This window comes from Chelmon rostratus, chromosome 20 (assembly GCF_017976325.1).
Source record: "Chelmon rostratus isolate fCheRos1 chromosome 20, fCheRos1.pri, whole genome shotgun sequence".
NCBI classification, from domain to species: domain Eukaryota; kingdom Metazoa; phylum Chordata; class Actinopteri; order Chaetodontiformes; family Chaetodontidae; genus Chelmon; species Chelmon rostratus.
Genome location: NC_055677.1, coordinates 4,234,509 through 4,378,687, shown reverse-complemented (window position 1 = coordinate 4,378,687; position 144,179 = coordinate 4,234,509). Strand labels below are relative to the sequence as shown.

Genomic DNA, 144,179 nt, shown 5'->3' with positions numbered 1-144,179 from the left:
AGTGAGGGGAAGAGCTACCTTACTGTAGTCACGGATAAATCTGCGGTAGAAGTTAGCGAAGCCGAGAAACCTCTGCAACTCCTTCCGGGTGGTGGGAACGGGCCAATCCGTGACAGCTTGGATCTTGGCAGGATCGGGTCTTAGCTGACCCTTGGCGATGATATAGCCGAGGAAACCCACTGAGTCAGAGTGAAACTCGCACTTCTCCGCTTTAACAAACAATTTATTCTCAAGAAGTCTCTGAAGCACTAGTCTTACATGCTGTCTATGTTCCTCTAGATCTCGAGAGAAAATCAATATGTCATCTAAATAAACGAAAACAAACCGGTTTAACATGTCTCTGAGGACATCGTTAATGAGAGCCTGGAAGACAGCGGGGGCGTTGGTGAGGCCAAAAGGCATGACTAAATATTCGAAATGACCTAACGGTGTGTTGAAAGCTGTCTTCCACTCATCACCCTCCTTTATCCGGACGAGGTGATAAGCGTTACGCAGATCAAGCTTGGAGAAGATGGTGGCGGAGCAGAGTGGTTCGAAGGAGGGGTCGATGAGAGGGAGAGCGTACCTGTTCTTAACGGTGATGTCGTTAAGTCCACGGAAGTCGATGCAGGGGCGAAGGGAGGCGTCCTTCTTCTTAACAAAAAAGAAGCCAGCCCCTAACGGAGAGGATGAGGGGCGGATGAGTCCAGAGGCTAGAGAATCCTGGATGTATGTCTCCATGGCTTCCCTCTCGGGGCGTGACAGGTTATACAGCCGACTAGAAGGGAGAGGAGCACCAGGGAGGAGGTCTATGGAGCAATCGTAGGGGCGATGAGGAGGCAGGGACAGGGCTAACTCTTTACTGAACACAGGGGCTAGGTCATGGTACTCGGGAGGCACGGAGGTAAGGACAGGGGGCGTGGGAGGTGGTGGAGAAACACGGGAAGAAAAGGGGTTGGCCGAACGAAGACAGTGGGCATGACAGAATGGGCTCCAGGTGGAGATACTAGCTGTAGTCCAGTCTATCTGGGGGTTATGTTTAAGCAACCAGGGGAGGCCCAACACCAGGGGAATCTGAGGGGAAGGAATGACGAAGAATTGGATGTCTTCTCTATGATTCCCAGAGATTATGAGCGTGACCGGGACCGTACGTTGAGTGACCTGAGCTATACGTCGGCCGTCTAAGGCGGTTACATTTCTGGGCACCGGGAGGGATTCAAGGGGGAGCTTAAGCTGGGTGGCTAGTTCGGTGTGGATGAAGCTCTCGTCTGCCCCTGAGTCAATCAGAACCCTCATGGGAAGCGACTCACGACCCCAAAGCAGACAGGAGGGCACGGTAATACGGGAGGGAGAGCTGGGATTAGGGGATGTCTGACTCACCAGTGCGCTCTCCGTCACGGGTGAGCCTGCCCTTTTGGCGTCTGAGGGCAGTTAGCGAGAAAATGACCTCCCTGGCCACAGTAGATACAGAGCCGCTGGCTGAAACGTCGCTGCCGCTCGCTGGGGTGGAGACGGGTCCGACCCAACTGCATGGGCTCCGAAGGGTGAGAGGAGGACGTGGAGGGAGCAGCGGAGTGGCCGGAGGATCCGCCACTGGCTGAAGGGGGAGCGAGGGAAGCTGGCTCGTGAACATGAGAGAGGCGAGTCTGGGCTTTCTCTCTCTGTCTTTCTCTCAAGCGGTTATCTATGCGTATGGCGAGGGAGATTAATGACTCTAAGGAATCGGGTTCATCTCTGGAAGCTAATTCGTCCTTTAACTCACTAGAAAGACTCCGTAAGAAAACACCTCGTAGCTCTAACTCCCCCCACCCGCTCTCTGAAGCTGCGATACGGAAGTCAATAGAGTAATCTGCCACTGATCTCGCTCCCTGCGCCAAGGAGAATAGGCGTTTAGCAGTTTCCTGCCCCTGTCGTGAATGATCAAAAATACGACTAAGTTCCCTCGAGAAACTGTCGAAAGACGAGAGAATGGGGGAGTGCTGTTCCCATAACGCTGTAGCCCACTGCGCTGCCCTGCCCCGTAACAAATTAACTGTATAAGCTATCTTAGCTCTATCAGAAGGATAACTAAGGGGTTGTTGATCAAATACTAGTGAACAGCGCAAGATAAACCCCCCAGCATTACCAACTTCACCTGAAAAGGGTTCGGGGGCCGGCACATACGGTTCACGCTGAGAGACAGACAGAGAGGTAGATTGGGCTGCAGCGGTTGCCGGTGGGGGTGGCGCTGGTGTGGGACTTGGGGAGGAAGGAGAGCCACGGGTGTCCGTGCGGCCGAGGTAAGCGGTGAGGTCACGGACTTGGACGCTGAGACCTTGTACTGCCTCCATTACTCCCCGCAGCATGTCCTCGTGCTGGCCGAGACGTAGTCCTTGATGGGCGAGCGCCGCTCGAAAGGGGTCCGAATCCGCTGGGTCCATGTTTGGCCAGAGTATTCTGTGACGGCGGGTGCAGAGAGAGACCCAGGAGCGGAAACGGAGAAGGTTAACAAAAGTTTATTTTGCAACAACAGGCAATAACTGAAACAATCGCTGGCAGCGTGAGGTCCAAACAAAACACGAACTCAGAGAGGTCCAGAGAGTGCTGGGCTGTGTGGGCAAGGGAGGCACTGGAACAAAAAGAGAAGAGACAAACAATTAATCCAAAAAGTTCAGCAAGCTATCAAAACGTACTATACCACAGGAGACTGAGACCAACTGATACCACGGTACGTGGAAGTATACTCTGGCGTCGAGGAGTCACTCCGCAGAGGTTAAATAGGCGTCCTAATCTCCGGAAGTGAACTCAGGTGTGCCCAAACACTCCTCGACGCATCGGGGGGGAAGGGAGCCTCAGGAAAACAAAACGTAAAGTTACAGCCCACAAAACAGAACACAGGAAATGGACCTTCAAAATAACAGCACAGACAATACCAACCGCCACACTCTCCCTCCTTTTATTCCTCTCTGGGGAATCCATGCCATCTGGTATTGTCGGTGGCAATGAAATGGCGGGATGGGGTGGGGTTTGGGGGTGAGGGGATCAAAGCGGACTGTCCTGCAGTTGATCAAGGGAGAAATCCTGCAGGTGGCTGGCTGCCTGTCTCAGGAGGAGCATGGCCAGCGGCAAGGGATCCACACAAGACGGGTGAGACGATTTCTGGGTGGAGCCTTGTACAATATGTGGATTTTTTTCTGCCTCTGTATGAATAATGTTATTATTGATGTACTGAGAGTGAGAAGAAAAGAGAGAGAGAGACTTTTGTATTGGTTTTTGTAGATGTGGGGATATTTCCCCTGTGTAGACTTTCATATCCATTACCTGAAGTGCCTGGCAGTCAGTGCCGCAAATGGAGATCCCAGTCGCTCTTTATCATAACTCTGACATTCAATATTAAAAATACATTCAAGCATGATTGAATGTTTGATGGTGTTATTCTATGACTGATCTAAGTGTCTGGCCGCTGCATATCAGTTGGGGAGTGGTGCATTTGTAGACTCAAACAGAAAACGTTACCCCTGCTGCAGTTGCGACTCTGGAGGATTTTTTTCGCTTTTTCTCGCCATTATTGCTGCGTCCTTACAAACAAGGCAATTTGACTTCTGTGTCATATTACTGTTGGCAAAGAAAAGGCGTGAGACAGTGTACTGTGACTCGCACGTCTTTCCTAACAGTCTCACATTAATCTCAGTTGTTCCCGTCCATTATCTCTGCATCTAGCTATCTAATCATGGGCTCCAGGGGCAGAACCTGTCATGAACGCTGACCCTGCATAACCTCATATCAAACAAGAAAACTGCACACCAGAATATCAGAAAATAAAGTGCTGATGGCTGCTGACAAAGAATCAGATAGGAGGCATCACTCATCCAGCATTTAGTCCCAGTTGTGATCTACTGTATAAATTAACCATGCTGGAAAATGGCTGCAGCCTTTCAGAAACGTACGCTGCCAGGGAGATGGAGTTTTCTGAGGGGACAGGCAGCAATCTCTCTGGGGATTTAGCTCTGCTTCCAGTGTCCAGATCAAATGAAAAATGAATCATTCTGCAGAGGGAAGAATATGACGCATGACTAAAGGGGATGAGGAAGCTGGTGGTAGGGGGAGGTACTGTGGCGTAAGCTGCAACTGTTGGAGGATGGAGATGAATCTGATGTACTGTATGGTGAAGAAAACAGAATGTACTATAGAAGCCTGAATCACCAAGACCCTTCAGATATCGATAACAATCTCCGGGTCCATCTAACAGTCCACTAATCTATTAAAAAACCCAAGGCTGCACAGACGAAACAGCGGGGAAGACGGTGATCCTCGACCATTACTGTTAACGTTACAACAATTTATTACGTGCTGGGATGTGCTCAGTGGCTTTACCGATATCTGGACACTACATACAGCAGGCCTTCATCATGGTAAATGTCCATGTCGACTCTGTTCAAACATGCTGGGGCCATTTATGGACAGAGCTGCCATGATGGAGCAATAAAGGGCATCCATCGCCCCTTTTTCTTCCTCAGCACAGTGGAAGAAGAGGCTGCCACAGTGATGAAGTATTAAAGGTATTATACTCATACGGACTTAATACTCTGCTTCTAGTTCTCTACTCATCTCCGGCAACCCTGTAGCCTGCAAACACATCTCACGGTCTTCATTAGTGCATTAAGGCCAATGATGCAGATGAAGACCATGAGATGCAGCCAAAAGCTCCAGAAAGCTGGCTTGAGTTAGTCATTTTTTGTCAAACTGCGCTTTTTAAGGATTTAACTTTCAAGCTAATTTCCAACAGGGTCGCATTATGTTTTTTGTTTTCAAATGAGTAATACAGTATTCTGTAGTAATGAAGCGAATGGAGGTTTAAAATTTAGGGTGCCTTGACAACGAAACAAACGACTGCCAGAGTGACTGTTCCCTGACATTTCCATTAACTCACTGAAATGCATGTCTTAATGGTTCTAAACACACCACACCCTACTTAAACACTCAAGGGGGACGCACGCTCTGATATTATAATGTTACATCAATATTTAAAGCTGGATTACTTTATGGGATTCGGGCATTTATCCGAGGAAATTCCTGGATGACACATTTATTCGAGGGGCTTTTACTGCAAAGGTCTCTTGATCTCTTGAGTCTCTGTCCTTTGATTTTACTCAGTCGCAGCTTCAATCTTCAATCTCTTTCTAAAATTTTAGAGGAAGGATGTGGTGTGGGATGTAAAATGGCACAAGGCGACAATGTCTGACGAGAAAATGACCTGTTGTTACAGCTCAGGTTTACTGTAGATCCTGAACTGTGGAGAAGCGGGGGATGTAAAGCTTATATAAAAAACAAACCAAAAGACCCTCTACTCCACTGTCTGAATTATGAATGCATAGAGAGAGCATAGTATCAGGTTTTTGATGAATATCTTAGCCACACATGAGTGCATCATTCATGACTCTGGAGTGGCTGTCTTCCTGATAGGGTCAGGAGATGTTTTTTTTCTGTGCTCGACTCCAGGTACGCAGCCATTATAATGGCCGCACTCAAACATGGCTTTTGTTGTTGCCTCTTCCTCTGGCAGCAGCTGGAGTAATGAGCTACTGATGAGTCACACCATGACAGCAGTGCAACTCAATTACCCAGCAACAACAAACACAGACGTGAAGAAGTGCAGTTTGATGATCCCGAGGAGAAACAAACGTCTTGTTCCGCCGTGTGGTAGCTTAAAGCTGTGTTTGATCGCCCTTTCCTCATCAACTCCGCTGGTTCGCTACTGTAGCAGCAGAGAGCTGCCTGCTCCGTTCATTTTGTATTCATGCAAATTTGGAGGGTTAAATAACTCACTTGTGTCAGGTTTTCACCTCCCTGTCACAACATGAGCGAAGAACAAAGAGGGTGCGTTTAGCGGGCACATTTTATATACCAGACGTCGGCAATCACCTAAGGATTCTGACTTCCAGTCATTCACACAGAAAACACACAAAATACAAAGCTGTTTGCGCATGAATACAGATCTTTGAAGAAAATCTGCACTGTAGCGTTTAGTGACCTAAAACGGCATTTGTGTTTGACGGAGAGACCCAAATCCAAATGATGATCTTTAGTAAAATTTCTGTGTGTTACGCCACACCTGTAGGCAGCTCTATGAGGCAAACAGCACTCCACCACTGACCCAACCCAACCATCAAAAAACAAATAAAAAAGCACCTTTAAAACTACAGAATCCATGGGTTTTATTAACATAAAGACAGACAGACAACCAAGACAACAAGTCAAAGCTTAAGGTCAAAACACGACACAAAATCCAAGAGTGGGAGTGAGGCAGACCAGCAGTCCACAAACCAGAAGCCTCCACTCTGATGCTTTCAGTCCCAGCTCAGGTGCACCTCATTCAGCAATCAGATGTAGCATACCTGGCCAGAATTACAGAGGACAGGAGGGGAAAGGGGACAAACAGCACAGGGAGCTCTCACTGCCGGAAGCACTAGTATAATGCGTAATAATATTACTGACTGTCTATCTGCCACAGGAAGGTTTGTGTGGTCATCACATACGACATACTTTTCAACTATTGTGTTTTAGGTCAAAACCATGAGTTTGATTGCACTATTAAAGAAAAACGCTTCTTTTCCAATGGACATGGAGTCTGTAAAGCTCATTAAAACCCTTTTGTCGTACAACATGAACAGCCCCATTTTACTTGCTAAATCTTCAGTCCAGTGGTAGAATAATGAGTCTAAATGTCTCCTATGGCTGCGTGTGGGCGTGTCTCTGTTCTGCTTTATTACGTTATTTCTATGGCTAATTTGAAGGACAAAAGATTTTTAGTATGAAAAGTACATGGACACTCTTGCCAAACATTTCACCCATATTTGATTGTTAAATCTCATATGAAACCCACAGGAATGATTAACCTGCTGCTATAACAGCCCCCACTCCTCTTTTCCACAAGATTTTGGTGCATGGCTGCAGGGATTAGCTCCTGTTCAGTTACAAAGTGAGGTCCACTACTGATGATGTTGGACAACAAGGCCTGGCTCGCATTTGATGCTACAAGTCATCTAAATGCTGTTGGATGGGGTTCAGGTCAGGAATCTGTGCAGGATTGTCAAGTCCTTCCTCACAAAACGTGGAAAACTTTTGTTCATGGTGGAATTGTTATGTTCCGTTTCTCTCCACCACTGTGCAGTTTTTAACTCTTACCTAACGTGACAAACTCCATCCCTCTAATCTTGGCCCTAAATTGAAGTCGTAAACTGAAAATAAGTTCGTACTTGGAACAATAATTTCATTTTGCGTAAACATCCTCGCCCTGAAAGTCGAAAACATTGGCATAATTATTGCAAAACAAGCCCGTACACAAACCCTCACACTCCCAGTGAAGAGGGTGAGGGTGGCTCTCATATGCACAGAAAGTACAGTGGGTGTTGATTAATACAGGGCATCAAATTCAAGTTGGCAGCGCCAGAAAAATAAACAGTCCACACTTTAATTAACTCCGCAGAAGAAAGAGTATGACTAAGTCAATATTTATCACGTCTGGCGATGGAGGCCCACGCTGGCTTCCCCCACCAGGCCCAGTGCTAATTACCTTGAGGCCAACAGGAGCGCTGCTCAGAAATGATGAGATGTACGGCGGATTGTTTCTTAAGCTTCGCCCAACTGCCAGGGGTAACATGAAGCAGTCACATCAGGGAACACAAAAACAGACCCACACACCTTTTTTTTTGGGTAATTGGCTCTAAAATATGGAGAGATGAAGAGATGCATGATTAAAGAGAAAAACAGTTTGTGTTGCAACAAAGAGAGGCGGAGTGGAATCACATGACAGCTTGCTGCCTGCGCATCCACGCGAGGGGCTTTCACAGGGACCAACACCTCCAACTGTCAAAAACACAAGTTCGGGGGCAATCCTGAAGGTTGTTTCTTGTAGTTTGACTCACTTCCACATGCAGGCTCTCTAATGCCGATGATGCAGCGTCCAATGAACATGCACAAGTGGAAAGGTTGCACTGCACACTTAGACAACAAAAAAAAACAAACCTGCAGGTGGATGAAAGAAAAGTCTTTGAATGATGCATTCATTTGCCAAGTTTCACGTTTGCAGGTTCAGAGCGAGCCTGCTGTGAGGGCAATAAACCAAAAAGATATCATATTCCCTTTTCACAGCGTGAGGACTCGCCTTATCCTCTACTGGAGGGGAAATAATACATCTTTGAGGGAGCAATTTTAATTAACTCCCCATTTAGATGCTTTGTGTTTGGTATCTTTTGCCCACCCCCCCTCACCCCTTTCTCTTCTTTCTTGCTTTCCCTTTCCTTCTGATATGAAATGGTTTCAGGCACAACTTGCTTGGTGTAATTGTCTCAAATGGTGCTATGAAGGTCGAAGCCGGGTAGGGGTCATTTGAATAATTTGATTACGGCACGTTTTTTAACCTGCAAAGCTCTTAATCCTGTGGCGGCCAGGGAATGTTAATGAGTCACCTGCCTTGTTGTGCTGCAGATAAGAGGGGAGGGGGGGAAACATTTTGGTTTTCATTTTGTTTGGAGGGGGAAAAAAACACCTCCAACACAGCTGACAGACAACCATATGCACACAGCTCTAATGCAATGCTGAGCTCTTTAGGGTATTATTTCCAACCAAATCGTAATGGCCCCCAGCTGTTTCACATATGTACTGCGATAGCTCATAAGCAATTAATGAGACAATGTGACCCCAGCAGATAGAGTGGGGCTTCACTCTCTCATCACTTATCTGCTTCCTAGCGCTGCTGAAAGAGCCAAAATGGAGCTTATATCACACACTGGGTTATCCAATTTATACTCTTGAACATTTCAGGGCCTCAAATGCAGGAACTACCTACAAAAAGGGGAAATTTTGCTTTTCAGTTGGAAATTGGGTTTTTGGTAAAGGCAGTAAGTGCACTCCTTCGAGATGTAAAATTGGGGCAAGACCATTTTTAAGAAGGGGAAGATAGGCCCATTGAACATGGCAGTGGCAGTCTGTTAGCCAATCTGAGACTATGAGCACTGCCTGTTGGAGTGAGACATATATTTGTCAGCCTCCAATTCTCCTGCAGAACTCACTAACAGTAACTGAAGTCTTTTCTTGCAAGAGGCTTCATCCCAAAGAAAACACTGTACTGTAAATCCCCAAAGGAGTTTTTTTTTTCTTTTTTTGTCAGAGTCCCTGAACTCCTCATCCACTGTACAGTGATTAACAACCAAAGGTACAGGTCTGCTCACAGAACAGATGGACAGCGCACGCTCCTTTAAAAGTTGTAATTGCATAAATTTAGTAGGCAGCAGGATTTCACACTTTGTTAATTTGTATTCATTGTGAAGCCAAGAGACAGGCCAGCACTGGAATTTCTTCCTGAAATATTCATCAGAATCCCGCAGGGCTTGTACCATTGAGGAGCTGGCATAACAGAGAAAGCAAATAACATCCAAGCTAAATTCATTCAGGGTAAACATTTTGCCCTTCCAAACAAGTCACAATTACAGTGACTTAAGAGCTGCTTTCTCCCGGTGTCGATTTTCCACCAGCAAAGAGGGAGAGAGGGGAACAGAGAGAGACATCTTTTCTTTCTTTTCAATTAGAAACGGTTTTCATGATAGTCTGGGACGGTGAAATGCACGCCAATGCCTGCTGCTAATGCAAGTGCATACTAGTAGTCACAGCCCACTTTAAAATACTCAAAATTGTATACTTTATCTTCATCTCATCAAACTTGCGAGGAAAACACAGAGTTCGCTCAAGGTGAAAAGAAAGTTATTCAACGAGGAGAACCACAGAAACAGAAAAAGGGTCAAACTCTAGGCGCGTAGAATTCATTGCCTTTTGCTTTTAAATGTATTGTACAACAACAATATCGCACACATTTCTTAGGCAATCAGTCATAGCATTCACTAACCCCATGGTCACATTAAAGGAAGGCATAGTGGGGCAGTTCATCATTTGCCCTCATGCGTTTCATGGTTCATCAAGGTTTATCCTGGTCGTCAAGTGCCTCTGTACCTCTTTGACATGTGCTGCCTCTGCCTTCCTTTCTCTCCAAAAGAAGTCTCCATGAATGCTGTCAGAGTTTGCATGAGCAGGGCAGCTGGTCATGGGTTTATTGAAGTTTCTTGGTGTCGCCTTTAGGTCAAGGGATGCTCCGGTCCAAGAGCCGGGACCAGAGCTCGCCAATCATAATCTATGATTGCCAGTCATTTTCTTCATTTTTTAAGGATACTGAGACACAGCCTGTTTAATAGCATATAATTTTTCAAAGAAACTTGATCACAACAACATTTAAGATGCAGAACAAACTTATAGTTTATGCATTTCTGAGGGAATGGAGAGAAAAGATGATCGAGGACTCCAAGCTGTGGTCACTTGTCACATCAACACCATGCGATGCAGATGACGCCACGGTCATTGTGCTTAAACAGGCAAATATGATGCAGTTTTACAGAATTGTACAGTTACAATTACAAACCATTGACAAGAACTGACAAACTGCTGACCTGCTGCAGCACAGCTTGAACTCAAACCGTCCTCCACATCTACAGACATAATCACTTTATCAAATGCGTTCAGGGAGAGCGCGGAGGTGATAGTCATGAGGTTTTGCATCTTTGCCTTGCACAGACGATTTCTCATGGGCATTTTAATTCTGTTCTGAAGGCTGAACTCACACTCTGCTGCCACACTGGACACTGGAATTATCAGCACCACTTCAGCCACACGTGTGAAGTCGGGGAGCATTTTTCCAAAGGATGTGTCAGAAGTCAGGAAGACTCTGAACATAGGATATCCTAATTCTGCAAGCACTCACTTCACTATGAGGATATCCTGCAGCATGCACTCCCTGTGCACCACGTCTGCATGCCTCTGTGACCTGTAGTGGTCACAGATGTGCTGCAAGCTTTCTAAAGAAACTTTGGACACTCAGCTGCTGCAACATTTTGTGATAGCTACGCTATGTAGCGATATAGCCTACCAATGTGATGGCTTAAGCCAGCAAAACAACGATGTCATGCATGTGAAATCAAAGAAAAGACTAGAGCTATTGTACACTGGCCTCCAACTAGACAGGGGGGGTCTACTACAGGTGGTCTACATGTGGTTATTGACAGTGTGTTGTGTGAATTACTCAGCGTTATGGTACATCGGTCTCATTGTTCTAATCTGTGGCTGGCCTTTAGCTTTTTCCCGTCACCGCTGACAAAGTTTCAGTCAATATTTGGTTAACGTGACCCCTGGCCAGGACCCTCCATCGCTGGACGACAGGCAGTTTCCACGTGGCCTCGCTGGCTTCTGCGTGCACCAAAATGGATGAAAGCCGAATGCATATATGAATATAGATGTGTTTACTCTGTATTTCGTCTTCATGCAGAGTGTGACAGTGTAAACAAATGTATCTATGGCTGCGTTCACGTTGCAATTGAAAGAGTCCCAGCTCTGATGTGAAACGTCACCTGCGGCACAGATCTGATGTACAAGAAAAGAATAAAGATGCATGGAGACATATTTGTTTGCAGCACTGATCTGCACATGTGTTGCCAAATTGGATCCTGAGGCATTCAAATCTGCCAGCATCTCCATGACAGTACATAAATCTTACATAATTAACCTGAGAGACATGTCATTTTTTTGCACCCTTGGCAGCTCGGCTGTTAGAGTGTTAGCATGGACGCCGAGAAAACAAACAATGGAAAGAAACCAAAAAAGTTGAAATAATTGGTATTTGGGGAGATGTCTTGCTTCAGCCTGAACTCCAAAGCACAGACATTACATTTTTTTTCATAACAAGCAACAAAAATGAAACAACATGAAATGTACTGTACACACTCAAACATATGCCATTTTTTTGTCTTTTATGTTTGCACGTTACATATTTATGTGTTCTGCTGTTTATTTCTGGAACTGACAAATGCAAGTGACGACATGTTAACAAAGAAGTCAGCCTTTAAAATGATGTTGATATTTTCCAGTTAAACCACTCTTACGCAATAACTTCTTGGCCAAACTTAAACCAGCTGAAGCCAAGCAACAGCACAGTTACAAGGTCTTCTTCATCTGCAAGACTCAGTGACATAAAGAGTGATAAACATCTTGCTTCAGGGACTTTTCATGCGGTATAATGACATGCTTATAATGAATGCTTAGCTGTAATCAATGACCAGCCCTAATGTGTGGGTGGCAGAGCCCTGTGGGTCCCGCGGTGTTGAAAAATGATCCCAGACATGACAGCGCATCTCCATTTGTTTACTGCTCTAATAATGGGGTAACCTGAGTTGTGGCCACATTGAGATAAGCTCTTAGTAAATGAATGCATAATTTGTCGAGGTGAATGCAGCTTCGGTATTGAGCTCAGTAGATTGCTCAGCAGGTTGCTGGAAATGTGTGAGGAAGGAGTGTGAAGCAGCACTGCTGCCTGACATTAGCTCTCGCTGGCAAGCTCTCCTGCATTCATGCTGTGAAATCTCGTCTGTACTTGGCGGGCAGAATGTATAAATTACAGCGTCTTGCATTTTTGTAGAGCATCAAATTCCTTCCAGTAAAGCAACCAAGTTGGCAGATATACTACCAAGTTTTGCCCTATTTATGTTTTCAGGTGTCAAACCATGTCTTCCTTCACCAACTATGTATAGATGAGATGTGGCTGATAGTGAATAATGTAGATGTTTTTCTGTAATGAAACCTCACCAGCATAAAGACAGTACTAATTATCTCTTAGAGTTGTAGCATCATTACTGTCGTCTCAGTGAATTGCAGTTATTCTAGCACCCAGATCCTCTGGAGGAAAAAGCTGGGTGGATGGTTCGGCTGACCCATGGTTCATAGGGGTGTGCAGTCATAGATGGGAGGAACTGCTGGCCATAATGGATGCAGTCTTCTTTAAACCACCTTCTCAACAAATACGCAGACGCTTCTATGATGGAGCGAGCCCTTTAAGTCTTTTTTAGCGTCTTAATGTCACCCTTCAGACCATCATTACCCCAGCAGACAGATGTAAACAACATACTGTAAGCACCACTGGGTTAAAGGTAAACTTCATCGGAGAAGGATTAAAAGTGAGTATATCTGTTTCCATTATGGAAATGTGTTTAATCCTGGTTTACATAGGATTTTATGGCATTCCTGTGACTGCTTCAGATAATACTAGGATAAACGATAAGGAAACAACGTGTCTCAGCTCCTCACTCAAAATATTCAAACTCCTATATTTTTTTGTTATGATGTAGATCAAATTAGAACATGTTTTCCATTTTAAAATCTGAGTGATTACCCCTGCCTGAGCTAAATTATCTTACTGGTAAATATTTCCTCAACGTGGCATTCAAATTATTTCTCATAATTAAATCACTAAATTGCAGTTAAGCCTTGAAATCATCACAGATGGCTGTTCTGGTGGTCTTTGCCGACACCCAGTCAGTCAACCCAGACAGAGACAAAGAGATGTCTCGGCCAAACTGTGGTTTTTCACACTGTAAAATCGAAGGTTGTGAGGAAACTTGGGGTTGTAATTGCTGGTTTGTGTGGTTCATGGTATGGATTGGGATCATCTGAGGCTTATTCTCTCTTCCTGAATCTAGCGTCAGTGTCATCCTCTTTTAATTGGCTTGACAAAAGACATGACGCCTTTCAGCTGTTTTTTAATCCTTGATGTGCTCTGAGGATTTTCCGTCTTCAGCAACACCTAAATTCTCTTTTTTTTGTTTTTTTTTTTACCTCTGAGCTGCTCAGGAATGCTGCAGTCGAACGTTGGCATCAGAAATGTTCCACTGGGGCACATTTTGGGTTAAGTTTCATATCCAATTTTTCCAGGTTTCACCAAATCTTCACTCACTTTTTCATTTCTGTAGCTATGAGCTGCTGTCACCTGCAATACCTTAGATTCAGCATATCAGACTCAGCACCTGGGGATGAGAAACTTCATATCAAAGGAGAGACTGAGCTCGGAGGGTCTACTTGTTCAATGTGTGCACTAAAGATTTTGGTTTTGTCGTCGTCCGCAGCCGCTTGAAAGCTTGCAGTTTTGTCCTTCCCTGGTGAAAACCAGGCCAGCAACATCGCCATTTCATGACTGCTTTTGCTGAGCCATTACAAACGTGTAATGTGCATGTTCTTGCTTGTACCTTGGCAGCGGCAGCGATGTTAGCCCTATTAGCACGGGACGGCTATTATTTAGAAATCTCATTTGATTAATGAATTACTCGCCAGCCGCTGTGTTTTGTGAAACACTGGTCGATAATGTAATCCGGTGCAATTCCTCAAGTTCCTCCATTTATAAAGACTGAGGAAATGTACAAATTAGGTGTCCATAAGAGGAAGAGAAACTGCGACCCAAATCTGGAGTTCAGGTATTCTCAGGAGACATTTATCTTTGCCGGTATATAGTAGGTAACTAGGGCTGGGATTACAGGTACATCTGATTTTTGCTGGATTAAAGCCTCCAACAATCTCAGCAGTCATTAGAAATTGGGACATGATCCCAGGTAGTTCCTAATTGGCCCAGTGCGATTGGAGCTTAAGTCAAATAAGCCTACAGTAGCTGAAGTCTCCAGATATCTCCGCTGCCAGCTCCTGGATTCAGTCACACGCTCCCTCGGCGTGGCCAAACATCCACTGAGGTGCGCCATTGTCCCCGGCCTGCAATGTCAACCAGTCCTTTTCCAGGATAAGTGAGAGGATCCCTCACAGCAGGCAGCTGAAGGGACTGAAATAGAAATGACTTCACCAGTACATCATTTCTGACTCATGTATGCTGCCAGAAATCTTTACCTGAACAAGTGATATAACAGCTTTTATCTTTTTTCAGGTTTAAATGTCTGTTTTTCATATTTCTCCCTGAAAAGAATAAATACATATCATGCACAATAAAGTGCAGTACAATAAAATCTAATTATATCGTGGCAAATTGTGTGGAAAAAGAGCTCCAGTGCACTACCACAATCTAATAAAAAGCCTCAACGGTGCGGCCATTTCCTGAACTTAATAATGGCAAACAGAACAGAATAGAGGCTTTTAACAGATTCCTCAAGAGCCTTGGATCTTCCTCTTATCCGCAGGAATCTCAATGACTTGTTAAGACGAACATTTCTGTCCGCGCAGAAGCGGGCTTATCCGGTCTTCCATTTGAATAACCAATTGGCAGATCTCTGTGCGCTCAGCGGAGTTTAGAGGATGGCCTGCCAGTGTAAAGCAGATCTCAGAACTTCTAACATTGACTCAGTCTTCGGTGAAACATGTCACAGAGCCTACCCACAGCCATGTCCAACCTGAAGCTAATAAGGACGGCCAACTTGTCTGGCTTGTTAACCGGAGCCTTGGATGGTAGGATCATATAGAGAGACAGTGACTGGCGGTATTGAAGCCTGAGATAAGGATGGATGGGATACCTTGCTCCCTGTGCTCTTAATATTTCATGTATTCAGGTCTTTCACAGAAATATCAGAAAGGGGGATTTGGCTTTGGCAAGATTTCAAAATTACAAACGAAGGACTTCAGTCTGCAGCCGTAATGCACAGCTGTAACATCTTTTTTTTACATGATCAGTGCCTTATTTTATTTTAAAAATCACACAAGGATGAGAAGCTAAATTCAGGTCGTCTTGTTAGAAAGAGCGTCTGTGTGTGTAGAACTTGAATTATCAGACAAAAATCATGGTTCGGCTTAGAATAACTACTTCCTTGACACAATCAACATTTATTATTGGTTTCACGCAGCAATTAAGCCTGTAAAGTCGCATGTGTGGTTCACCTCTCTACCACCTCCACCGAGACAGACTTTGCTGGCCTTTACAGCACATTTTCCCTTTGTTATCTCCATCATCGCCCCCTAATGGTACTGCACCATCACTGGTGGATTAGCAGGTCTGTTGCACACTTTGCCGTGAGACTGGGCCCCTGGTTACAATGGCTTCATGTCAGTTGCAGATCTTCACGTTACATGCTTGCTGCGTATCACCTCGTGGGTTTTTAATGTACTTTGTTGTTAGCATGCTCACTGTATCCAGATCGGGAAACAGTCCCAACATTTTAGTGTCTTTTTTTATTGTTTTGGGTTTGCAGCTCAAAGCTTTACTGTTTTCCTCCCTCTCACCACTCTTATCAGCATCATTTCGAAAACCAGCCGGCAGCTGTTTTCAGCAAAAAAGCTCTAGAAACCCACTGTGTGCTACCTCTCTAAGCACCAAACTGCAAACTCACAAAGCAACTAGTGAGTAAATGTAGTGTCAAGTCAAGTCAAAGTCAAGTCCGTTTCTTTATGGCCATGTTCTTGTATGGCTAGAGGGCATGATTACCCCTGGAAAAGACATTAAGCCGAAGAAGTATTGAAGTCCTTTTAAAAATTAATAAATAAAAAGTTGGAAAACCTAAGGTTGGAGGTAATGGATGCCTCATTTGACAAACAAACTCACACAGTCCTGACGGTTCAGCTGCTCAGCTGGTTCATATTTCCTTCTCCCGAGCCAGCAGTCAGCACATTCAACTTGGAGGGACATGAAAAACAACACAAGCAGACAGACAGCAGCATGTTGCCTCAGCAGGACTCCATCTAGGAAACGAACTGTTGAAAGCACTGTTGCCCTCATTCTGTTATAAGTGGTGAGAGATGCATGCTGTTGGCATTTGAATGTTAATTCAAATCCAAGGAGCACGGATCTCTCTCCCATGGCGGTGACGAGCCACACTTTGATGCTAATGCATTTGCATTTTTTTCAACTGTGTCACGAGCTCCAATTGCCTGTGCTGAGAAACATCTGCGTGGTAGATGAACTCTAGATGCAGATTGCCCCAATGACGGGTTAAATGTCACAGTCGGCTCTCCGATGGCTGTAGCACACCAAACCCGGTGCAGCCAGGGCCTCGTGCTGCAGCCGTCATACGTGGCACGTCAGACAAACGACACCATTTATGAAATGACAGGAGAGATGGAAGGATCCAGAGGCATTTAAAGGGTACTCTATCAGCGAGTTACCAATCTGAAGTGATCGTAATGTTCCTTTCTTTTCCTACTTTCCGCGTCGAGGTGACAATAAGATCATGTTAATTAATTCCTCTGACTGTATGTACTGCTATAATGTGGTGTCATCTGTTCAGTGATATTGCCTTTCTGACAGCGGGGCTATCAGGCCGTGGACAAATCTCTCTGACATACCGCAAGGAACTAATGATGTTCCTCTTTCGAACCAGCTGTCATATCCCATTCTCTTGCTCACCACATGACTGATTTTATCCTTTTTTGCTGGTTCAATTGAGTATTTAAAGGTCGAATTGTATTTTCTGAAGAATAGAAATAGAAGAAATCATTGGTAAATGTCAAAGTCAGGCCATCAGATCTTCTAATCAGCCAATTCTGATCTTGATAGTGTAGCCCATTATCGGGGCCTAATAAAATATTTTTGGTCAAATCCTGTTTAATATACATGCTGTGTGATATCCTCCTGTATTATAGATATCAGCCACATCTATATTTCATTAAAAGTAATGAAATGAAAACAGTGAACTACTTCGTTAAGTCGTCAGTGCAATCACTGACTATTCACTTGTAACATGTTGGAGCTGAAGCTGCCAGAGAAATTGCATCATTCATAACCAAGCGTGTGTTTTACTCTCTGCTCTGATAACACGCTGTGGCTCTGTTTGGAGCAGAATGAATGATGGCACCGACAGTTAGCTTTACTAGCTGAGGCAGGGGATTAAGGAAAGCTTGGTCATCCCCAATAGGATGAACATACCTGCTCAGTTTACAGCCTGGCCTCACCAGAGAAACTGTCATACAGGTCAGTGCAGGCAGGTTATGAGGAAACATATTTTGTATATTGTTTGGCTGCGACTTCTAGTGGCCGTAGTAATCATGACAGGAGCAAAGTATGAAGTCACGTGATGTACTCTGAGGAGCAAGAAAATCTGTATATGGACAAAGAGGGTTCAATGGATGAGGCAAACGGACAAAGGACTTTCCCTGCTTGTGTCCTATGTGAAACCGTGAGTCAGCATTAATTTATTCAAACTTACGTAACGTACGTCTGTAAGTTGCGTACCCAAATCATGCCTAAATGATTCATCTAGCTGCCTAAACCTAAAGAAACTGTCACTGTTTCCCAACTTTAACCACGAGAAAACTCTTCAGTTGCCTTGACTGTCTGTTTAGCATCAGTCCATCTAAGCACGTGTCCTTGCTGAAGACCAGTCAGTTTGAAGGCAAAAAGCCCAAAAAAACTAGCACAACGTTGTACTGACTGCAGCTCAGGCCTGGCAGAGCTTCATCGGGAAAGACACGAAGTGTCAGCAGATGTCTATGTCTATAAGAATTTACACCCAAAAACTGAAAATTGAATTCTTATTTTTTACCTTTTGTTTCCCTAAAACACAGGAGCTATGTATTAAAAGAGATCAAATTTCCCACATTATTATGAAGCCCCTAAGAACTTCAATTCAGCCCTTTAAGTTGATTATTATTCATTCATTTTCAATACAATACAGCAGCACACAGAGCCCAAACAACACGAAATCTATCTCTGTCCAAATACTTATGGACTGCGCTGTATGATGTGATTAAGGCAGAACATCAGGCAGCTCAAGGGCTGCTATGTTATGCATATGTACTTATATTGAATTTTTATGGCAAACACTCTCATTACACATTCCTTCCAGCACAAAGAGCATCAGAATTTTACCTATAAAACTTTTTAGTACTCCAGCTAACGGCGTATTACATCTCAAATCACAGATTAAGATGCCACACACGGTTCTGAGTCATGAAGTTGGGATTTAATTTCATTTAAAGATGTAAAGAATAAAAGGGAGAGAGCGAGAGCTGCGGCCTCATAAATGCAGATGGCAGATAGACAGTGGAAAAGCGTTGCTGTTAGCCTGTGGAAAACCCTGAGAACAAAAGCTTGAGCATCCATCAGGCTGCCGTTGAATAGAGCTCCCTCTGGGGAGCCAGGGCAAACAGGCCTCTCTTCTCTCTGTCTCTGCTGCAGCACTCGCTCCATAATAAGGATAAGCCCTCCTAGCTATCTGACTGTGCACGCAGAGTAAACAATTATGTCTCTTTTTCATGCTGGGGAAAGAGCTGGAAAGCTTCAGTTGGTATTCAGCTCCCACCTGGTATTGCTGTGCTAAAAGAGAGTACTGGAACGTCACCCTGACCTTGCTGGCAGAGATCTCTGGAGCTCTTTCATGTCTCACGATGGCTGCAGTAACTATATCCACTGCACAAAGTCATAGGCTAATTGTAGATTTGAATCTTGAGCCTGACCAAATGACACTTGGAGCCACGAATACCAATCAAGCGAGCAGCGAGGACTGCAAGGGGATTTGGAGCAGGAAGTGTTTGAGCAGGATTTGTAGCAGCTGTTTGGACTCGTGTTTGTTTATGCAATGAATAAGTCATGAATGTCGAATTATCCGGCTGGTTACAGTGTGAAAACAATGTGGAGGTGCTTGGTGCTGAGGGGGTCCCAGAGACTTCACGCCACAAAAAAATGAACGATCCGGTGAATCAACTTACGAGTTTGACAAGCTGAGGAGGTTCAGCTGGATCGCATGAGTGATGGGAATGATATGAAAGGCTGAATTAAGTGGTTTATCTGTTAGCCCGACGTTTTTATTCTTCACTCTGCGGGGTGCCTCAGCGTTCACAGACCTTCTCATAAGCTTCAGGTTGCAGGATCAGTCGCTGTGGGAACCCAGAAGACCCATCATCAGTCAGTCATCAAGAGAGTGCTTCAGCAAGACGTTGAGCTCCTTCCTGCTGTCTCTAATTGTAAATCGCTCCGGATAAGAACACCATCGAAGTGCTTAAAAGGAAAATCCACCCCTAAATACCCTTACACTGTTATAGCAGGCTTAGTGGAAGTTCAATCAGGAAGACGACTTCATTGACGAATTATCCCCCTCCTGCTTTAATTTGCAACAAGGAGGCAGAACTCCTTTAGTAGTTTGCATCATCCAATCTGCTAAGCTTAAGCATATCCACTCCTTCTCCCACACCCACTGGGGAATTAATCACAAATCAATGTGCTCTTTATTACTTTAAACGGACTTGTTCGATATGTTGCTGTCATTCTGGGTGTTGTTTGTGAACTTACTATGTCACCACCTGCGAGGAGGTTGTATTTGGACTCCCACTATGGAGTTGTTGTTTTTGCCGCATTATTGGAGTTTTCAACAAAGCAGCGGCTTCCATTTGAGTTAGGGGCGACATTTTGAATGCAGAGAAGGTTCTTGAAATTATAAATCTAGTGCTACCTGATTGAATTAACTGTCAGTAGTGTTTACTGCATAAACGCTTGAGCCAAACAGCTCAGGGCAGCGACCTTTACTGTTGAAAGGTGTTTTGTTTCCATAACGAAATGCAACATATCATGGCTGCATTGTGCTGTGGCCACTTGAGGCTACTTCTGTCAAGAAATTAATATCCCCTCCTCATTAGCCACAGTAGATATTACCCTGCATTTGCAAGGTAGGAAAGAGTCACACAGAATGTGACATCTACAGTTGATGGTTTAGACAGATGAAACGTTGTTTTTTGCTGTAGTGGAAATGTCTGTGTTTGATATAGACATGTTATTTAAATTTGGGCAGCTACCAAGAGAATTTAGTAAAATACATCCAACAATAAACTAAGGAGGATACCTGACCAATAGCTGTTGCTGTAGTTCTTCAGGGTGAATCTGACCCCACAATAATAGCAGATAGCAGTCTGTGTCATCTTTGATTCCTCATAAGATTAAAAAAAACTGGCACCTTCTGTACAGTTGCCCCCAAGATTTTATTGCGAGGTAAGTGGCAAATAGTTGTACGAATGTCTCCTTTCTGTTCGATGGCCTTGGAGCTCAGCTCAAAAGATAAAAGGGAAGACATGTGCATTCTCACTAAAGGCTGACTGAGACTGCATTGTCTCCCGGCTTCAGCAGGACTCCCATGGGTTTCCCATTATCTTCCCTGAGATGACAATTTCAAACTCAGTCCCTTCTCCAGCTCCAACTAGGCGACTGAAAGAGAGACAAGAAACCGCGGTGCAAGAGGAGATGGGGGGTGGAATGTGACACCTTCAAGAGTTTCCCTTCATGTGGATTTGAACACAGTGTCCACTTTGACCTTGATGGAGACTTTTATTATTTGAAAAAGTCTGTCCATGAGTCTTGAGTGCTGTGGGAATTTAATGTCCTTTAGAAATGTTATTTTACAGGTGTGACGCTGAGCAAGACGGAGAATCATCTGCTCCTTTTGTTTGCCATGTATACGGAAAGGAATGACTGATTTCTGGCTTTGAAAGTCATCTTGCACACTCACACCGGCTAGGTTGATTTCACTCTTGCAATAACAAGGCCTCAGGCCCCAGGCTGCATGTTTCAATGTTAAAAAAATAGCAAAGTCTGTGTTGGAGCTGCCTTTACCCGGACCTCGACATCAGAGTGTTGTTACCGCACACTGAGAGACTGGCCATATTTCTCCTTTGGCACCTGCAGCAATGAGGGAAGCTGCCATCAGGAAAATGATCTCCTAGTATTACCTGAGATCAGCCCACATGTCTGAGGTTCATCCCAGCGGAATGGGAATCTGGAAATCCGCGTCTCTGTGCACCCTGGATCATTATTATTCATTCAGGCGGGGAATGCTATGAATGCAAACAGGTAGTCAAGTTGATACAGCGTCAAACAGGGTGGCATTAAGTCAGCTGAATTAATCAGGATAATTAGTGAATAATTGAAGGATCCCAGGAATGTGCAGTGACCTTTACTGTTGAAAGGTGTTTTATTTTCTGGAGCACTGTGGCTGGGAGTCTTTTCATAAAAAAAAAATACTTGAACCATAGCCAATGCCACATCATAGTGATTACTTTGAATATTGTTTTATGCCAAGCATCCCTGAATAATGTGAATGTGCAAATAATTGTTGTCTCTTGGAAGCAAATGCATTTACATTTCTCTTAGCTCTTCAGGAGCTCTTCCTTGGTTTGGTCAACAAAGCTTTTGAGACTGCCGCTCATATTCTGTCTCCCACCAACCACATTGTTGGTTTCTTTCCAGTGTGACAAAGACCTTTAGCCAAGTCGTTTTAGTTGTGTTAACTCAACCAAACCTCAGCGACCATGGTAGATGAAAAAACGCTTACATTTTGTTATTGGAAGGCACTGACAAGCAACATCATCCTGGGGACAGGGTCAGAAGACTAGAAAATGCTTCTATGGGTCGTTTTAAAATGCAGTGACAAACATTTGACATTTAGATAGACTTGTTGCACTACCCAAATGGTTTCCAGTCATCATTATCACACTGTGATTTACACCTAATCAGCCGTTCCTCATCATATTCCTGCCTCGACCATGTCACAGTCACAACACTTGACAAAGTTTAGACAGCCTGCAGTCAAACCTGCCTCTCCAATCAAAGTTAGAGCATGTCTTTTGCCTCCTGAATCAGGGTCCAACCCCCTTCATCAACAGTCTTACCTGTTCTTCAACTGTAGGTAGATTAACATGCAAAACGAGAATAGTCCACCTCCAAAGGTATTACTGACTAAAATCTTTTAAAAAGGGGCTGCAGCAGAGTACACAGTCCTCACAAACTGACACAGTAGATGCCCAAGCTATAGCACAACATCAGGTATTTTACTAATCTTGCAATAAATGGCAAATCAAAACTTAAAGAAAGAATAAAAATATGTTTCTGATGCATCCTTTCAAGTCGATATCTCTGCCCCCATAACATTTCTCAGCCGCAAATAAAGCAAAGGTCAAGGTCTTATCTATAAAATCCTCTTGGCACAGCATTGCCTTGGTGTGGGAAGTTTCTGAACAGGAGCAAGAATGGTGTTAGGCCAGAGAGCTCACTTGAGCCAACCTTTATCTTTGCAACGTAATCAATTCTAAGTCTGCAGAGTTTGTCTACCTAGATCTCTAATTCACGCTAATGTCTCTGCCCTAAGAGGAGTCCAATTTGTCTTCGCAAATAGAGCAAAACCCAATGTCGTATGGTGTTGTTATATTACATGAAACTAAATGTATGTGCAATTTGGTCAGCTCTGACCTTTTGGCCATTTAAAGCCAAAATATGACCTGACTGCTCACTTAGGCCATTATAAATGTCAAGCATATGTGACATTATACACCATTACCCACCCATAGACTGTCTAAAAGAGGCGTCTAACCGCCACTGTGACGTCATCCATTATTTTGTGGACTACCGTTTTGAAGACTTGAGTTTGGCAGTTTGGCCATCGCCAGCAAGCTAGCCAGTGTGGTTCCCAAAGTGTATCTGTAATTCACATTAACCGTGATATTAATCAGGATGCTACTTTTGGCAAGCGAAAAACTGGCGTAAAACAAAATGTGCATACCGTAAAAAATGAGCAGCCAACTGCTTCGAGTGTCTTTTGACACAACCGAACACTGAACAAGACACTTATAGGCGATCAAAGTGTTGCAGTGAACTTTCCAGAACTGAAAACATTCTGTGAGAGGATCAGAGTTCTTCGACAAAAACATGGACATCACTGTCCTGAATGACAGGTTGCTGTGGTAGCAACTTAGCAACCTAACCCTAACCCAAGGTAGACACACAATAAAGCAGGTCATTCCCTACTTCATCATCTATTTTATTATAAATGGGACCATAATTTACAAAGTGAACATCATGCTTAATGAATAAGACTTGAAACTTGTTATTAAGTCAGTTCACTCATTGGGAAACTGTTAACTCAGGTAATAAATCAAGTGAGAAGTGGGTCATTTTCCCATAGACCGCCTTACTCCCTTTGCAACCAGTGCAGGACATTAGCAAGAACGCAGGTTTCAGGAACTTTTGTTGCTGGTTTCACTTTTGAGAGCCAGGCTGTTCGCCTACCTTTATCTATACAGTCCATGGACCCACCCTGCCTGGCAACAATCACACGATTCGTCTGTCGCTCATGTTTACAGTATCAGTGTTTCTTTTCTTAGCTCCCAACAACTATCACTGACAAACAATGTGATGCCCAACCATTCAGGAGCTTTAGTAGACTTTCTGTTAGTCTTTGCCTGAGCCCCTTATGTTGTTAGTGAAGCCTTCTGTATCTTGAGCTAAAGGTTCATCTCATCATAAGCACTCAGCTGAGACTCGGGGAATGGTCTCCTACAGAGAGGAAAACATTATCCATATTTTATGTTTACAGAATCGTGGAGTAGATGAATTGATACACACACACGCAATACACTTAGAAGTCAAACTAACACCTTCTGCCTGAAGATAACCAGCTACTGCATAGATATGAGATCCAGAGAATACAATTAGCTCTTGTACAGTTCTATAGATCAGACTTGTCGTGCCAATCGGTCAATCTCTGCACAATGTCATCAATCTGAAAACAACACGAGGAATTTGCATCGTCACAGGTATCAGACATGTCAGCGTGTTGGTGTGTCTGCCTTCAGGTTAGAATGTGTTCAAAATTTAATTGCAGTCAAAGATAAGTTCCACATCAGACATTTCCAAGGGGCTCTGTTTGCATAATTGCTTTACATAATTTTGTTTACATTATTATATAATAAAGACAATGGAGGAGAGAAAGAGGGGGGGGGTGTGAGTGCCTGTTCCACAATAACGAGGCAACAAACTGGGAAACAAATGAATTAGATTACAATAAACACAGTATTTCAAAGTAGAAGTAAGTGCAGAAGTTAGGAGTTACATTTGAAATGCAAGAAGTAAATATCTGAAGGCAGGGTTAGGCTTTCACGGGCAGTTTGGCATCGGGCCTGAGAGAAAACGTCACTGGGAAGCAGGTTGGGTTAGGGTTAGGCAGCATATTTTTGATGATATAAGCATGTTAATAGCAGCACTGACCTCGTGTATATATATATATATATAAAAATGAACAGCTGCGTTTTTAACTTTTATTTAGATTTAAGTGTCTTGGACAGTGCGGAGCATGAGAATGGAGGGCTTATGCGGGTGCGTGGGTGTCTGATAAATGGCATGTAAGTAATGTAGAATGACACAGGGTATAGAGCGTTTTGGATGAACTGGGGTAATAAACACTTCATATGCGATTTGCTTTCTCATAAAGTTCCCATACTTCTGGAATTCACAGGTCATAGTCCTGTGAAAAGTATTTTCAAAACTCATAAAAATAGCAGCGTTTTCTGCTTTTCTTGATCATTCGAACAGCAAATTAATTATCTTGACTTATTAATCTTTCAGTTTGACTCAATCTCCTCCAAACTGTGCTTGGTTTTCATTTGACAGCACCGCCTAATTGTGACACACTTGATGTCGGTTGCTTGTAAAATTACTCACAAATACATTTTCACACTTCCCTCAGTGTCTCCTGGATATTACACTCAATAGGTCAATGTCACCCAGTGGGGGAAGTCATGATAAAACACTTATTGAGGGGCGCTGACATTAACACTGGCTTAAAGTTATGAAGTTGTCGCAACCGTCTCTTATTTAGCAATGGATATAATCTCAGCAAACCAAAACAGAAGACATATCGGACAAAAAATAAAGAGTCCTTGGAAAATAAGCACTTGAATGAGCCATAGAGAGAAGAAAAGATTACTGGAGTATAAAACCGAGATAGACTTCAGAAAATTCAAAAATATCCCTTAATCTCAGGAGGAGGGTTAAGGTCAGGGTTTGGGTTATACTGCAGAGATAGAGCAAGTGACACTTTAACACCTCCTATCTTTTTCTTTATTGTTGAGTTTCAACATTGGATTTTATAAATACAGTGCTTCTAGCCATATTGATATTGTGATGGGGGTGCACGTCTTTGCGTAACCCCATCAATACGATATCAAATCAGTTCAGAAAAACATTAACAGGGAGCAGCAACCTCTTTAAAACGGGTTCATGTACATGTCCCAGTCGAAGCCGGGCAAGAATACACATATTATCAGTTCTTGCTGCAGTGATTGTGAACACAATTTTGACCTTAAAATGAAAAACAAATAAGGGGTAGCAAAAGTAACCAGACATCAAATGCATGTTTTCCTCCATTCAGTGCGAAACTGTTTTACTTTCAGTACCATTTTTTCAACTCTCACACCACAGTCTCTGATGCCGGACAAATCAAACACTACACAGCTCGTGCATGGGCTGAGGTGTGTAAGCCAGTGGGAAATACATGCTCAAAACAAAGCAATTTCAGGGAGATCACATACCTGTAGCCGATTCCCCCCCGCACTAAATCCATTCAAGATGAATAGTTTGTGCTTGCCCAATTGGAAACGTCGTGTGAGCCGATATAGTTTCTCTAAGAGCAGGAAACTCACCAAACAACCTTCCAGTGATTGCCCATACTATACCAATCCGCTGGAGATGTTTTCTCATGAATTTGGCTGCTCTGTTGAGTTGTTTTGGCCCGTTTTTTAGCTGGTCTGTGGTTTCACATTACCACAGCTTTGATTGTGTTGTGTTTGCTCTGAGGGTTAGGGTTAGTCTCATTTTGTTGATAAAACTTGTGTATTTTTACTTAAATAGGAATTTTAATGCAATATCTTTACCTTTACACTTTTGCACTCTAAAGGATCTGAACACTTCTTTGAACACTTGGTTGAAAACAAACCACAGAATATAATTGCAAACCTTCTACCCACCTATGTTGGGGCTTATTAGAATATACCACTTACATTAATGCACTACCATCTCTGCTGCATTAAAACGCTGACCTGTTCTCATCATCATAATTACTCCGCTGTAGATAATATATGTGTCCTTTGCCCTTTTACTTTAGAGGAAGACGATATCATGCTTGATGCTCTGACTTTATTGGATCATGAATTTTGAGCTCTAATTGTGCATGCCATTTTTTAATTAGCAAGTTATTATAGAAGGTGGCATCGCAGGTGTGCGTAGCACTCCTACCCCAGCGACAGAGCTAATATGTTTTAGCACAGGCAATGACACCTCAGCCCCCAACCCCCCGCGAGTTTGAATGCCTATTTTTGTGGACTGGCAATGACGACACACCCTGTGCACAACCACTTTGGCAGGTCTGCTAATGTTCTGGCTGTTAGCGATCGGGCTTTTGTTGAGCAGATGAGAGACCATTGGGCTGCTGTGGCTCAGTAACCCGCTAACTCACATAAACAAGTTGGAGAGAGGTCGCCGCAGAGCTCAGTGACACTTTAACTCTCACTTTTTTTTACATCGGCTCTGCATAAAAATAATCTGGGCAGTGATTTCTCTTACCGCTTTCATTACTGTTTATCCCTGAAACCTAATTTCACAAGCAGCTCGGTCTCAAAAACATATAATAAATTGAGCACAGACTCAGAGAGAGCTTATGTGTGGGCGAAATTAGAATATGATGAGCCTCTACCAGCAAAGGAGTTTTGTGAAAATTATAGAAATGATACACAAGGTGAAGTTTGGTAAACTTAAATGTTGCTGCTGATTACATGTGCAGACGTGCGCAGTTTGTCCTTGCATTCTTTTACCTTCCTTAAAACCACCATCCACTCAGAATGGTGGAAATCTTCATTCCACCCAAGAGCAATCAACAGGAATGTGAACTGTCTCAGTATACACAGTTCATGTAGACCCAACATTTATATTTGACGACAGTTGTAGAAAGTTTTAATGAATTCTGTAGCCTCTCAAAAGTTTTAGTAGAGTAAGAGTAAGGGTAGAGTTTACTCTGCTCTTTTTGTACAGTTTCTTGTTGGTTTGTTCTGTAGTATAATGTCTATGGAGAGTCAGTCTGTCTTGAGAAATGAGTAAAACCAGTGTCTCTCCACCCACAGCATAAAAAATATAAAGTTCAATTTATACATTTCAACAAATAACAACAGTTTGTAGGTGTGGTATATGCGTGGAATGGAGGCAAAAAGACTGAGTTTTTAAGTCCACAACTGTTTTCTGCAATATCTACACATGGCACTTACACTGTGGTTAATTGGGGAAGATTAACTATGGTAAAGGTTAGGCAGTAATCATGTCTCCATTAGCATATAATCACCTGAAAATAAGAACTGTTAACTTAGAATGAGTCATTTATACAGAGGGAGCAGATCCTCTTTCACAGAGTCCACCATGTTGCACCGCCATGTTTCTACAGTAGCCCAGAATGGAAAAAAACAAACGCTGGCTCAAGAGAGGGCTTTTCACATTTTTTGGTGGTGACGGGTGATGGGGGCAAGGGGGGTTTAGGTGAGGGGTATTCAGTTTGTTGCAATCTGCAACCTCAACACTAGATGTCGCTAGGTCCTACACACTGGACATTTAATAAAAATGTCTGTGATGGGTTGTAAACTCCTGCATGAAAGTCTGACACGCTCCACGCCCACTCACCTTGCCAGTCTCTACACTTGGACTTTCCTCACTACATAGCGGCACTTAACTTAAATTATTAGGTGTGCAATCATCCAATATGGTCATTCTCGGGGATACTGTGCTGCAGTGCTGATATGTGCCCTGACATGGTTGGCTTGTATTTCTGTGGCAGCCTGTCCTACTGTGTCTAAACTTAATGATATGCAATCTCATATTCTTATAGACAGGTGCTCAAAGCAGTCCAACTTTAAAGTAAGTGTATGTGTGGCAGATGGATATGATAAGCACGTGTTTCTGCCTATCTTAATGTGCAAAAGCAGTAGGTAAGCAATAGTTAGAAGTGTTTGGAGTGCCAAATGGCTCATAGCTGCCCCCCTACAAAAACACTTAGTAATCAGTTTCTGTCATCTTGATGGATCAGTCCTGTCAGTTTTGGTTTGAAACACAAATGGTTCATCCCTCTGTGGGCATCAGTATCCAACCAAAAGAGTCCACAGTCTAAGTCCTTGCAGCCTGGTGGGCAAATGGAGCACAAATACTTGTTTCTCAGCAGCTCTGTCTTTATAATCTGGCTAGCAGTGCTGCTGCTGTTCAGTTCATTCTTGTTCTTGTTTCTAGTTGGACCACAATCATTTTGTGGTGAGATTTTTTTTTTTTTTTTTGCATGAGTAGGGTTATTTGCACATTAAGACAGGGTAGATACAACAGAGGCATAATTAGTGATACAAGTTAGAATTATCAGGAACATTTTCTCAGTTTTTTAATCTCAATATCTGCTGCTGCTCATAGGCCTTACTTTGCTTTCCTTTTAGCCACAGGTGTTCCAGTAGTAGTGATGTTAACACCAGCGATGGTGCTGTGCAGACAGAGGTACATAAAAAACAAACGCTCCATGACTCGTCAGTATAAATGCTGCAGTGGCGTTTTGTCAGCTGAAAACCTGCGGAGAAGACGCTTGTCACACTGGATTTTTGGATACTTGCTGTCACAGGAAACAAGGGACACACTGTCACGTTTGACAGGTGGCAAAAGCTGTTATTGCATTTTTCATCCTGAAAGAAAGAAATAAAACAGCTAATTAGATGGAGGTCATATGGAATGAAAAGACGATTTGACAGAAAGAACAGACTTATTATACTTGTTTTTTCAATTAAAACTTTTTAATTCTAAAGTGATTTTTGCTACTCACCAGTCAACATGTTAAGTAAATTAAATAGATAATAGATTTTAAGTGTGTGTGTGTGTGTGTTACTCATGTCATGGGGACTTAAATCTCTTTACACGATCACATTGTGGGGACAAAACTTAAGTCCCCATAAAGTATTCATTACATTTTATATTTTTGAATGTAAGTCTAAGTAATGTCCTCTGAAGTGATGGAAACCTGACTCTCTCTGTGTGTGTGTGTGTGTGTGTGTGTGTGTGAGTGTGTGTGCACACGTGTGTAGCTTTTTCATAACAAGGTGATAGCTTCGCTCTGGGCTGTCCACCCTCAATTATCACATTGTTAAGAGCTGGAAATTGAATCGTGTCACCCTTTCACATGTACTACATTAACGCCTGTTACACCATTTGTGATTTGAAAAGGGCAGAGGCAAAACCAGTTGCTAATTAAATTATTAAATTATTATTGCATATTTCTAGTTATTGTTCAAAAATCATCAAATCAATAGATTTTTCTACTTTTCTGTTCAAAATATTGTTCAAGGGCATGCCTGTTTCAACACATCCTCATACCTAAACGACTGAATAGATCGATGATGATTAAAACAACATACATGACCGATGGTGAGTACAAGTATACAGCGTAAGAAAAGTTTCCCCTGGAACATGAACAGCAGCCACCTGAGTGAAATCCATCCATCCACCACACCTTCGCCTTGCTGACTTTCTTGCTCTTTATACTACGTCACCTGACTTCGTACTTTGCTCCCATCATAATTACTACGGCCACTAAAGGTTGCTGTAATATCCTTTTTTGCGCAGACGACCTACACAGCTGTTTTTCTGTGACGAACAGGCTTGTTTGTGTGAATATGAGTGAGGGAACACTATTTTTGTCACTTAGCAAAATTTGGAGACCCACCACTTTTACACAAATCCATCCCAACCAATTGTTTTAGTGGTCTGAACTACATGACCCTGTTCAGATCAGCTCATTGTACCTTTTCGTTGCTTTATAAAGTCTGTCAAATGTGCAGCGGGGACACTGATCCCTCCATTGAATCAATTAATCCTGACTTCTAACATGAAAATGGCTCAATGTGGTCAGTTTACTGGCTTTCTAAAGGAGTGTGCACATGGCACATGGAAGCCTATAGTTTGTTAATTCATGTGAAGGAATTAACCAAAGCTTAGAAAAACACAGCACATTAATTATTGTGACATGCTTAATTGGTTAATTATGATGGCAGGGATCCCTATCTTACTAAATAACCTTTTATATAGCGCTCAAGTGTGTTATAATGAAAGTATTTAGCAAACTGCTCCTTATAAATCAACATCACCACTTTGCTATTTACATTCGTTATTGTGAAATATTCCAATCAGCCTGACTTCCATGTTTAAGTTGTTTGAATGAAACACCTGTTTCTCCTTGAATTAGCGTCTGTGGTTGCATCTGTCTGCATGTTCAATATTGGCATGCAGTTTCAACACCACAATGCTGAAGGCATCCTGATTATATATTATACTCCAGCTTGGGCTTTAACCAGGCTGCACTCAAAGCAATGAGCGGTCTGGAATTTAACATTATCAGAGCATCTCTATCATTTAGCATTACACTATATCCAATGCAACAATCCCATGTATTATTAAACTGGTCGTATGCTCGTGCGGGGACATGTTTCTTGCCATTAGCTGTCGTGATATGCAGCTGTGCAGTCAAAATTAATGATAAAGCCAGTTCTTGTTAAGATCCCTCAGGCTACTTTCACACCTAAGCTGTTTGGTGCAGAAAGCTGTAATTCAAACTCTCCTGTACACCAAGAGAGAACACTGAAACCAGTGCTGGCCTGCTTCCAAGCAAACTCTGGCATGCTCAATTTGTGATGTGAATTCAAAGCAATACTGCATGTTTTCTTCTTGATCCTTCGCTTGGATGTTTGGGCTTCACTGTGCAGAATGATGCTTGCGCAGACACTACAAGGCTGTTTTCACACTGACGCGTGCTCACTGTAAATCTGATATTACAACATATACGTGCAAACAGGATTTTGTGGCATGACAACTAGTTTTGTCCAATACTGGACTCGTCAATGAGGGAGGAGTGGATGTTATATGAAGCTAATTAAACACTTTTTTTGAAATAAAAACCTCAGACAAGTTATTTTCAAAGCAGAGTGTTTTTATATCTTTAACATGTCTGGAAGAGAACGCTGCATGATAAGCAGGTTGTGTGAATGTAAACTGTCAAGGAAGCTGTCAATCTCCCATATTATTATGCAGCTTATTTTGCTAACCATGGAAACAGGGTGCATGTCAGCACCTAAAGGGATAAGTGATAAACAGAAGTGTATTTTAGCAGCTCCTCATTAAAAAAATAAGTAAAAATGTACCATTTGCCAACAGTTTTCCTACTGTATTACAGTAGAAGATGCTCCGTTTTCCTGCTGCTTCTAGCTCTCTGTCATTATATGTGATGTTTGAAGTCTGCACAGTTATCAACTTTATTAGCTCTGTTGATCACAACTAAAATGTTTGTCTGTTTTTGTTCCAGACTAAGTGAACTTGAGCTTCAGATGTAGACGTAACCTGAAAAAACAAATGAGGGAAAAGGACATAAAAACAATGGATATCATGAGTGTACTATATTATAGAATCATCGTTTTATCTCACTTTATATCACTACAGTTCAAATGTGATGAGCATCAGCTGCTGTATCATTGTGTATCAATATGGATGATTTATGATGATAGTGTTGATTTTGTCCCCCCACCTCTGAATGTCTAAGTAGTAGGAGCTTATATGTCTAGTAGACAGTTGTTACAACAAAGGTTTTGACTGAAAAGACAACAAAAAAGGTTCCGCAGTAAATTCAGCCCCCACCACTTCCTGCCCCCCAATCAGAGGGCAGACTAAATTGAACAGGCCACTGATTTTCTGGATTGGACAGACTTACAGTTAGCCTCTCTGCCTCTCGACTCAATCTCTGCCACAGCTTCATTACCCACCGACTACAAAGGATTTCTACTCTCTGGTGACTCATGGTATGATCAGCAGTCAATGTTTGTGTATGTGTGTCTGTGTGTGTACGAGTCATGGCCTTATTGTCCTCATAGCTCATTAGAGCGCTCCTCTGAGGGATAAAATGGCAATAAACACAGCAGCAGCAGCAGGCAAAAGGCTGCCTTCCCTCCGCCGACCACCGTGACGGCAGGATCGATGGTCTCCGTGGCTGGGGTGGTGACCATAGGGTCGCTCATCACATCAGGCAGCTGATAATGTGGAAGGATGCAATTGTAGCCACCTGAATGGGTTTTTAATTCAAGCTTTTTATTGGAAAGAACGCTGTGGTGTTGCCCTCCAGCAGCCACCACTCAGCCTGTTTTAGATTGACCTTGGTGCACGCAGGTTGAAGTTTCTTTGTCAAATCTTTTCCTGTTCCTACGGAGAAGGTCGGGATGTACAGTAATTGTTTGCCTCCAGCACTGTGAAACACATTCACCGAATTTTAAATGTTAGCTGCCAGATCCGCAGGGACAGCGAGCCGGTGTGAGAGTGAGTGAACTCGTAAACACATGCATAAAAACACTCGATAGATAAAGCTCTTCAGAATTCTAGACAAACATGACCACAAGCCTGCAGCCGGCCAACTGGCTTTGTTAGGCTGCACTGAGGCACGGTACCGTTTTTCAACATACTTTAACAGTTATCATTTTTACCATGTTCACTTTTTTACAAATCAAAAGGTGTAAAACATGAACAAAAACTGAATGTAATCATTTGCAAACAACCTGTGTTTACTGACAACAGCTTTACGAAGCCCATGCAGTAATATTCTTTATCCAATCATGTGTTCACAAAGAGATTAACCTTGCTCCATTCTTGCTTGTGTACGACTGAGCTTTTTGAGGATGCCCCTTTCATTTTTTTACTTAACCTTTATTTTACCAGGCAAGACATTAAGAACAGTTTTTTGTTTACAATGACAGCACAGAAAGTGAACACAAGAACAAAGACGAGTGACTAATTGATCAAATCAGTCAGAAGTAAAACACTTGCAAGTATCATCAGTAAGTTGGCCCTTAAAAGTAGTGACTGAGTTAAATTTAATCAATTTTTGTGTTTTTTTTCCATAACAAATTCCAATTATTAGCAGCAGCAGACTGGAATGACAACAGAACCAAGGATGTGTTGGATTCAAGGGTGCTTATTGTACTCAGCTACCAATAATGGCTGCAATAACTGACTTCAATAGGGTGAATGAGCATCCTAGAAGAGTTTGATAAATATGTGGAAACGATTGTTATGATGAGTATTCGCAGAGGGCCATTTGACTGGAGAATACAGATGTCAGTGGTGTGTTTTAAAGGGAGAATTTGTAGCAAACAGGGCTCACATTTGTTTTCAGCACAATGTCACTCCGTTTGTAAATTGTAAATGGAATACTTGGTGGCAATGTGTAGCAATTACATTATATTAGAATGCTGCATGATGTGAATAAACACTTTAAGGTTAATGTCTATTGGTTGGGGAATGTATAATTGAAGTGCATCCTCTAATGTGAAAAGTAGGTCAACAAAGCACACTGTCACTATGCACAGTGGTTCAAATGTATAGATCCATCACCAGACTGCTGCACAACACCGCTCAAACCTCAGAAATGATTTTTTTTTTTACCAGTAAAAATAGCGCAAAAGTGAACTCTGTTGAGACAGCCAAGTTTAGAAACACAGTCAGCTGTTCACTGTCACTGCTGCCCACGAGCTGAGGACGTCCTGTGGGCCAAGAGGACATTATGAACTTGAGGGCATATGTGTTATGTCACCTGGAAGCCCAGCTTAAGATGATTATGCACAAAAAACGGCAGGGTAATCATCTCTATAGAAAGAACTGCATATTTCTTTGATGCAGACTGGCCCTCATACGGACTGAGCCAGTGACTAATTAATTAGTGGTTTGTTTTTCCAGCCACCAGCAAGGAACTGGCACACTCAAACCTACTTATTTTAATTTTTAACTTTACCTTCCCCCTTGTTCGACATTGTTTGGGAACAGTCGTGAACTTTTCACCAATTACTGTTGACTGTGTGATATTTTAGCAGAATTTTAGCTTTCCTATGCAGACATAACCGACAAAACCAATTCAACAGCCAGCAGGCCAAGCATTGAGAGCTGCTGCCAACTCCATTAGTGACAAGTTGAAATGTATGCACAATGTAAATGCCAAATGGAAATTACTGAATGATAATCAGTAATTATCCTCTGATATCTACAGTCCCTTGCATGCACTTTCCAGGCATATGTACTGTACTCCGAATGCACTATAGTGGAAAAGAGCATTTGTCTTGAAATTGATAGTATTTCTGCTTAAATGTTCTTAAAGCAACTACAAGCTTTCATTTTGCATTGATTTTGGCGCCCCCTGTGGACAAAAGCGGTTGTGTTTCCCACTGGCAGCACTGCATTGTGCTGCAAAGTACTGTGTGCAGAACATTGATACAGAAGGAAAAAGTTTAATAATCCCCTGAATTTTAAATCAAAGTGTGAAGGATACTTATCATGAGTATCTATTACTAATCCATTATGAAAGCATCCATAGGTAAAGCAACTATTACCATTTTCCAAGAATTCATATGTCTACTGTCTCACCTGCAACCGGTGGAATGTGTGTCTGTACATTAAAATACCATGATGTTAATTATCCAAGGTGATTACGCACTGTGAAAGGCTTTCCAAACGCAGTCATTATGGCACATTCAAATTCAATCAACCAGCAGGCAAAGGCTATTACAGCCAGCATGGATTTTGACTACTGATTATATGCTTTGATGACTTCAAACCCCTTGCCTGCACATTACTTCACACAACTGGAAAGAAAAAATCCACCTTTTACAGCCATAAATTCATTGTTACTGCTGCCTCTTCGCCTGCTGGAGCAAATATGTCCCGTCGACCTTAAACTTTCTCATAATGGACTGCAGGGGGTTCTGCGGGTTTTGCTTACGGATGAGGTGATCTGTATCCTGCCCAGCGGAGCTTTCCTAATGTGGGAGGTATTCTATCATTGCATCTCTAGTCCTGAGGAATACAAGGAGAGCCAGGAGGGACTGGACATTATCTGCCAGCCCGAGCGCTTGACTGTGAAATAGAAAAAGAGTGACAGAAAACACAGGAGGATGGCATGCAGTCTCGTGCCAGACTCATCAGGACTGACCACCGCTATTCACAAATAATGACAACTGACCTTGTTACGTGTATTTCAGATATTGGTGTGAAGTAAACACTGGCACGCCATGGAAAGTCATGGTCAGCCACAGTCAGAGCATGCACGGTGATAATCATAAGATAGGTGGTTTTCATGGTCCAGCAGTGTGCGATTTAGATAACTCAACAGAAGTAATTTTATCAAAATGCCTCATCTGAGGCGAGGCTGATTTCCACCTCACAATTTTTAGCAGATGTGATGAACCCGGCATGTAGTATATTATTCCCATATTAAAAGATCAGACTTTTACAGTTGGAAACTGCATCAATTACATTCTGATCTAATCAAGAAAGAAGTTAGAGGCTATCTTTGATAACCTTCTTGGAAGGATACACAAAGACAAAGATACACAAAGCCTTATCTGTCACATCTGCGACACGCTTTCCCTGTAACTCAGAAGCCCCGGTTTTCTTTGATGTGCAACAAGAAGTAGGTTTGTAATAAAGGAATTTCATGCTAATTTAGAATTAGTCTTCCTCGTCTGCAGTATATGAAGGTTATGTAGAGCTGGATGTGGTAGCAAGAAGAAAAAAGAAGGACAATGTCACTGTGCTTTTTCTGGGTTAACAACACACCCAGGCTCCAACTGTGATAGTGCAGCCTAAGCACAAAAGTGTCCTACCATTATTGTCATTTTCTCCTGTCAGGACACACAGTTGCTGAATAACACTCATGCAAGATGCAAAGTGCAGTCACAAAAAGCTTGAGGAATCTATTGAAAAAGTAGTGGGTGGTAATTATTTGCAAAAAATGCGTGTCCTAATCTTATGTAATCTACGCTGCAGTGCTACACAGCAGCTCTCTTTATCCCTGGCTTTAGCTGGCCCATACTGTGTTGTCAGAATCACATGGAAACAGGGAATGGAGTGCACTGCGCTAATCCCATTTTTGCATTTAATTACCCACTACTTCAGAATGCTCACTGCACCCTGGCTGCAGAGCTGTTTGCAAAAACGAGGAAGTCTAATACCACTCTGCAGCACACTCTCCCCAAGGGAGAAGGGCTTGGCTGAGCAATTGTTCACACTCCTCACATACATGTCACATTAGCATATCTGGCTGCCTGCACAGACATTAAATGCAGGTGAAGCACAACCAGGGTATTATCACTTTGTTTGTAACACAAAGGCAGTGTGTGCACGCTCTTCCCCTCACTTCATTTCCCACAGACAACATCAGGCAGCATGCTTTGCATACTCATGTTTTTAATTGCCTGCTAGGATTCTGGAGTCTGACCCATAATCTCTGTTCTCAGCTGCTTGTAAGCCATTTTTCTTTTGTGCTGTCTTTTACGTCGTCGTGTTGTTATTGCTCGTGCTGGTCAAGGTGTTTGCAGAACACCGTCTGCAGAATCAGCACAGATGTTTATATGCCAGGGTACCCTGTCAATTTCAGTGCTGAGGCAATGAAACTAAATGAGTGATGACTGAATGCTATGCTACTTCTTACACAGTCTTTCATCATGAGCCCAAAGCCACTAATAATCACGACTTTATTCCAAAGCAGCATTTGTATCCTGGGAAAGTAAGTGAAACACCTCCACGACAAGTCATTCCTGGGGATTTTGCTTTCATTGTAAGAATTTGCATGACTGTGCTGAAATCACCAAAGCTGTGAAATTACACCTGAAAAGGGGAGAAGATACAGAAATGTTCCGTATACTGACTCAAAAAGGCAAATGGTTAATTTGACAGTTGGAAAATTACCTCTGCGAACAAGAAAGAGACTGGGGACGGGGATTGTGTAACACATCAGAGGTGTGGAGAAGTGATAGGTGCCTTGCGGATCACACTATCATCATATCATGCAACACTCCGATTACATAGCCAAGAAAGAACAGCACTCAGCTTGAGGAAATTATGAATTCAGGACAACATGTAAAGGGAAAAAGTTCTCGCGCTCCACACTTCAAGTGTAAACACCAACTAATACCATCTGCCAAAAAAGAAAAAGAGAAAAAGATTCATCTGCTGGCTTCTTAAGACCAACACACATTCACAAAGTTAACTGTGTGATTAGGCTATTTACAATTCACAGCGCCGGCAGACAGAATATACCAACAATTGATGCCGGGAACATCTAATTAGTGGTGACACCTCTAAACACAGGGGCCGTGTGATAGCATGCTGATTACCACACCATCGACACGGCGCAGTCAGGCTTCTCCCTGCCTGCTGCGTTCCCTCACTTTGACACATACCTGATAATGCGATGAGTCATTCATTCATTCATAGTGCCTGCTAACGCATGTAAACAGCGAGCCCTTGCCGCGTGCTTCTTCCTCCTCCTCACTTAGTCAGGTTTCACCAAGGTTAATCCACCAAGGCTTTTTGTCATGAAGCTACAGGCTTGTAATAGGATCTAGGGGAGCATCTGGATGCTCAGTAACACTGTGAGCTTTTAACTTCTATGAAACAGGGCGTACCTCAGCAAATCGTCTTAATGGATAATGCTGGATAAAGAAAGGGATAACATTTTCTCGTGATGCATTTGCTGAAAGTAAAATTAAATTGGACGAGTTGTGGTATTTGATATGATGTAAAAAGGAATTACAGCATTGGATCAAACATCAAGCTGTGATGCTGCATGAAATCCAGGAGTAAACTGTGTTTTCTGATACTTCACAAATCCCGGAGAACAAGGTGTATACCGTATGAGCATCTTTATTCTAGGAGACACACAGCAAAAAATATGATGTGCCATTCCTGGTTGTTTAAATTTTAAACATGGGAGTGGATATTGCATTTCATACATAACAACGAAAAGATTCAAGCGATGGCCCCAGTGCATTCTGGACCTCTTTGCTGGACAGGCCCCTCTATTCTCCTCGTCCTCCTACTCCTCCTATTCATCGGCGTTCCCCTCCCTCTTCAGCGGGATAAAGACTCACAGAATAAGAGCCGATTTTAAAGTACATGCAATGTTTTTTATCTCACAGTCCAAGTGAATGATTCTGTCAAAGTTGTTGTTGACTTGTCTGCAAAATACGTTGGCGTTCAAAAGTCAGCAAAAAGGGAATGGTACTAAAATTATGTATAATCCCCAGCGTGTCTGAACACACGCAGAGTGTTCTCTTCTCCTGACTAAAAGAAAAAAGAAAAGCTGCAGTTCAGGGGAGGGGTTCCATCACACGCCTACAGTTTTCCACTTTGTGTATATGATCTCATCCTGTGTGTATTCAGAATGCTGTGTTGCTATGGATCCTTGCTTGGTAATATGTGAAGGCCAGTTAACACACACACACACACACACACACGCGGATGACCTATCTCTATCACCATGCACATCAAGGCCAAGCACACAGATGTTACAATCATGTTAATAAGGACCACTGCCCCATTTTAAGTGCATATATATGCATGTATGTGTGCTATACTGGTGTATGCGTATGCATGAGCCTTGCCCACAGTGAAGCCTAATTTCTTGTAGATTTATGATGTAAAAACAGCAAAAACCAAGTCTGCCTTTGTGAGTGCTGTATGAATAATTATTTACTTCACAATAAAAGCATTACGTTCCAAACAGGCAAAACGGCAAACACATCTGCAGTTGACAGAACATAAGGACAATGTTTCAGCATAGTAAAGAATTATTTTTTAGAAACTATACGTGCATATAATATTCACTCTAGCACATGCAACATTATTACAACCCACAATGACTGCATCACGCAGAGAAACTTGAACTGGTCCTGTTTGTATCTCACATGTAAGGGGAAAAAATAAAATAATGAGATAACTATTTCATGCACATAATTCAAACCATACTAACATATCTTTGTCAGCTTGGAAAGTTGCATTGCTGGGACATACTGTATATCTACAGAAACCAGTATTGCCATGCCAGCAGTCTTGCACACATGTGCCACACATTTCTGTGCCTCCCCGTCTTAACTGAATAACCTTATTGATCACTGGTGCCTGTCAATATCCAGGCGTAGAGTTCTCACCCAGCTTTCAGCACAGCAACGCCTCCGTCAGCCAGCCTGTGTTCATTATTAGGTATGCTAAGTTTATCATTTAGGGTCAGGCGGATGTCTAGATGGGGTCAGTAAGGCTCTGCAACACACTGACATTAACAATGTACTGTAATTATGCCTCAGATGCATAATGACTTATTTACAAAACCCAGTCATTGGTGGGGACACGTTCATTCCAGATAAAGCAATTTGCTTTGATAGACCCTCAGAAGCTGCTTGCGCATGCAAATGGCAGCATTCATTAATATGTGACTGCTCTCTGTGTGGCAGAGAGAGGCTATTACCACCAGACACCGGGTGCCATTACCAGACAGAAGAAAGTGAGATGGATAGACCTTTCTCTTCACACTATCCATGGTTGATTTTTATTAATTTGGGTCCTTGCCTGTGGGAGTGGCGTGCTTTTCTAACAACCCCCTCCAAGTTGGTAATTGGCTGAGACATCGAATGCAGACGTGTTCTTCCGCCAGTCTGTGATGTTTGGACTGTGCAGACAGTGTTGATGAGGTAAGGGTGAGCGGTGTGTTATGAAGTGCTAGGAGTGTAAGCACACACAGTCAGTGTCGTTGACACGGGCTGAGATGGCCTCCCAGACTCAATGACTCATTAATCATGGAGTGTGCTGAAAGTGGGCTGTCAGGCAACTTAGAGTGTGCACATGCAGAATCAACAGTGGACTCCACACAGGGAAACCGCGCCCGTATGCGCTCGTGTTGCTCACGTAGCAGCTGAAGTGCAAACAAGCTCATTTACTTGATAACATCGGTCTCAGGACACGCTCGCTGATTATGTGACTGTGTTCATGTAACCTGGATCTTAGTGTGACACTTTACAGAGAGTGGAGGTGTGGGACAAGCGTGGAGTCAGATGCAGAGGAGACTGTAAACTCAGGTGAGGGTTAACTGAATTGGTAGAATATGCACATTTCAGCCAACAAGGACTTAATGACATGGAGTCGAGCTATTGCAGCGATAACGGTTATTTACACAATCAGCTTGTGACAGGAGATGTACACAAGACCAAGCAATCAGGAGAGGCAAGGTATATATAAGCGTGTAAGTGATTAGACATGATCGTCTTTACCTACAGTAAAGGAGGGAGTACCATGAACAGCTCTGTTGTCGCTGACAGCTGCAGGACCAGGACCTTGGTAATGGCAGCAGTGTGTGGTCCTGACAGACACTCGCTCTTCCAAACAAGCAAAAATGTGTCCTTGCTTTTGCACAAACATTTTTTCTCTTGATCCGTTCTGCCTTCTGGCGTTTCATCATTTTGCCGGTTTATGGCTCTTTAATATTTGAATGATGGCAAGAAGGTGTTGTGTGCTCAAAAGGTTGAGATTATATACAGTTTGTTACACTTTGTTTTATCTCACTTGTCTTTACAAAGCCTTGCTCCGGCTGACGTTAGAAAGCTTCAAAAAATGACTTCACTTATTCCAACAAGACCACTGAGCTGCCACAGCTGAGGCCCACGTGCAGATGTTCGGCTAAGAAAAACACAGGGTTGTCTTGCTTAGATGAATTCACACACAATGCAACAGATTGCAATATCCATCCATGGTCCCATTAAATACATGCAGGTGAATCAGTTTTGCAAAGTTAAAACTGCTGATAAAGCATGAAGTGCCCTCTACAGTGGCCCAGTGCGCAAGAACTACCTATTCAGTCATTTAGGTATGAGGGCGTGGTTGACCTGGTGTCTACTGTAATATACAGTAGCTCACATTAGCAATGCAGCAGGAAACTCTGGATAAGAAGACAGATGAAACTCAGTGGCTTATATGTTTGTATGTTTACTTGAGGAAACAAGTGTCTCATTCCACTTTTAAATGAACGGCGTGAGCTCTAATTTTTCCAGGAATATCTCACCACATTCTCGTAGCTTCAGGTGATCTGTCATGCAGTGATGAGTCTGACAAAAGGGACTCAAATGATATATGCGCCTCCCTTATCATAACGCCGCCATTAAGATGCTACATGTCACAAAGTGTGACCATAGGCCTTTTTCTGTCTAAGTGCCTGGCCAAGAGTCGCTGCTGGTATTTTCAATCTTGCTGCAATGAGGGCCCATGGGTATTTGAACACATTAGTGCTTTAGAGGGTAGCTCTAAGCCGTTACCACTGTGTTTGAACTCAGCAGAAGTAAGGTATTTCTTTCTGTAGTCATTATTGGAGCCATTTTCTTTATAGATATGGTAATATTTCTGAACTGCACTGAGCTGTGATGACTTCAAAGATGTATGGTGGAGTGTGAGGGTCAGATATAATACACTAAAGAGTTCAGACGTTTGTCATCAGCAATGGCATCTGTGCCGTCTTGTTGTAGTCATGGAAAAAAAGGTTGTTGATGAACGTATTATGTCATATCTTTTGTTATGATAAAATTAACACTAGCATAAATAGCAAAACTAGCAATATATTTGCTTGCACTACCGTCATCTGTTGTCTATACAGCAGCCTGTCATACCTACAGTTTCATCCACACAGCAGTAGAAACCGGCTCTTGTATGTTTTTTGCACACCTAAAAAAGGCTGACAAACTTAGCAAACAAACACCTCATGATTCATAAATTGAGTCTTGCTAATCTGTCATCCTGCCAGGTTGCAGGTTTTGTCGGTGGGGGTGCGTCACAACAAATGTGAATGTAGCGTGATCGACTGTTTGCATCCTTGCTGCAACGTACTATGCCAATTAATGTCTTTCCCATCATGAGCAACATGATACCAGATGTTAGCATCGATCTGATGACATAAAATTCTTGAGAAATACTGTTTGGAAGAGGACGGAATCGGATATTTTGAAGTATTTTCACTTGATTTGATCACCACTTGTCAAAAATGAAGGATATATGCAGTTCAACTTGAAGACTTTGCTAAAATATGGGATTAGTTCGTTCACTATAAGCTGCACAACAGATAACACTGTTGCTAACCCTTCCTACTCTTGTAAAAAAGCTCCCCATGCTGCATTCTATGGCAGAATATACAGTACTGTAAGTCAGCGTTCTCCCAGGACTGTGCAGGTGGGGAGCCAGACAGCTTTAGCTTCGCAGGTGGGGTGGTAGAGGATACAGGGGAGGAGGGGGTGTGTGTGATCGTGTGTGAGAAACGGAGGAAATACTCAAGAGAAGACGAAAGATTCACTCATATAGGAGGGGGCAGAAGAGACGGGTACATCTAGAAAAGGAAGGCCAAGAATGGACTGGGGTAGAAAAACAGAGAGGTCAAAGAAAGAGTTTGCAACGCCAGAGGGGATACACAATGGTGGTCAGGGGGAAAAAACAATAATGTGGAAAAATGTTGAGTAATTTCAGGTAAGGTAGGTGAAGCACTGGTTATATATAGCCCATCGATGGGTGGTGAGAGAGAGGGAAAAAAAGGCGAGGAAAAAAGAGAGCGCAGAGAGAGTTCAAGAAGGCAGGTGAGACAGAAAAAAAATATACCTGTTTTCAGGGAGATCACAGTGCCAGACCTTGTCACAGGCAGCCAGTGTGCAGATGTTACAAAAGGTCCCAGTCGCCCCTGATCTCAACAGCTTGTCTATGGCTGCCAGGACTCTCCATGGAGTGGTCAGGCAGGCGAGAGATAGATATAATAAGATGGGCTATTGTGTTTGGATGGGACTGCGGCGAGCCAGGGCACTAAAGGTCTAATGAGGCATCGTGTTCCTGCAATCACACATAAACACAATACAGTGTGGCCACCTGACGGCTGCACTTGCACGTCCTGCAGAAATTGAACAACCTGTCGGAAATAATGGAGTGTGAAAACCTCTTGCCTTACGACATAAAGAACAATAGTATAAAAATTATCTAAAAGCACTGACAGGTGCAAATAGGCGGAAGGGGGTCCTTGTGTGTGCTGGCCTCAGTGGGTTTTGCATGCATGTGCAAGTGTATGTTTTGAGCATAAGCACAGTGAATTCCCATCCTGCAGTATTGAAATGTCTGCAAACCAAGCTGATATTAGAGCATTATGGGATTTTGGATTCACATGACTCAACCCATCTGTGTTGTCAGTTTGTTACCATTTCTGTGCAATATGGCCAGCGCTGCCAAGTGTGTGGTTGGTCATTGTTTTGCAATCTAGCACAAAGCTATTGCTCGTTTTTTCTGTTTGTTTGTTTGTTTGATTGTTGGCAAGACAATTGAGTTTCTGTCAAGCATACTTTCAGCAGCTTACATTCAATTTGGAGCGTGTCTGCTCATGATTTCATAGGGCAACACAGGGGTTTGCGTGAATATGGTTAATATTTGTGCCCAAATCTGTTATACTCAGTAACATAGACCAATGGTCAACAAGTTCAATCTGATGCATTCTGTCAAGAATCTTTTATGCTCTGCTCTGCCAAGTAAGCATTTAGTTGGACATTAGCAGAAGACTAAAGTTGACCTGCAAATGGTCAAATGGTCTAATAGCCTACTGGTCGCCTGTTGCAGGAGGTTAGTCCAACCCGAATTTACCTTTATTGTTCAGTTCCTCTAGTGGCTGTAGTAATTATGACTGGAGCAAAGGAGATAATTAGATGATGTAGTATAACCAGCAAAAAAGTCTGCATATGGAGGAAGTGGAGTGAATCGTGTACAGGACATTCACCCAGGAGAACATTGTTCGTGTCCTACATTTCAGCGCAAACCATGATCTTACCCGAAACTTAAACTGAAGCCAACTGCGACCATTTAAACTTGACCTTAACCACAGAACAATGACGGTCCATGTACAACAAAGGTCCAGTACACCTGTCACTGGTACTCTCCTATATGTGTGATTTGGGTCATATGAAGTAGCTTATATGTGTGGTGGTTACATGCCAAAAACTGTGGATGAGAAGACCTTTGCTAAACAATTCAGCTTTTGCAAAATTCAAATAAAATAAGCTTTGCAGATGAAACTCAGTGGCTTATGTGTGTGTGTGTTTATTTGAGGCAACAAGTCGCTCATTCCACTTTCAAATGAACGGCGTGAGCTCTAATTTTTCCAGGAATATCTCACCACATGCCATGCCGTGCTTCTCATGGCTTCAGGTGATTTGTCATGCAGTGATGAGTCTGACAAAAGGGACTCAAATGATATATGCGCCTCCCTTACCTCTCATCATAACACCGCCATTAAGATGCTACATGTCACAAAGTGTGACCATAGGCCTTTTTCTGTCTAAGTGCCTGGCCGACAGTCACTGCTGGTATTTTCAATCTTGCTGCAATGAGGGCCCATGGGTATTTGAACACATTAGTGCTTTAGAGGGTAGCTCTAAGCCGTTACCACTGTGTTTGAACTCAGCAGAAGTAAGGTATTTCTTTCTGTAGTCATTATTGGAGCCATTTTCTTTATAGATATGGTAATATTTCTGAACTGCACCGAGCTGTGATGACTTCAAAGATATATGGTGGAGCGTGAGGGTCAGATATAATACACTCACAGGTAAAGAGTTTGGTGTCAGGATATAAAACACTATTTTGCAGAGACGTCTTTTAAAGGCCAACATTAATGCATTGCAGTTCTCTCCTTCAATGGACCAGCCATTAGTGTTAAAGACAGGGATTTCCTAATTTATCTGATGTTCTTATCCAGAGTGACTTACCATAAGTGAATAGTTAGTGTCTCTGCTTTTGTGCTTCCAAAGGAAACTGCTGCAAGACTAAACAAGGTTCTCCCCACAAGAAGCCTCATCTAAAAGGTACAAAATGTTAGCATGGTAGAGTTTTTTTGTTTGTTTGTTTTTCATGTACACTTAAATATGACTAAACTTTTGATGTAGTTTTGAAAGAGAAAACCAAGGCAGAATGGACAAGTAGATGAGGCAGAGCTGCTCTGCTCTGTTGGGAGATTATAATCATTTAAAGTGAGTGGAACCTAAATGGAATGAGACAAAGAGCTAATGTTTTTCTGGTCTTTATCTAGTAACATTACACTGGAGCCAAGTATCTTCTGTGGCATCGAGCTCAGGAAATTCAAACACAGACATTCAGAAGCAGAGAGCAAGAATTTGGCTCCACAATGCACAGGTGAGCACCTCTTTAAAGGGGTATTTCATTGCTTGAAAGGTATGTCGTGTAGTCTGATCCCCATATTAGTAAATACAGAACTTTACAATCAGACATCTCACACACACAAAGGCAACATACAAGTAAAACATCCTCTTTGCTTCAAAAAATGTCATGTGTTACTTAACATTGAAGCTGACGTGAAATCACTATCATTACAATGTTTGGCCTTCTAAAGGATAACTCAGGATGTTTCTGGTCTAATAATGGCGATATGATTGTTACGCAGGCTACAGGCTGTCAAAACTGATGAACTGGACGGTGAAAGTTAATCTGTCATAAACACATCTCCTCAGAAATCATGACTAGCTTCCACTTTTTCATTTTGCACGCAGCTGTGACTTGTGACAAGGGGGAAAAAGGAAGTTTTTTTTGGTTTCAGTTTTCTTGTTTGTGTGATTACCACCTGCAGTATGAAAAACATGTTTTTTCCTTATTGATGGCCACGAAATAACAAAATCCTGACCTGTTTTTTTGGTCAGATTTTACAGAGAATAGGTGACACATGGGCAGAAAACATGCCATACTTTGGGGGGGAATCAAGCCAGAACTCCTGAAACACAAGAGGTAAAAGTGTGCACCAGTTTGTACTGATATCACAGGAAACACAGTAGCTTATGCAGTGCAGAAGCTGAGTTCAGTGTTGCAGATCCAGCTTCACTGCCCCATATAAAGCTCCTCTGAAATGCTTCGCCTCTGTTGCTGGATGAAGCGCAGTTTTTGTGCTTTCTTGGTTTGTTTGTTTCTCTGATGTGTTCACTCAACCATACGTGCACTATAACTGTCACCACCGAACACCGGCTGGGAAATGTGGATGCTAGTCATATAGCACAGATGGCAAGGCAAAGAACACCACCGGTCTTATTTAATGAATGCTGGCAGTAATAAATGAGTCAATTCTTCATATTTTCAGCCAAGTGGAAGTATGTCAATATTCCAACGGAACGACATGCGTCGACAAAATGAGAAAAATAGAGATGTATACTTGTTTAGTGCATGTCAAAACTGTGATCAGTCATGTTCAAATCATATCATAAAAAACAACCCAGTTGAGCGTCACTATAGAGCAAACAACCACCAGTGTGGAAGCAGCCTGCTGTGTATTCACATGAAGACCAGGCTTCAGTTTATTGTCGTGTTACACACACAGCGGGGGTGTTTCATTTGCCCTTTGTGACTCCGCTGCCAGCATGATTATTCTCTAATAGCTTGTAATGCATTTGAAAGCATTTTAACAGGCATTTAAATGCTTTTTATGAATTTTGGAGGGTTTTAAACATATTGCAAGATGGTTTTACCAGAAATTCAGGTGACAACATGGCCAAAAGTATGTGGACAAGCAAACATTAAGCCCATTTAATTATTGGTTGTTGCACAGGCATTAACCTGCTGTCGTTAACAGCTTCCACTCTTCTAGGACGGCTTTTCATGAGATTTTGGAACCTGGCTGCAGAGACTTGCTCCTGTTCAGCCACAAGAGCTCCAGTTCATCCCGAAGGGGGTTGAGGGGCTCTGTGGAGGCCAGTGAAGCTCTTCCACACCAAACTGGGACAGCTGCACAAGCACTCCATTAGAGAAATCACACAATCACAATGGTCTAGTGTCAAGATCTCCCTTCAGTGGAAGAAACATATAATATATTACAGACATTTGTAGTGTTTTGTACAAGCTAAATGTGGCTTGATAGAGCTGAACATAAGCAAGGTATGCAGCATAAATAAGAACAGAATGCAGCCACCTGTTACCAATCAACCTGTTTACCTGTGGAATATTCCAAACAGGTGTTTTTGGAGCGTTCCACAACTTTCCCAGGCTTTTGAGCTCCCATCCCAACTTGTTTGTTATTGCATCAAATTCAGAATAAGCAGATATTTACAAAAATCTTTGAAGCTGAGGAACATTAAATATATTGTCTTAATACTGTTTTCAATTGAATGTATGTAAAAAAAGCAAGTTATCTCATTCTGTTTTATTCATGTTTTACACAACCTCCCATCTTTTCTCTAATCGGGACTGTGGGGATCGGGACTCATTAAAGCCGTCTCAGTAACGTTTACTGAAGAATGAAGAATTTTTATTTGTCTCACACACAAACATTTTGTTTGTATATGGCAAAGCTTTTTTTAATCTTCATGTCGCACACATCGGCTTGATTCTGCTGTCTGTGATGAACACAACACATTTCTATTGCACAGATTTATTTCAGGTTTAGAAGGTGGATAACTCCTCCACAAACTGGGGTTAAGTGGGTTTATGAGGCGCCATTTCCCCAGTGGTGATGTTGAACATCCTTTTTTCTCCACTGAATGATACTGATGAAGGCTGCACAGCCAAAACAGGTTCAGACCAAGTGCTACAGAGACGTAGCCCAATCATATTTTCAGACGTTGAGCTGCTAGTCGTTGCACATATTCAATTCACCTTTCTTCGGGCTGTGAATAGAGCTGAATGCACGGTCTTGATGCATGTTTTTTGACGGCACTCGATGAGAGATTAGTTTTTCAGACATGCAGAATTGTGAAAGCTCCTGAGTGGGAGGTTTTCATCCTGCAGTAGAGGTATCATGCAGCAGAGGAAATAGCTTAGCTTCCTAATGAAGTAATCAGACCAGGGAAGATGTTTATCACACCAGCAATCACGCAGTTGGAAATCCACTGAAAGACAGCCAGATGAAGTGCATGAAACAGTCAAGCATATCAACAGCCTTCACGTTTTCTTTTTCTGGCAGCCTTTTATCAGTGCAGGATGTGTCACGTGTTCATGATATGCTTTACTATGCAGATTGCTCCCAACTCAGCTATGTGGGGTCAAGATTCGACAGCTTGTTATTTTGTGATGTTGCAAAGCGGATCTTGAATGTTACTAAGTAAGAAGTTATGCACAGTTTTTAGAGTTTAGAGAATTAGAGTTAACGTATCATATGGACATTTCAATTTGTTTCCATCAAATTTGCATGAAACTTGATTTTAATTACACCCAATCACTTACAAATCATGGCATGTCCAAGTTTTCCACTTCCTGTGAGTGGCAGAACTATTCAGATTCTGTAACTCGAAAAGCTCAACAGCTCCACTTCAAGCTTTTCAAGCTTTCTGCCACTTCTCACAATCTTTGCTTAGGGAACGGTAGCTGGATCACTCCTTTACTATGGAACTTCGGTCGTGGGGTAAGAGGCGGTCATAACCCCTGTCTGTGTTTAAAGATTGCCTCCTTGATCTTTCTCCGCCGTCCACTGAGCCCAGTCGATGACTTTGACCGATTTTGGTTTAGAGTTCACAGACAGCTGACGTTGTCTGTTCAAGGTCTTCATTCAGTATTTTATCCAGGGTCCTCCTGGGGGAGACCTGAAAACTCTGCAGATGTTCCGACAGCCCGGTCACATAAGGGAGTCCCGCTGGTATGTCCCTGGTGGTCTCCCTTGAGCCATCAGTGTCCTTCCTGGTCTCCTGGGGCCCCCTGGACAGGCTGCACCCTCCTGTTTATTGATGTTGGAAGTGGTGGTAAAGAGTCAAAACAGATATTGATTTGTGGGTGTTCACTGCACACTCTTATTGCTCCCACCTTAAAGGAACTGTGGTTGAGCGTGTCGTCCACATATCGATAGATAGACTTCATCTGGGGTCCAAATGTACAAAGCAAGCAACTGCTCGGGGGCTGCAGACCCTCAGGGGCCTGAAGAGTTTAGGCTCACTGTATGGGGGGGATTTGTGCTTAAAGAGAGATTTGTGCTTAAGCAATTTTCATCAAGTACTTTCTAACTCTTCATCTGGCCCTAATTGTGGTTGAAAGCTCCTATATAATGTCCCCAAGGGTTCAAAATAAAGTTTCATCCATTTTGCATCAAACTGTTTTTAATAAAAATAAATCCAACCATCCAAACTGTCAGCACTCGCATAAGATTTTCTTCAAAGACTCTAAAGCTAAATGGTCACATTGAAACAGTTTTACTCGGTGAAATGTTTTTTGGAGAGAATATCAAAGACAATCTGGAGGCTCTGGATACTCTCATCATCAGTTGGCTACTTGTTTCTTTTGTCCCTTTTTTGTTGTTCTTGTTTTGGAGCACACACTGCCGTCACTGAGGGAATACAATGCGATGGGAATGATAAAGTGTTGTGTAGCAGGGTTTCATTTATTTGTTTATTCCTTCTCAAGCATCATATTAAATAAACTTCCCTTGGAGATTTGCCCAGTCAGCTGGGATATGACTGTGCTATGAGGCATCCGCCGTGCAGGCTCCACATATTAGCTTTTGAGTAACTGGGACAAGATTCGGCACTGCCGTGTGATTTCAATATGTCATGCACACATGTGGGTCACAAACATTTCCCCAGAGCTTTGGAATTGCACTGTAGAGAACCAATTCTGTTCCTCACACATAACACACGATAATGAAAATGATCTTACCCAGTTCTCCACAGGGAAATCTCCCAGTTCTAGAAAACTACTCATTCTTTGTCCACATCTGTTTGGTTTTGTTTTGTATTTTTTCCCCTTCCATGTAAAGTTTTTCCAAAAAAAATCCAAGAAATGAACAGTTGAAGTTGATGTGAAAGCATTGTTCATCTGATGTTCCCATGACAGATGCCTCAGGCAAACGAAGAAAAAGCCTTCTGAAAGATTCCTCAAATCAGTTTTGTAAACAATTTCTCAAAGCTGAACCACAAATACCATTCCCATTTCTACCTGTTTCATGTTCCCTCTTAATCACTGTATACGTTCCGCTTTTCATCTCGTGAGGTTCTCGCTCATTTTGGAAGCAGCCAGCGAAGACAGAGTGTGTGAGTGCTGTCGGGTGCAACACGCACATGCCACAGCAGCAGCAAAAGCACATCCCTCGAGGGTTTTTCCCTTTTTATCTCAAGATCAAGAATAAAACGGGATAATCACGAGACCCCCACATGATTATACATAATCATTAGCTTGCAAACAGTGAAGAACACGGGTCCTTTGCATTCCCTTCGGCATTTCTCGCGGCAGGTTTGCACAGATCACTCTGTATGTCCCCACTACACTTTTCAACTCAACTACAAATAACATCACCCGTGTGCTAACATTGCTTAGGGGGGACCTGTCACCCAAAGGAATTCTTCCACACCTTTTATTTCAACTGTGGATGTTGTCCTTTTATTAAATACTGTATTGTTGGCCAACCAGTGGTTTTGCATTGAGGTTTGTAAATAGAAAACACTTAACAGAGACATGAGTGGTGCATCAATCCCATACTATTATACAGTCAAAGTGCACTGGTTTGATAGTTACTGTACAAGAACATAATGTACCGAATCACTTTGTGCTGACAAGAAATAAAACAATGCATGCCCTTACTTTGAAAAACTTTGACGACACCATCAAGTAAAGACCTCAAAGAGATTTATTTTAATTTCTTGCAGCCATAAGGAGCGCTATCTGTGTCTCTGTGCAACATTTAATTGCTGCACAATAGGCCTTTTTCACAGCAGACATTTTTGACATGCAAGAAAAGCTCAGGTGTAATTAATACCATTAATGGTGGTTGCATACTGTTTTAAGTATTGCAGTTCCAGTGCCCCACTGTTGTGGCTCCCTGCTCGCTGACATGGCATACTGGGAAAGATGGAGCGGAGAAATAATTCATTTTATCAGCTCCACCTGGGATTTTCCTGCCATGACAAGTCAAAATGTCTGCATGGAGATGATCCTATATTGTACATCAACAGCCCTCGAATTTTTTTTGATTCCTAACTAGCATAACAGTGTATAGATGTGTCGGGTCATCCTGTCTTTAAAAAGACGCTAACCACACAGATGGGGAAAACCCAGTTATTTCAGTGGAGACTGTTGGTAATTAGTGGTTCTTACGCTGTGTTTATGTCATATGGGGGTTACTTTAAAAAACAATTTACAATTTAAATTGGGTTCACATGGACATTCAAGTCACATGTGGCAGACATCTGTTTTTTTTGTGGAAACTCTGATGTATCAGACTTGGTGCTTAACACTGCAGACTTTTCTCACAGCAAGCATTTTGACTTGTCCCATTAATTATCAGATTTATCGGGCTTGTTTTGTGTGAAGCGTGAAGGGATTACGCTGCATTTTCTTGTATAACCCTGTATGGTAGAATGATGAATAAATGAACCTTGAATCTCAAATGAACCTTCACCTGTTAGACTGATTTTCTGCAAAACAAGTACTCTTACTCTATTTGACAACATGCTTTTACTTCAGCTGGATTTTAAATTCAGGACTTTTACTTGTAATTGAGTACATCTGACAACTGCGTGAATGCAACATTAGGATAGACATACACCTAACACACTGAGCCCAGCAGAAACAGCCACGACCTCCCACACTGACAGAATAATGGGCAGAAATAAAATGTTGCTGCAATAATATGTTGTGTGGTTTATGATTATTTTCAATTTAACTGATCTCAGTGACCTTGCTGACGCTCCCTGCACCTTTTAGGTCTTATTTATTTATTTATTCATGTATTTATTTTGTGGCCTCACCACAGCCAGATGTTCCATTATAGCCTTTCCAAGGAATTTACCACTCCTCATAGAAAATAAATGGTAGCTTGTGACACCATCCAGCAAAGTATTTGGAACTTTTCCACCCTTAATGACAGTCTGCAGGGCTCAGCAGCCTGCTGGTTTATATTGGAGCTATCTTATCAGTGACTGATTTGCACCAGGTGAGGGCCATTAACTGTTAACTAGCTGGTAGGATAGAAAAGCAGCACCAGCAGCACTACTGAAAAACCTCTCACGGCTGTCTGACAGACTTTTACACCTCCCAACTATAAACCTTTGAAGTGAGAAATCTCACATTTCAATAAAGAAGGATTTTATTGCATTCGGTGAAAAGAATCTTAATTTAAGATAAGGAGTTAGGTAATGAAATGCGTTCTTTTACCAACCCATGTTTCAGCCAGGATACTGTGTGACTTAACCGTTATTTTCTTTTCCCGTTTGTAATTGCTGTCAGAAGTAAAACGCTGCAGTGCCCTCCTTTAACAAGCATCAGTTTGAGAAAACTCAACGGTTTCGTTTCTCATGAAGGCAAATCAAAGTGGTTTATATATTCTGTCCCTCATTCAGTTGAACGCCAGAAAACACTCATCGGCGTCTCCCCAAAGACCTCATTATCCTCTTAATTTCCAATTATTTCAAAGACAAATGAGTACACCTGGCATCCAAGCAAACCTGTCAATGACGAACACGGGAGACTGTGCCATCCTCACTGCTCTCACTGGGCTGATGATGAAACCCTTTTTTTTTTTCTTTTTTTTCTCATATTCCAACTAGGCCAGAATTCAGGAAGGACTTCCTTCTCATAGCAGCAGTTTTCCTTTTATTCACATCCGCGAGGAGGATTCGATACTATCTGTCCTGACATGCTGTTCATTTGTGCAGCTCGTTTGTGGGTGACATTGCGACAGTATCTTCCCAGTGTTTCCTAACATGTGTACAGGCGTCCCTGTGGCTCAGCTGCTTGCAGCTATTGTACTGTTTTCACCTTTGATTTGGGGGAGCATCTATTTGTTACACCCTCTAAATTATATAATAACCACAGAATTCGGCATTAAGTTAAACCAATACAAGTCTGCTGTAGACTTATTCACAGGTAGGTTTTGGATAAAGGTGGAAATAATTAAAAAAAAGGCTGCAGTTTAAATCTGAGAGATTGATTCTTTCACTTTTCTCTGCTGAGACAAGTTCTCCCACACTGCTTCTGATGCGAAACGCAAGCATCAAAGAGCATCAAAGTTGTACATCAAATGGGTTCGCAGGTCAATACGACAGTCAGAGGATAGCTGTTTGAAACCAGACATTTTGCCAAAAAAGTAGCTGAATTTGCAGCCACGTTGCTGTTGTGCTATTAATTGTGGTAAACTCCCAAAGCTAGCCAAAAAGTTGAAAATGCATGTGTAGCATTGGCTTTATTTGAATTTGCTCTGAATTTAACTATTTATCCATCAAAAAAGTGAGGTGATTGATAAAATTGGTTACCATTTTTTTAATTTTTAACCATTTACGTTAAAAAATGTGTTCATAAAAAAATATTGGTGGAATTTGAGTCAAATTCTTAGCGAGTTCGGAGAGGGGCTGCCGCAGCGTAAATATCCTTGAACCTCATAACATGTCTTAAGTAAACTACGCTCAACACGCAATGCTGTGAGATCCAGTGTCTATGAGTCTAATTTGACTTGCTCGGTTGGAATATTATTCATATTTAATTACGTTATGAATGTTACCGCCTGTGGGGCAAAGGAGTATAGAGCCCAGCAGGCATTGTGGGTAACATTTTTGATCATGCCTGCACACAAATTAGTAATTCATTCCTTCAAATGAATAATTCCTGGCCGAACCCCAGGCTTCAAAACGTCTTTCAGAAACCTGGGAGTGATGTCACAGATTACCTACTGCGTGAATTATTTGCATGACTTACAGCATACGTTATTTATTCAGGGTTTCACATTAAACTTTTAAGGAATTTTCCGGAGTGGAATGGCGATACTTATGGGTATCAAGTGGGAACCTCCCATCACAGACATTAAACTGAATGAAGCCTGTGGTCACTGGTCAGGTGTGGACACACTCATACTGTGCTGACACTGCACCAGCTGACATTAAGCCCACAGGAGGTCCAAGATATCAAGTTAAAAACGCATCTCATTTGAAATCAGCGCACTAAAGCGTGATTCTACCTACTGAGCACTGGGAATAAAGTTCTAATACATTAGTGGCTCAATGTTTGCAGTAGATGGGTCTTATTTCACACTGAATCATTTCAATGGTTGTGACTTCCAGCTGTCACAACAGTGGGAGGAGTACCAGAGCACCTAGATGAATTATTAGTGTTTGCAATGCGTCCGCTGTAATCATTTGTTTAGTTCACGGGGATGTTGACGATAGGGAAGGTATCACCAAACTCTTATTAGTGAAGAGCTTTGAAAACTGCCTGCAGCTGCCATCGCTCATGAACTCGGAGTATTCACATCTAAGATGAGTAACTCAAGAGCCGTATTTATACCCTCACCATGGGTTCCCACTATAGAGCAGGTGATCTAATTATATTTGGAGCCCCTCTGTGCCTTAATTCACATATTAATCGGGGGAAATTTGATCATTAGTAGACTGAATCTTTAATGCTTCCATTTACTGCGTTATGAGAAGACAAACACAGCAGGGACCAAATCTGAGTCTACAACAGCAAATGCATCCAAAAACAAGCAAATAGAACATAAAACATCACAGTCGTGGTAGTAAAAAGACAAAACAATCAGCGAACTGCATCCTCAACAGGGGAGCAGATTCCAAACTGCTTGTTCAGTGACAACACACGTCAAAACATCACAGCTGAGAACTGACAGAAGGTGAACTGAAATGTGAACTTTACAGTTTTAGTTGAGTGAAGAGACCATCACATCAGGGACTTATTAATGCCTTAAACGCTAATGTTGGTGTAAAAGTTCATGTATGGGAATGTTTTGTCTGTAGTTACACAGAATCAGTCCTGAGTCCAAAGAGAATTGCCCCATCACGCTGTGGTGGACCATCATCCCCTGAGCTGTGAGGCTGTGTGAAGGAAGATTCACTCTCCTTCAGGACGGTGAGCGTAAACTTGTACTGAAGCCATGCCAGATGTTCTCTGGGAAAGGGTACAATTGGCATTCTTTCCCTGGTATTTATCAGGTTCAGCTCCAATCGGCAGCAATGGAAACGTGACACCCATGTGGACGTGCTAGTTTTCGTGCCATTTCCAGCTTGATGATGACATGCGTTGAAGTTCCAGATGTTGGCATGGAAATCTTGCCTGACTTCAGACAGAACTGTCAACTTGTTCCACTCTGTTTCCATCTCACCATAGTCATCTCATAAAACATACAAGATAATTACCACAACAATATTTTGACTGGCCTCCGTGCAGCTTTCTGCTGTTCCCTGGTTTCCAGCACATCTGTGACGTCATACGTGACACTTCAGAAAAAAAGGCAAACTCCTCTACGGGCAATGAGGAATGAGTCAGTCACCTATTTTTAGCCGGTTACCTGCATTTAAAAAACCCACAGGATCATGCAAATGTTGCTGTATAAGTGGTTTAAGGAAGATTATTGACTCAGCATAGCTTTCTTGTTGGACATGTGGGAACCTTCAAAAAGGGACCATGCCCTGCCAACATGTAATATTAACAGTCCTCAGGTGGAGAGTAAAACCTCCACCACCACAGTGACTTGGGTTCAATCCCCAGCTATAGTTCTTTGATCGTATTGCTCCATTGAAACAGACTGGCAGCATTTGAGGGGTGAGGATCCTGGTTGGAGCCTCAGAAAATCTCCCTGGTTTAACAGAAACATGACTCTTTGAACATGTTCTACCCTCCTGGTGAAAGGTCCACATCCTCAGGTTACAACACTTACTGGAGGGGGCTCATGGTTTACAGCCATCTCTGAGCAAAAAAGGCTTCTGTGCTATGCTACAGACGATCCAGTTTTTAATCAGTGAGTATATTTCTTGCCAAACCCGCCTTTCTTCAGAGTTGTTAGCTGATGAAAGACGCATTCAGACTGAACATTGAGTCAACTCAGAAGCAATGAAAATGCATGTGGAGTCAATGCAAAGACACTGGTGGTTGAAAGATGGAGTCTCTGTGGAGTCTTAGTAGCACTGTAAAGCAATGTTTTTATGAGTGCGTCCTCATTTTTTGCATCTTGTGCAAGAGCAACTTGTTTCATGCTCTTCCCCAATTGATTGTTGATGAAAGTAATGCACCAAGTAAGAGTAAAGATTTTTATATTTCAGAAACACTCACAAATGAATGTAAACATAAGGTTTTGTTTTACAAAGCTCTGGATTTCTGGTAAGATTAAGGTTTAAGGCAAGAAGAGAGACGCAGGGTCTGGAGGATATAAACAGCAAAAAAGTTCTGGTGGGTTTTGAGGTCAAAATCAGTTCATGGGTCAAATCTGCATTGAGACCACGAGAAATTTCTGTCCAGCTCAAGTGGCGACCTCCGGGGCTGAAAAATGAAGCCAACGCAGAAGAGCCAAATGCTGCAGTTCCTCAAATGGCCACTTGAGGCTGGCTCCCAGTTTGAGTCCATCCCCATAGACCCCCATATTAAAATGCCCAACTTTACAGCAGAAATAAACATGCACATACTTTTGGACCCCACTTTTAATATCACTGCCACAACTGGTTATTTTTAGCATGGCTTGGTGATTATGGTGGGAAATAAACCAGGCCAAATGGCAATAAAAACAAAACTGGTGAGAAAGGAATCCCACCATTCATTAAACTTTGAGGATGTGAAAGGGAAAAATGAAACGCCACTGTACAATTCTGGAAGCAAGTGCAATTATCTAAGTCTAGCTAACACACTGACTGAATTACGCTCTAAGACAGCGAGTTCGCAGTTCATTCCATGTGCATTAAGCAGCACATGAATTCGTCTAATATTCATGAAGAGGTTTCAATTTCATGATGTAGCTTTATATTAGTCACACGCCGGTGAAGAAAGTCTGCAGCAGCCTGTCCCCACTCCTCCTCTGCATAACTTTTCAAGGCTATGTAGGTCAGCTGTCTCACTGACGGTGCTGTTTTGAACCACGATCTTTAAACTCTTCATTGTTTATGCTCTCATGTCATTGGAAATTACGTGTTACGGCAGAGATGAAGTGTTAAGGGAACAAATGCTAATTAACGAATTGACAACCTTATTTCCCCCTTTCCCTGAAAGCAGGATGCTTATAAAAGCAGCAACAATCAGAATTATGTAATTGTACTTTGTAAATAGGCTCATTTTGAAGTCCACAGTTTCCCCATTATGGCCTCTGAACCGCCGAACATCGGTGGAAGAAGATGTGACACTGATAAGTCATTTTGCATCTTAAAGTCTAAATTTCAACTTTTTAAAAGTACTTTTTTTTAAACAGCAAACAAACCTCTGCAGCCTCCTAAACTTTGGGGTAAAACAACTTTAATGATCGCGAGCTTGAATTTGAAAGGATTTTAGTCTCTTTGATCTTTTATTTCCAATTCACCTTCACATACTCCAGAGTCATGAACATTTATAATATGCAAAGCCCTCCTCCATTAAATCATACTCTATGTGAAAGCTTCAAACCTTCTTAGAAGCCTCTGACCTCAAACGGTATGAAAAGTAGCACCGGCTGGCTCTGCTGGCCCTGAGGTCTTAGCTTACACAACCCACTGAAAAATAAAAAAAATACATTTTTACCCCCCTCCGCATCTTCCTCTCAGGCAGTCAGACACACAAATGCACATCCGCCCTTGACCTGATATGCAAAGTGCAATTAAAGCTGTTTTGGCATGCAAAAAAAGTATGTAAACAAAGTCTACTGTATGATGCATGGCTGCTCTTCCAGAAGATATGAGGGTGTTTCGGGTGAGGGAGGCGGTGTAACATCATGAGAACCATCACCGCTTGCTGTAGGACTATTTTCTTAGATCATCCATCCTGCTTCTTTTGACAAAAGATAAAAGCTCAGGAGCCATTTCCCCAACACATATCCTCATACGACTTGTGAGATAGCACCCTTGCCTTATCTTGGAAACATACGGGCAGAGCTTTGATAGATTGTGACTCCATGAGGAAGAAATCTTTATTCAGGGAGTGACAGTTTAATCCATGTAAACCTCTCTCAGTCTCCAACACTTATCTTACCACTCATTTTCTGTACAAAAGCGCAATTAGGCACTTCACTGGAAACTTTACGCCACTTTTTAATTAATTAAAATTTGAGTTCATTTCTCAGCTAAAACTTATTCTGTAAGTGTCATGTGTGCTTAATTACCTAACAAGTAACTAATTGCCCCGAGATTAGTTTTTCTAGTCATGGATGAAAAATCCCCCCCCATCTTGAAAAGCTTTATTCTCCACAAGATTTATCATCTGCACAAATTGCATGCCTATGGATGTGATAAGAACATGCTATGTACAATAGAACGGCTGTGCAGCTGAGGAAATTATGTTGATTTCATGTCATTAGTCTGGCATGGGGATGCTCCAGTGCAGTGCACAGACTCTGTTATCCATTACGGGTCAAGTCAGCGCCTTCAAATCGGATATTAGCTCACAAGTAGCAAATTTAGCAACTACATCATCAAGACGAAGCAAATGATTTCCTGCTCCAGAGCCGCTGACGGCTGAACATCATCAACTGTACAAAAGTCAGTTTTGGTACAATTACTGCTGGATGCTTATTGATAGATTGGTGAAAAATAGGGCAAAAAACTCATGTTTTTGTTTAACCCTCAAATATAACTCAAATAAATAATAATAATAACAATAATGTTAATTTCAATTATTTGTTGATGGTCTTTTCTCAATAAAATAGCAGAAAAGAGGAAGAAATGCTTATAATAATAGTGTGAGAAGTTTAGGCCAGAGTTCCAAGTTCCAAGTGATTAATGATAATTAATTAATATAATCATAATGATAATGATCAAAACCGTCACTTACATCTCAACTAGTCAGAGACTTCCTGTGTTTTAGGCACAGTTTGAGGTTAAAATGTCCAAATTTGTTGAATCCTATAATTTCAATATTATTTTTGTTTTATTTTATTTATTATCTTTTTGACCCTGCCTGGTAAATGTAGATATTTTTTAAACTCCAAACTCCACTCCTCTTGTTTAAAAAGCAGACTTTCAGTTGCAATATCTGTTCTGTTACAAAACCCAAGCCCAGGCTCAGATATGCTGATATCATCTGGGTTATTTTCTCTGCTTTGACAAACCTCCTCCAGAGCCACAGAAGAATTTATAGGTCTGTTTTTCATTTGCTGAACAGAGCAAAAAATCAGTGGATGGTCCCTTTTTTAATGCTTATTTTGTAATTGGAACCAGCATATAAACGAGCTTTTAGGCAACTGGAATGCTCCCCCAGAAATCCCTTAACAAACACATGACTGCGATTCAGTATTCTCCTGCTGTATGGAGGCAGCTATCCCTCCAGAGCAAGGCTCCTTTTTTCCACAACTACCTTAAACATTTCCAGCTTTCACCTGTTTACAAACTCAGCCCTCCAGGGCAGGTGCTCGTATATTTGTTGCCTGAGGAAAGAAATTTTGACACTTTAGGAGCCTGGGAGTCATCAGAAAGTTGCAGTTTTGTGGGCTGTGTTTCCCTCGGCAAGTGCGCTCGGAGAGAGTGATTTTTGTGAAAGGATGGGAAAGAATGATGCATGAAAGGGAAGGCGATGATACATGGAGTTTGACTGGCTGCTGCTGCATTCATCTAAAATCAAACACAGCTCAGGCACATTAAAAAATGCAAATGCACAACGCCGCAACGAGAAACATAAGCAGTGGAATAGCCGAGTGAAAGTTTTAGGATCTTCTTTGCTTGCCTTTGGCCACCTTATATGACCTTTGCCAGGGGCCAGCCCTCGGGCTACTCGCAAATCTTGGAAGAATTTCTCTGCTTGTCTCCTTGTTTCAATCCAATTGTGAAAAAGACAAAAACACAGTCGTCCTGCGAGCAGAGAAAAATAATGAGCAAGAAAACGAGGACGAAGAATGAGACAGAGGATTGTTATGTGGAGAAGAGAGGCGTGATGTCAGGAGGTATGAGTGGAGGGTCTAAAATATTCATTATCCCTCCCTTTGTCTTTCGTTGGGCCATCGTCAGCGTTTCTGAAGCAGCCCACGCTAACGAGAGCATGACAGGACAGAGGAGTCAGGGCTGGGTGAGGACAACTAATCAGCATGTATAAAAACGCACAACTTTACAGTGCAGTGCTGATGTTAGCGTCCAAGTACTTCTTTGTTTCCTGTCATTATTACAGAGAACAGGGGAGTTTTGTTGCAAAATGAGACATCTGTGACAGCGATTGAACTTTCCAGATATGACCCCGTTTTGAAGAAAAATAATAATAATAAAATGAAAGCCAATCATACTTTCTGGAGGTGAGCCGGCTTCTTTAACTCCCCGCTGGGAAAATGACACCACTTTGAAGTATAGTTTTCTTGTCTCTTCGACGTAATAAATGTCAGATGATGCTTTGTTCCCTAATGCGTGTAAGGGATGACGAAGTTCCTTCCCTTTAATGTCATATAAAGCATCATAAAAATGTCACCTTGTGGCACTTTGAGCGAGACATCTCACACTAGGTTTTGTATGGAAAAGCCAAAACGTCACTGTTACACTAACAAGAAATCACGTAAATGTGACAATGAATGTTCTTCCACTTAAGACCCTTCTGCAACAAATCATTCAGCAATTTCAAACATGAACACGTGCATGTGAAAATGGTCACTCGTAGTGTTGAAACTGCAGAAAATCACCTGACTCTGCAGTCCTCCATAGAGCTTTATAACGTCTTTCAGCTTTTTGACGTCCCACTATTTATTTTTGCTTCGCTTCCTTTGTTCTCAACAGGCAGCTCTGAAAACCTAACTGCATACTACCTTCCCAGCACCAAATGGCAGACGGACAAAGTGTGTGAACATAGTGAACGATTGAAACTCTGAAAAGCCTGATATGTTCCTCAGGAGACCGAACCTGAGCTAAAAGGGCAGTGAATATTAGACTTGCAGTTGCCAGGTGGCCAGAGACACGACCCCACATGAATGCTAATGCTGACCTGTATCTCCTGGAGGTGTAAATGACTGTTTGCTGGAGCTAATGTTTGCCATATCGAGCGGTGATAATATGACGGCGTGTTCACAGCTTGTTTCCACTGCCATGGAAATAAAGCAAAATATCAATTCATGCAGGTTTAACATGAATGACAGAAACGCTTTAAGAGGCACTAACTTAAACTTTGCACTGAGACAATAACAGTGCACTACCAAGAAATGATGCAAGATGTTAACTAAATGACATCAATCGAACCCCTGATGATCAGCACACTGAAAAGCAAAGCAAGTTCAGTATGCATGCTGAGTATACACACTCTGTGTAAGCATACTTACAAGACTAAGTAAGAGTACTTCTCCAGTGTCAGTGTTTCATACTGAAAAGCCTAATATGTAGCATTAAATTTGGGACGCAGCATTGAAGAGTGCATATCCATATCACCCCAAGTGATCCCATTGCAGAAAGCGTCAAGCACGATCAAATTAGTGAACGGCTGGCTCCCGTAGAGGGGCTCGCAGACACATAACAAATTGGAACGTTGACCATGAGGAGGCCCTGGGGAAACGGCGGGATACCAAGGTTGCATTTTTTGGGTTCTGTACTTCCAAAAAATAAGTCTTGTGGGGAAGCAAAATGTCAATCACATTCATTGTTTGTTTTCGGATAATGTTCATTACATATACCTTAACTGTTGAGAATGATGCTGGAAATATTAAATGTGCTGGCTGTGAGAACATTATCCACTTAAGGTTATTCTCATCCTGCCTCTCTTTAATTCATATCAAAGAGGCTGGGAAAAGCAATTTATGTCTGATTTCAGTGAAGCTTTCATAGATAATGGCAACATGGAATAAATGATGCAAAACATACTGAACGCTCATCTGATTGGAGGTGTCACTGTTGTGCATACAGCTGGTATATACCTCCCAGCATATTAATCTTAACTGCTGGACCATATGTCCATGCTTGGAGGAAGAAGACACGTACAATTCGTTCACATATCCACTCATATGGATTTCAGGACTTTATTGAGCAATAAAAAATATACACCAAGGAAAATATCATTTTCCTTTTTCCCCCATATTGTTGTTCTTCCACCTCAAAATCTGATTTAATACTTCCAGACGAACGACCCATGATCCAAAGCGACAAAATGAAAAAAAAAAAGAAGAAAATTAAAAAAAAGAGCAGTCTTTTTAGTTCAACAGTAGAAGTTGAAAACCACCGGAACAGTTTGAAAGCATCTCTGTTTGTTTATGCTGTTCATTGAAAATTTGAAAAACAGATTTGGTTTGAACAGGAGTGAAATCACAGACTAGGTCGTCACATCTGAATCTGCCTCTCCGTAGAGTTCTGCCAGTTTCTGGAACTCGGGCCCCCAGTCGTCCAGGTAGTTATAATCCTGCTCTGATTGCGTTCCAGGAGAGTCCAAAGGGCTGATGGATCCTGTGGGTGAGCCCTGGCCCTCGTAAGCGTAGGTTTGGAGCGAGTCGTACGGCGGCACGCTGGTGTCCATGTCGGCCTCCACCAGTCTCTGCTTGATGAACTCGTGCACATCCACCTCGTCCAGCTCCACCGACGGGCTCCGGCGGCCGCGGGGCGGGCCGCAGTGATGCCTCGCCTCGGGGCGAACGTCCCGCCGGAACTTGAGCTCTTCGGCGGCAGCTGGGTTGCGGAGGGCGATGATGTCGAAGGCCTCTGTGTCCTCCTCGCCTCCGCCCTCGTCGTCGTAGGTGACCACGTTCTCTCGGATGTCCTCCTCGGAGATGATGAGGGGCTCTTTCTTGCTCCGCCTCAGTGTGATGAAAAGAACCACGATGGCTGCGAGACAGAAGAAGAAAAATGTTCCCATCAATGCTTACATTTTTAAAAGTGCTAACGATTACACCCCTCAGAAAAAAGAACAACACAATGACAATAAATATACATGTACAATTCTGGAAAACGACTTCATGCAATAAACTGACATATTTAACAGCTGTAGACAAAAGTCAGACAGAAAGAAAATTGCTTTTCTCAACAATTAAATTGACAAACCGCTTAGCAGAACATCACATAATGGAGCAGCTAAATGTGGTTACAACGCTCAGCCATGTTTTTTATGCTAATACCAGTCCCTGTATGTGCCTGTGTTGTCGGGTAACTCGTAGCTCATGACAGACAAACACGCTGCGGTTCGTAAACAGCCGACCAAACGAACACAAGCAAATTTTATGTGCAAATATATCTGATTTTCCACCAGGACACTAAAGCTGGCCAAGCGGTGAAGAGTAAATCAAGAATACGCTATCATTAATATGCTGACAATAGCAGTGGCTGTGATGATACTCTGAATGCAGCGCTGCTGAGACGATGACAATAAACACATAATCATCGTCTTTGGAGTAAATTCAACCTCACATCCAGCCTAAATGCAATACGTCAAGAAAATAGAAGGTAAAGATGTGTAAGCACATGGAGGTAAGGCTCATGTGACCAGTAATATAAAAGAGCAAGTTGCGCCACATTAAAGAAAATGTAGGAAGAAGCTGTTAAGCATCTCTGCAGATAAGTAGCTTATAGTGTGACGTATCTTTTCCAACTGTTAATGAAGTCATGAAGCCAAGTAATATTTGATGACATGCTACATCTTGGAACTTGCTCCTACAACTAATGAGAGTTATACTTCTTTGGGTTAATGATGACCTCTCTGCAAGATGTTAACACTAATATCTATTTAATAAAATGGCATCAGGCAGGGAGGTACATTTTTACAGCAGCGCAATATCTAAGAGTTCATTATAGTACATTTCCAGAGACGAGCGAGATAGATCAGTGTTCTTACGGAAGCATCTTTGCCTCACAATTAAATTGCATTGAATGTTAGCAGAAGGAAAAGCATAAAGGTTCGCAGGAAAGAAACTGGAGCCTAAACTGATGAAATGCCCGTTTTCATAAGGTAGGTATGAATGTTTTCTGCATCTGAGCAGTCCACATCAAGCTTTTATATGTTATATTTATCTAAACAGCAACACACTGTGTTAGATCAGCCTCTCGGGATTAGAGCGAGAAAGGTGGTGGTTGTGGATTAAGCGGAGGTAAAGGTTTCAGCTTTCATAATGTCAAGGATGCGGTGATGCATTTGGCTAATCTACTATATTTACTCAAGCAATACATTTTTGTACACGTATTGTGGTGCTCGTGACATGCTGTAGACGGACGACAAAGGAATTTCAAGGAGAAGATTTAAGCCTCAGAATCGACTGACTAAAGGCGCACTGACACCAAGCTGTGAGCTGTTTGGTCAAACACTGGAGCCTTTACTCCTTCACTTCACTCGGGCAGGTGAGAATAATTCAAGCATTCAGGCTTCGGTGGTGCTGAATAACTGGACCAAAACAGAGCTCGCCCATGTTCTGTCACAGCTGAGAAACTGAACCAACCACAGGACATAAAATTCCCTTTTTAAGGTTGTAATCATGGACAGATGAACGCACCAGGGAACCCCCCGTGGACAAAACTTAGACGTATTAACAAACTTGAACGTTTGTGGTCACGTCTATTTGAACGGGGCCACCGCGCTGACACAGGGGGGGTGACAACGCCGAGATAAACGCATGATCTCCGCCAAAAAATGTAGGCTCGGCTCAGCTTTTCAGGTGTTTGATTTCCAGGTTTTACTCTTGAAACTGGCTTTCCAGGATCGGATTGGATCATATCACCAGCACTGAAACAACACAACGCAGACCCCTGCTTTCTTTAACTCGGGGCCATTCTGGATCTGAATGCTAGGAAAGGCAGTCTCTTGAGATTTTTGACAGGTAGACAGAAAAAAGAGCACAATTAATCAAGCTACCGCAAGCCATCAGGGTCTGAGAACCCCACTGCATTTGCCCACTTAATCCAACCCCAGGTATGAGCAGGTTTTTAAAGCCCACTAGAGGCATCTAGCAGCCAGCAGGTATGCTTGGAGCATAAAATAATTAAATTAATTAACATAATCTGGATTCATACTCGTACAACTGTGTCTATATGTATTTTTCTCGCTGCTGTAACTGCAGGGCCTAGAATCAAACTTTTCAGCCTGGCAGAATAATGGACAAAAAATATGCTTGACTGTATGCTCGTGACCAAGGTAATAATGTCTATCTCCTAATTTGTCTATCTGCATACTGTATTTCATTGTGCGCTTCCTCGCCTGTGTTTTTTAATGAAATGTCGCCCAACCTGCATATGATTAATCTATAGGAAAAAAAAATCACTTCACTCCACCTGCGGTGGCATCCCAAGTGGGGTTACAGAGGGTGAAAAATGCAATTTGTGTGGGACAGTGCTTATCGCTGAACTTGTTTAAAGCAACCAATTACGCAATGCAAGGATGTGAGAGTGTGTGGGGTGAGCTGGGTCATGGTAAGCAGAACTAGGATTTTTTTGTATTTTATTTGCATCTCTATGCATATGTTCGTTTTGACCACTTCCTGCTCCCACCATCTACAGTTTAAAACCTCAGTGTGGTGTAGAGGTGAACAGCCTGAATGTAATGAAAAATATAACTGTTACCCAGGCACTCAGTTGATGCACCTTTTATTATTTATGCACCGGATTGCACTTCCCACACTTCATGATCTACTTAAATTTGTAGTATATTCCTATCTGCGGTACTGTACACACCACATTGCAATACACTCCCTGCATTAATGCTCCCTCAATGGTCCATTCAGGTCATTTCATACGCCTGGCCAAGGCCAGTTGAGGTACACCACTTATGGCATCAGAGAGCATTACTCCAGTCTACAGATTCAGCCATTTGCGAGAGCAGAAGCCATTGCAGGAGCCTCATTTAGGCTGCATTTACCCTGTTTATGGAAGATTACACTGGGAGGCTTGAGGGCTGTATTGCATTGTGAAATAATGTGTCTAATCCAAATAAGAGCCCTCTTCATGTAACTTCTCAAGGCAAGAGAGCAAAACTTATCCAACAGAAGTAAAGACACTTAAAAGTCACAATTGCATTGAATTATTGTGAGTTGCTTTCTCATGTTTTTGTGCAGGGCACTTCTTCACTATGATCAAAACTTAAGCCACTATATTCATGTCTGGACAATGAGTTTTAAAACATCTTTATAAATGCTGCTTATATGTGAGAAATAAAGTAATCTTGACCCAATCAGACTAAAGTTGGCAGTTTGTTTACACGTCTTTTAACTTGTTACTGGAATGAGGGAACTACTGAGGATTATTATTTAATATTAATTATTATAGCAAATAAGATCCTCAAATTAACAGAAACATTCGACTTTACTAATGTCATGGCATTATAATTTCCATTAGCATTTACTATTTGTCCTGCGTCGAATTCATTTCACATTAAGCAGGTTACGGTTGTATTTTCAATCCAATTCCTCTTTTCACCCAATTAGTACTGTAATACCCCACCATTTCATTTGAATTGAAATTAGCCCAACCCAAACAATGATCTGCTTATGAATATTTTATGTTATTTAAGTCACGTGTGAAGGCCATTATCAACTGAGTCAGCTCAGACATCGTTTGTATCCCGTTTCTGGCTTGCTGCAGGCTTAATTAGGGTGGCTTATTAGAGGGCACAGAGATAAAACATGGACATTAATCGGACAGATGGAAAACAATCAGACACAAACAAAGCACACTGACAAGCCAGATTTGAAAGGGGGAGCCATGTCTATGTAAATGACATGCAGTAGACACTGATGAAGCTTGGCACTACATCAGTACACCCTGTGTCACTCCCGTTTCCTTACGTGTCTCTAAAGGAGTGCTCATGCAAAGCATATTCAATACAGTTTGTTTTCAGCCTTGAGCAGTTTGCTCATTATGGTCAACAACGCCATTTAACGACAAACTGTCCTGAGGCGGGGGTCGGTGCCTTCGGGGCAGCGCTACTTCTTCATCCTCTCATGTTAGACTGGACGCTACAGTGACTCACTATAGGCTAGTGAGGGCTCTAATGGGACTGGACAGGCCGAGGCTAGCTGGTTAGCATGCTAACTTCAGTAGAAATCTCTGCATTACGTCTTAAACATAATTTCAAATTGTTCTTTCTTCACATTCTGTTTATCATTTTAGTCATTTTTTGATGTTTTAAACTAAAGCGTTTTTATTGTACCTCATGTGAGATTTGAGAAAAATGGTGCAGGTAGTCAAATGACTGACTGTTAATGGAGTGATATCTGATTTATTTTGACAAAATCTCAAATCTTGTGGGGTGAAGAGTCACCTCTGTCCAGTAGCTGAGTGGTGTGTGAGACACCTCAGCTGTAACTGGGAAGTGTGAAACCCAAAATGCAACAGATTAAAAAAAAAAAAAAAAAAAAGGTGTTATGAAATCCCGTCTCTCTCTCTCCATCCTAACTACTTCTTCCTTCCCTTCCCTGTCCGGATGATTTGCGATTCAGCGTGCGTCTCCCGCTCGAGCTTTGGCTCCAACAGTGGTGATGGCCTTTTGTTCGCCTCAGCCAGAGGGTTTGGCATAGAGGCGGAAGACAGCTAGCATGAATATGTATAACCTTCACACACTAATGTCCACAGACAATCACAGAAGAGAGGAGGGCAGAGCGGCAGCGGTGAAGCCGTGTTATTAGACAGTTTTGTCTAATCATGTCCTTCTGCAGTTTGGTTTGCAGAGGAAAAAATTGGTCTGCGACAAGTTTTGTTGACTTTGGTATCGAATGAGTTCAATTTGTTCTTTGACTTGGACTGCGCGCCATCTTGCAGACATTTTGCACCTCTAACATTATGTTCTAATTTTATTTTCTTACCCTGACCTGTAAAGCTGACAATCCTCACTGCAATTTCAAAGTGCCAACATCATATAGTTTCATCATTTGCTGTCACTGCAAAGACCGGTTGCTATAGTAACAAGGCACGCATACTCACTGACTGAGACATGTTTTCTGGGTGCTGCGATGAGCTGCTAACGTGGATGCAGCCCTGTTTATTTTCACTGTATTTCTGATTGAGTTTTGCATTAGCGGTGCGGAGCACATCCGTCACACGTGAAATCAGCGAGAGAGGCGTCTGCGTTGGCTGTCACCGCCACTCCTTCATGCTTCTCCTTTGCTCTTCTAGTCACAACATGCTGCGTCAAACATGTGCCGGGCAGGGAGAGAGAGAGGTGGGGAGGCAGATTCAGAGAGAAGATTTGAATTGAATTTCAAATCATCGGCAAATGTGATTTAGGTCTAATCTGATTTTCTGATTCGAGCTGCCTGTCTGAACATGAACACGGCGTTTTCTCAGACTTCTTTCAGTTGTACACGCCTCCTCCGAATCACTCTGACCCTGCAATCTCGATTCGCCTCTTCTTTGCTGTCTGTGTCCTCACCATCTCCTTTCAAGTCACCTCTCCTCCAGCTTCCTCTCTCTGTGTACTCCTCTCTCTTCTGTCCTTCGTATCCTTTTCTTTTCTTCCACCCGTGCCCTCTCTAACTCTTTCTAACCTCATTCTGAATTCTACCTGAGTCCTCGCTTGTCTATTCATCCCTCTCTCCTCCTCTGCCCTTGTCAAACCCTTTCAAACCCTTCCACCCTTCCCTGCTCCTCTATGGTTCATCTCCCCCATCCATGCCCTCAGGATGTTTGCCCCCGGGCAGCTCTCCCCTGCTGCAGTCCCCACAGTGGCTGTCCCAACTTACCCAGCAGGATGACGATGCACAGCAGGATGGCAATCAGAGCCCCCGTGCTGAGACCCGCCGAGGAGAGGAACGCCTCGCCTTGGCACATCCGGATCCTGCCGTGGCGTTGGCACGGGCACACCCGCAGAGTCAAGGTGCTGGTGCCGCTCAGCGACGGCTCCCCACCATCCCACACCACTATAGGCAGCTCGTACAGCTCCTGGGTCAGGTGGTTGAAACGCCGCCGCCTGGCAATGATGCTGGCTGTGCTGTCTGCAAGATATATATATAAAAAAGATTGTTAAAGAAAATTGGACCTCTTGGCTAAAAAGACTAATTGATGGTTTCCTCTTTCTTCTCAATTGCTTTGCTCTTTCAGCAAAGCCTGCAATTACCTATTTATGCAGACAGACATTTAGATTAAGGGTGAGAATCATCAGCAAAACAGAAAAAATCCTATCCCCAACGTTTGCCTTTGTGAATTGCATTTGGTGCTTTTGAAGTACCTCAAGCTGGTGGATTTCTTACTGTGTCTTAAAGCTGCTTCCCCACGTTCCAAGACTAATTAATTTCAAAGGTGTTCCTTCACTATTTTAATGTGCCGCAAAAGAGCAGCTCACCTTGGCCTCTGCAGAAACACTGTTAATGGAACATGTCATGAAGATAAACAGGAATTAAAAAAAGCTGAATTTGTCGAGAAGAAAAGGCAAATAAAAGAAAACTCGAGAGGACGGTTTTGTGGCAAGATCCAGCGAAGAGGAGGAAGCAAATAAACACACAGATGCAGCGCTTGTATACGTGTGGGGGAAAAAAAAGCTGGACTGAAAAGGTGTACTTCGGCACGCTCTCTCAGGTTGCATACATGATCTGAGACAGGTGACAACAAAACAACTCAAACTGGCTTGAGCTCACATAACAGCTCAATTCCACACAAATATTCTTCATGAAAGATGTTCTGAATTCTTCGAAATGAATGTAATTTATCTACCAAGGGCATCTTTATTTCGACGTGTTACAAAGATGGAATATTTAAGGTGGAACAGGCTACATGCCAGTGTCCTCTATATTGCTGCAGCCAACTGAAGCAGCCTTGTTTGCTTCAGCCAAGTTTATTTTTACATCAGTGGATTGTAGAACCACAAGAAGATTTTATAAATTAGGAGCAACGAACATTTACATACATGTCTATGCTAAAAAAAAAAAAACAACAGATACAAAAGCACATACAGCTCCTGCACAGAAAGAGGGGCAACATCGCCGACAGGGCTGCCATTAGCCATCTGCTGGCATTTATGGTACAGCTCCCCAATAAATCCAAACCGAGTCACTGTGCTGCATTGACTTTCACCATAGACTGTTTTATCCATGCTGTTTTGGCAACAACAGCACAAAGGCAGTGCCAGCCGAGTGCTTCCTTCCAGGATAAGCCAAAGAAGCTACCAATGCCAGCAGGAACAGGAGAACAGCTGACTACTGATTAAGTGCATCTGTAACTTAAATCCAACAGCTATATATACCGTAAGATGAAATGTGTTTCTCAGAACTTGACATGAGGACATTTCAATTGAAGAGAATGTTTGATAATCTTCATATTTCACGTTACTGAGTAAAAGACGGTGAGTTCACGATTTATTTTCGTGTTTTGAGTTGAGGAGCTACTTCACACACTAGCCTTAAGTGAGTGCTTATCATAGTGAAATGAAACGGCTTTATGGTGTCATTTGCTGTGGTTAGATGGCTTGTTAGCAAAACTCAAGGTCATAATTTCACCTGCGGCCTTCTATCTGCACAAAAAAACAGTCCGATCTGTTCTTTCCTTCTGCAACAGTACAGGTAGAACTCATTTCACATTTGTTGAGAGGGGTTATCTCAGCAGGAGATCACCAGTTTACCTACTTGGATGCCCTTCATATTACAAATGTAGTCTCATGGATTACAAAGAGCACTAACACTGCACAAGATGAACACCTGTGAAATTTAAGCCAAAATACCCGTTTAAGTAGTTGTATTATGACATGAGGAATCACATAATGAGATAAAATCAACAGCTACAGCACATGATCAGCCATCCCTGTTCATTCAAAGTGACTGGGTGAGTCACATACCTGGATGACTAACTTGGGCCTCATATGACTGACTAATGAGAACCTTGCAGGCATATATATATACATATGTGCGTGTGTGTGTAGTCACACATTATTTTAAGTTACGAAAATGCTGAATCGTGTACAGGGCAACCTTTCCCTTTCCACCCAGCGAAAAACACCTCCGCCGTGCTGTACTATCATGCTGCTGCTCTGAGACCTCGCCTCCCACTCCAATCTCAGCTCCATCTATGAATAATTATAATGATCGACAGTTGGAATGACAACACGTACTTCAAGCTTTATTAAGTCAGACTCGCAGTATCACCGTATCAGCAAGCAGATGGGTGGGGGGTTTGAGAGAGTGGAGTGTGAGAGATGCAAATAACAAGGAAGAGAGATGGGGAGTTGGAAGATGAGAGGAGAGGAGAGGAGAGGAGGGGGAGGCGAGAGGAGGGTGGAGGAGGTGTGTGTGGATGTGTGTATGTGTGAGCCAAAGCGAGAGCAGCGAGGACGAAGGCAGAGGCTGAGGCCGAGAGAGACAAACAAGCTGTGCGTACGTGGTGTTCGCCGTCACAGCCTTTACACTCAGAAGCACAGAACCACAGCAGCACGGGTCCTTGTACAGACCGCAGCGAGGAAGTGCACATCAATTATGTCATGCTAATTTCAGATTAAGCCGCCTCTCGTCGCAGGTGGGTGGAGGAGAGCTGGGCGCTTGTTGATTAACGCCGCAGCGAGATGGGCCATGTGCAGCCACGTGGCAGCAGCATAAGAGGAGGGACGGCGTGAGTTAGAACGGTCACAGCTTAACTGTGTTGTGACAACGCGCGCTACGTGACATTACCCGCAGAGCAAGGCAGGTGACCACCCAGGGAATGAGGGAAAAATGCTTTTAAGAGCATTTCACACCCCACTGAAAGTGATCCTGAACAGTCTGATCTGTGCTATTTTGCAGATCACTAACAATCAATTTCCCGTTTTTTCTGGTCTCTGGTTTTCTATAAAAACGCACGCAGCCATTAATATGCATGTGTGCGAGGCTCTACTCAACCCTGTTGAGTCGTCATTAGGCCGCAGCGGAAGCCACTAACTGGCAAATGGCCTCATTTTTTGACTTTCCCAAAAACATTAGCATGCTAGGTGAAGAATCGCTTACATAACTTTGGTATCACTCATGCATTACTGTCTCTCCATGTCAAGACATAAAGTTAAATGAGATTTCGCAGCAGCAAAAACTTGGACGTGCCAAAATTAGGCAATTTCATGGGAATATTTGCCCAGTCAGACTCTACTATGACCTCTGTGGTCACTCTGAACTTTTTCTCTGTTTGTTTTCTTGATGGAGCTCGATCATTGTACGTGAAAATGGAAAACACATGGAAAGCTGCTTATACCAACAATAGCCGCTCGCGACACAGCCACATCTCTACAGACTTCACACTTGCCTACACATGCACTTAGCTGGATTCCTTGTGAACTTTGGTGGGTGTGTGTAGGTGCCGGTGATGGAATTCAGCACGAACCTTCTCTCCAGTTGCCACTTGGAGTGCAACATGAAGTGTGGTGGCACTATTTTGGTGAAGAATATATTCTGGGTCACATTGTAAAGGTGGGTACTTAATGTTGGGGATGGCTCAAGCTTATACAGGTTGCAAATGTTAAGAAAATGTATGTATGTATTTAAAATGTCCACAGCATTGTTCTTCCTGCTTATAGAATTAGCAATGTACGTTTGTTACAAGCTTCAAGAGTTTGTTTGAATAATTTGTACCATTTGCAACAAATGCATTCATTTGGGATTATTTTATTCAGCTACAAGGTTCTGGACTGACTAAGTCATTATTATTGCATTCTGTTCTTATTTATGTTTCACACAGGGTCTCAGGTTTTTGTGGAATCAGGTTTATATGTGAGGTCCTAAGATCAAGGTTTTTACTAGATCGAGAACCAATTAAAGAATGATCCCTGGTCAGAAATGAAACAGCTATCTTTATTGTGGGCTTTCATTGAAGGATATCAGTTTTTTGGCTGTTGTAGGGGTCAAACCTGTGGCTAGATCTACTGTGTCCCCTCAGGATTGTTCAACCACTGCTGATATAGTTGATCTAGCTGATACATAAATTTTATTCTCACGTCAGACAATGAAAATTAAATGTCACTCTGGAGGTTAAAGATATTGGCTTGTGTTAGTAGAATAAAAAAGTAATATCCGCTCATGCTGTATGTAAAGTTCTGTTTGACGACTGCACATACTCGCAACGACAAGCACTCGTCTACATCCCATCTATCCTGCAGCAGACATATTACGGTGATGTTGCTGTACACCATGTTTTGTCTGATGACACTATTTTCCAAGGCGTAAGGTCACTTGAAGCGGGTTGAGCAATGTCGACACAGCTTCCTTCATATACAGTCTAGAGTAGAATGTACTGGGGAACCTTACTCTGAAAGAGGGCTTCATACTCAGATTAATGCACAAGCTCTGGTCTATCATTTGCATTTACTGTACCGATGAGGCTAACTATAAACCCAAGGCAATTGTATAAGTATCTGCTGGATCAAGGCTCAAGGACCAAGGCACTTTTCAAATGACGTAAGTTTCACAAGTGCCAAGATGTAGACTGTAATTAGTCTGTATAAGACTGATAACACTGTAATTATTTGGTACAAAACCTTTTGTTTGGTAAGTGACTTTTTTGGTTAAGTAAGCTCCTGTCAACCAAACGGAACAGAGCAAATACAGACACCATTACACATCGAGGTATTATTAGATTATTAATATATATTATAGTGCAGCTTTGAACATATTAATATCAATACTACTAATATCAATTTATATAGAAATAATAGGATTTTCATGCAGTATAACAAACAGCACATCATGGGACAAACGTAGCAATCTCCTTTAAAAGAAGCCCCTGCATTCAATAAGGATTAGTCTGAATCGGTGAGGCTTAGTTAACAACACATGCCCAGCAGTGACAACAGATAGCAGTTAGTGATCCGGCTGCTTCTAAAAAACCATTATGTTCGTCCACTGTGTTGGTCTCAGCGTACCAGCGTATCACAGCATGGTATGTTTGTTCCATAAGGTTGTACTTTGTGTATTTGAGTTAATTATGGGCTGGTCTGTATGCTTCTGCAGTAACAGTCGAAAGGGACTGCAGAATACTATTATTATGAATAAATTGGTTCACAGCTCCGATGTAGCACCAGCGGCTGCTGAGGCCCCGCTGCACACATAACAGGCTTTTGCAAAACAACATGGGTTTACTGAATTTAAACAATGTTATTCTTTTTTTTTCTTAAATCATAAACATCAAGTAATTAGAAAGAGAGAGAAAAAAAGAAAATCGAATCAAACCCTCCGATGTGAGTATATGTCTGACGATTGTTTGCTGTTTGTTGTGCAGGTTTTGACAAAATCTGTACGAGACAAGCTGCTCTGCCCTCGTTGCACAAATCACGCTGTTTCAGCAGATAATGGCTGTTTCACAATCCAGAAATGTAACACCCGTCGCAAGTGAAGTGTGAATGACAGAAAATCTAATTAAACGTCCCACATATCAATGGCTTGACAGCGCTTCTTTCAACACAGCTGATTAACTGTAATATTATAAGGTCTTCTGTATGCACACTGGAAGAAGATGCCTTCAGAAATCAATTGATCTATTTAAGTATGTGGGTTATTTAGAGATCGTAGCCTCCGTTTAATTGCCTTTTTAGAAGCAAATGTCATCACAATGTGACAGATAAGGAGATCAAAGCAGCATTCAATTTCCAGCCGTTGTAAAGTAGGAATAGTCAAGCTGAATATATTTAAAGGGCTTTTAACAGAACAGGTTTGTCACAAAGTGCTTTCCTAGACCAGCTGAGTAGAAGTGTCCCCCTTGCTTTTTAGCTATAATGGTGCCTAATACTCTCTAGGAGTTTGACCTGCATTTATTGTAGCACATCCAGCACTTCAGCTGCATGAACACATCTGCATGATAACTCTGGTTTTAAGGATCCTTGCCTTCATCCCCCCAAACAAAGATTCAAGCACAGAAAAGGCCTTCATCTGAAAGTAAGACTCAATCTGTGTTTTCTTTTTACGGAAAAACGCTAAACAGAGCTGGAGCTGTTAGAGGTCTCTTTCCGAAAAGCACCAATCGTATCAAGATAATAGCTTTCAACAAATCCGACATGGTACGGAAAATAGCATCCTGAAGAAGCTACAATGCTTTAATTAACGGGTTCTTTTAAAAGTCACGATTGTTAAATCACTTGAAATGAGTGAGGAGGAGGAATCAATTGCAGGTATCACCAGTTAGTTATTTAACTAAAAAAAGTCATTCAGTCATTCAAGTATATCAGAGTCTCAAACTAAACCCTTTATTCGTCCTGCAAGAACTGAGCATGCAGCCGGAAATATCCAAGTTCATGAGGATCCGCTGAGAGAAAACTGTAACTGAGGAGGAAAGGAGGTCATGAGAGAGTTAGTCGTGTGAGTGACTGAGAGGGATTTTCGTCAGTTGCACAACAACAGAGGGAGGTATTAGACTCTGGCACAGAGCAGCTACCAACTGTTGGTCTGCTACAACGGCAATGAAAGAAGTTGCTTGGAGTGTGAAGAGCTTACTTTAATTATCAGACACAGGAGTCAACAGTATGGTGCATTGTGCCTCTCTCTCTCTCTCATCCGGATATTGTGAACACAGCAAATAACTTCTAATACACAGCGGCAGTGGAACGCTGTATGATTCCCGACACCTCTTTTGAGTGGAAGTGCAAATGCAGGCTCCAAGTGACTGGAGATGACTGGAGCAGCACGAGCTCAGAGTGCAGCGGCTTAACATTAAGAGGGAGGATGGTGTTTTCAAAGTGCAGATGGGCTCGGAGGGACGGGAGAGAAAAAATAACTGATATGAATCATTCTAGGTGGACGAGGAATTAGAACATAAATGAGTGAGCAAGCAAATGACACAGGCGAACTGATGCAAAACAGGTTGCAAGCTGAATTTTGTAATTTTAATGGTTTATCATTCGAGTTTTTAGCCTGACAAGCGCGCTGTCCTTCATTGATAAACTGTTGAACATATGTAACGGTGTGTCTGATAGCTTAAAGAAGTTCTTTTTTAACCACATTGCTTGTCTAAAAGCTAGCTAGCCCTTGATCAAGGCATTTAACTGCATCAGCGGAGCTACTGTGTGGTCAACAGAACAAGTCGGAGGCTTTGCTGTGCGGCCGCCTCCCCTTCATCTGGTCAACTAACCGTCCATGCTGCCGCTCTGTGTCAGAACATGCTCTTTAACAGCTTTAGCGGTTAAAGAGGAGGAAGCCGTAGGAGGAAATACGAGCGCCCCTGTATGTTAGAGTGGACATTTGAATCCCACTTCTCTGCCCTCTGCATAACTGAAGACATAAAACAGCGAACATGGCCTCCAAAGTCATGGGGATGCCACAAAGGCAGTTAAGTAATATGGATGAAGAACTCTTAAGAAGTAAAGCAAGCAGAATTATTAATGACCCTTTTCACCCACAGCACAGTGAATTTGAACTTTTACCCTGAGGGAGACATTATAGACTACCGATGGCTAATAGAAATATCTTCAAGAAATCCCCTGTCTTGAGTGCGGTTAAGTAATAAATGAAATTAGAATCCGCACATAAGACTATGATACAAGGCAGTGCTTCGGAGACTCTGCTACAATATTATTATTACCTTTTTTATGTATCAGTGTCTAATGCTGAGACATCTTTTTTTTGCATTTTGCATCTCCTCTTTTATAATAATAATAATAAAAACTTTATTTGTATAGCACCTTTCACACAGGAATTGCAGCTGCAAAGAAATCACATGCACCAAGTGAGTGCTTCACCTAGGGCAGACACAGAGCGGGCATAAAAACGAATGAAACCTACTTGATGATGACATGATCTGTTTGTTCGAGAGAAATCATTTATCCAACAGTAATCATTGTGGTAATTCTAGTAATAATAATTTCCTGTAAAAACAAACAAAAAAACCCTCTGTTCTTTAAAGTTTCCTCTGACAGATGATTAAAATATAAATAATTTTCTATCTCCATGTCATGACACTTAATCGGCCCATCCCACATGGGATTATATCACAGCTACAGTTTGAGAAAAACAAGATCCTGTTGGATGCAGCAGGAGCTAAACCCAAATTGAAAGGCACCATTACTCAAACAGCATGAACTCAAGAAAAAAAAAAAAAAAAAGGGTTTCCTTCCTGAATGATTTGGGAATATTCTGCTGCAGATGGCTCTCTTGTGATAAATCTAACGTTTGAGAGTGAGGCATATTTTCAAATGGATTGGAAATGTAGTGTTTTAAGAGTTTAATTTGCACCGTGCACTCAAAGCAGACCTGGACCAAGCTGTCCCTGCGGATAAACCTACTCACCAGGCACTTGCCTGTGAGGCCTGGCTCCAGGAGGGTCCCCGGGTCTCCCAAGCAGACCTTTCCAAAGACACTGATCCATAGAGGGTTTTGAATTGCTCTTACTCGGCTCTCTCATCTGGAAGACTGTACCAGGAGCTAATTCCTCCAACAAAAAAGCTGCCAGTATCAAAATGGCTCTAATTTATTTCGTCAAAATACTACAGATGAAGCAGTACCACTTCACCTCGCTATGCCTTCACATACTCGGAAGCCTATTTGTGCCCATGGAGGATCATAATTTACATTTTACCGTTCACAACTATATGATATTCGTCACATTATCCGGCAGACATCCATAGGAAGGACGACTGCATCACTGTGACCAGCTTGTTGTTGGTTAACAAGTGATTTTTTAGCTTTAGCTTCTCTTAGCTTTCCTTCCACACAAGTCACACTGTGACTCTCCAACACAACATATGGCAAATCAGCAGCAGATGTTTTGCAGGCAATCGTGGAGGTGTACCTCTGTTACTCTAGGGTATTTCTAAGAAATTTACAAATTGACAAAGATATGAAATATATTTAACCAGTGTTTTTCACAACATGTACAACACAGCTGCAAAGAGGAGCCAGTGAGGAAAGGTGTCACTGTGGCTTCAGGTTTTATACCAAGTGCAGAAGTTTTCAGTGTGGTGTCTTCAAATTTTGATTTGGCAAAAACATTTCAGCCCTTTCGGGAACGAGGGCTTCTGCATCAGACAGATCTATAATGCCAGTCAAAACTCTGGACACCCTCTCGTCCTCTCCAGCTGGCTGAGAGAATGCAAACGGCGTGCAAAGCTGTCATCTCAGCAAAAGAGCTTTATAGAATCTCGACTAGAAAACATATTTTGCTTTGTTCAGACTTTTTTGCTTAATACATAATTCCATATGTGTCCTTTTATGGTTTCGATGTGTTAATCTACAATGGAAAATAATAATAATAAGGACAAACCATTGAGACTGAGAAGGTGTGTGCAACATTTTGTTTAGAACTGTAATAAAAGAAACTATAAATGATCAAGCATGGAAAACTCCAACACCATCACACTTGCACTGTTAGGCACCGCTGACTTCAGGGCTGCTCCACTGGGTTAATATGAAGGAAACTACAGCTGAATAAACACTTGCACTCATAAAAAATTCTAATTTATTGTGCTTCGGGAGATTTGTGTCTTTTTCGGGCAGTGCTGCAGTGTTGCTTTGCTCGATTCGGCTGCCCATTGGAGACATCCTCCACCTCCACCCCTAAGTGCCATTCACATGAATGCACCAAAACTTGCCTCTGCCTCTCAGTGTAGTTGAAGAAGGCACGGGAAGGCTCATGGTGAGAAGCAACCGGACTAAAGGCTAAACAGACTTATCTCCGATTATCACATCGATCTTCCCGCCGCTCCCTCCCTCTCTGTTTCCCTGCCGCTCTGAGGCTCAGAGATTCATCTGGAGTGCTGTGAACTCCTCCTCTCAGTGGGCAACTGCGGGATCTTCTGGCTGAGAGCTTTTAAAAGCCCTGTGATTGCAGACCAACACAGGGCTAGGTATTCACCTGAGACTGAGTTGGTTGCCATGGCAACGCCCACTATTGGCCCTGCGCTGGCACAAAATAATGCACGCAGGAGGGGAGAGAGAGAGAGGGAGCGCCAGAGCGGGTAATCCATTTGACAACACAACGCGCAAACATGCCAAACCTCTATGACTCTAGACCCGACTCGGAGTGGATCCCAGCGGTATTTGGATCTTTAGATGTCGGCAGTACCCGGTTGACAGATAGGTATGAGGAAATCACTACGGCTTATTGAATCTTGGAATGTGAGCGGCGAGGTTGGAGCCCTGCCCTGAAGGCACGAGTGCAAAACTCATAAGAAATGCAAACAAACACATTGATCGCTTTAATTACCTTCATTGTCTTTCAGGGTGAAGTTGGGATTAACTGGCAGCTGGCTCGGCAAAGCGAAGGAAAACCGCTGTCCGTTGGCAAAGTCATCCTTATCCACTGCTGTGACAGTCTGGATCACCTGTTGTTCAGAGGACACAGGGTGAATTCCTCTCCAAAGACAACTCCTGCAATATTTAATTAGCCGCTGCACCACTTAGAATCACTTTTCACTCTAATTGCATGCAGGACAAGGAGCTGATCTAGTTTCTGATGCATGTCTCATTATTTGTTGATCATAATTGGTCAGAGATCCTCTGACCTACAGCCAACTGCCTTCGGAACATTTCCTCCTCTACCTGTGTGCTGCCTGAGAGAGAGTGTGTGGTCGCGGTGCCGGGATTTTAGAACACTTTGCTTGTACCGGGGCAAGGGTGGTGGGGGGGGGTGGCATCTAACAATGACAGGGGTGCTCTAAGGGCAACCTCACTGCCACTTTTGTCATCTTGTTACCCTTAATTGGTAAGAGACACAGTGAGAGCAGGCAGACAGCCGGAGTTGAGAGAAAAACGACCTGATAGCCCCTGTCACCACAGGGAGCTCTTATCTTCAGTGTGAGATTTGGGGTGTTGTTGTGCTCCTGGTATACTTGCACAAGCCTCTGTCTGTCTTTAACTGTGCAGTATTAGGATGTACTTAGTGTGTGCTTGAGTCCACTCATGGGGACGTCTGGTGGAATGTTTTAGCTCAGAAGAGCAGGTTTATCTGTCTTCTAGTGTTAATCATTCCAAACTTAAGTTGTAATGATTTCCCATTAATGTGAAAAAACAGCTGCTGCCACTTGATTACTCTTAAAATTAGGAAAGTGGGAGGTCTGGAAAACCAGAGGAAGCAAGGCAGTTGTGTGTTAGCTCAGAAATGCTTGCTTGAACTCAACCATAGGTTGGTTTCTGAGTGGGTGCAACGTTGCTTTGCATAATGAGTCTGCTGTGTCTTTGCTCTTGTTCAAGCAATTTTGGAGCTTGATTTTCTTCAGAAACCAGCGACTTTGTCTCCAGTGGTGTAGAAAGACTGCACTAAGTCTTTCGGTTCAAAGTTATCGGTCCAGTACTCGTATTAAGGATTTTACAATTCCAAATCGTTGAGCTGTACAGAGCTGTGATTCTCACTCTGTTAACACATCTAGGTGTTTCCTGTCATGCCACACTCTCGAGATCCAAAAATCAGGCCCCAAACCAGCTCATTTTTATAGAGTGTCAGACACGTTTCAGCACCTGCTGTTGTCAGCACCATTCACAAATCGGATTTCTGACTTGTGGCACTGAAAATTTAGTCAAACTGTGATCTTTGTGAAATACAAGGCTTCAATTTTGCGAGCAACACGCAAACCCAGTCGCTACTTTTGACACTGAAGCCGTATTTAAGGGGCCCCAAGGTTACTAACCAAAGGCAAAAAGAAGTCTATTATTCATCCACTTTCTTTTTGGTCAGTTTTATCAGTGTTGTTATGGTTAAACCTGCAGTTTAAAATATCTTCAGCCCTGATTTAGAACAAAGTGCCCTTTTACAATTTCAATGAAAACCTGCCAACCAATCAGAAAATTTTACATGCCCGTGGTATAAAAATTGAAATGCAAACAGACTGTAAACCCTGAATGAACAGCTCTATTATTTCACATACAGCATGTTGTCCTCTGAATGGTGGTGTGCCACAGTCTCATTCAACACATAATTCTTCCCACTTAATCCCCCGGGCCAATAACCCTGAGGCTATTGCAGCCTTAATTCAAATTTAATGCAAACTTTAATTCAAACTTTTCTTCCACTAGCTTGAAACTATTAAAAATGTATTTAGTTGTGTCTTCCCGCTCTTAACTTCATCATCCTTTGCCAAACCACCCTTTCAGCCATTTCCATGCCGCTGATTGCTCTATATCTCAAAAACCTTCTTAATTCGAATGAATCAAAGGCTACTGAGAGCAAATTGGAATGAGCTTCGATTTAGAGCTGTCATGGTTTGCTGCTGAGATACTCATTTTGAATGAAGGATGATTAAGCAGCTCTCTCCAGTGCCTTCAGAGTCTCTTACTGCTCAGCTCTCAGTGAGTAACCCAAACTGCTGAGGGAAACAATAGCTCTGCGCAGAATGTATGCAGTCAGGGAGACGACTGCGGTAAATGCCCAGCTCTTTCCTTCTGATGTGCGTCTGTGGCGTTGAAAGACTTGAATGTGAGGAGAGAGGGAGAGTAAAAACCGGTAAGGCGACAGAGATGGCCGCTGCAGATTTTTCCAGGCGAATCCTAGACGCTCACCTGTCCTGGCCTTGAGCTCTCACACACAATGACTTCCTCGTCCGTAGCTATTTCTGGCGGATTGTCGTTCATGTCCAGCACCTGGACGGTAACGGGAACGTGACTGAGAAGGCTGGGGTTGTCTGGAGCAGAGAGAGAACAAGTGACAAAGAAGATGAAAGTCAAATGCAGGTCTTAATAACAAAGTAGAGCAACAACACTTTAATTCCAAACTGGGACACAGAGTGCTTTTTTTTGTCAGACTGCTTATGGGTTTTGTCTTAGGCTGTGCCTCCGCAAAAGCACTGACGAGTGCAGTGTTACAGAAAGCAGTTTTGTGTATTAAAGCACATCTGATCATCGCCGTGCTGCATTTCATTTCCCCAGCTGGTCACTTGGTTGTGATGCATTATTTGCGGTTCGTGCTGCATGAGCAACTCATTAAGCCTGTAAATCATCTGCTTTAACTCTCATTTTAATACCAAGCAACAGCCTTAATGGCAGCAAAATGGCCAAAATGGCAAATTCTGATTCGCCATATTCAATTAAGACTTCATATGCCATGTATATCCATATAGTGCCATGAGCACAGCATTGTCAAGCTTAAGCGCTGCTAGAAGTGAAATGGGACAGTAATGTGATTTAGTTCTGAGCACTTCTGCAGCCAGTATGAAGCCACAGCAGTGCTGAGCAAAGACAACACTGACTAATTTACACAAATTGTACAAATGGGAGGTTGAACTAATCTTTTTCCTAGAGCACATGACCTTAAAACACTTCTAATTTTTTAGTTGAAAGGTTGTAGAAATGCCACCTCTCAGAAGGTGAAGCAAGATAGCAAGATAGCATCAACAAACCCTTGTTCATTTTCCCTGCATACATCATATTAATTCAGCTTTGTTTTACTCCATATTTTTCCCTTTGGTCATCCACACACCCCCTGCAGTGGCTCTGCACCTTCACAGTGGGGACCGTGCTTCAGTTTAAGAACCACTGCCCCGGAGCAAGGCATTTAACCCTCAACCCGTGAGGAACCTCAGTCTCCAACAAAAGAGAACTGGCTCCACTGGGTTGCTCTGAAGCTCCACAGCACGACTGTGTAACAGGACGGAGCTGAAAAATAACGTGCTCGCTCAGCAAAACCTTCCTCGAGCAGAAAAAAAGAGCCATGCAGGTGCAGCAGCCTTTCTATTAAATTAATGTTTCAACATTTTTATTTACTTCTTCCTGGTTTGCATACATTGTTTTTTCAGTGCACAGTGCACCTACTGTATTCCAACACAGCTATTTGTGATCAAGTTCATCCAAAAACCAACACTGAAATTAAATCATACAATCACTCTCTCAGGATGGTCTGTCTACTCTGGCTGGCCATTAGAAGGCGGGGTAAAGCCTCTGCAGGATGCTTTGCAGTAAACTGTGCGCGGTGCTTTGTGTCTATGACACTGAGTGTCCTTGCTCATTCAAAGTGGTAAAAATGCATCATTCTTCCTTTTGACAGTGTCTTGGCATGGAACCGTATCCTTGAATGCTGAGGAGAGGTGAAGAGATAAAGAAACATTAGCATGCAGCACCTCTGTCGGTTGGCAAGAGATTTGCCTAATTGTGATTACAAATTACCCAACTTACCTGATAGCAATTCGTGAAGTTAGCGGGGCCTGCATTGATTTAATTAATTTTCAGTGTAGGAAAGGACATTGAAACAATTGGGACTAATTTGATTTTGCAGTTAATTATAAGAAAAATACACTCTAACCTATTTGAATACATTCTAATCAATATGCAAATGATCTCCTTCATCCTTGTTTTCTTCACACTTTAATTGTTAATTTCAGTACTAACTCACCTGGTGCTAGGTTGTGTTTAAATACTCCTCGTGATTGTGACATTACTGTTAATAACGCACTGGAACTGTGTTGAAAACTGATTTCCTTGGATTGACTGGATGATTAAGAGTGAGATTAATGCAATCCAAAACAAATGCTTTTCCTTTTAAAAACTCTTTTTCATCCTTTGAAGTGAGACATTTTCATGGCACAACCCAAATAAATACGGCATTTTAGTCTCCAAATTAAATCAAACAATTCTGCGACAAATCTTCAATCTTGCTGTTTCTTCTTTGATAAAATAAGCAGAATATAAGCTTTTATGTGGTCAGGAGAGGATTGCATACACTGGTTAAATAAAATCTATTAGATGAGTTTTGCTTTAGAGGAATGGTAAAAGAGGAAGCAGAGAAACTAAACTGGCAAGCTGCAGGCAACAGCCACTTATTGCAGATTTGGTGAACCATTACAGCCAGTTTTTTTGTTCATTCTATCCAAATTGTGGACTGAGAGTTTAAAGGCTTAGACTAGTAAGTCAGAGTCCTGCCGCAGTGGATGTGTGTTCATTAACATGTACAGTATCCGGCTGAAGAGCCTTTGATCAAGACATTGAAGTGAATATCTGAATAAAATCTGCCCAGTGCCTGAAAGGTGCCGCTGCTTTTATTCTGTAGGTGAAGAGGGAGTGTGCACAGCAGATTCATATAGCCATTCCTCGTTATGGAACCTTCCTTTTGTTGATATTGATTCTGAGTCCAATTTTACACGCTATGAATCTGAGCCCGGACTGCTCTCTGACTATATGATCCCCTCAGGGCGTCTTGTTATCTTGTGGGAAAGGAAAAAAAAAAACGTCTGGGTAGAACTCTAGCACCTAGCTTTTATTTTTTAATCTTTATTTCTAGTCTTTAAATCATGCTGTTGTGGCACAAACTCACCAACGATTTGAATGCAATTCAGATAACGATTTATAATGTCTTCCACTGGCTTGGGGCTAAACAAGATGAGTGTGGAAAGGAATAGCAATCTCTTTTAAGTGTGTTTTTCAGTCAACTGCATAGCAGCATTTCACGTGTTTACTACAGTCCCTGAAGGACTGTGAGAAATACAGCCTGGTTATTTAAATATATATAAGTCAGAAGGTGAGGAGAATGGTATGTACAGTGTATGTGTACCTCCACATCTGCTCATTTACCTCCTGTATTACAAAATGTTTAATGTCAATATAAAGAGAATTCAAATGAAAAGTGCTTCTGAACCTGATGAAAGTGCAGGTCTACGACTGTATTGAAATTTCTATTTCATATTAGCACAGAGACAGAACTCCAGCCTTTCTTGAACTTTCCAAGACAAAAATTGAGAATCTGTTCAATAGGAAACAGGAACTCAGGAAAAATCCATCTGCTCTCGCTCACATAAGAGCAGACGTAACGCAGCAGGTGCATTACATTCACTCGCCCACACGTAAACATCAAGTTTATGGAAAGCGACCTGGGTACCTACCAACCTCCGAGGCCATCGCTGTGATGTTGTGCCAAGACAAGTCTTCTCTGTCCAGAGGCTGTGTCGTCCGTATGACTCCGCTGCTTTCATCGATTCTGAAGTACCTCACGCCTTCCTCTTTGCTGTCCAAGAAATACCTATTGGGCAAGAAAATTATGATCTTTTGTCTCCACTCCAGACGCATTTTTTTTTTTTTTTAAATACAGCAGTGGAAAAGATGAGGCAGAAGAGATCACGGAGAGGTCAGTGGATAATCTTTAGGCTACAAGGCCCAGTCTGCTGGTGGTGCCGAGTAAGCATGAATGTTCCTGATTCGCAGGTCAATAGATGTGAAGACTTTCAGGGTTAAAAGTGGGCTGAATGTGGCTGAAAAGTCTAGGCTATATATGAAATATTACCTTTTTTTTGACTGCCTTCACTTGACTACATTTTCTCATGGAATTACAGTAACCGCAATGCAGCTGAAATGCATTTAGTCGAGTTCTAAGAGAGGAGTCTTCATGCCTTTTGCCCATCACCCAAACCCTCTCTTTTCCCATCTCCACACACACACAACAGACTTTACATCGTGGACATACTAAACTATAAATGCAAAGTCACACATTTGATTCCAGCCCATAATATTTTCATCAAAGGGTCCACGTCCTGGTCTGTGCTGAACAACACTGTTAGAAAATGCCTAAAATGTAAAATGTGAAAAGGCAAATTGGGTTATGTATCGATATAGAGTTATGGGGTCATTCCAGGAATTTAATATTGCACTTCTATAGCTCATAAAAGAGTGGTCAAACTCAAAGCAACAGAGGTGGTGATGTACAGTCCTGAGTCCCTATGAGCCCAAGCTCCTAACATACTGGATCCATCATTCCCAAATGCACCACTGTCTTTTGAATTTCATAACACAGGCTTTCTGTTCATAGTCAGGCCAAAATGATGATAACAGGGTTATTTTTTCCAAACTTTGGAAAGCTCCCTTTCGAGCCACAGAGGACATTATACAACTGTTTTCACAGACTGAGCATTACCGCTCATTACGATTAAACTGACCTTTGTGAAAATTGGTTGAGCGCTCCTTTAGGCCAAATGGTACTTAGGAAAATACCTCTGAACACAATGCAGGCACTTTTTCGACCCTGGCTTTACTTTAGCAATTCTACTGAGGCCTTAGGAAGCACAAATTTATTTACTTTCATTTATGTCATATTTGGTAACAAAATGCATCAAACCCAAAAACAAAACCTCACGTTAAAGATAAGTGATTCAGTCAACCAAAACCATGAAGTGAAACGAAATGCTGACGCAGCACAAACCAAAGGGGATGTTGTGATGCTTCTGTGATTTTCAAAGCCTCATCCCTCCTCCAGAGCACATGAATAGAATAACCCGCACTGCTTCTAAATGGACTTCAGGCCTTGACATGATGTCCTGAAAATACATATTTCTAAGTCAAGTGCAATTATCTTCAATATTCAATAATGACAAAAGGCGATGTTCTGCTGGCAATGTTTACACTGTCGTAATGGCTTTCTAGCAACACTGTTATCAAACTAGAGGCAAAGCAGCCTGTGAAATACAAAGCAGAAATGGGCTCAGCTGCTCCTCTCATGAGTTCAGGCACGAAATGAGCATTGACTGTGTATTCCCTAATTTGTCTTTTAATGACCTATTTACACCTTTAATCCAGCATCCATTCTCCTGAGTAATATGGCCTAAGTCGACAATTTTCAATTGGCATGAGAGATGGAAATGGTATAGGGATATTAATGCCAGGATTGCGTTTATTTGAAATAATGAACTTTTTTTTTTAGAGCTTGGATTGCTTACAAGTGCACCCAGAACCCTCAGTAGAAATCTTGTCATGATTTATTAAATGCTCAGGCTCATAAGAGCATGAAGGCTTTTCAGCTGTAGCTTTTCACTAAGAGTTTAGGTGCTAAGCATTCGCTTTGCAGAGGAAAAATCCCCTGAAAAATACTTCAATTCTGTTACTGCTGGTGTTAGACCTTGTGCATTTTGTTGCTTGGTGGTTTATTTTCTTGTTCTCATGCAGATAATAGCCAAAAAGCACAAGATGTAACATCATATAATTATTTTCTGGAACACCTTGGTAGGCAAAAGATCATGTGTTTTCTTGAGTAAACATCAGGTTTTCTCATCAGACTGCTGGGGATATAATAACAAGGCATCTGTGTGTGTTTCTATAAGTATGGTAATAAACCCCTTCTCTGGTATTCTTGGAAATGTATGAAATTAAAACTGAACAGTAATTGTGTGTATGTCCAAAAAGACTGGGGCACCGAACATGAACAAGATTGAAAGTCTATTTGTATGTATTGCAGCCCAGTGAGGTGGTAACGCTCATTGCAAGACACAAAAACTAGATTGTTAGGTGGAAAAAAAGAAAAATCTGAGATGTAGCTTTGATGTTATTAAATGGGGATGACATTTAAAAGTTGGCATGAGGGCAGTTAGAGAGACACTTCCATGCTGTTACCCAGTTCTTAAGGGTTTGTTAAGGGCCCATCATTTTAGGACATCTCCAACTCAGCTTGTTAGGCTGAGCTCTACATTTTCAGACTGGGCTCATTAGTCAAAGGGTGGATTTAGAGTTCTGTAAAGATGCACATAAGGCTCATAGAGAGGATGATCACACACGTTCTGGATCACGTCATGCAGCCCTGCACATGGAGGCTAATCTAACCTCCTGTTGGGGAGGTGGGTGTAAGACAGAAACATAACAAGATGCATTCAAGCTCGTACAAGCTTGAGGAAGCATGTTCAAGGCTTGATCTGTACCTCTTTGCTCAACTGTGCTCTGAGCTCAGTGATGACATTTTGCTGCTGAATGCTGAGGAACTAATTTTAGCATGTCTCAACTATAGCTGATGATAACTAAATTCAGTCATGAGTATCAGAGGTTTCCTCTTATGAATGTTGTACAAGTGTTTTTTAGAATTTAGAATTTACATTATCCTCTGGGGACCATACATTTTTTGTTATCTGCCAATATTTGCTTTAAATAATAGATTTTTTTTTTTTTTGCATGTAAAATTCTACAAAACCGTGACTCTAAAAAGTGTCTCCATTGGTAAAACTCATTACTTTCATCAGTTTATTTGATATTACAGCTGTGAAGGGGGAAAAAAAAGTCAGTTATTAAAAGCTGAAGACAGGTCGACTTGAATCCGTGCAGTGCTTAATAGCAAACAAGCCAAGAAGTTTTCACAACCGGCCCTGATGATTATTATAATGTATCAGAGCAACCAGAGGTAATGAGCCATCAAGACTTTGTTTGACTATTTAGATGTCAATTTCAAACCAACTTTGATATGTCACTTCAATAACATGTTTATTTCGTTGCATGCATGGGCAGACTTCTGATGATCAAAGAGAGCCAAACACTGATCCCTGCTGCCTTCTGAATTCTGATGCAAACACGGGGAGCAGTGACACAGTTGTTTCGCTTCTACTGGGTTCAAGTGGATGTCACTGAAATGCCTTCTCCTATGTGTGGTGAACGTCGGGAGCGATGTACCGCAGGAATGCACGAGGAGGAGGTATCCCACCAGGAGAGCAAGGAAACTCTTTCATATGTAGATTACCTTCTTGTTTACTACAAATGTTTCACAAAGTCTTAAGACTCTGACATCAATCACTGAATCATTTTTATCCTGTGTCTTCCTCCCATTTGAAATTATACATACATCATTCATCAAGAACCGCAGACCGCTCACCTGGGGCGGACAGTAGCATGGTCATAAGTCTCTACTTAATGCTGTTTAGAAGCCCCCCTGGGCTCTGCAGTCCCTGGTTCAGCCTTAAACTATGACTTATAACATATACTACCAACCCAAGATTGCTTCTTATTGATATATCAGCAATACCACCTCTCATGAGGAGTACCATGTTTACAGGTACTCCATCATTTATGCCAAGGCTATAGAGGGAATTCAAACTGAAACAAACAGTGAGGAGCTGCTTGACTGTAATGTCATGAAATGAGGTACCTGTGCAGAGCGAAAACATACGATTAGTCCACTGCCTCAGGGTAATATGAATCTTTTTTCAACAGCACACAAGCATGTGTTTAGAGGGCATACAAATGTGCTAAGCAGTTGTATCGCCTCAGGTTACTTCACAGGCTTGCAGACAAAATAACCATCTACCTGAATTGCTCTGATGATGACAAAAAAATGAGAAAGGCTCACTGTGCATGTAGCTGGTTTTAAGAGGGGACGCGAAAGTATCAGGAGCAAGCGAGAGGCTATTATTATAGTGCAGTACATCTTTCAATCTAATTAACATTGTACTCTTTATTGGTGAGCCACCTGAAAACATATGCAACATATGTTGAAAATGCAGCATGCATTACACTATATCCTATCTGGATATTATTAGACACATGTGCAAACTAGTAAGTCCTGGCTTCAAATGCTCATCTATAACAAGTACAATTATATGGGGCAGAGAGATGACATGCAAATTGGAGTTTTAGTTAGACAAACATTTCTTGGAGGCAGAAATAATCTTATTAGTTGACTTAAACCTCTATGGGCGAATCCACAGCCCCTCAGAGACATCTCACTGGTGAACCTGAATGCCAAAAAAGAAGGGCTGATGAAAAGATGACTGAAGAAGGAAGCCATTCCTGATAAGCTGTGACCACTCTGGCAAAAATGAACTTTCTCATTATCAAAACTCTTGCACGGCAAACGCATGCTTTATCAACTAAGCTAATCCGTACTGATATGGTGACGAGGCTTTTTAGAAATCCATCTGGCAAAGACTGGAATGTTTCTAAAAACAAAATGAAGTTTTTTGGCAACCAATTAATTGACAAAATGACAGTTACACTGGCTGCCTGTCACATCTGAAAGACTGCTCAGCCTCAAAATAAGCCTCATAATATTAGCAACCCCCTCTCTTAACCTTTGCTTTTGCAGTGGGCTTGTCTGACATTTATACAACAAGAAAGACTGCAGATCGTCAACTCTATACAATGATCCACAGCTAATAAGACAGCATGCCTACAGAGCTGCTCTGCCTCTGAATACTTGTAATCATTCTTGCAGGGTGTATGTGTAGTCGAGGGTCTTACCTGACAGGACTGTTCCTGCTGTCAGGATCTCGAGCCGTTACAGTGCCCACCTCCGTGCCACTCGGTGCGTTCTCGTATACGTCCATGATATAATGATCTATAGAAAACACCGGCGCTTCATCCACGTCCCCAACTGTGATTTTAAGGGTGGCAGTGTCTTTGAAAGAACCAAGATAGGAAAAACGAGGATCCACGTGTGTGTTCACTCCCTCGATGTGGAGGGTGTAGGTCTTCTTTCTCTCGTAGTTCAGAGGCTGTTGGGAAAAGGCACCATAGGGAAATGTGATTAGCATGCTCATACACCAAAGTAGCTCCACTTTATCTGGATGGATCAAGTGACAAGAACTGAAAGTTAACTCAGAGTTCACATAAATGCAGTATTTGCTGAAAGTCTGCAAGAAAAACCCAAAAATCAAACTACAGAACGAAAAGTGTCAGTTAGACAAACCCAGAATTTTAAGGTTGTAAAACTCAAGTTATATTTTTGCAGTTTTTTCTGTTGGGTGGAGGTTAAGTTGTTTTTTTATCAATCTGAACTGTTATTGGAAAAATAAGATAAGCTAAATGAGTTGCAATTGAACAATATATTAGCTGACTGAGAGCTGTGATTGTTTGTGCATGTTTTGTGCATGTAGACTAAAATCCTGCAGAGTTTTCATTGTACAAAAGTTGGGACGCCTTGCAAAACATAAATGAAACAGAATGTGATCATTGCTAATCCTTTTTGACAAATACTCAACTGAAAACAGTACAACCACAATATATTCAATGTTTCACCTCATCATGCAGCGACATATTTCAAACTAGTTGGTACAGGAGCAACTAAAGACTGGGAAAGATGTGGAACTCTCCAAAAACACCTATTTGGAACATCCCACAGGTAAACAGCTTGATTAGTCACAGGTGATAGTATAGTATCATGACTGGGTATGAAAGGAGCATCCTGGAAAGGCTCAGCCGTTCACAAGCAAAGATGGGGTGAGGTTCACCACCTAACTGTACAAAGCTTGGGTGGGGAACGTCCAGCCTCTGGGCCATATTCGGCCAAATTAAAGCTGTGACGAATGCAAATGGAATGAGGCAACGCTGCATTTCCTACTCCACAAGAACAAACTCTCTCTCTCGCTCTGACATCTGAATATGCTGGTGAGCGTGAAAACTCCTGCAGGCATTTGGTGAGAGGTTTCAGGACATGAAGAGTAAACAAAAGGAACTGAGCACATTTGCTGCTTAATGTGGAAGCAGCTGATGTGTCTGACAACCTACAACATGAAATCATTGAGCTGCAAAAACAACAACAAGCTCAAAGCTTGGTGCAACAACCTCCCCCCGCTCGAGTTCTACAAACTGTATGCACGTCCTGAGGATTTTCCCATTGTGAGGAGACATGCACCGAAGTCTGCATCTCTCAACCCACTACTGTGAAGAGTTCTTTTCAAAAAGACTTTCACGAAGACTCTGCTCAAGACTGGCTGACCCTGAATGACTCAGGACTGGCTGACCCAAACCTGGAAAACCAACTGCTAGTGGAGTCATCATCATCATTACCATCTGACATCAGAAGAAGCAGTTCCAGCCATCGCATTAGAAGTTAGTGTGATATATGCCTTCAATAATTTGGTATGGCCCTCGAAGGATGTTATAAAAATTGAAACGGCCCTCTACAGGAAAAAGGCTCCCCACCTCTGGTAGAGAGGATATTACTACACCGGCTCACGAACACTTCGTAAAACCTTTGCCGGTAAACACAGTTCGTTTGCAAATGATTGCATTCTGTTTTTATTTACATTTTACACGGCGTCCCAACTTTTTTGGAATCAGGGTTGTAAACAAGATGATTAAATGTGAATTTAACACTAGTACAAAAGACACTGTGAGAGTGTTAAACCTATATTTGGCATTTCCTACGTCATTAACCCGAACAGAGCCTATTTGTTGTGAATTATTTGGAACTTTTGGGACAGTGTACATCAACTGGCTTTCCTCTTCAATTCATCTTTTATGGGAGTATTGCTCCATTTGAAAATTCATTACTTCCACCAACTGTTACCGCCCTTTTGCAGATGGATTGTGTCCTCGTATGACAGAATTGGAAACATAATTTTGTCCTCCTATGACGGCAAATCATTTGATACAAACGAGATGCACATCAAATCGTGCTTTACAGCATGACCTGTGGTCAAAGATTTCCACAGTACAGCTGTACAAGTCCAAGCTAACACACATGACCATTTCCTCATCCACTCCTGAAGAGTCTCTGTCATGCAGACACCATATTCTTACCTTTTTAAGGCTGATGACCCCCTCTCTTGTGTCCCTGTCTGTGGATATTGAGAACATGTTGGCCCCCTCCGAATTAATGATGCTGTACTTGATGTCTGCATTGATGCCAAGGTCCTCATCATTGGCTTTGATCTTCCCAACTGGTTTCCCTACTTGAGCTGATTCAGGGACGTACAGCTGGTAATTTTCTGTGGATGAACATTGCACGCATTTACAAAAAACAAAAAAAAAGTGCTTTAAACAGATGCTGATCACCCCCAAATCACTGTCTGAATGTTTGACTAAAAAGGCTGAGCTCAGCAATTCGATTCTGTCACCATTTGTTCCGGAGGGAATGTCATTAAAAATGCTCTGCAGTGCTTCAATTGACATTAAATGCTAAACCATGGTTGATAGCTCTGCAGCGGAGCAGATCAAACTCTGAAGCAGATGACTATTCAGAAGATGTTGATGGTTTTGAAATAGTTTGTCACCGCAGCCAGAAATGAAAAACTCAGCCGTGGGGGGATTACGTTTGATGAGGCACTTTCAAAGACAAAGAATCACAAGTTTATCATTACTTAAATTGATCACTGAAATGGAAAAAATTGAGACTGGAAAACAGAGGAGTTTGATGAACACTACTCCCATTTAGCTAATTATGGAAAATGTAACTTCAATATTAGACTACTGAGTCACACAATAATGATGTATGATACATCACAGTGAGGATTGCTAAGTAGTAACTGTAAAGGGCACTATATATAAGAACTTGCTCCACAAGGTGAATGATTCTAAAAATAGCACTTTTCTTAGAGTTATCTTTCCACTTCCACAAGGAAAATACAATACAGATCTCTTTTATAAATGCATTTCAGGTAAAGTATCTGCCTCGGGCATCTGCAACGGAGGTCTTCTTCTTCTGAAGGGCAAAAATGGCTGAAAAGAGCTGATTGTATTTCCAGCCACAGCTCGGCCATGTAATGTAACAGAAGCCAGTGCATTCCAGTTAGTTGTAGTAACACATTAACATTACCATTGGTTATTTTGCTAAATTAGCCTTCTGGCTAGTTAACTGGCAAAGACGCCAAAAGGGAAAATTTCCTCAAGGTTTTCAAATAGAGTATAATGCGGAGTCTCCCAGTTGGCACATTATTCCAAAACAAATATAATCAAGTATAATACAAGTATTTGTAATATGTACAGTGAACTTTAGCCTGTGTTTTGTTAACTGGACTGTCGTTTTCAGGTAAAGTTGTGTACGTACTTTGAGGAAACTTGGGCGGGTTGTCGTTGATGTCTGTCAGAGTGATGTTGATGGTGGTGGAGCCAGAGAGGCCTCCGACCTGGCCTGCCATGTCTTTGGCTTGGATGACGACGGTGTAGTGTTCCCTGGCTTCCCGGTCCATGTTAGCTAAGGCAGTCCTGATGATTCCTGCATGGTCGGAGGCAATATATAACATTTGAGATAAAATAGCATTGATAAGTTCTCTCTTGGTTAACAGCAACATGTACAGGAAAATACAGAGCCCACCATGAAATATCTCCATCGGGATTGCAAAAGCAAGTTAGATCACTGTTGAGAAAGTGTAGATAACGCTGCTCCTGTTGTGAAGATGTAACCGCCATAGTCCTAATATTTTTCCCACCAAACCTCCTGTCAGTTATGGACTAGTCATAAAGCAGCGCACCGCACACTCCTTTAAAGACCAACACCATAAAAATGTGCTTCTTTCATCTTTGACTCTCCCAGTCTCTCACTGTCAAGGTTAGCCTTTCATTATATTTAAAATGACTATGCAACCTTGGATTGGGGCAGAATGCAACTTTCTAAGGCACCCACTCAATCACATTTATTACAAGAATAACACAGCAAACACAGCCATGAACTTTCACAATGCTAACTCTGTGATATATGACTGCGCCACTGCCCAACACAGAGAAACTGTGCACAGGTAAATAGCAGCAGAGTAACAAGCCACATGGTTGTGTGGTCGGTGATTTACTGAATGTAATAGCTGGGTGTCTTACACGTATATTTGTCTGTGTATATACGTGTGTGTGTTAAGTCTGAACACGTCTGGTCGTCCCCATCAGTTTGTTGTGCGTGTCTATATCTGTGCTAGAGGGTTAATGCGCCATCTTAGCTCCTGAAACCACATCACCACATGGAGCCTGATCTAATATGTTCCACCAGTTACATCAGTGCTCATTGTAAACCTCACTTTTCCTCAGAGCCAAAACCCTCTGGCAACTATTGCACTTATGTTCTCGTGAACTTGTGAACCCTGCGATAATACACAACGGCTGACCGGCAGCAGTGAGACCTGGGAGGAAATGGGATGGTGTTGATCACGCTGCTGTTGCCTCATGCTCTGGGTGGAAATCACAACAGGAGGCAATGTTTTATGAGATGGCTTTAGAGAAGCAATCAAGGCAACACTCACATCATTGATGAAAATGTATTGTTTCCTGAAGTGGTTTGTGTTTTTCAGCACAAAGTGTTAATCGCATTATGTATAATTAAATCCCATTACAGTCTTACTTTGGTGACTTCTACCCTTTTTTTTTTTGTTTGGGGTCTTTTCCTTCTCCACTCCCACTGCAAGATGAATGCAATGAACTGCAATTATCCATTTTCACAAAACATGGCTGGTGAGAGTACATTTACTATCACTATTACAAGGCCACCCTCAGACTGAATCATTTCCAAACTCAGAAAGTTTTCTATCACATATCACATCCTGCAGGTGCTGTCGCAGCCGCGTCTTTCTCTTGTCGGAGAACTCTGAGAAGCAGCTGTTTCAAACTAAAAAACTCACTCCACGCCACCTGGCCTCCACTGTATGACGGACAGACACATTTAGAGCCAGACATTTTCCTCAGCAGTAGGTGGAGACCAAAAAAAGAGCCTAAAGGAAAGTAACTATCACACTTGTATCCCCCAGAAGGCCAGACACACGGCTCCAAATGAATGCTAATGTCGTTCTGTGTCTGCTGGATGCGTGCTAACAAGTTTACCACATCAACTTAAATGGCGACAACATGTCAGTGTTATGTTTACAGCTTGTTCTCGCTTCCTTCCAGATGGATGAATACACACAGCATTGACATAAAAAGGCTGTCTGACTGAAATATCAATAAGAAACACAACATTACTATTATTGTTGGAACAGGTAAACCATCTATACATTAGAAAATGACTCCCAATCCACTCATGGATGGGTTTTCCTCACAGCTATGGTCATGGTCTTTCATTTGCACTATCTAAAGCACTTTTCATTGGTTTATTTAATATTGTGTGTGTAAAAACTGTATTGGACAAAATATTAAAAATGTCTAGTATGTCTACGTTTCTTAAAATGTGTCGAAGTGCATTGTTAACTGGCTCGGATGACCGGCCCAGTGAGTTATCATTTACTGCAATTATTAATGTCAGTACTCGGTTTCTAACTCAAACCTCGACAGCTTCCCACCAGGAAAACATAAAATCTGGAGTGAATAAATGCAGTTTTATGATCTCCTAAATTCACAAAAGAGGCAGCTATAGCTGTGTTATACAATAGGTCATTTTCCTCTTTCTTTCCTCAAGACTCTATAGACAGAAACTAATCCACTCGCCTCAGGCAGAATAATCATTAAAAGTGGGTCAAGGAGCAAGGCAGCGAACAGTATTAAGATCCAGGGGATCTTAGGTCACACATCATCTGCCACACTGAGTTGCAGCTGAGGTCCCATTGACTGCCTGTGAACCTGGAGTTACAGCTAATGTCAGATGATTTTGTAACGACCACAAGGTAACCTTTAAAATCATGAACTTGACAAGGTGATGAAACTTCTATGAATGACTAGTCTCTACTGCTGCACCCACGGCGGCTTGAATAAACTCTAACCCATTGATTTCTCCTGTTCAGCTTTCTCTAGTGGCTGATGTTTCTCGCCTCTTTCCACAAAAAGGACAGAATCAGTTGACAACAAAGAGTCTTTCAATGTAAAAGGTCACAGGAAACTGCGCGTCCTCAAACACCATCATAAGGCTACACAGATGCGCTACGTGTTGGATGCTGTGAGATAAAGCAGAACTAGCTCTGCTTGCAAAAGAACAACCGTTAAGTGGGGCAGCAAGCTAGACAGATGAGACGCAGGGCTTTATTCCAAGGGATATCAACGCTAATACATTTACTGTCAGGTAGATTTCTCTCTGACACTGTATAAAAATAATTTATAACAGCTCGATTTGCATTTTGTTCCCTCTGCATTTTTCATTTATTTATTTAATTGTTAAATACTACAATTAGTTCCTGATTTAAAATTAATATTAGTGGTTTGTGTATTATATCAGTCTAGTTGTAGCTGTGTAAATGGGAGTCGACTGACCCCCCCTTTACATTTACATTTACATTCTGCCTTTCAAATGCTGAGCAGGCAGTGACGGAGTGTGTTGTGTTTGAACTCTGGCTGAGTTGATGGGACAGATTAACGTTACGCTGCTCTCACTTTTGAATGCACATTAATAATAAACACCAGTGTTTGCATTGGGACTGTTGGGATTCTGTGTAATCTCAAAGATTGCAGGAAGGTTAAAACAATAAAGGCAATTTCTTGACCAAACACCAAAAAGGTTTTAATTGTGCTTTTAAACGCAAATACAACTTTGATCTGTTAGCGACTGCTCTCATGCTGCGGACTGCTCTATATTTGGGAGCCTTAAAACATTTTACATACGAATAATCAGATTTTTATTTTGCCCAACAAAACTGATCACAAACAGAAAACTATCAGAGTCTTGGGGGAAGCCTGGAAAAAAACTGTTCCGGATCCCATAGCAAAAGTCCATAAATGCTACACATGTAAGAAAACATTTTCAAGAATCATAACACAAGCAGGTTATTTTTGCTTTTTTTCAAATGCCAGGTCTCAGGATGGATCTGCTGCTTTTCTTGGATTCAAAACTAATCAAAGCGCTTGCAGCCACTTTCCTGTAATAATGGGGCTCTACAAACTCTATTGGAAGTCCTTTGTTATTAACTGGAGTCTTAGCATTACTTAACCTGGGGTCCTTGTAAGACACAGACCTTGGCAACTGGCCACACTTTCCATTAAAACAACACCAAGACAGACGAGCTGACCTTTCAAGTCTCTTATTACCCCTCTGCTCGTAAAGGCGCGTTGCTCCTGAGCAATATTTCACAGCAGCGGGTTTAGGAACAACGAGCACAAGTACGAGGTTTTCTTTTTTTTCTTGTTTTGGGTATCCCACAGCTGTCCACTGCTGTCAATCACTTGTCATGAAACAAACAAACGAGAAGCCCCTGACCATTCAGAAACAAAGAAAACACTCAACAGGAGGAGAGATTTGTGACCACGGAGGACTGGAACGCATTCACAGCTGATGCAGCTGCGTTACAAACATACGATCACTGAGCTGCATTCACTCTTAATGGAAAACTTTTTTAACAATACAGAAAAGGCCACAGGGGTAATCTTTGGAGAGTGCAAGTACCTGGAAGGTTTGCCAGTACTTTGACATGAAGATCGTGCCCCTGAACTCCCTTTCCTGACCACTTCTGAACCGTAATACCTCAGATAGTCTCCGCCAAATCTCTATGGAGCTCGTCAGTTAATTTAGAAAATAATTGAGAAAGAGCTGACTTCGTTGAACCTGGGCCCATTTGACACAGTGAGGTGGTTAGCCTTTTCCTCAACCTCCCCAGTCTATTAGAGTTGATACCATCACACTATCCACCTCTTTGTCTGGCTGGAAACTTCTAAAGGAGGACAATCTCCTGGGTGAACAAAAAGGATTATAGGAGATTACTAAAGCGCTCTTCAATCTCCAGCTTCAGGAATCTTGGTTTTTGGCCCATCCAATACGATGTTATCCCTGTGTGTCTGCACTCGTACAGCGCTTCCGGAGAAAAAGGTAGATAACGCCAACAAAAGCAGCTATAAAAATCAAGGAAATCATAATAGCAGACCTCCTCTTTTTATTTTACAAAGATGTTCCTGTTTATAAAGTGGATCATATATATGATTGAGAATAATTCGCTGGACTGCTAAAGACTGTATCATGACTGACTGACAATGTGACAGCTTTTCCCTTGTTCTAATCGGCGGTGAGACTTAGTCCATGAACCGCAGAAACGTCTTGATCTGTGTCAGCTCCTTCAATAAACTCGAACACTTCCAAATCCCACATCAGCAGAGAAATTAGCCTATTTAGGATGCAAAAGGGACTCGGGGGTTCTGCGGCGTGGTGTGTCTTTCGCGTGTGAGCGAGTACAGATGTGAGGTGGGCTGGGGGGGGCATTCGACTATGAGACTCTAGAGGGACAACCTTGATGTCTCTGCGGGCAAGTGACAGATGCACAGCAGTGATGGGAAAGACAGGAGTTACGACCCCACTATAAAAAGGATAAATGTGGCCGCCCTCTAAGATGTACTTTTGCTGAGATACAGAAAGGGCTTCATAAAACTGCTAGCCTGCAGTTTTGAGATTTGCAAACCATGTAATCAAAAAAAAATGTTCTTAGAACAGTTAGTGTATCACTTGGCAAATAAAAACTAGTTTTGTGATGTGGCAAGCTGATATGGTAAAGGCAGTCTTGATTGGTTTTCCCCAAGTGCACCATTTTAACTCTTCCTTTGTGATTTCCATTCAGTGAGCAGAAAGAGGTTCAGTCTGTCCCTCTAATACTCTGTTGTCCTTGTGCATCTGCTCTTGTTATTGACCGCACTCCCCAGACGTAAGCAGCAGGTAGGGGGCTCTGGGTCCGTCTGAAAGGGACACCTTGCCAGGACTGAAAGCTGACTGTGGCAAACCTCCCTGACCGTCCAGCTTCTTTGTACAATGCGACACATGCGGAAAATTTAAAGGGAGAGCTTGAGGTTTTTGGAAATAGGCTGCACGTGTTCACGTCCATGCAAATTTATCCAAAAAATCAGGCTAGCTGTTTCCACCTGTTTCCAGCCTTTCAGCTTGGCTAAGCTAATCGCCTGCTGTCTGTGGCGTCATATTCAGCGTACTGACACGAGAGTGGTCTCAATCATCTCATCTTCAACGAAACGAATGAGCTTATTACCCCAGCTGCTCAACTTTCTCCTCTGAATCCATTTCTACAAAGTCACAAACGAATTCCTGTCTCTTGGTGATGACTTGTCTTGACTTGACTTCTAAACTGCTGCCTCCACATGCTGTAACCCTGAACAGAAAGGATGTGCCAGAAATGGTATTGAATGAAGAGTCTGCAGGTTTTCACTCCAGCCACACACTGCACCAAGGAGATTTCACTGATTTGTCTCTCCACTCCTTCTGAAGGTGTGATTATCCGTGGCCTTTGACGCTGTATTGTGGAATGGAAGTCTCTGTACTCCGCTATCCAACAAATGGATGATGTTTACCCACCTTTAACTCCTTAACACAGATTGTCGCGAGTTTGCATCATACTGCTTTAATCCACATTGCAGCTGAATCGCGCATGTATTCCTCTAATGCCGGTTTGTGCATATATATACATAGATAGATAGACAGATAGATAGATAGATAGATAGACAGATAGATAGATAGATAGATAGATAGATAGATAGATACTAAATCTCCAAAGAGAAATTATGAATTTTGAAAAAAAAATATTTTTATTGCATTTAAGCATTAACGCCTGTTGTCGCTAATTTGCATCATACCTAAATTTATATCCATTGTATGTGCTACAGAAAAATTAACAAACTCAATTTGAAAGCAAAAACACAAAGAATTAGTTTTTTAATATAATTCTAAATAAATTCAGGCGTCAAGGGGTTAAATCATACTCCACTGAATGCTTTTTACAGGTGCAGTCCTAGCTATTTGGCATATATACTGCATGTCACTAATTGATTTAATATATACATATATATATATTTTATCAGTTCTCATTTTAACTGGTGAAAAGTGGCTGTAGGAATGTTGGTTTCTTGGTAAATCATCATAAATTCAGTTTTAATGTGACAATCTTTGCCTTAGCCAGCATCTATACTCACATTAATGACTCTTCACCTGTGATTCCACGACACTTTGTTGAGCACTATGAAGATTGTGTCAAACATATTGGCCAGCTGCAGTGGTTATGATAGAAATGTCAATCTCTCACACCACCGTATTATCTGTATTGGCACTGTGGATTACTGGAATTACACCTCTTTTTGCCAGTATGGTAGTAACTACCTTATCAACTACCTAAACGTCAGTCACACATGAGTACTTGCAGACAACTCGATCATTTTATGTACAACTTTGAAGGCATTATTCATGAAAGAGAACTGTAAAGTCATACAAAATATTTTGGAGTGTCAAATTACTGTAACGCAGTGCAGAGCTGCCACATTCGTTTTCTCCTGCCCACATTTTCCCCCTCAGGTCTTCCATCTTTATCTGTTGCATCAGTTATATTTCTGCCTTTAAAAAGTCTGTGTCATGCTCATTTATTTCTTCAGTGAAGTAAATCTAATCCTAAATTCCTCATCTCTGCTTTTTTTGCATGCTGCATGACACCATCATGGATGCATCAATTACAATTTTCCATCCATGATTGAATCTTATTTCCAGTGGAGACAAGCAGCTGCCACAGTGCTGTGAGTTACTGTAATTAGTCGCTGAAGAAGTATGAGCTCAGCATCATTTCGTATTGAGCTATCAACATGTCTGTCTTACAGCCGCAGTTATCTGGCTGTGAAATGTAGAACATGGGCTGGAATTTGCCTCCAGTTTTGTAAATTGTACAAAATATGTGGCGTTGTGTGAGAGAGCCCCAAAACTATTCAAGAGAGTTACTGGTGGCTCAGTGTCTGGTTTGTGGCGGGACAAATACACCTGAATATGTAGGAAAAAACATATTTGTATCAGTCTGTTTCGTTGTTAAGGACTCCAGTCATAGCCATCACATTGTGAAAGCCATGTGCTTCACAAACCCTTCTGGTAATGATACTCTGCAGATCTTGTCTAGATCTTGTCTCCACGATTTAGGAAGCCTAAATTAATCTTAGATTCAATGATAAGGATCTACAGGATGAGGTGTAGGGTCATAGGCTGTTTTTTAATATGCTTATTCCTGCATAAAGAACGGTTGCAGTCTAAATGTAGCTGTGGTGGTCATGCTTTACTCATTTCAAAAAAGAGATATTTAAAGTGATCATGCTTGAAGACGATGCACTGGCTGTGAGTATCATTATGTATTGATTTGTCCTAGAAACAGGTTAATGAAGATATACTACAGAATTAAACCAAGCACTGTCAGACTTGAAAACAAACAGCTTGACACTAAAATGTCACAGATGCATTTGCATTTAATTATTACTGCTGAGCTCATTCCCTTTTTATTTCTATGCATTGTATTGTTAAGAGGAGCATTAATCAGCCCGTGAAAACAGTTGCATAATGTGGTGGAAGCTTTCCAAGGCCTGAGAAAATAACCCTGATGGTGTCGTTGGGGGTTATTAGGTTTTAAATTTGGAAAAGACAGCCTGCGTCACAAACAGTAGTTGCGGAGTTGGAGAGATGATGGCAGTAACCAGTCAAGGACAGTCTCGTGGAAGACACTACAGAGTTGCTTTACGGGAAATCCAGTGGTTTTGAAGCTGGACTCTTGCTGCAGGCTAAAAGTCAGGATATCTCAGCTTTTGGTGCTTGCATTTAGACCAGTTTTGTTATGACTTGTGTCTTTATGAGTCTTTTAAGAGATTAAAAGAAAAACAAACATACCCTCCATGCAGTATTTCAGGACTAGAGTCATTACGCATTGTAGCAATACCCACAGATGCCCTTTTTATTAGGGGCATTAATGTGCAGCATCCTACTTCTAACAGCCGCAAGGCATCACATGGGATATTTGGTGAAAGTTTCAGGAGCTGAAACACAACTTTTTGATTGCTATACCAAGACATCCTGTTATATAAGCCCTTTATCCTGTTCTGAGGTTGAAAAGTGCTGTATCCTGTAACTGTGGTCAATTTGAGGTTTAAGATGATCAAACCGCTAAGCCAGTGAGCAGAAACAGGTAAAACTGTTCTCTTTGTGTCTTGCTGAGGATTTAGGTCAAGCCTGAGACAGTCCTCTGGGGATTCCTTCAGCACCATATGTGCAGGCCAAATGCTGTCATTACCCTCTGTCCTTAAATGATCTTTCCGTCTACCTCATGGGTCTTGTAAAATCTGTCACTGCTATATCAGGCCACCAGACCAAGGTCAAGTGGGAGGAGGTTGCATTTGTTTGTGCGCGTGTGTGTTGCCTGCATGCGTGTTCTTTTAATCCTGCTAATACTATATGAATTCCCCATGACAGTGGGTGTGCCGTTTAAGCATGGTGGAAGCGAGGTACATGGGGATGTGAGGCGGTGTAAGCAAGCTAATGCACTGTGAGACAGGTGCAGGAGCGGCTTCAGCTCCCCAGTGTGGTGCTCAAACGTGGCGGCATGCCAACACAACTGCTTTAAGACTCTGGCTTAGCATATTAAAGATCACATGCAAGCGCAACTCCGTCCATGTGCACATTTTCCACTGACCACTGGAGTTCCTTGTCCTAATTTGAGGGAGAGGGCGGTTTGCCAGTGGCGAAAACAACTGCCGACTTGTATAAATTAATACGTGTGGGTGGAACAGCGCTGTGCAGCAAGTGCAGCTGGCTAGGCCTTCGATCACATCCCTACTACTCTGCACGCCGCGCACTGAATTATAATGCAGGCAAGATGCAGAGTCAGCTCAAGTGAAACAAGCCATCTGATGTGTCCAGAAGCGAAGTGCATGTGGAAAAGGAAAGAAAGTCATTGCAGCGATAATTTTTACAGCAAAAACCTGATTTAAAATAGATTTCAGCAACAATAATGTGTAGTGGGTAGGACTTAAAACGTGGCATTGTGTGAGAAAGCCCAGTTTTCATTCAAAAACTGGCATTGCTTCTGCCTCACCAGGCCGCTGTGAAATTGCTCCATCAATCCCCACTGCCTTTTTCCCTCGAGGTAAAGTCAAAATATTCAGCAATTCATTTGTGTTGCTCATTCAGCAAAGAATTCATGTTTTACATGGGCGGTGTAGTCTCAGAGGGGCCAATAGTTGTTCCAGACAGCAATGAATCAATTCATACAAGTGGATTGTTGTTCATGTTAACCGACAGCAGAGGCAGGCATGCAAAACTTCTGACGCACTCGTGCACTCACGCACTCTTTTGTGAGACAAAGAAAGATAAGAAACAAACAGACGCGAACACACACTCAGAGCTACACATTTTTCACATCATATAAAAGTTATATGTCTTGCACTTTAGAAGGTTTATTAACATTTAATAGATTCCAGCAGAGGCCTCTCAGACAAAAGATGGATTCTGAAAAGACTGCCTGTTGTGGCTTTTTACCTCCTTTCAAAAGGAAGGAAACAATGGCTTTCTGAAGGCATCTCTACAAATGTCTCCTTTCACCCTTGAGGAGTTAGTTATGGCCCACAAAGGCTGGATTGCGTGCTCAACAATACAGCCGTCCTATGAGCAGTCCATAACTCTACTGTGGCTGCTTTAGCTTTTATGATGTCGGACGTGCTGCAATAACAGGACAGGATGTTCGCTGCGAGACGCGTATGGTGCCCAGATTTCATAGCGTGATATACACATCACTTTGGATCACTTTAGGAGATCAAGGATACATATTAGAAGAAAGTTATCACTCCCATTTATAGTTACCATGGCAGGAGCGTGGCTGCTTGCTCTGCCTAAGCATTTTTCCCATAGCATGCAGTAATACCACACCTGTTTTGGGGTCGACGGAGAAGTATGGCTGTCCTTGTAGAATACTGTAGACTATTCTGGCGCTGTTTCCATAGGTGGGGTCGTCAGCATCAGTCGCTGTGACTTGCAACACAGAAGTGCCTGAAAATGAACACAGCAAAATCATTTCCTGATAATTACCGTCTCTGTTAAAGGTCTTCAAATGTTAATGCCAGCAGCATTTACTCAAGTACAAATTTGAGGTACCTTACTTATTTCCAATATTGTACTTTTTACCGCATTACATTTGTCTAACAGCTTTAGCTGCCATTTGCTGTCCAGATTAGGTATTTCATACCTCTCCTGTTCAGTGAAAAGGATGAAGTGGCTCTTTCATGGCTTGATAAAATTCTCATACTTCTTAAGATAAGTTAATTATTTTTAAATCCTTCTGGATTAGCTGGAAAATGCATCGTCACAAAGCTGAAAGCAGGCTGTTTTCCTGAGCCTGTGTAAAGCTCACTTTTTATAGATACACGGTTGTCACATGACAGCGAGGCTACAAACACATGATGATCTTGTGTAATAAAAAAATTAAAACAATGAATAATAAGACACACATGCTTAACTCAGGATTACACCATGGAGACTGACGCTTTTCTTATAGAATATGATGCATTCTTGTCGACAAGGTAGCAAACAGGATAAACGGTCTTTAAAATTAGTTCAACCTTAAACAACTATAGTGGTAAAATGCAACATACACATTAACGCAGCAGTAATATTAATCCAAAAACATCAGATATAACAGCAAAACACTGAAAGGGAACATTTAAATGAGGAATGAATCTCCCAGAAACTGTTGTGTCTGGTGTCTGGTGGCTTTAGATTTTTGTTTCAGATCTAAATATATGAACGTAAGAAAGACAGAGATACTTGAACTACTGTATCAGTATCTCTACATTATACCTTTAATTGCTGGGCACATGCTCAATGGAAAAAGAAGAGTTGTAGCTTCACAAAGACCACACTCAGACTCAACACAGAGAAACAGCTAACTTACAAGCATTCTGGTTTAGCATGCAAATATTATTACAAAATGTTCTACATGATATGTTGCCGACTGCAAAAGTTTAAATTCTGCAAAAATCAATGTTGTCTGGGCAGACTCTATGGTTAGCTACCTTGCTAAGAGTCACAAATTCACAAAAATGATTTGTGCAGAAATGAAATATCTACATAAAGTAATAGAGAGCAATCAATTAGAAAGACATTCACTCCTTTACAGGCACTGTTGCACAAAGGCTAACTGCAGTGTGTTTGACTTATATCACAAGAAAGCTAAATAGCTTTTCCAGACATTGTTTCAGCTTTTAAACCCTAAGTAGGTAATATAAGTACAAGCACTGGTCTTAGTTTTCATACCAACGGTGACAAAAACAAAGACAAATTCTTTGAAAACTTAGATGGATGGTTCATTATTTACGCTGTTGTTTAAAAAGTCTGTGTAAAAACCACTGTGGTTCAATTTAACACTTGAAGTGTTGCTCAAACAGCATTACAAGCTTCATTAGCCCATTATAATTGCATGATGAGTGCATTGTAATTGCAGTGCAGGCTACATAATGCATTATATGTGAGAATCGTGGCATGGTTGTGTTATGAGACATGAGCTATACGATGTGTCCCAACGCCTGTAAATCTTCTGGACACTTACTGAGTTGTTTTTATCATCAAACTAGATTAAGCAAGTGAAACTCACTCCACTGTGTCTCACCAGATAGAACTTTTTTTTTTCTTGGAAACCTGAAGAAGCAGAGTGAAATGCCACCCATAATGAACCATGTACTCCACTCTAAATCTCTGTCAAGCTTGCAGTCAAAATTGCACTGGGAATTATTTGGACTTAATCAATTCTGGGATTGCTTTGGAAGCTGAGTCGGTTCCAAATCATCTGTCTTGCAAAACTTATTAGTTAGTACATAATTTAATTGATGAGGAGCCTTGAATTGCTCTGTGTTAATGGCTTAAGAAAAGAAAATACTCATCTGTGACCTTGTATGATTTATATTTCTGTACATCAGGGTGAAGATTTTGACTACAAATTGGTTTTTATGATGATGTATTTTAATCTTTTTTTCAAACTGAAGAAACAGATTCACATTATTGCATTTTCTGACCGATGCTGTGCCCATTCTGAACTGTACACTGTGCTTATCATTGCTCACAGTGCACTTCAACTTAAGTGCTCAAGTACTATGTATTTTAAACTATTAAGGTGATGAATGCTGCATTAAAAGGTCTGACTCTACTCAATCAAGAGTGAACACTCAACAGTCAGTGTGCACGTATTTGCTGCACATTAACTTTAAAAATGCAGTAAGGCTCTGCTGGGAATCTGGTCTCGAGACTTTTAAGGTCACGGTAACCTTTTCATGTTACAGGTTTCCTGGAGAGACACTTTACAGAACAACCACTGTTAGACAAAGGCTGTCACAAAGGAGCTACCACCTAACAAGACTTTGGTGGTCTGTCTTATTAGAAGGAGCCTGAAACATCTGCTACTGTTAACTTCTATTACAAACAATTAATAAAAACTATTTAGAACATTTTTTTTACTGATTAAATACTTGCAATAAATTTAGTCTGATAACATTATGGAAGGGATCCATAAAGAGACCTTTTGTGAGAGTAAGATCATTTTTGTTTCACCAGAAACAGCAACTATATCGCCAAACCCACCAGACTCCATTTACAGAAACACTAATTTTATCATTGCAGAACACAAGATTCAAACCTAACAGAAATAAAAGAAAAATGACAAAAGCCTTCTTGGTTCATCTTTCCACTGGTCCAACAATCACCACCAACTTGAAATAAACTCTTAATTCACAGAGCTAGACGTGCAAATACGAGGAGGACGGACACTAGAGAAGCAACAGGGGAAAACAGCACAAAGAGCCGGAATATTTTCACATCTATTTATTTTCACCTGACTATGACCGAAGAAATTTAAATATTTTGTACAAAAAAAACAGTAATTACCGAATAGCTGAAAGCCTGCTTTCAATGCAGCCCAGCACATCACCATCACTGACTATGTCCTCAATGCTAAAACATATGATTTGACACCTCTAGGACAGTGTCAAGAAAAGCTCAACATTATGCATCATGAAAGTAGATTTTATAGCATAACAGTTGGACTGGATTGCATCAAACTATGCAGGTGTACCTCATAAAGTGCAAATTGAATGTATAATATTTCCGAATATTCATGTAATTTTCCAGTTTATTTGCAGTCCATGAGAGTGAAAGATGCTAGATCCTGCAGGAGGAACAGCAGGTGACAAATGATTCCTCAGAAACATGCAATACTTGAAAATGGCTTCTGAACCTCCTGCGCAAACACTGTGATAGCAAAACACACAGATCACCTTTTCCATTATGAACCCAGTCACACAGTGTGTCCAGTTTTTACATCTGCTTTCATCACCTCCTTTCGGTTTCAATCCATCTATCTCTACGGACCTCACTGCACTGGCTGCTGTGATCACAAAACATAATGCACTTCAAAACAGATGAAGGTCGGCCTCTGAAACTGGGCTACAACCACTGGCCGTGGCATTTGCTTCATCGCCGCTTTTATTTGGTTGTGGAATTAAAAAAATACATGTATATTGATGTGTACTTTAACAAAGCAGTAATTACTATAACAACATGGTTGAGAGTTAATGGGTTGAAATATCTTAATAGGATAAAGGATGTCAATACACAGCCAGTGTGTTTGCTTCCACAGAGGCCTGTCATCAGATATGGAAATTGATTAGAAATTAAAAAAGCAAAACAAAATGTGCAAGTACTTTTCATAAAACTTGGGGTCTAAGAGGAAGCGAGGCAAAATTGCTCAGTGTTTTTTGATGGACAGCAGCATCTACTTGAAACAACATTTGAGAGAGACAAATAGAGGGAAATAAATCAAAAGTGTGCGTTCAGTCCTTTGAATGCTACTCTGAATGTCTATTTTGTGTTGTTTATCAAGAGTTCACCACTTACCCATGTGTACAATTCTGCTCAATTTCCGCACATTAGTTCCAACAACACTCATTTAATCATAACTATTCATCTAAACAAGCCACCACCTCTGCCTCTGAGTTTTGAAACCACTATTAAACATTTTCCCAGAAGTGAAATGGTTGACGGGAAAGCAGAGCTACTATCTCCAGCACGTCCATTTGGAGATATCTCAGCAGGGAGATGCACAGTAGTAGGAAATTGATACTCCTTTCATCTAGCACTCTAAAAAATATGATTGTGCCATTGAATGGGAGGTATGAAACAGTGATGCTGAACTACCTGGCACGTGCCCAGCTAATCAATTTAGACAGGAAAAAAGAACATCACAACCAATTAGCTGCCACACTCCCAGACAGCCCCTTCCTGCACTTGGGAGCGCCAGTATTGACGAATGCTGGGGGATTAGTGCTCTGGAGTGTGAGGACAGTTGATTGTTACAGCCGATTTGACGCCGCAGACGCCGAACAGAAGAGGAATTACTTTAATGGACATCAGCAAAAGAGGGGCGGGGAAAAAGGCTAATTATTTTCCCCTTCACAGTCCTTGATTTCCTCCCTTGGGTCATCAATGGTGATAGATTCTTTTCGTGCAACAGATGATGAAGTTTGCAGCGAACACTGAAACTTTAAAATGAGTAGTCTCATTAAAACTAAATGAAGGATGCCAATATGTGCACTCATTCAGAGATAAAGATTACAGCAACTGATTTATTTAATAATCCAAATCATTTCACGTCGGATTTAATACACATACTTTTTGTCTTACAATAGCAACAGCAACTGAAAATTGAATATTCTGCACCTCCCTTTGAAATATTATTCCACATATGACGCATTATAACAAACAGCGCGGCATTCTCAGAGGAGATTAAGACATGCACTTGACACATCCGATTTAGAAACAAATGCACTGACTTGACTACAACTGAAGTTGTATGTGTGTCAGGCACGTCTGTTCATGAATATTCATGAATCCAACCAGGGAGATATTGACTGTTTATAAAGAGGGCGCCTGCAAGTCTATTGGGGTATGCATATTTAATCGGTCTTGCACATTTCCATCTTCTCGCTGCAAGAAACTGATGAAGCTGTTCATTTTCTCTTTCAGATATTTTTTCTAATAGATATTTCTGCTTCTTTTCAGCAACTGAAGGGATTATTTTAGACAGACAGATATATATATGTAATGTTTTCAACAAACTGACAGCATCACACATTCACTATCTTGTATTATATTTGAGGCAAAACCGCTCTGACAGCAGTTTGGCCGGCATTTGGGCAACCTACACACGTTTTGAAGGAGTGCTGTGCAATATCTGAGTACCATACTTTTGAGCTATTGTGCTGTGATGCAGAATCCACTGGACTGAGAAAAGGGTGGCTTTTGTTCACCCGTGCTAAAAACAGAACGGTACAATAAAGAAATAAAAAATAGATGTTGCCACATGATGCCGGGCATACAAGGAGCAGCTGTCTCAGAGGAGGTGGATAGCGGCTTTTCTTCCCTCTATGATGTGGAGGACTCCACAGTCTCGATGGCGGGGATTGCTGTGGAGGCATTATTGAGTGCTTTACAAAGACCTGCCCACCCGGGAAACCATCAGAGCAACCAGAAAACAAAGATGAAAAAGAGGACCCGGCTGGCTTACAGAAGATCAAACATTCTGCAGAACATTATCACATAGAGGACAATCCAGAGCGCTGCACAGGGCAATAACACGTTTGATCACTGTTTTTCATGCTAATACTTTGTTTTAAACCGTCTTGGAGCAGTACGTGGTCATAAATCTAAAATATACACAAAATGTAAAGTCAAAGGTCTCGCCATGATGTTTTTCTCTCTACTGTTGGGATAAAAGGGATTATAAACATGAATGATATCTAAAAAGCATCAAATGTAACACTCAAGTTTTCACATCTTTCAACCCATTCAAATTAAAGCCTACTGCTTCTGACAGAAGAGAGCCATCATTTGAAGGTCCAGTTTATTTTATAGCACTACTCACCCACTTCAGACATCTCAGGCACCATAGCTACAAAGGGCCCATCTGGAAATTTGGGTGCATTGTCATTGATGTCTTGTACTTTGATGATGAATTCCGACTTTGGTTCCAAGGCCTCCTCTGTATGGCGGTCCAAGGCTTGCGCATGCAGGACATAATGTGTTTTCTTTTCCCGATCCAGACTCTTAGTGGCATGAATATCTCCTGTCACTTCATCGATGATAAATATAGTCCCAGCTCCTTCCCCGTCCAGAATGTATCTGACGGATCCATCGCCTTTATCTGAGTTCGAGTGAAGCTGCAGGGAAAACCAGACAGACGGAGTGTGAAAACACAGAATAGAACACTGCCAAAATTACTCGATTTTGATTCACGGTTTCAAAATATGATTCATGGTTGTAAAATTTACAATGGCCACAGTGCAGTGCTGCAGAATAGCTGCAGGAGAAATGCATGAAGAGGAACTTCAGCCACTATGATTATTAGTGCTGAAACAATTTAGTTATAGTTTAGCAATCTATTAGTTAATCATAATTATTGCTATATCAGTATCAGTATATTACACCAAATATTATCTTGTTCCAGCTTCTCAAATGTGAAGACTTTAAACATTTTTGTTTTACATCATTGTAAATTGAATATCTTTGGGTTTCAGGCTGACAAAAACAATAAAATTGGCATTAGCTCGGGTTCTCCGAAAATCAATTTTTGAAGAATCCCACATCTGCAGCACTGCACTCGGGCCTAATCTCTACTGAGACAGTTTAAAAGCATCTATACTTCATACAGCAGTAACCTTTGCAGCATTACTGCACTGCACAGCCGCCCTCAGCCCATGTTTCAGCTGCACAAAACTGCCAATATCTAACTCAGACATTACATTATTCAATATTTTTTCTCTCAGGCTTCACTATACCCGAGCATCGCTGAAGAAATGCATCTTCAGAGATTAAAGTTTTGGGGGAAATCCTTACAAGACTGTTAGAGATGGAAAAGCACCGCTTCTTTCTCGCCAGGAGAGAGACGAATAAGAGAAAAACGAGCCACTTGTTCAGCCATAATTGACACCAAGAGGATTAAGACTTTCATGCCAATTGCTCAGCTGGGTTGCAGTTTTAGACTTTATAAATACATTTTACAATACCATTGAATTTCCAAACCAGGGAGTTACCCCAGTAACATCATCATTTAAACAATTTCATTTCCACCTCTGAATAAAACATGTTAAGAGACCTTTTTTTTGCTTTTATTCTACAGGGAAATGTCACAGCTCAACATAATGGAACAATCAATTTTTACTGTGCATCGGTCATGCTTTACATACTTTTGGCACTGGTGGTATTTTTACATTCCAAATGTGTGGATGTGGATCAATGAGCTGTGAGCACAACCCTTGAATTCCAAGCAGACCTCAGTTTCATCCCAACATTTATGCAAGTCTTCAGAGAACATAAGATACACATAGTTGCAAATAAATAATTCATGTTGTGTTTGTGAGGAGATAATATGTTTCTCTTGCTCACATTCTAACATATACATAGTCTGGATAAGCATGATATTGTAAAAACCTGTTTGCAAAGTAATGCAGAGGGTAAGACAAAACAACAAAATGTAAAACTGTCAAGAAATAGGACTTTGAATTTGAAGTGATCACAATTACCACCGTTGCTACCGCTGCTTTGATATGTGAGTTTTCACAACAGCATCAGACAACTCCCACTTGAAAAAAGGATGACAAACACAGAAAACAGGAACAGCATACACAGGTTGAGACTAATCAACAGGGCTATGACTCCTGTGACTCTCCTGCTGCAGTGCTTGCTGGTCCCAACATCTGCTACAACCTGACTTTTACTGTTCAATTTGAAATAAAAATATGTGCTAATTATGTGATACAGTGCAACCAGACAAGGAAAAATAAAAGAATGTTGCAAGTTAGCACGGTCTTCTTGCACTTCTCAACATATGTTTCAGCAAAGTGGAAGAATTGCTGCAATGTCTTTCCTTTGTGAATAATCTGGAATAATTTGGGAATAATTGTGCTGTTGCAACGATATCAATTTCACGACTGATACTGTACATATGATTAGGGCTGGGCGACATAAACTAAATAATAAGCAAAATGTTCGAAAATGTTGCTAATCCCAGACTTCCCAATATAGGCAGTGGGGTTGTAAATGCACCAAGTACCATTGTTTGGTAGCAAAAGTTAGATAGTTAGATGGGAGAGATGAGCGTTCCCTCTGAGAGAACTTTTTTTTCCTGTCAGAACAGAAAACAACGGCTCAAGAGTCGTAACAACCCTAAATGGAAGGAGCTGTTGTGGTTGAATGAGGGAACAAGATGTCAGTGGTGCGCTTGTGCACTGGCAACTTAAAGCCTTGAGGCTAACAGGAAGGCTAACAGACATGAAACAGATGATGTTGATGTATGCATGATTACCAAAGCAAAACAAATGTGGCAACAAAGCATCGCCACCCAATAAAGCACACAGAGTGCAAGTGCAAACCCCAGCAATTAGACCCATCCACCTGTAGCCATACCAAGGCTCTCAGAGCAGCTTTACATGCTTTTTAATGGCTTTTTGATTGTGCCTTTGAAAATGAGACATTTAATTGATGTGCATAACTGACCCAAGACATAAGCTTCCTGATGTAAGAATTCTGTTAAATTTAGTTTAATTTACTCAATTAAAGTTCTTTGACAACTCCAAAATCGCCAGCCTGATCACAGATGGGGATGACAGGGAGTACAGAGAGAAATGCAGGGATTTGTTGATCGGAGCCAGAGGAACCACCTCCAGATCAATGCAGGGGAAATCAAAGAGCTGGTGGTGGACTACTGCAGGTGCACACACTCTCCTCCTGCACCAGCAAAGATCCAGGGAAGCGACATTGAGATGATGGAAAGAGCCTGAATGTTCAACTGAACAATAAACTGGACTGGGCGAACAACAAAAATGCAGTTAATAAGAAATGCCAGAGCAGACTGTATCTGCTGAGGAGAGTGCAGGGGTCAATCCTGAGCACCTTTTTAGACTATGTGGAGGCACTGGCCATCTTCTATGGAGAGGTGTGCTGGGATACTGCAGGCCCTTCATTCCTGCTGCTGTCAGACTTATGCAGCATCAGTGCATACTGAACTGTGCAATATCAATATTGCCATGCATGCAATAATATGAGTTCAACCACTGTCTGTTTAACTGATTATATTGCTTACCTATTTGTCACACCTTGCTTTTTTATTAATCACACTATGCCTTTTGCTGCAAATTTCCCTGCTGTGGGATTAATAAAGGATCATCTTATCTTTAAACAGACTCTATGTTTGCACTTCATATAAATCTTGGTTATTTTAGGGTTCTGAATCTAATACTAGTGAATTTCAAGGTTAAGAGACTCTTAAAGCTAAACAGAAATAGCAACATAATTGGAGTATGTTGTGAGATAGATGATAATAGGGTCAAGTAAAATATGTATAATTTTTTGCCATGTTAACCAGTCTGACATGTTGTGAGCACGTTTGACTGGTGCAGTCCCTGAATCGGGACACAGCTACACTGTTTTGGAATGCAGAGCTGAAAACAAGGCAGTCTACTTTCACGGTAACCCAAATTTAGAAACAATCAATCATCATACCGCTCAGTTTTATTTCGAGCATGAGAGCAACCTACACTCATTACTGACCAAACCACAGAACACATCCTTTTCTTGTCTGTTTGTTACATAATTAATTACTCCTAGAGCTCTGCTAATCCTCCACTGGACTTCCATCACATGTGCCTGCTGGGAGATATGACTGGACAGCCTGTAGAGCTACAGAGCACATTAGAATAAACATGCAGTGGAAAAACTCAATGCATTAGCTCATGGTACCTTATTGACCCAGCAGCTCAATTCTGGTCAACCTGGGTGGATTTTCCAATCACTTAACAGTAAGTCCAGCCACAGAGAGACAAATGTATATTAAAAAGCAAAGGACTTCAGTATAAAATGCACAACCATTCACACAAGACAAGTTATTTAGGAAGTTGAACAGCAAAGGTCCTGAGGCCACATCTAATCAAAACCCAGACCAGCAAATTAATTACTAATTAGAAAGCTGCAGTTGATTGCAGGTCTGACTCTTGATGAGAGCCGAACGTCCTTTCCATGGTAAATATCAAGCCTGTAATTAGATAAGGAGTCAAAGATCCTGTTGAATCAGGTAGTTAATCAGTAGCTAGGTTGTGCAAATATGAAAAACAACCTTCAAAGCAAGAAATCAGAACATGTTTACACATCAATGGCAGTGTGGACGGGACCGATTACTTTGTTGACACGGTTTAGCCCATTTCTGCACTCTTTGAATTTTTAATGCAGTGAAAGACATTTAGGAATGGATTACAATCGATTCCCACGTACAAATTTTACCATTTAAATGCAGAGAACCAGGCTTATTACTTAAAGACAGAGCACTTCCATAACTAACACAAGGATATATCCACTTCTGTCCAGCAGCGCTCTACAACTCCAGCTCATAAATGAAATTACGCCTCCAGTCAGAGTGCTAATTTAGCCATTGACTTCCCTTGCAGGAGCCAATAAATCATGCTCCGCAAAGTGCGAACCAATGATGCATATGGCGACTACTGCCTTCCAAAATCTATGGGTGATAAAAGTGTCAACAGGTTGTGGGCCATTACACAAACATCACGGCTGAGAGTAGAGCAGCGTCAGGCCAGCTGAGAGTGAATCATGAGGAATCAAACCAGAAAAGAGTTATTTTGCGGTAAGGATCCATGCTTGAAAATGAGTGTTGCCTAAGCGTGTTAAGTGGTCTTGATTGGTTTTAAAATTACCCTAATCTTCTGTAATACCCCACTATGGCCCATTGTGTACTCATAATAGATGTGTCCTGTATGTGCACTCTGTGAATGATACATATTCCAACCGTTTTAACCATCAAGACGTTTCTAAACCTTCTAAACACCAGTGAGGATCAGGAGATAAAATGCAGGGACATAATATGAAGTATTCTGGTCATAAAGCTATAAACAGCAAACTAAATGTGTATGACTGAGAATCAAAAGGGCAGCGAGACGAGCCTGAGGTAGAAAGCTACATTTTATCCTCGGTACCTTGGTAAGTCTAAATACTCTCTAAAAAGTGTGGTTGTAGAGAGGGCCTTTAAAGTTTCACACATTTTTATCAACTACCATAGTTCTCCTGCATGCTTGGATGAGGTGATGAGTATTCAGTTGGTTGTAGTCTGCAACCTCACCGCTTGATGCACATACACTGTTGCTTCAACTTTTATGTACTAACAGAAACTGGGTTTATGAACTAGAGGAATTTTTGCCCACTTTTGTAGCCCTGGGTATTGTCTGTCAGGCTACATATAGGCCACCCTAGTCATCTGATTGGTGGAGCTTGTTGTGGCCACAGGTACCTTCAGAAACAGACATGGAACCAATGCAATCTTGCTTGCATGTTTTTCCCTCAAAGAAAAATCATTTAATCCTTATATTGATATATGGCTAAGACAGTAATTATACAGGAAAAAACAATTTTATGGAGGGTATGATAATTTCATCTTAACCCCTTAATGCCAATTGTCGCAAATTCACATCATATCGCTTTAATCCACATTGCAGCCGAATCGCGCATGCATTCCTCTAATGCCGGTTTGTGCATATTCAACACACACCTAGGAACCTTTTGCAAGCACTGGTTTCTCGTCGGACCGGTCAAAGTGAAAACTACATCTGTTGTGTGGTTTACAGTTGTAAACAAGTTTGTGGCTTTTAGATAGATAGATAGATAGATAGATACTTTATTAATCTCCAAAGAGAAAAATGAATTTTGAAAAAAAGGCATTTTTTATTGCATTTAAGCATTAACACCTGTTGTCGCTAATTTGCATCATACCTAAATTTAAATCTATTGTATGTGCTACAGAAAAAAATAACAAACTCCTCTTAATTTAGGATCAATTTGAAAGCAAAAACACAAATAATTAATTTTTTTGTATAATTCCAAATAAATTCAGGCATCTAGGGGTTAACTTGCTGGACTGAACCTGAGAACTTCATTGTTAAAATATAATAGTGGTATACATTTCTACATATCTAATATTTTGGGCAGCTATGGCCAGACAAAGAGTGAAAAAAGATCAGTATTACTTTGACAACTGACAATGTTGAAAGCATTCACTGTTCATTTTTACTGGAAAAGTCAAATAAATTCAAATAATTTCCGTCAACTGCAGCCTTAAGCACCAGAAAAAGACAACAGCAACCAATACTGATATACCTCCTGGCTGTAAGTGAACTGCACACATATTTCTCATGTTGACTAACCATTTGTGACTGCTTGATGATACCGAAAAGAGGAGAAGAAGCAAAAAAAAAAAGAAAGTTGGAGTGTCAAATTATCTCTGGACAGAGTTCTCTCTCGCTGCTGTTTAGGGGACAGTTTATATTTCACATATTTCCTTTCTTAGTCAAAGCTGATTGTACAAAACTGGGCTTGGGGCACATTTCTGTCACAGGATTTCAAATACAGGGCTCCATTTCTCTGCAGAGGGTGCTGCTACTGCATTCCGGCTCCAGGGTTGGAATATTTTATTTATACTTTATTCATTTTGATCACACAGAAAATTTCATGACTACCCGCCTTAATGTAATTAGTGTCAATTTTGTTTAACCGCAGAGCTGGCCTGATATGAGCTCAGCATACGTCAGCACTATATGTGGCAATCTGGAAGAGTGCAACCTTGTTGTTTTGTCATGTCGCCACACAGACTTAGAGGAATCATTTTCCTCCACAGGGCATCAAAACAAGGGATTGTGTTTATCTCTCTGTCTCTATGGGCGACTTTATTAAAGACTAGTGGAATAGATGACTGGCATGTGGCTGGCGGCCGGCAGCAAGAAATGCATTTCTGAGGAGTTTAAAGAGATCAGCAGAGTCTGAGGCTCTAAAGTTGCTGGCGAAAACTCTCCAATCTCAAGGAGAACCTCACTTATAATTTCATCCTATGCCCAGAGGAGCAACCTGAGCTTTCATTTGTTAACAGACTACATGTTTTCACTGTTTGAGGTCTGTGTGCTCATCGTCGTCAACGGTAGCCTGACACGGCTTGTGTTCACGAGCTAATTGGTGCTAACAGTCTACCTTTGGCACCGTCGTACTACTTGTCAGGTGTCTCAGTCAGTTACAAGGAGATTTGAGGGTGAAAGCAATCCTGCAACCTGACGGGTACCTGCCACCTTATTTCTGCAACATTAAATAGTTTATTTTTTAATCATATGGTAATGCTGCATAATATAATAAAATTAATGGGTCACAAATGTAACCAAACGAGAGATGTAGCTTATGATTATAGTTATGCAGTGACTCATTTAGTCTGTCACAGTTGACGGGAAATGAAAAGTCACAAATTATGAGTTATTTGGGCACCCAGTGAAACCTGCACGGATGAATAGAAGGAGAAGCTGGAAGCAGCAAACGTATTTTACTTGCACCTGTACAACCAACACGATTATCAAAATGCTAAAACGATTACATTGTTTTTTTGACTGACAGATTGATCATCAACTGGTCAACTAACAGTGTGCATTATTACATGAACCAGCCCTCTTAAAACCAATAATACTGTGGTGGATTTTTCTGCAGTTTTAACTGACTTAATGACGACACCAATCAATAACCATACTTAGCATTAATAGTTGACTTTCTTTCAAAATCTTCCTTGAAACATTTTAGGCACTATTGAAAACACAGTCAAAATAATAATAAGTTTATTATTAATGATTATGGGGCAGGACCATAATATCTAATACTGTAATCTTGTGTTGTTTGTATAAGTAGTCCTCACCAGTGCATGACTTTTCTTGTGTTGCTTTATTTTTTTGAGGATTTTCTGGATTCTTTACAAAACGACCATAATTCTGGATTTACAGACTGGATTTTGGTTTGACTGGGTTGATTATGCACAATCTAGATTATTTATTCACTGAAATAAAAACTACAGTGAGAACAAATTCTAGACAATGTGTCTAATCTGAGAAATCATCTCACCCTATAAAATGTATAAAATGTAATAAAATGTCATATTGTGATGATATTAAATCTGTGACACAATTTCAAATTTGATGACATTTTAAACCCAAAGAAAGGGGTGTTTTACTACATATTAATTAGGGGTACAGCTAATTATTCATGCCTATTACAATTACCCCTCGCCCAAGGTGAAACCTTCCCCTTGCTTGTGTTATCCAGCCTATATGTGACAAAGACAACCTCACATTTGATGAGCAGGGAGCAGCAAATAAAACTTCAGAGTTGCTGATTCTGATTTTCTATGAACCGATTAATCAACTAATCATTTCAGGTCTAATGTGGATAATTAATTACATTAACCAGCAGCTGTATTTAGTCCACCAACAGAGATATCTTGCAACCAGCCCGATACAACAAACAAAAAACTAGATAGAACAGAATATCTTTATTAGCACAAAACTTGCAGCTGCAATTGATGGCCAAAGGTATTCAACCTCTGAAAGATATGTAACCACCAATAAACCCATTCACCCAGAGCAGATAAAAGAAGATTCAAATGTTCCTCTTCATGGGCCAATAGAACAACATGCACCATTACCGCACAACATAAAAAAAACATGCCGCTTATTCTATTCCTGACAATTTTTTTTCTGCTGAACAAATATAGAGCTGAGTGTCCACACGATGCTGCGATAATCGGCCAAAACGCTCGTAAGTGGCTGCAATTCAAACAGACATAAATCACGTCTGTCTTCAGGTGGAGTCAAGAAAATGACTTAATCCCCTCATTTTGGCAAACATTAACGGAGAACATCGGCTTTTTGGAAAGAGGAGCACAAGACAAGTGTAACACAATCTCCACAATTACATAGAGCCGAGGGAGGACACGCTCTATCGAGTGCCATCCTGACACACTATTAGTCCCTACACAGCTTGACCTTCATCCATTTCGCTCCTCTACTCCTCTTCTGTACTGACTTCGTCCTTTTCACCGTACGAATCCTGATAATGTATGTGCCTGGTCGGATTCCATTATTGTAATGGCTTGGCCGCATTCGGTTTACAGATCCACATAATGTATGTGCCCGGCTAAACTTGCTCGCTAGCATTAAAGGATGTTGCCGCTGTTACGTCCACTCATGAACTGTGTGGACAAGAAGGTCAGAGAGAAGAATATCTCTCTGGTGCCGGCAGAAAATGAACAATTTTGACATTAAACTAAAAAAACACTAAACACGGAGCATAAAATATGTCGAAATAACAACCCTGGTGACTACATTACAGCGGATTGATCCAACGCTGGTTTGCAATAGATTTTCATGTGAGCTGAACTCTTAGTGAGACATCAAGTTTACAACTTGGCTAAACGGGCCCGCAGGCTACACCGGCGCATTTGTCGAGATGCGCCGAGGCTACAAATAGCCGTGTGCGCTTTGCTGAAAGCCAAACGTCTTTGTTTGTCTGACAAACAGTAGCGACGTTTATTTCATGTCGGTTGTGAAAGATTCATTAAAGCCGCGGCGCTTTGATGTTGGAGGCAGGCCTTGCCGATGCAGAGGCGAGAGCTGAAGGTGGGAGTCAGGGTGCGGAGCATTTATTCCATCAACAATGTGCATGGCGGGGGGAGCAGGGGGGAGCGAAGAGACGGAGAAATGAGCAGGCTACGTGCCCTAGCTGATGATCAGCGCCGTGGATATTTGCAATTAGCGAAAGGGGGGGTGGGGGTGGGCTCGTTTTTTGATTAAATCTCAGCTCTTTGACTTCACTCAAGAGGACTTAATCACTTTTTATGTGGGCGTGCTTGATTGTCTGATTATCACCACATTTTGGCCGTGCACCCTCCCAATCAACTGCTCCGAGCACCCCCTTCTCTCCGATTGATTTGTAACAGTCACAGTGAAGCCTGATGATGGAGCGCCAGCCTCGTGACCATACATCAAGAGACAGCGATGAGGGGCTGAGATCCGCCCTAATAGTTGTCCTCTATTTTGACATCTGCGGGGGGAGAGAATGAATCATTGTCTTCCCAGCAGGATGGTTGACTTCTTGATGTACAGTAATGAGATTATTAGAGACCCGGAAGCAACTCTGACACTCATTTAACGGCTCTGCCTTCAACTGCTGCTAAAATTTGATATTGGAGGAAGACAGAAATGAAACCGTCAGCAGATAAGCTCGAGAAAACATGCTTCTGCCTCGTGCTCTGGCAGTGAGTGAAGGCAAATGGTTTTAGTCTCAAGTGTCTAAATGGTGCTAATATGTTTGAACGTTTCAGCCAGTGGACAGGACAGGGGAATGCACTTTGGAAGTTCCGCATGCCTGCACAGACAGCAGACATACGATTCGAGTGTTATTTTCTGCCGTTGTTGAATCGGTGATGGTTCAACTGCAATTCACTTGGCTCAGCTTCCTTTTTTTTTTCAAAAAAATCAGCTTTTGTTTGATGAAAGTGTGGCTGCATTAAGCACTTGGCACGCTGCATCGCCATTCCTGACCAAGAGATGATGAGCATTTTCGATCAAAGGCTGCATAAAACCCAGGTTAAAAAATCAATGAATATCTCTTTGCCACATGTGCACACACATTTACTGAAGTACATGTTGGTGCTTCATTGATTTTTTTTTTTTCAATTTTGATCCTCATTAAATGTTTAAACCTGCAGCAATCAATACTTTTAGATTAACAATGGATTAAAAGACTGTGTCCTGTGGAAGATGACCGTGTTTTCAGTGAAAAAGCTCTGCATGCTACAGACAAGCAAGCTGGTGAACACAGGGGAGTCTGATCAGACATTAGACTAGGTCAGACTCTGGTCTAGTGTCAGGTAGCTTGTCCAGGTGTGCCCATTTGGTCAAAAAGAATAAATAAGTGCTGTTTGGAGTCACTTATCAATCAAAGCAGTCTGTCATTTTGCTGTCTGTAGCTTCTCCAAAGAGAGCATTCCCTGTTTTTCTCTGTTTTGTGTCATTTAGCAAGTGAAGGTCAGACAAAACAAGCAACCTGAAAACATCATGTTGAGTTCTGGGGAACTGCGAAAGGCTTTTTCTCACTATTTTCTAACATTTATGTTGATCAAACAGCGATTAAAAGAACACTCAGTCATGAAGATGTTGTGTAACCCTGCTACACATGCAAACATACATGCACGTGTGCACTCGCGCTTGTCTCAGCGTCAAAAACAATTCTAGTACTACTTCTGGATATTGTTTTTCCAATAATGCAGCGTAATAATGTAACACTGGCTGTTATTTCGTGAAACAATTGACTGGTTTAACACTGAAAATATTCCATTCTGCATGCTCTTGTTTCCTGCATTGCAAAGTGTAGGTGAAAAGCAATTTTATGCAAAAACCGTGCTTCTCCCCACTGTTGAGCTATTACTGTACATACACCAAGACAGTTGCCTGATTCTGTCACAGCACAATCCATTTTTAGATGCATGAATAAAACATTTAGGCACCTTTCTTTGAGGTGACTACTTTGCTCTGCAAATGAACACAGGATACGACAAGGGGTATCCCTGCTTGTCTGGGTTGAAGCACCCATTTTGTAAAATCTCAATTATTTGCTGTATATTTTAGCAGCGGCCCGACCCCCAAACGATGGTTGGACTCAAGGATTTCTGACCAAGGATCTATTCAGATTCCTTTTATCAAACAGCTGCAGCTGTTCAACAGCTCCTGCAACCAAGTTACAGCAGACAGTTCACCGCAGTTCATACTCATTCAGCGTTTGAGGATTTGCATCGTCTTCTAAAAATTACCATCCAGTCTGTAACCTGCCCGACAACTTCAAAGCACCACGCTGAGCTGATTGACATGAAGGCATTCACACCTCCCATTGGGAGAGTGGGTTGTCTTCTGTCTCATATCTGGACAAGCCCTGTCCCCAACCACGCATTTGCGTCTCACTCATGCACAAAGCTGTCATTTCCCAAATGCATCAGCCCCCCAGAAAGGTGTCACTGGGGATTATGGCATACCTCAGGGGGATTAAAAATGTTCTTGACAGACCGGCCGCTTCACTTATTCCCAGAAGTCACTCTAGTCACCATGTTGTCCTTTATGTGAGAGTGTTGGTAAAATGTACACATAACATCTCTGAAGTCTTGCATTGTGGGATGCCCGTGCTACCTTTGACATTGCAGGTTTGTTGACACACATTTGCTTTTCATGTGCAATAATTAGAATTTCATTTCTGCGTGCACTATTCCACACATCTTATCTTGAAACGTCTGAAACACAGAACTTCCCATTTTTTGATGATGGCAATTATCGACAAAGAAGGCGTCGGCAATTCCCTGCAGTGGAAACTGCTCATTTGCTTCTTGCTAATGTCCAGAGTTTTGTAATCAAGCAAAGGGAGGAAGAAAAAAAACAATACAGTGCTGTACATGCCGAGTGCATTAATCCTCCTCCTCCTCCTCCCTTCTCCTGTCTTCGTCTAATTAAGGGTCATTCTGTCTCCTGGCCACATTAGGACACTGCACACCAGTCCCAACCCACATAATTAAATGTTTTTTTGTGCTAACCATCTGGAGACCTCATCTCTTTAAACATGCATGTCAAATTGACTCCTTAATAATGTTTATGTTTCTTCTCAGTGCTTTATTATCATCCAGGATTAGCTGTTTATGTTTATTTTGCTTTCATCAGCGGCACCCGCCACACACACACACACACACACACACACACACACACACACACACACACAAACACACAGAGAGAGAGAGAGAGAACAACAACACCCTCAAGGTAGGAGTAACTAGCACATCAGCCCAACCAGCCGGCAAACCAAGCAATCGTGAACTTCAAAGCAGTGGACGAATTTCATGTAAGAGTAACTACATCTTCATGCAGTTAGCGCATCGATAAACTGACACTTTGAATATGCTCCGAATATCTGTGGTATTGTCTAACGCTCAGGACAGAGTGCCTCGGATTGTTTTTGTTGGCAGTGTGGGATTTTATGGTTCATTCATGCGTCAAATAATATTAGCAAAAAAAACATGTTTCACCAGTAAATAACCTTTCTTTCCTGCTTTGTCAGCTTCGCAAGGACATTTGTGATTAAAACCCCAGGTTTATTCAATAAGCAGATATTTCAGGTGGAAAGTGATATTTGCTGTTGTTGATTTTTTTCTCCTTCTCACCCTTTTTCCAAGCATGTCATCCCTCCTTTCTTTCTTTTCCCCTTCAAATGGCACTGTTGTTGAAATACAGACATATGTGCAGTCAGAGGAGCGTTATGCCTTTCTCATTCCCTTTCTCTCGGAGTGCGGTTGAGGGGATTAGTCTGTGCCTGAGTGCCTAGAATAATGATCACTGCAGCGGAGAAACACATTTCAGGAGATAAGGGCAGGCAATCTGCAAGCAGAGGACTTAACCGGCTCCCTGTGGCTTATTGTGGAGCTAACAGAAAAGTCACCACCAACAACCAGGCTACACCATACCAGATGCACATGCAGGACGAATACCCACAACTATCTTTTCCACCGCGAGAGAAATCAGTCAGTCTGAAATGATACTGAAATTACATTCATACAGTTTTCCAACTATGAGGTGCCCTGGCTTATAATGTCCCATTGCACTACTGTCCAATTTCTTACTGTGGTGGTTCATTTCCCACCAAGAGATCAAATCTGGGTTCATTTCCCACTGAGAGACCAAATCTGATATTCCAGTTCAAAGATAGCTTGATGTAGAGGGCTATTCTCACTTTCAAGCTGAATCCACTCTTCCCTGAGTGACAGACATGCTGAGAGGCGCTCCTTAATTACAAAGAATAAAACATTTTTTGGACAGTAACGTAAGAGGAATTCGGTTAGACATAGAAATGACAGGGGTGAAAAAAAAAAAAAACTCACACCTTCACAAATGAGACCCAGATTTCCACATCAGACGATAATATCAGCATGCACAATGCTTATATGCCAAAACGTGGCAATCTGCCTCAATAGCACAGCTTGCTCCTGCTGTAACCTATTTCTCAATAAACAAGAGGAAAAAATGGCAGGAAAGCTGTTGAGAAGCAAGTTCTTTCTCACAGCTCAATGAAAATCCTACCTTTCCAACATACTGCGCATCTGGCCCCATGTGTTCTTCTAAAACAAAGAACTGGTTCCAGATCCAGCCACGCTTAGGCCTGTGGTGCACCTCCGTCTCCCCGTTGGCCAGTTTGGTCTGGTTCTTGGTGGGCACTTTGGCGGGGACGTGGTGGCTCGCCCCGTAGCACCTCTGGATGAAGCAGAGGCAGACCAGAAAGGGACAGAGACAGGAGCTGGTAGATATCCTCATGGTGGCGTGTGCTTTTGTAAAGTTATCCCTGTGTTCCAAGGAGGTAAGGTCCTGCTGCCGCCACCGCCGCCGCAACCGCCACCACTAGCCACCGCTGCAGGCCCGTGCAGTAGTCCCGGCAAAATCTAAATCCACACTAAGGAAATAGTGGTCCCGGTAGATCCTCTAAGGTTCATGGCCCCAGAGCTGAAGATTTACCAAAAAAAAAAAAAGCAAGATAAATTTACATTATGGAATTTCCCAGGCTGTGAGACGTGTGCGAATGGACGTGAACTTCTGGGTAGTTCTACCAAGAGCAGAGGTTAATCCCGGAAGCCATTCTGGATTTCCTGGGAGAGAGAGGAGGAGAAACAGAAACACAGCGTCAGAGATTAATTTGATGGATATTAGAAGCTAAACGTCCGCTAATTCCCTCCAATTAAATTGCAAATCACAAATCCTTACAGATGAGGACGTGCACTTCAAACTGGCTGACTGCGATAAAGTACAAAGAGGCAACACGACATCTGGTTTCAGCACTCCAGCCATTTCTGCCATTGTGCAGACGATACAAACACGTTTAGGAGTTATTTGAGGAGCTCCGGTTCTATTAAAAGGTCGTCCATGTCTGTAAGGTCGGAACGCTGCTTGGTGAGTGACTCTGGCCTCTGAGGTCAGAGTCATGTATCAGAGAGGAGAAGCGCCAGCTTGTGACTCAAAGGATGAGTTGGCTTTATTCAAAAACATCAGAAAAAGGCTTGATTTGGATGTTTTAACGCGGCCGGGGCACACTGCGAGGCTTAGCGTGTGCCTCAGCACAGGGCAGGAAGAAGTGCATTCACTATGATAAGGACAGACATCAAGCCACTCAGACGTAAGACAGAGGGTGATTTTTAGAAAGGCAGTGGGACGGAAAACACAGGAAGAAGCTGTTTTGCTAAATCAAAATTACAAACTGAAGACGGCACTGAAGTAGTGAAAAATAACTGCAAGCATTTCCCTGTCACTGAGGACTCCAGCGAAGCCCTGCTGCAGCGGCCCTCTGCACTACTTTGCAAGAACACGCATTACACCTGCATGTGTGTCTTTAACAAGGAGCTATTATGGGAAATAGTCCAGTCTCGGATGGATTTTAAAGTTAGATATGTTATTTAAGTGCTACTGAAGCATGAAATTGGTCCTCACTGCTCAGTTTTTTTTTGGGAGGGATGAGAGGAAGTTGCATCATTTGACCTTGCTGATGTTTGATGTCGCAGCTAAAGAAAATAACGACTTCTCAAACAGGGAACGTCGAGTTCGAACTCTCACCAGGAGAACAGAGGACGCTCACTTTGCAAATGACACAAAAAGTTCTTGCTCACAGTCCCGGCTCTGCTGTCGACACTCAAAAACAACAAAATATTCTCCGCTCAAAGGTCCCTGGTATTAGCTTTTTGGAGCTTTTTTCACTATTATCACTGCAATGTACGTTTAAGATAAAACTTCATAAACACTGCGCCGCCACCATTCGTTTTCCCATTTTCTATTAAAGTGTGGCAAGAGCTGAACATATAGGCAGCCAAAAGTGCAGCAGTGTTCATAAACCATGAGCCTTACATTTATCTCGAGCCAAACAAACAAAACAAACCAAACAAAGCCATTAACAAATATTAGATTTTGTCTCTAAGACAGAAGTTTAGCCTCCAAAAGAATTACATCTTATGCAATGGAGACACGACTGCCACTGGTAAATTCCCAAAGGGTATGCCAAGGTAATGACCACAGACACTAGCGGGTCCCCACATCTGGAGTAGGCTTCATTTTGACCAACCACGTATTCAAAATCTCAACGGTTATTATCTTGCCTGTGTCTCAACATGACGTTTTCTGAGAGAGTAACAGCAGAAGAACAAAAACTGCACGAGTTGTCGGCATGACTCATACTTCCTGCTGCGACCACTCGGCTACTCCACGTTCACACAAGGGAAAAACACTTAAAAGGATTTGGATCTTTCCTGAACTGTGACAATACGCACACTTTTGACTGACATTTCACAAGAGGACAAAAAAAAGTTTTACCCGTGAAGAAAAAGATGAGAAACACCAAGCAGTCACAAAAACAGGAAACCGCCACCCGATTTAAATGAAAACCAACAACCTGCATTAACGAGTGAAACTGAAAAGTGAATTATATGAGATGTGAGTCAACACTGAAAACAAACACAGAAAAGTAAAAAAGAAATTTAGGCCCTTTTCCATGAATAACATTGATAAGAAGCACCAAACACCAACTTCAAGCAGGAGAGTTGGTCCAACATTCAAAGTGCGGCAGCAGAATAGCAGCTTCGTGCGGATTATCGAGAGGACAAACACATGCATTTGATATTTAATAGGATCTCGAAGCTGACAGACTTCAAAGGCTGCTGCTCTCCATCTCTTACAATGCATGTGACAACATTAGAAACGCTGAAACGAGACATTAATGCAACTTACGACGGTCACATACTTTAAAGGATAATCACTGAATTATTTTTGTGTAAAAATAAATATAAATATTTTCACATGTATATGGATTAGGATGTGCTTAGAACCCCTGACTAATCCCCATGTTTCAAATATCTCTACATGCAAATTACACAGCTCAACTATAGTTGTTGGTGATGTTGACTCGGTGCAGTAGTTGTAACTGGTAATACCTGCTGCCTGCCCGAGCTGTGAAAGAGGAGGCAAAGTCTGCTCCACATCGACTTGGATTAAAGCAGCAGGGGATAAAATACTCAGCCACACTCCAAACATGTGTAATCTGGGAGGAGATTCTCATCTGCATAGGTAGAGCTACGCCCAAATCCTGCTTTAGCTGTTCTTTTCCAGTAACTGAGAAAACGCCATCAAGCCCCGCAAAGAATACTGATGGAGTGGTTCGTTCGAAAAAGCTGTTTCAGAGATTTTAAGCTTTTTCTTCTTATTTTAGAATCGTTTTTCTGATTCAATAATATCAGGATTCAACAGCACTGTGGCAGATTTTCCCTACACAGTCGAAGCATCTGCGAGACAATTGTGGTACCTGAGCGAGTCAGAATGAGAATATCTTTTCCAGTGGTTTCACTTTCGCCTCCTGGGGCTCTCTTCAATCAGTCCCCTAATTGTCTGATTATCATGCCGATTCCCAGCAAAATACATTTTGGGAAGCCATGAAATCAACAGCATCTGGCTCTGTAAATGGAAATAATTTCCCCCCCTTTTTTATGATGATGATATTGTTTTGAGCTGCCTTCTGCCCATGGCATGTTCTGTGCAGCGGTTAACAGGATGCGTTATGCACGGCGGCAGCCACAAAGAATTTGGCAGCACGCACACAAAAAGCGTCTATGTTCACATGTACATGCAATTATGTTCTGATCTGCTTCATACTCTGACTGACTGTTTGTTGATTATTTTAAAAGATAAGGCTGGATAGATGTATGGAATACTTGTTTTGTGAAGCCAAAGCTTGATTCTCTTCCACAGAGCTCCATTCTTGTCACAACAAACTGTTTAAAACACATAAATGTGTCACATCTATGCACTGGATGACATGAACATGACACAACAGGTCTTACTTTCCTACATAAACTGCTCTGCTGCCAGAAGCACTAGCAACTGTGTATTAATCCACTGCAGAAAATATTCCCCAACGAATGCACTATTTGTTGCTGTTTGAGCAATGTTTGCTTAAAACCAGCTGTATGCTTTTTTTTTTCAAAGAAAACTAAACTAAACTATACTGCATATTGAATTCTACCAGGTTCTTGTGTATTTTAGACATAATTTTACCTTTTGGCTGAAGGTCTGAAAATCCATCAAACATTTTTGTAACTTTTTTAATGTTTTAAATTATTAAATATGTTTTGGGAAAAGTTACATCACATAGCATATAAAATATAGAAACGAGTTATCGCACCTCCCCATACGTATCCACAGTTGGTGGATATGTACACCACCCTCGGTGAACCTTTTCATATTTTATTTTTTCGCCGGCGGACTGCTCGACCAGCTCGGACACCAGGCAGACAGAAAAACTGTGCCTCTGCCTCCTGTTTAATTCATGGAAGCAGGAAAACTCAATCGCAGGGAATCAGCTGGTCATGTAAACAACTCAAATTGAATAAGACCTTAGCCGGAATACGGCCAGCTCTCCTTTGCACGTAACCACAGCCACCGATGACACTGCAGGAGGTGAAACACTTTGAAAAGGCAGAAAAGGTAAAATGACAGACAGTGACAGAGGGAGAGATGTTGAGGGAGCAGAAGAGATGCATCTCCATTCAGCCTTCAGAGAGGGAGAACAGGCTCCTGTCGCCCGCCGCTAATAGCTAATGTTTTGGGCTCCTGCTGAGAGCTCACCCACTGCATTCGATTTCACAGCATCAGCTTTCTGCCGATGTCAAACGCCAGACAGCAGAAGACTAGGGCGGGTCAAAACACATATCACTGAACCAATGTTCCATCTTCAGAACAAAGAGGGCCAGTCAGGGAGAGACAACCACAGCCAAAGAGACTCTTGACTCTTCACCTCACCTGAAAGCAACAAATACAAAACATTTTCCCTCCATTTACAGGGTCTGTTTGTTGCCTGTAGTCTCTGGCGATGTTTAGCCGAGCTGAGATAAATAAACAAGAGGCTTTTAGTACATAGAAAAAGACACAAACGGCAGAGGAGAAAATTAGTGATACAGCATTGTGTTTTTTATGCAAAATCAGACTGCAACACTGCTGTGAAACATTCCTGAGGCATGAACATGGATTTCTTTTTCTTCTCTGTTGTTTCTGCTGAGTCAGAGGGAGCTCTCCATGAACCTGTTAGAGTGGATGCTTAAATGAAAGTCAAGCTTAAACAAACATTCTGCAGCAATAGATGCAATATGTGTTCCAACTCTCCGCTCTCAAACCTTAAAAGTTGTTTTTTTCCTTGAAGCATGTAATTTTACAAATATATGGTTTAATACTGACTGGAGCATAACAGAAATAGGCAACAGAATCTGGTGTTACTGATCATAAAGGAACCTGTGCCAACAAGAATGGATGGAATATACACAGTGAGGCAATAAAACTATGTCTGCCATCAAAGACTAATGTTATGTACAATGTAAAACTGGACACACAATAAGAAGATTTTAATACAGTGGGTCCTATCATCCACTCCTGTGAGGCAAATACTTGGAGCTATGTAAGTTTACCTGCAGAGGAAAGTGTTTGTTCGACATTGAACTCTCTGTTTTTGTGTTTTATGAGATGCAGTAGAGTCCCAGAAGCCGAGTTGCATTAACAGTCCTAAAGGAGTCCCTTTCGTACACAAAAACTTTAGAAGCACAAATTTGTTTTTTCATTCTATTTTATTGCTTAAATCCCGTATGTGTAAAATCTTTGCAGCATTGACCTAAACAATGACTTTGGGTTTGCTTTGATAAATGTATTTTGGTCCCTTGCCAGCGTAACGCGGTTTCCTGTTGCCTCTCCCCCAGCATCCAGTGTCAGTGACTCTTCATTCTAGCCTGCTGTCAATATCTGCCTGGAGATGTTTCAGCTCATCCAGCTCCAGATCTGACAGCGCTGCGTATCTCAGAACATTAAGATGACACGTAGTTTTACATTTGAAGTCGTTTTTCAAAACTCTTTTGCTTTGATTTTTCATGTATTAAACCGCACACCATGCACATCAAAATTCACATCTTGGCTTGGTTTGTTGTAGCATCAGAAAGTATGGAGCACAGTACAGAAGTCTGGTACGTTAGATATAAAAAAGCAGCTGTGGCTCAAGTGTGTAACTGTCAATCTAACTGCTCATGGATTGCAATCCTGTCCAACCACAACACATCTAAAAGCCATTTCTGTTAAAAACCTGCAAAAATGCATTTGATTGATCTGTACCTGTTCTAAAAATAAGAGCTTTCAGTCTGAAGTCTGTTGGATGGTTTGACCCAGCTCATTGTTTGTGAAAGGAAGCAGATTAGTCTGATCAGCTTCACAAGCGGGGCAATCCTCTGAATGTGCGGCACACCCCGGAGGTTCCACGAAATTGGAGGAGATAAATAGGTTGGAGAGAGGCGCCAGCCTTTCAGGGTTTTATCCAGGCAGTCTGTAGTATTTCCACAATGCCATCTTACTAGAAAACACACAGGGAATTGTGGCTGAATGAATTGTTTTAGTGGTTCGTTTTTCTACCATAACTGCCCTGACCCACTTTGCTCCAGCTTATGGTTTGTGAGATACATGATTTAATAATATCATGATTTTCTTTTATACCTGTTTTTTGCCAACTATCGCTCATCCTCCCCTTAATGATGAAGGTGTATCCACACAGCAGTAAAAATAGCCTGGAAAGCATGAGTTTCCCTGCTGGAGCAGGCGTTAATGCCTTGCTCACCTTGAGACGAGATGGTGAGCTTGAAATGTGTCCTGAGATTCACACCGGCAACTTCGCACACTTTCATCCATAACCCTCTGCCTTCCCAAACCCAAGATTAATTGCACTCATCGTCATAAATCTCATTTCCCGCCTACAACTGCTTGACACCTGCTTTTAGTTAAAGTTCACAAACATCCTACATCAATTTCAGCACTTTTGCAAATGATTGATATTTCGTTTTCCAAGTTAACTTCAGCGCATATTCCAACACCTGCAAGAACAGAAGACTTTGATCACACGACATAATCCAAGGAAGGTGGGCAAAAAAACAACCTTGCAATCATCTAATAATCATGACACGCCTCGATAGGTAACACTTCCCTCGACTCGTCTTCTTGTCAAAGCGAGATCTGAAGATCTGGGAATCAGCTCTCTGTCTTCTTGCCTATAGTGATGTGGGTGAGAGCAGTTTAGTTTTCGTGCTACAGACAGTACAGCTGTCTCAGTAACATTTTAAATGAAGGTGTAAGCTGTGTAAAAACAGAAAGAAAATACTTGGCTGTCAAACGTACTTTTTCTGCAGAGCTTGACGATAGCTAAAGCCCTCCGTGTAAACAGTCCAGGAAACACAGAACCGCACTGACGCTACAATTAGGCATCTGAGGCTTGAAAATATGACATATTGTAACAATTCCTGCATCTCGTTTCCCTCTCGTGCAAACAGAAGTGCAGAAACACATCACACAAATGCTCTAACCTTGCATTTTAATCTTTTCCCAACACCGGTGGGTAATTAAAAGCAATAAGCAGCAGGTTTTTAAACACAGATTAGGCCTGAAGGTAATTAGGTCCATTGCAGTAATGACTCCCACTGAGTCTTGTGGGCAGGATGGTGTGTCAGTCATCCCCTCCCACCATGTCTCCCAAAGTCAACAGTGACTTGTCCTTCCAGTACACTACCCTCGAAAACGCCATCTGTCGTAACCCTCAGCTTTGATTACCTCACGCCCAAAATTCACCGCTCCTCACACAAGGCGAAAGGTTGCCGAGATGAGAGCAGGAAGCCTCTGATGGCTTCGCCTCCTCGTGTTTACGTGCCAAGTTAAACAACCTCAATTATATCTGTGAAGGAGGAGCTCTTGCTCGTTTTTCTTTCTCGCTGTCAAATTAGAAAACGTTCCTGCACTCGTCAACCCCGCTATATGTTTTTTGGCTGCTTAATGAGAGCTGGGTGGAAGATGGAAAATGTCCCATCTGTTGTGTGTTTAATGGCTGGATTCTTGAGCTCTAATCATGCAGCGTGAGAGCCAGGATGGAGCAGACAGGACCCATCTGCTGGCCACGGCGGGAAAAAGCAGTTTCTCAACTTGCATCATCGTCATCTCGCTCCACTCTGACTGCGGCCGCTACCGCACAGCATCCCTCGTCTGGAGGTGGTGCGTGAGCGGCTGCACCGAGAGCCTTCAGCATCACGCCCGGAAGACACAGAAGTCTGGCAAAGGCTTGGAAGTTGGGCTCCAACTCACGATTCTTCATTACTCATTAAATAATCCGGTTTACAAGGGTAGAAAATAGAAACAATTTTAAATGAGTATTTAAATTGCTTGTTTTATCTGATGAACATTCAAAAGTCCAAAGATATTCTGTATTATTTACAGTGGCATAAAATGAAGCAAATCCTCACATTTTAGAGGCTGAGATCAGTGACATTTTGGCTAATCAAATAACTTAAACAATCAGTCATTTATCGATCAGTTGCTGTTGAGTTACATTCATTTCATTGCCTTTTTTCCCCAATTAAATTAGTAACGGCTTCCTCAACGAAACGTCTCGAAACAGACAATAGCACCCATCAGCCTTTCTCCAATTAGGGCTGCAGGCTTTGACTGAAGTCATTTCAACAGTATTAATGAGGACATTTTCTGTTATCAATGCCATTGTAACACGTACACAAGACATAAAATCATAATAATGAATGTTTAAAGCACAAACTCTTCCGCATGAGGCCACGCTCTGCATATGCGTAAAACTGAAGTAACTAGTTTTGTTATTAATGACAGATTTCTGCAGAATCATTAACTGGATGAAATGCTGAAAGTCAATCATCCATGAAGTTGAATTATGGCTCCACTTCAAACTGCTTGTTTTGCCCAACAGTCCAAAACTGGAGTTTTTGACCCATTGAAGCAACATACATACATTTTTAAGCCTAGGTTTTATTAGTATTTCATGCACAAGTGCACAATTCTTCCAAAAAATGCATGACCTCAAGGAAACACACCTGGTTGTGGTGAGAAAGATGAATGTAAACGTAATTTTGTTGAAAAAGAAGCAAGGAACAGCAAACCATTGGCATCCTGGCCTGACAAATGTCTTGAATGGCTAATCAATTCTAAAAAATAATGGCTCCATTTTCTGTCAGTCGACTAATCAATGAGCTGATCGTGAATCGCTGCAGTATTTCTTGGATGGGCTCGTGATGCTTGTGGGATTTAAGCCAACCTCTGCCAAATAGAACAAGAGGAAAAGGCACGAGGAAGGCTCAGGATGGAAATATATTCATATCACCTCCAGCACTTGGTTCTCTTCAAGTCTAAATTCAGGTTGAGGCTACTGGAGTTTGGCAGGCTTCACTGTTTCACACATGCTAAAACACACAGAGCAGGTGGGTTTTACAACAAGGAGAGGGCCTCTGTGCTCTCATCCACAAAGTGGGGCTGAGGCTATTCACATTAGCATTTCATACACAGATAAGCTTGCTTTCTCGCTGCCAGGTAGATTCCCTCATGAGAGGATGAAGTGCGAGAGATTTGGGGGTTTCGCAGATGCTCGCCACACTGCTTTTCAAGTGCCCACGGAGACTCGCGGGGAGGTGTTAGGAGCAGCAACAGACAAATATGCCACCTCGCCGTCCAAATAAAGAATGAGATAGTGATGTAGACTACAGAGACAGAGGTAGGGAGGAACAGTCACGGGGAAGTGTGAGGAGGCTGTGCAGTATGTTGTGTGGGCTGGCTGGGGGACAATACTGTTTTCGTGCTGACAGTTTTTTTCTTTTCACATCATTGCAAATGCTGTTAAAAGCTAAAGCTACTGCGGCATTGTGGAAAAACAAAGAAAATAATCAATTAAAAGAGCACATTTCTGGGCAAAAATGAGAATCACGACTCGCTCGCTCGAGATTATGATTCTCTCACAATTTATTTCCTCTTTCTCTAAATCACCAGCGGGGTTTCCTTTATTCTGCCTGGGTTTGTTCTTGTTTTTGTTGTCCCTCTGAGGCTTTTCTCTTTCACTGTCTTACTTTCAGAGATTGATTTGGGAGATTTGAAAGACACTTTTGTGCGCCTGTGCACGGAGCTCATATCCACTTTTTTAATTGGTGAATTAATGATGAGTCACTTTTTTATTTAATCATTTGGTTCCCAGTCTACAGTCTTAGCTGTGACAACAGTTTGTTTTTTCAGGGACAATTTAGTTATGCCGCGCCCTAGATAAGGGTGACTGTCAGCTGTTTTCATTATTGATTAATCTATAGATTATCTGCTTGATTAATCACCTTGATGATGTCTTCACATGTCTTGTTTAGTCAAAAGTCACAGACGTTCACGTTCATGCTATTTTTGCTTAAAAATGTACATAAATAATGAATCAATTATCAAAATTAATTTTCTGTTCATGGACCAATCCATCAGTCACTTTATTTTGACTCTGAACTGTGGTGCTGTGCAGTAATCCAGGGCCCAAACTACAGAGCAACAACATGTTGACTCCAGTTTTGGCAAAGGCGTCTCTATCAAGGCATGATATGTGTGAGTTGCAATGTGCAAAGAGATCTGGATATGAATGCATTTTTCAAATGCATGAAGGAGCCATGCTTAAGCTCCATCAGGGTGTGAAGTTTAATATAGAAATCTGGATCACTTGGTCTGACGCTTTCTCTGCTACAACGCAGTCGCCATGTAAGAACGAGATCGTGTCGCTTAAATAGACACTAGCTCTGGTATTAGCTGGATGTCAAGCTTGAAATTAGGCTCCTGGCACAGGGTGGTCAACTTGTTTAGGCGCAGAGATTCATTTCAATACATGGAGAGCTGTTTGACACTTTGGCACAGGCTCTGACAGCTTGGCAACAGTGCAGTAGCTCACAAGCACAGTCCTTGGGGCGAGGAAGCAGGCAGATGCTGCTGCAAAGTGAATGGTTCAATCACAGTTCTGGAGACTGTTCTAAGGAAATCTGCTTACACACCACACAACTCAGCTGGAGCATTAACAGCAATGGTCGGGATGGGCTAGAGCCAGTGTTGACTGACAGCATGAATTAAGCAATATTCTCTGTTATTTCAAAATTATAGTGCAAATGTGTCAAAATAGAAGCAAAAAGAAAACACAGGTTCTCGTCTAAAGCTGGAAAATGGGGGGAAAAGGGTAAAAATGCATGTTTACTCCATTCGTGTTCGTCTGGCTGTTCATACGCACACTCTCTAAATATGCATACAGCCTCTAGATGGGATATTTAAATAAGATTTAGACTTCAAGAATATATTCAGTTAAGCCATTGCTTGTTTATAAAACGAAGCATTGAATTCAACCTTTTGCAGAGGTATTCAAGCCGCATAAAATTCCAGTTGTCGTCTTAACTCCAGTGGACAGTCCCCTGCGGCTCGCCTCTCATCCACCTCAGATCTGTGAATCAGTAGGGACGCTCTGTCCATCTCCCCGCCCCCCTCCTCAACCTCCTCCTCCCTCTCACTCCCATAAAGCGTTAGCATGGTCCAATTAACATCTCTCTCACATTTCCACGTCCCGGCGTTGCACGTGAAGGGTGAGGAGGTCTGACAGGCGCACAGCACACTAATGTTTTATCAGCGCCACACATCAGGGCTTCTCTTTGCACCGTGACACCGACAACTAGCTGACGTGACTCACCTTCTCTCTCTGTCAGGGTGCGACAAGACTTTTGAGTTAGAGTCCACATCGGAGCCCAAGCGGTATTTTCAGGTAGTAAATGTAACTTCACTCATCAGTGAAGGAGTAAAATACGTCTTCAACTCAAGTTTCACCTCAATAATGTCCGTCGACGTTCACATTCTGCTGAACTCCTGAGCAGGAGGTTTATTCTGTGTACATTATTGAGCGTTAGTGAAATGCCTAAAGCTTAGAGTGTAAATCTAGAGGGGAATAGGTACGATAAAGGATGTGCCCATGTGAATAAAACACAGGCTTTCCCTTGAAGAAGCTGAAACCTTCCAAATGTGACCAAAAGGCAACCCCCCCCAACACCCTGATGCTTTTGAGCAGAGAACAAAATAAAATACTCGGAGGCAGCCCCGAGGATTTCAGGCAGAAACGCGCAGCGATTACATAATGACAGTTCATCCTTAAGAGCTATTTAAAAAAGGGAAAGTCTCTGAGCAAACATTCTCAAATATGAGATGGAAACCAAACCCGCTAATAGTTCATTAACTATTCATGCAGCATATTGGCAATCAAATGGCTCTGTTTTCACAATTTGCAAAGACATTCCTCCCATAAAACGGGGAACAAATATGCAGACAGAGAATATTTTTATCTCCATCCCGCTGCAGCTGCATTTTTTTCCTCTTTTATATCACTCAGTTTTCTTTCTGCTACATCACACTTTGAAGGGTCTCTTTCTTTTTCATCAAACATCCTGCCAGAAATGATTATAGCTGTTAACGTGGTATTTTTTAGTATTAGTGTGACTATTACTTGTAATTCTACCACACTACGCTAAATCTGACTCAACTCTTCCTCCGTGTAGGGACAGAGCAATGTTTCACTGAAAACATTTATGTGTCGCAGACTTGGTTGACATGTGCGACATCGTGATGTTCGCTGTTTCACAGTGATTGGAAAATTGCGACTGCCCTCTTGTGGATGTTCAGAAAAACCCCTAAAAAACATAGTAAGCTTATGATGCATTAAAAATAATAATGAAAACTCAAATTTTTCCTGTATTTTAGCCAATTAAGATTAACTTAATTGTTTATTGTGTTCTCCTCTGGCAAAAAACACAATGCCCTTTTGCCACAGCCTCATAAAAATGCTCTGTCACGAGCTAACTTTAACTTGCTCTCATAGTGCTGAGTGTTCTTTAAAGGAATGCTTTGCTGCCCATTCGTCACTGACAGTGAGAGCAGGAGATGAATCATTCTAATGCTGCTTTCACCCATACTGAAGAAACCCAGAGTGCAATAACGTCAGCGTGATGCAGACTGCTCTGTGTCCCACTGTAAGAAATGAAAGCCTAAATCAAAAAAAGAAAATGCTCGGTGACAACAGGGGCCAGAAATGGTGAGTTGAGAGTGCGGGGCCTGATATTTTCTCTTCTTAATGGCAATGATGAGCCAGATGTGCTGGCTTTCAATCAAAAAAAAAAACTGCTGAATGAAGCCAAATGCCTCCAAGGTGTTTTTTTCTGAGCGATTACCAAGCAGGCCTTTTGACCACACCTTCCACGCTGACGAGTTCATGGAAAACACCTTCTACCTCTTAACACTTGTCTCCTGATTGGCCATTGTTGTCTGCCTGGCAGCCTATTTAAGTCTCCTGCACAATGCAGTCTGTAAGTTGTGCTGATGGTGGTTCTATTGCCAAAGCGTCCACTTTTAGATCTCATTCTCACACTAACATTTTAATGAAGAAGAACACTGCCTTTTGCATTTAAAACATTTTCTCTACTTTTGCTGGATTGTGAGCTTTAATTCTATATACGATGAAAAAACAACTGTAACAGAAAAAGACTGAATGTTTTGTATTGAATGATTTGATATTTAGATGGAATTTGACCCATGAAAGAAAGACAAAGCTGTTTGTTGTCGGTAACAACTGGAAATATCAGTCGATCATTTCTTTCTGGATAAATACGATGGGGTCAAATGCACTTTATTGATATTCGGTTAATAGACAATAGCAGCTCACAGGAGGGGTTTTGCCACAGCAGAATCAATGTAGGTAGCTTCAATCAATGTAAGTAAGTAAAGTAATTGAAAATCCTTGCTGGAATCAGTTTAACTGGACAACAGGTCCTGTGGAACATATAAAGGGTACAAGCAGGAGAATATCATAAATAATGGTGGAAAACTGGACTTGAATGTCAATATTATTGAATCTTTCATGTCTTAAGTGGCGCAGCAGTTCTTATCAATTTATGTTATTTCCAAAGAGATGCAGTATGGGAGAAAAATGATTTAATTTCAGGATGCAGTTTGTGAATAATGCATATTCAGTGTCTCATTAACACTGGCAGCTTCACAGTATATAAACTGTGAAGCTGTTTTACAGTATGATGATCAATCAGCACATAATATGGATAGATTTTGTAGCAAAGGTGGTTCGTTTGAATCATTTTTGGACACGATTTTGTCAGTAAAACAGTAAGCGTGTTCCTCTACTTTGTGCTACTAACTTTCAAAAGGTGGCGCTCTTTCTTCCTTTCAATCAGGCCTGCTCGTAATAGCTATCAGCTTCCTCTTTCGTTTTTCCCAAATGCACAGCCGCTGCTGCTGCCAGAAATTCAAAACACAACATTTCCTGCATGTTTGATGCTCAGTGTGTGTGTGTGTGTGTGTGAAAACATCCCCATCGGGGTAGGATGTCTGCTTAGAAATTTTATGACAAAATTCATCCATCATCTATCTTTGTAAACGACACAATAACATCACAGAGCAGCATTAGAAGCAGGGGATTATTTTACCTCGTCCCATTCCTGGATTTAGACGGAGATGGCATCACTGACAGGAATGATCAACACTTCGCTTTTCAAAGCTATGATCCTTGCTTGCAGAAAACCCCCACACTGTCAGTCCTGGTTGGCAGACAGACAGTGAATGACCACATTCAGTTCGCTATCTGTGAAGAGACTGTTAATGTTGGGAGGAAAGCATGATTCATCTTTTGAATGGCCCTTTGAGTGAGCCGTTGGAACAATAATCCACTGTTCTTTTTCCTGTCTGGCCTGCTCGTGATATGATTGAAAACACAAGGGTGGCCATCACAGCGAAGACACCTGGGGTGAACATTTCTGCATGGACCATTACTTCTGATGCATCTTGCTTGTTTTAAGATCAATTTGGCCCGAATTAGAGAAAACGTGAGTAAAATGAGGGGTCCTCCAGCAATTCAGTATTCCACTTCCAAGAAGTTGCTGGACGCAGAGAGGCCCTTATATTAAATCCCTAGCATGAGTCTATCTCCAAAAACACTGGGTCCTACAAGTCCCAGGCTCCCTGTCTGCTTAGCACCCATGTCTTTTAAAACTCCACAACTCTAGTTTGCAACAGAAGCTTTCTGTTAGCCACCAAGCCGAAGCGAGCTAGCTCCCCACAGAAGACACTATACAGCTGCATCACAGGCACAGCAGTACTCCTTTCTGATGAGTAAACTAATCTTCATGTGGAAAATGAATGCCTCTTCATGTTTAAACGAACCTCGAAGACCAAGTCGGCAAACTTCTCGGTCCAAATTTGGCCTTTCAGAACGCAAACAGTAGCGCTAATGGACAAAATGCCAAAGTTTTACAATGATTGACGATGTCTGATCCATAATTAAGCTTAGTTTGACAAATAATTACTTGATGGTGTTGCCACCAACTTGCCACCATGCTGGGCAATGCACACCGTTTAGGATGTCTGCTCTGCGGCAAGCCCATCATGATGAATTACTGATAATTGCACAATCGTTCACACTCGAGTTGACACAACACTTCAGGGTACAGTTTTTGTAACTGGTGTCAAATCAGGGAATCGTCTTTAACGTGTACAGGTCATGACGTTGACGTCCACACACAGCGTGGTCATTCAAACACTGGAGTCTGTGAGTAAAACAGACATTACAACACACAGTCGCTGCCTTCAGTGAGATTAATAACAGTGTAATTAGCTCAGTGCCCTTTTCAGACAAAGGAACATCCACAGGGTGGACAAACAAACTACTATATCAACAAAGAGTAATCAGGGTAGTGAGGCCACCTTTGTCCTTTCAGAACATTTTCAGTTCTCGATGGTTTGCGTATGTGGTGGTGGGATACTCCATCTTTTTTTTTTTTTTCTGGAGGAAAAGCCTGCAAGCCACTGTTGCGAGACGGAACTGCAAATCAAAATTTCCCATAGGTTAAATGATCATTTGTTCTAGTCACTGCTTGGTGGTGCTGAGCAAAGCCTGTTGACTGCAGAGCTTAGACCATTAAATTAAAAAAATAAATCAATAGCAACTTCTAATTTAACATTTGAGTCATTTATTAAGTAAAATTTACCAGCTATGCGCTCAGTTTAATACATTTAAAGTTTTTTTTTCTCTTTTGGTAAGACTGACTAAGCAATTTCAAGGCCTCTCTTTTGGCTTTGCTAACTTGTTATTGGCTTTTGTTTTATTTATCAAAATCCAATAAATTAGTAATGAAAAGAATCATTACTTGCAGCCCCAGTTGAGTGTTTATCTATTCCTGCTCCTCTAAACCTGAGCACTTTTTTTTTTTCAAGTGCAGCTGGTGGGCTGTTTTTCTTATGTTGCCATGCAATCCCAGACTGTTCCAGTTGCCAGATTACAATTTCACGACCAGTACATCCTCAAATTCAGGCACCATCTAATGGGCTTCCTTGAAATTTAGCTTCCTTATTTTGCTATCACAAAGTCAATGGAAGTGATGAGAGTGCTTTTTAAGATAACATATATGCATTGTGGACTTTAATTGTACATGACTCAACTCTGCTAATACTTCAGTTGTGGTGGTTAATTCAAAGTTTGGGTTAGTAATCATATCGTGTCGCTGTCACATCCTCCAATCCTGCACACTTCAAATGTGGGAAAAGTGAGTGATAGCGGCGTGTACATGGGAATAAATTACCGCTGAAAAACAAGATTGACGTGATGGATGGATGGATGTTCAGCAGGGGGTCTTCTGAGGCTGATGCCTTCAGGGCATGCCACGCAAGACTCTGTGATGCATGCTGCACGGTGTGTGCAAAATCACCAAATTCCTCATGTTCATTCTGGTGCTGAAACAAATCAATGCTTCTGACGACTGATTAATTATTTAAGCAAAAATGGCAAAAATGCCAAACATTTGACAAGATTTGCTGATTTTCTACTGTTTGTATTATTATAAATGTTATTTTAGCTCTAGTTCGGTTCATGTGGCTGAATCAGAACGTGGCTGCAAACCACTAGAACGGGAGCTGCTGTTCCCAGGCACAATTAAAGAAAAAAAAAATCATCAAACCCTCCCTCCCTCAGCACAGTTTTCCCAATCATACAGAACATTTGCATGTTGTCTGCATCAATATTAGAGCCCAGAGCGGCCAAACGCTTCCTGTAGTAGTAGAGCTATTCATTAATCAGCTATGGCTAAAACATCATCCACATCTTTTTTTTCACACACTTTACAGCCCAACGACATGCCGCTGACTCACATGACACTTGCCATCTAAACATTTGCAAACACATCACAGAGGTGATCACCTTGTAAAAACAAGACCAAAAAAAAAAAAAATGCTGAGGATTGGCAGCCATACAATTCTCCCTGTGCTCACCAGAAGCCAATCAATGCAACATTAACAGGGACAGCTAAGCATCTGGCACTTGGCTCACGCATCTTTCTACACACACGACAGTCAAAGCATTTCAGATGACTGAGGCATCCACTCAAAAGGCGTCTTCAGCTCTGTTTTTCCCTCTCCCGCTACAGAGAGACGGGATCTGGCGCGGGGAGAGAAAGCTCGACTTCTGGAGAGGCTGCAGTCAATGAGTGGACTCCTGTTTCCTGCAGTGCGCGTAAATTTCAGTCTGGCTACACTGGTGCGGCGCGCGCGTCAAAGGGATCGGATAGCCTCCAACTCCCACTCCGTTAGAGCAGCCTGTCCATCATTCAGAACTACACCGAGGCGCTGTGTGCAACAACACCCCAGGAGGAAAGACTGAGGCGCGCCACAGCCAAGTGCACTCATTCTAGCCAAAAAAAAAAAAAATGACTGAGAGAAAGTGCGCACTCCCCCACTTCTGCCCCCTCGTCCCTTTTCGTTCTGCCAAGTGCCTTTCATTTAACGGGGCGCAAAGCAAAATGCGCGCACGGTCAAAGTCACCACATGCCCTCGCGCGCAAGACTCCTATTTATTTACCAGCAAACCGTATAGGCGGGGGCGCCACAGACAGTCACGCGCACAGGTAGGCTGCGAATGCAAAACTTAGACGCACACAGAAAACAGCGCAAAGCCAGACAAACTTCTTTGTGCCTTACCTGCGTGCACTGACCTGAACGCGCATGGCAGCCGATCAAAGGCGGAGAGGATTCACCACTTTGAGTTTGTTCCTCGTTTCATTTTCCTCCGTCTCTTTCAATTTCCTCCCCTTGCCGCTGTCATCCTCTCCAGGGCAGAGCTTGTCTGCACGGTTTGCGGAGAGCCGATACACTCTCTTTCCCCCCCGCGTGTGTGTGTGTATGTGTGTGTGTGTGTGCAGCCGACAGGACCAGAGAGCCGAAGCGGCGCTTGTGTGCGCATCTCTCCTCCGAAGCATCCTCCAATCCTGCCCGACTGCTGCAGCGGCTCGGGCCGAGCAGGGCGCCTGATTGGTCGGTTCTCAGATCAATCCACGGCTATCAGGCTCGGACCAGCCTCCTCGTGCTTCCCCTGCCTCTCTCTCCATTATCTGCCTCTCCTCCTCTGCTCCTCTCTTTCTCTGTTAACACGTGATTATATAAGATAGTGATCAGGAAGCGATACGTTATCCCGATCTCATTTTCTTACACACACACACACATGCACACGCGCACACACACGCACACACACAGTGCCAGACACAGCCTCCCTTCCCTGACTGTCCCATATAGAGCTCTAACAGTGAAGGAATCTGTGTATCTATGCATGTCTTTTTAACACTTTGCAACAACAAATTTGGAAGATTTTCCCACTTAAAGCTACAGATTGTTCAATAATTTATAGAAATATCCTATTTTTTTTTTTTTTTTTTATCATTTTCTGCCCCTGGGCAGAAAATCACGTTGACATTCACAACTGTGGGAGCTGCAGACTAAATGTTGCACTGATCTTTCTCATTTTAGCAGCAACACTGGGAATAGATGTTTAAAACCCCTTCATTCTCATGCCAAAAGCTGTGTTTTTGTCCCACTTCCATGAACTGCCTTTGAAAGTCTCAAAGTTTCCTTTTTTTTTAGTGTGAAGAACTGGTTGATGTGATCATCGTCCCGGATGTGAATAGTTAGCCAATGTATCAGACAAGTAACACTAATTTTGCTCTGAAGACCTGATATATTAATTTCTGTTGACTGACTGAGACCAATCGGTTCATGTGAAAGCTTAAAGGGGCAGGACTGCTGGGGTTAAACATACAGGGCAGGTGTGCAGAGTGAAATACTGACAAACTTAAGGATGCTTGTGCTTCAGTAACATGCTTTAAAAGGCCCAGAGAAAAAATAATAATAAACATATCTGAGGAACAAAATAATTGGGCTCAGACAATTCATCCCTCGATCCATGGTTTTGGGTGGGTGGTCTGCATTCCTCCTGAGGATGAGGCACTGACGTCTGTCTGATTTCTTTTTTTTCCCTTTTGGAGATCGGGGATCTATTTCAAAAGCTTTAAACATATGCAGACATAAACAGCCGAACAACCGCATATTCGTGAAAAAACACGAAGTGTCTTTAAGATTCTGTGAGTGAGATTTTTGAGTCATGAAGAGCTGAGTGTTACTTTTATCCTCCAGAATCTTAATAGCGCCATCAGCAAAGTGTGGCTACCAATTACTCCAGCGAGTTCAGAGGAGTTCGCAGAGTGAGGTCAACATCTAAGCAGTGGTATCCAGGAAAAACAGACTGAAGATTCATAAAGTTTAATCTGCTCATCTGGCCTCGTGGAGCTTTCAATAGTTACAAAGATAACTTTGCATACTACTTTGGGCTTTGAGAGTCTCCGAAAAGGAACAAGAGTGTCCACATGCTCCAACACAACTTCATCAAAACATATTTTGAGCACAAAAGCTCCTTATTAGATCAAATTTAACACTCATAAAGACAGAGGGAGGAGTAGAGCACATCCATTGATCTGTCTTTTTCAATCAGATGTGCAATCAGAGTTTTTAATTTGTCTATTTTCTTATTAGTCAATAAACATCTTGTGTGATGAATGAATGTTTTTTATCTTTTAACAAACTAATATCTAAAATCTCATCCTTGCTAACACTCATCCCACTCTGCCGAGCTGCTGCTGCAGACAACCGGGTGCATCAGGAGCTCTGAGGGGCATCAGTGACGCGCTTCCATAAGAACGGCGTTTTTTTTTTTAACCATGTGGCGAAATGCTCTCTGAAATTCAAAGCTGGATCTGCGACCACGTATGCATCTCTACAAACACTTTGCTTCTCAAGCGTCGACACATCTGGTGTCAGTGACAGTCTGTCACTG

The 144,179-nt window shown here is 42.0% G+C and overlaps 1 protein-coding gene across 1 annotated transcript; it reads right to left on the bottom strand.

Moving 5' to 3' along the window:
- Window positions 1-62,572: 62,572 nt before the first annotated feature.
- Window positions 62,573-124,397, bottom strand: LOC121623730 (cadherin-18). The gene is made up of 11 exons (XM_041961149.1): window positions 124,167-124,397; window positions 110,060-110,354; window positions 104,023-104,142; window positions 93,523-93,690; window positions 92,277-92,464; window positions 89,994-90,247; window positions 84,896-85,032; window positions 81,588-81,709; window positions 79,300-79,417; window positions 68,910-69,161; window positions 62,573-63,078 (listed from the first exon to the last, which is right to left on the bottom strand). The coding sequence occupies exons 1-11, from the start codon at window positions 124,395-124,397 to the stop codon at window positions 62,573-62,575; spliced, it is 2,391 nt and encodes a 796-aa protein (XP_041817083.1).
- Between the last annotated feature and the right edge of the window lie 19,782 nt (window positions 124,398-144,179).

Coding starts and splice junctions, on each gene's coding strand:
- LOC121623730 (XM_041961149.1), bottom strand. CDS start 124,397: ATGAGGATATCTACCAGCTCCTGTCTCTGTCCCTTTCTGGTCTGCCTC. Junction 92,465..93,522: donor CCCGCCCAAGTTTCCTCAAA/GTACGTACACAA, acceptor GTTCATCCACAG/AAAATTACCAGCTGTACGTC. Junction 90,248..92,276: donor GGGTCATCAGCCTTAAAAAG/GTAAGAATATGG, acceptor TTTTCCCAACAG/CCTCTGAACTACGAGAGAAA.